This window comes from Melanotaenia boesemani, chromosome 8 (assembly GCF_017639745.1).
Source record: "Melanotaenia boesemani isolate fMelBoe1 chromosome 8, fMelBoe1.pri, whole genome shotgun sequence".
NCBI classification, from domain to species: Eukaryota; Metazoa; Chordata; class Actinopteri; order Atheriniformes; family Melanotaeniidae; genus Melanotaenia; species Melanotaenia boesemani.
Window position 1 is genome coordinate 35,733,711 of NC_055689.1, and position 131,529 is coordinate 35,865,239.

Here is a 131,529-nt window from a genome sequence, read left to right on the forward strand (position 1 = left end):
TCGGAGTGTCCGATTGTCCAGAGAGAAAAAAGTAGGGCACTCATAATTACCCACAATGCATCTTGAAAAGTAGTGAGCATCGATGGTCACTAGACCACAATGCATTGCGGGCAGAAGCTCAACGTGGCTCAAGGAGGCGAAAAAATTAGCTGTGCAAAATTACTTATAAGCAAACAAACAAAGAATAAACTATAACATAAGGAATAAAAAAAACATTTACACACAACTTTGGATTGGATTTGGAATGTCATCTTGACCCTTGTTGTGGTTGCCGTGGTGACGGCTGTAGTCACGTGGTTTGCAGCGAGGAAAAAATAGGCAGCTTCGTGTCCGAATCGCCAAGAGAATGAATCACTATGCAGTGCAGCCCTATGCAGTGCAGCCCTATGTAGTGAACGGGGGGTTAAGGAGTAGGGTGGACATCTGGACACAGCCAACGACAGTGTTCTGAAGCAGTCATCACTGGGTGGATGGTTTGTTTTATTTGGTTGTCGTGGTGATGAGGTGTGTGGAGTAAGGTGGGAGGTGAAGGGCTGAACTGTCAAGAAGGAGTTGTCACAGAGTTTTTTCCAGAGCAAGGAGGACGGGTAGCCGCCATTTTAAGACAGTATGTTAAGCTTAAATGTGCTACATTAATGTTGACTTGTTTACAGGGCGCCGTGGCCATTTTCAGTCCACATCAGGTGAGTTGTGGCGCATGTCAGAAGCATTTCTAAAGTGCCTTGTTGCTGCTCTTCGCTAATCTTACGCACCAAGTCTTTTTTTTTTTTTAACTTGTCCTGTCCAGCATCATAGCAGCAAAATGATAATCTGGTTTCTGTATCGTGCTGAACAAATTTGCTCTACCAAGGGGAGGCCTATGGGTAAGGCTCCTCTTGATAATCTGATTTATTTATTTATTTACTTTGAATCATGAATCTATGTAATCTTGCTGGACCTGACCGGAGGGGACAGAAAAAGATGGAAAATAGCAAAAAGATGTAAAAGGGAAAGAAGAAAGGAGACAAAAACATCACAGACAGAAGGAAACGACCTTCAATCCACACCATCACCAGACAACAAACTGTTACACCTGTACATGAACACACCAGAAAGTTTCCTACAACTTTTACAAAAGCAGAAACACACACACACACACACAGAAAAAACAACAAAAAAACAGGGCTGCTAGTCATTAAGAGTTTTTAAATAATAACCAAATCAAAAAGACAAAACAGCAACCAGATACTAACTCACAGGAAAAAAAGAAGAATAATTATCTCTTAGTATAAAAACCACTGGACAACTCAGTGACTGTCAGCATGCAGAGGATGAGGAAGAGGAGTGATCAGTGATGAAGAGTGGTGAGTGAGATCGTGCAAATGTGACCACGCCTCCACGGAGGCCAGAGGCAGACCAGGGCAGCGTAGAGACCCGGGCCCTCAGCAGCAGTCCCGGAGCACCAACCCAAGCTACCCCACCATGAAGTCGACTCCAGCCCCACCCGAAGGGCAGCAGAGGAGAGCCCCAGCAAGAGCCCCCCACGGTCTTGATCAGCAGCCACCGGCCCGGCCAGGGACCGGCCACCCAGGGCAGCCCAAGCGAAGGGCCCAGGGCCCCGGGAGCCCAGAGGTGGCCGCCCCACCCCCTAAAGGCAGAGGGCCCACAACATGCCTAGGAGGACCAGCCCCCCCCCAGACAACCACTCGGTGTAGGCCAGCACACACCCCGGGAACCAGGGTGCCATCAACCCCCACCCACTCCAACCTGCACCCCATATAACCCCACACTCACACCCTCCCCTGTGCCGTACCCACAAGCACTCACCACCACACAGTGACGTCACACATAACCCACCCACCATGCCCCGTGGGGGACACCCCAGGTGGACTGCGGCGCACCTACCTGGTGGAAAAGAGGGGTCACACATCGGCCGCAAGACTCACGCATTTGAGGGGCTTCACACACACTCATGCCACACCTCCGATTTCTTACGCTGAAATACTCATCAAGAGCAATGCTGGCTAATCGGGAGGCTCGGGTGGATTCCCAGAGGGCCGAGTTACTCTTCAGTCAACCACTGACTGACCCACCTCCTCCCTCGGCTCTCAGCTGCAGCCACCCCAGCTCACTACTTTTTACTGCTGCAATTAATGCAACGAAAGAGAGGAGCCCAATAAAAGTCACTACTGAGGTCTGCCCTAGGTGTTGGTTCTGTAATATCATGTATTTAACTTAAACCTGGACCCTAAAATAGGGGCCAAGCCAGAGAATCCAGATTCCACAGACCCTCCTTGGTGACACTCTGTGTTCCATGATTTATTATAATCAATCACATCAGTGTCACACAAAAATTATTTAAGTAAATAAAACTATGCCAGCATGCTTTACAATTCACTTTTCTCCAAGAGTAGATCCAGTAAAAGGAGGTCAGAGGTCGTGTTCTGCCCCAAATGCTATTATAAAACATAGTCTGTAAAATATTAACCAAAAAGATCAATTATTTTCAACATCAAGGGTTACTAGAAGCTTCTGTGTTAGCTAACTTCAAGTTAGATGGAACAAACATAACATGCCCACAGAGAAATAATAAACCAATTAATAAATATTAAACTAATTAAAATTAATAAACCAAATACAATAAAAAAGATAAATATTTTATTTCTTCCAGAAGGAAATAACAGTTCCAGTAAAAAAGGTTGAGCAATGACTGATGGGAAACGATTGCTTCAGACATGTCCACCCACATACGTAAATACTTACATAATCATTTTGGAATATAAGTTCAGCTCCTGCAAAGCTCCGCTTTAGGACCGTGTCCCAGCGTGGGTCTTCAGGGGAACAAGCATGGACCTGGTCTCTAAAACTCTGATTCTGTGCTTGGCGTTGGCCCTCACCAGGGCAGGACCGCTGTGAGTATTAATGAATGCATTTTCATCCATAACAGGTCATAACTGTGTACAGGTTATTTCTTAGGCTAATATATAAATATGTAGTACGGATATAGGATGTAGTAAATCATAAACAGATTTTTTCCCCTGTTTATTTGACATTTTTAACATGATTCTGTTCATCTCAGCAGTTTAAATTTTCTGGGTGAAAATGACCAAACATTTATTTTTTAACTCTGTTTGCTGGTTCACTAAGTTCACCAGTTGGATCAATTTGACAAACTTAAGACTGCTTTATCATCATGTTTCTTTAGCCCTGCATCTGAAGAACAATGTGGTGCTAAGCAGAAGCACAGAAAACTAACTTATTTTGTTCTTTTCATCTTCCACAGGCTGGATTCAGCAGCAGGTGGGTTCTACGTATTACGATTACATAACTGTGCAGAACTTGTTTGAAGCTTTTACATCCTCATGTTATATATTATATACCTAATATTTGTAAGTTTATCACGAAATGAATGGAAAGGTGATTATTTTCTGCAACAAACCAGTGACATGTGCAATGTTGTCTATCCACCTGCAGGCAAAGGTAAACCCCCGAAGTGCAGTGATGTCAAACTTGGGGCCATAACTACAGACAATGCAGGCACCACGTACGTCTTTGCAGGTAATTACATGGAGAAAAACATTAAAATAGCATATCTAATGTTTTCTGTTTACATGCAGAAAGTATGAAGTTAAAGTAAATAGCATAAAGGATAGGATATGCTGTGCGGTAGGGATGCACACAGATGTTGGTTTAAAGTGCGTCAGCTGATATTTACCTTGTTGGCTGCAGTCGGTCCATCAACAAACAAGATAAGATCAGTCAATCAAAGACTTTGGCCAATATTTATCTGGAGTGTCCTCATTGGGTTTCATTGATTTTCCTCTGAAACTGATAGTGATTTATTTATTTATATGCATGTAATTTTGTGGCGAATTAGCATTTTTCCATCCGTATAGTCCCCAGAAATTTGGTGGATCCCTTCACCTGAGTCCATGTTCACACTGCCGGCAAAGTGACTTAAATCGGAGGTTTTTGCCCACATTGACCCTGATCTGATCTTCTCATTACAACCTGAACAGCACATCCAGGTTTTCTTTAATGCATGTAGAACTAAATCAGATAACAATGGACAGAACTGTGTTACATCATGTCTTTTTCCTGCTGGGGTTGCATGAGGACTTTTAAACTGATGATAAAACTAGAAAACCACCAGCCAGTTTTGTTGATGATGATTGATCTACCACGTGTATGGATGCAACATTTCATGAACAACACCACAGAAACAAGGTGAACATCGATAACAGCTCAGGTCTGTTTACACCAGGAACTTAGTGGACACAAAACAGAAAGAAATTAAAATAAAGATGACAATAAATTGCAGGTGGTTCTGGGTGCATCCATCGTTAAATATGGTATTCAGTGGTTTTAGTCGTATTTTTCAAATAGAACGCAGTGTGTGATGATAGTCTGCTTTTCGTAATACATACATATATATTTAGCTTATCACAGCATAAATGTAGTGGACATTATTTAAAACATGATCTTTGTTTAATTCTCCTCTCAGACAAAGAAAGTCTTTTCCTGATGAGCGTAGAAAACCTTTTTACACTGTTTAGATTAACCTCTTTTCTGCAGTTTGGACATAAAAACAAAAGGAAACTGGTTGCAGTTCTTAACTATGTGGATATTTCTATATGGAAGCACCCTTCTGCCTGTTTCTTTTAAAATTCAGCATATGTTTATGTCATTTGTCTTTAGATATAATGGAGCGCCACTGCGAGCACCACAGAAAACGTGTAGAGGCCAGAGGCAGGTTAATTGGAGCCTTTTTACCAGCTTGTGACGACAACGGACAGTATCTGCCAGACCAGGTTAGCGTCAACTGAGAATATCCACACTGATTTTTATTGTGTACTATCATGTCTATTCAAGTAATTGTAATTTAAATTCGCAGTCATACCTGAACAACCTTTCATTACTGTGCTAGCGCCATGGCTCCACCGGATATCACTGGTGTGCAGACAGTAAGGGACGGAAAATACCAGGAACTGCCACGCCACCTGGTGTACCAGATGTAGACTGCAGCAAACCAAGTGAGGCTTTAAACTTCTCCAGACTTACAACATACATTTACATATCCAAACTCCAAGTCTCATCTGAAAGGAAGTTGAAATAGTTAAATAATGCTTTTGGACATGTTAACCCTTAAAACTCATCCATCCTGAGCGCCATCATTTGTATCATCATCAGCGTCTCAGGAGCGGTGGTGTGTAGCTCTGTGGGGTAAATGTGATGGATATTTTACCCTTTAGGTGGTCTACAGAAGTTTTCCAGGCATTTCTATCCCGTCCAGGAGGTCTGAAATACAAATTCAGATCTGAAATTCAAACTTTTGTGCCACACATCCGGGACCTGACGTGAGGCAAAACTAGTCAATCGCAGATGGAGTAACGTCAGTTTTGTGCAGTTGTTTTCAACGGCTACAAGCAGAGGGAGGGCGAGGGGAGGGTGGTGGCGGGGAGAGAGAGAGAGAGGGACTCTAAGATCCAGGCCAGCCACTCTCACTACAAATTAAAACAAATTTTAACAGATTCAATATCAAATATGGTCATTTAGATTCGGTTTTTGAAGCAATTATTGAAACAGGCATATTCAGATTCAAATTGAATGATTCAAATTCAAATATAAAGAATCATCATCAGGAGTTCCTAAAAATAACCAAGACAACAACAACATGTATCACAACAACAAACAAAGAACCAGAAACACACGCATAAAAATATATATATAAATAAATAAATAAATAAATAAACCTGAATAAAATAGCTTGTCTATAAACCCACTGGACAACTCATTGACTGTGTCAGCTTGCAGAGTAAAAGGAGTCTGGATTGAGCAGAGATCAGTGTGACCCTGCAAATATGACCACGCCTCCACAGAGGCCAGAGCAGACTAGGGCGGCCCAGACACCAGGGCGATCAGCGATAATCCCAGAGCATGAACCGAAGCCCCCCCCACTACCAAGACTAGACCAGACCCACCCCGAGGGCAGCAGAGGAAGGCCCCAGACAGAGCCCCCCATGGCCACGAGGCGGGCCAAGATCAGTAGTGGCTGACCTCGCCAGGCAATGGCCATCCAGGGAGGCCAGAGCGAAGGGCCCCGAGCCGCAAGAGCCTAGAGGCAGCCACCGACCGCTCCTCCACCCTCACCACTCCCCCAGCCTCGAATCCAGCTCCCACCACCACACCCCACCACTCTCCCGTCACACCACACCCATATGCAGTAGACTGGGCACCCCCTAGGGTCCGCAGCCACCCAATCAGCAGATCCAGTATGGATCCCAGCCCCTGGTGCAACCACCTCCCCCTGCCCATCCCCAGTGGCGCCCAGGAAACGGGTGTGAGAGGACCCCACTACCCTCACCTTCCCTGCTGATGACTGTGTGTTGTTTGCCATTAAAATTGGGGGACAGTGACCACTCCATGCTAGGAGCAATGCCACCCAAGCAGCTCCGCCTGCCATGCACTACATGGCACGCCCCGCAGAAGTTGTTTGTGTGTTGTGTTCATGTGTTTTGATGTCTAAATGTAATTAAAACTGAGAGGCTAGCTGCCACAGGGTGCAGCCAAGGAGGCCACGTAGATGTCCCCCTCCTAATTTGCTCCTAATTCTCTTAAATGATTGCATGACCGGTTTAAGTCTAGCTGTACTGTGCAGGATGGGGGTCACCAGGTCGAAATATCATTTTAGGGTATGAAAACTAATTTAAGGCATGTAAACAGTCTGATGTGACTGCTGCTTAGACTCCATGGGTTAGTTGCACCAGATAATCATGAAGCAGATGAGTCCTGTCTGTTTTGCTATTCTAACAAATCTTACATCATTTAAATTTGTGTTTTATTCTCAACCAGATAAACCAGAAGGTTCCACGACTAAATGCCAAAAGGACAGAAACAGTACAAAGACCACCACTACAGGAGGACAACCCATAGCTGGAGTCTTTGTACCCCAGTGTGGTGAAAATGGAGAGTATCTCCAAAAGCAGGTTCGTTTTTGGACTTTTTACTGAATTTTGAGTATGCATTATCACTTTACATTTGCAGTCATTATGACTATATGATATTTCATTACTCTGCTAGTGTCATGGCTCCACTGGACATTGCTGGTGTGTAGATAGTATTGGACTGGAAATACCAGGAACCAAAACTCCACCTGGAACACCATCTGCGGACTGCGGCAAAGCAGGTAAAGCCTCAGACTTGTCAGGACATTTAATATTTACATATCTAAATACTAAGTCTCATCTGAAAGAAAAGGCAGAACATAAAGGGCATGGATGGTATAGTTCAGGTATCTTTTTATGCCTTTAAACCTGCTCACTAAATCTCTGTGAGACAGTTATATGAGCCACTTGTGCTTCTATAAAGCTGCAAATTGGTTGTACAAATATTTTGTAACTTGAACATCCATATTTGTAAGTGTAAGAACAATCAAAGGTAAAAGTCAAGATACAGAAAAAATTTACACGTCTAACAATACAACTAAATTTCAGTTTAAAGTCATAAACAAATATTTACAAGTTTAAAAATACAAGTACACTTTAGAAGTCTGAAGATACTAATCCATGTGACAAGTCTGAAAATGCAAAGTCTTGATTTACATATCAGAAAATACCTTTGTGCCACATTTTACATGCATACTCAAGAACCAATCAGATCTCTTTAATCCCTAACCAATCACAGAGAGAACAAGACAAAGATTCAGACTCCACAAACAAAATTGACATCATGGAAAAAAGTATTACTGTTTGACCAAGGCTAGCAAATTTTCCCTGAAAGCAAGGTGCTTCATGGAGACTCTGTTTTCTTCTGGAAATAGAAAAACGTGTCTCTACTGTCAGCTAATTCTGCTAAGATTTCTTCCATGTGTGATTGGTTAGGGATTAGAGAAATCTGATTGGTACAAGTTGAGGAACAAATGCTTGCATACAGGCAATAAAAATCTTGAATATAGCTTGTATTATAAGACTTGCAAAGGTAATCTGTACTTGTAGATGTGATTTGTGCCTTTTTTTTTGTTGTTACAACAAAAACGGAGATTTATGTCGCTATCCTAGCTCTATAGTTTAGCTAAAAATTCTAATATTTCTTAATAAACTGTGTGGATGTATGTCCCATTCTTAGCTGAGCGTCACTGTGAGCACCACAGATCCCGAGTAGAGGCCACTGGTACTTTAATCGGAGCCTTTTTACCACAGTGTGATGAAAATGGGAAGTATCTACCACATCAGGTTAGCATCTCTGTGGTGACTCTGATTTATTGAGTTTTACTGTGGTTCATGTACGTTTTTAGTAACTGTTACAGATGTTATAACTACATGATTGTTTAATAGTGCCATTCCTCAACTGGACATTGTTGGTGTGTGAATGAAAAAGGGAAAGAAAAACCAGGAACCAGAACTGCACCTGGTAAACCAAGAGTGGATTGCAGCACAGCAGGTGAAGTTTTACACTTGTTGGTCAGATCAAAAACAACTGAAGGAGCATTTGACGAATAATTAGGTTAGTTGGTCTCAGGTCAGTAACATGACTGGGTATAAAAGGAGCATTTGAGAGCGGCTGAGTCTCTCAGATGTAAAACTGTGTTGAGATTTGCTGATCTGTGACAAACTGCATCTAAAATAATAGAACCCAACTTTTTTTGGTATCAGACTTCTAAACACATCAAAATACTCAGTTTGGTCAGAAATGGGAAGCAGAAGATGACATAGTTGGATGAATCTCATTCATTTCAAGAAATCTTTACCAAATATTACTCTAGATCCCATTTCTTAGGATCTGCTTGTGCATCATTTCAATGCAGATGGGCCCCAGCGTCATTGTGAGCACCACAGAAACAGCACCCAGGCCAAAGGTGTCGGAATTGGAGCCTTTTTTACCGCAATGTGATGAAAATGGACATTATCAGCCACAGCAGGTTAGCATCACTTGAGATTTATTTTCAATTAATTCTATTGTTTCTATTGTTAATTCTATTGCCAAAATATTACTTAAAGTAATTGTATATTTACATTTGCAGCCATACTAACTAGACCCACATGATATTTTGTTTCCTTGCTAGTGCCATGGCTCCACTGGACATTGTTGGTGTGTGGACAAACTGGGACAGGAAAGACCAGGAACCAGAACTCCCCCTGGGACGCAATCTGTGGATTGTGTCAAAGCAAGTAAGGCTTTTCCTTACACAATATGTGATGCAAAATTTCAATTTCCACAATACCAGGTCATAGTTAATAGATGGCAACATCTTTCATATCAGCATATTAGCATAAACCTCATCTGCATGCTAGCAGGCTAGTGTTAGCATTTAGCTACATCATATAATAGAATTTTGAAGCTTCACATGACTGCTAGAAGAGGTGGTGAAACTGACTCAATTTTTAAGCAAAATTCTTAGTTATGATTTTTATTCAGGTATGACCCTAAACAGAGATCAATTTAAGGCCGATAACTAGCTTACACTGGTCTCTAAGCTAATGTTGGTGGCCTATCTATAAAACATTAGTCTCAAGTTAAAGGAGCAATGTTATGCTCATATCATCCTAATTTACTTTAAAATGTGAATTCGTAAGGGCAGAATTTAATCCAGTAATTTTCACAAACCCCTTTTATTTATTATATATCGATCCTCTCTGTAGGCCCTCAGATCAGCCTCTGCCAGACACAAGCAGAATGAGACTCTTTCGGCCTAAGCCCCGCCTCCACCTGATGCAGGCTGCCTCGCATTGGTCAGCTGCTGACGGTACTTGTGGGCAGTACACGCTATTTTCGCCATAGAAGCACCGGCAGCCATTAGAACTGACGGTGGAGATCGCTGCTTTTCTGGCCTTTGCCATAGACATTCGTTGTTCCATGTAGCTAATCAGCTGGATGTTTTTAGCCTGCTTGTTACATTTGCTCATCTTTCTGGTCATCATTACAGGTGTGTTACCTGCTGGTAGCAATCAGGTAAAGTAAGTGTGGGCTTTATTCCTTTAGTCTGACCATTGCTCACACTATGAAAACAAAACAGACAACTTGTTTGGTTTTACTTGCAGCTTGTGGCTCAGGATCGGAAACGCGGTCCTTGATTGTAGGAACAGACCCTCCTTTCAGCTAAAGCCTGGTAGCAGATCCCTCGTTTTACCAGCCCTTATTCATCCAGCTGTCTCCGGTGAGGTGCCGGTCACAGATAGAAACGTTGGTGCAACTCTGTGGCTGGTTCCCAAAAACAAACTCCATCCAGTGCCGTCTGACCGATGTTTTCTTCGGGAATTTGAATAAATGTAGCTTTTCCCGTTGAAGAAGCATTTCTTGTCTGAGATGCTGCTGTGTCCACCACAGTGTCTTCTGCCTTACGATACAGCGAAGGTGGGTGAGCCTTTCTTCTCGTGAACGTGCTCAATCTGTAGAAGATGACTAATAACTGAGTCCGCCTCCCACCCTGAGATGTCAGTGAAATATCGAAGTAGATAAAAACTTTCTAAAACCGATTGTTTTCAGCGCTGTGGAAACTGAATGTAGAGGCACACTGGAAAACTCAAACATGCGCTTATGTGATTTAAAAATAAACACAACACTCACTTGTCTGATAAGAAAGCTCAGAAAAGTCCAAATAGCATAATAAGGCCCCTTTAAGCAAAGCTAGTGTCCTTAGACTGGTGTCTATGCAATGTTGCTGGCTTCTCTCTATAAGACCGTATTTTAATAACAGTCTGAGCAGTCTTAACCTTCCCATCTAACTATCAACCAAAAATGTTAAAGAAAAACCAAAATGTGTTTCTGTAGGAGGAGAAATTGTTTGAGCTTGAGCTTAAGGGGTTGTCCAATCTGCACAGGTCGTGTCTACATGCGTCTGGATACCATCCGTGATGGCCTCCACTCCTTACCTATAACCAGGGCATGGCAAGAAGTACGCGACAGGGTGGAAGCTGCTTTCTCCTACACTGATAAGATGTACTTGATTAAGGTACGCCTAATATGAAAATGTTATCTCATTTTTTCATGGAAGTTTCAGTGGGGGAAAAAGGGAAATGAAATCTCTCCTTTACCAAACATTTGCAGGATGGTGAGATTTACGTCTATCTGGTAGGTTCCAACGTCACCCGCATTGGCGACCGTCCTCGATACTTGATACATGAGATGGGCTTAGATGGACCTGTGGACGCAGCTTTTGTGTGTCCAGATGAACACGTCGCTCATATAATCCAAGGTAACATTTTTAAAGTCTTGTGTTTTTCGTTTTTATTAAAAAAAGCTGGTCCTGAATGCTGGATCTTGTTTGCTTATAAAGTGTTTTCCAGATTTCTTGACTGATTTTTCTTCCAACAGGAAACAGAATGAAAGATGTGGACCTCTCTGCCACGCCCTGGACCGTTATCCGAGATGTGCCCTTGCCCTTGTCAGATATCGATGCTGGTCTGTGTGGTCCAGACGGTATTAAACTATTTAAGGGCTCAGAATATTACCACTATGAAAGCCCTATGATACTGGCTATGGGCAGGATTGTTTCTAAGCCAAAGAAGATCACCTCAGCAATCCTGGGTTGTGAGGATTAAGCATTGAAATAAAGATTTCACGGCACATTACAATCAGTGCATTCTATATGACAATGATAATGGGGTGAAGATGTTTAAACTTATGTTTAAATAAAGCACCTTTCATACAGACTTATTTGACTTTTGTCTGGTGAATTAAAAAAGTAAAGTAAAACCCAACTGAGTGCGAGTCCTTTTTGGCTTTGCCATAAACACTGTTTCACCATAAGCTCTTTTCCTTTTATTTCTAGTTTGCCGGTGTTATGTCAGAGTTTAGCCACTAGAGGGCTTACTACACAAAACAAAGTGTTATACCAGAAATTCATTGTTAACCACAGCAGCTTCAGTCTTGATTAAGACTGTTTTTGTAATTACCACCACAAACATTAAGCAAATTGTCTACCGTGACCCTGATTTTGCTGCAGTCATGCAGCGTTATTCCAAATCTGCCATTTTGGTTAGCTAAAATGCTATCCTAGGGTTGATATTAAGGCATATTTTATCTGCCCTCTGTCTGAAATGACATACTGAAAAAAATTAAGTATATCGTAACAACTACAAGGGCTGTATGTGTAATCTTGGTTACAAAGGAAAGCTGAGTCATGTGAGAGTACTACAGAAGTGTCAGAATGAAGATGTGTTATTGTGTTGGTGTAAATTCACCTAGAACACAGTAGAAAATGTAAATGGTTATTTCCTCCAGAGGATAGCTAAATTCATCTAGGAATGAGTAAAGTAATCCTATAAGTACGGGAGAATGCCCGATGAGGTGTCGGTTATCAGAGGCCTGAACCGTCCAACACGAAGCCATAAACCATAAACTTGTAGAAATATATCAAGCTAATCATTGTAAAATAACAACTTGTGTTCCGTAAAGTGGCAAAAAGCTAAATTGTCTACTGCCTGTAGACCATAAGAAAGTGTCTCTTGAGCCATACCTTCCTCTACCTCTACACCCTACAAACTACTTTGCTGCTTCGCTCTGCCCACTGCTTGGATTTTTCTGCTAATATTCTCATTTTTCTACTCAAGAAATGTATGAGCAATGGTTCCTGGATTCTCATTAATCGCTGAGACTGTATTTTGTGGTAGATTTGGAATACTGCTATTTTTTAAGACTCTGAAGGCAGATTTGTCCTTGTGTGGCGTCTGCATGCGGTCGGTTACGGCGTAGCTGACGCTGGTGAGTTTGCGCTTGCACCCAAGCGTAGGGGGAACGCGTCATTTTGGTGTCATGTTGCAGTTTCTCCTCCAAACCTGAAGGTGGCAGCAGGGGTGGTATCAGCCAGTAAACTCACCAGGTCGGAGTTCTTTTGATGGTTCACTTCAGTTCGGTAGGTACTTTCTGTTTTAAATCAACAATGGGGTCCAGTATGGTTCAGTGTCTTTATTAACTTATGGGAGAAAACAAAGAACTAATTTGATCAGCCTCTCATCAACTTGATCCACTGGTTATTGTTTTTAAAAACGGTGGTTACTACACAAATTCAGCGAGAAGATCCAGAAATCCGGAAACCCCTAATCCCAAATTAACCGTCTGCATAGCAGGGGTGTACGTCAGGTCTGGAAGAGGTCCTCGGGTCTCTGCGGAGCTACACAGCACCTACTGGTGATGACGCAGACGCCTTTACAATCTTCTCATTGTCACGGCAGCATGGCCTACAAATAGCAGAAGCCTTATTTACAGTTACTCAGGACCTAAAGCTAACTAGCCACAAGATGCCTCCCTTCCAGCCAAAACCGAAGAGTAAATCATCTCACAGGGAAATGGGAGGACGAGCAACAGGCAGAGCCCCATTTGCTGAGATTAGTGATGTGACCAGCTGGCCTGCTCTGCCATCCAGACCAAGCACCTTCTCAACAACTCAAAGAACGACTCAGAAAGTAAAAGGCGACAGAAAAAGCAAACGGCTGGGCCTCAGACTCTGGTTGTTGGTGACTTTGGTGTGAAAGACGTGAAGGAGATGGGATCAGATGTGGCTGCGCCCCCAAAGATGGAAAAGCTCATCCTGCATGTGGGGAGGAACGATGCTGTGAAGCAACGATCTGAGGAGCTGAAATGGGACTTTACTGAACTGCTGGATACCATCAGCTGTCCGGATGCCCAGATATTCATCAGTGGCCCTCCCTCCAATCAGAGGAGGAGTGGAGAGATCCAGCAGGCTGTTTAGTCTGAAAACAAGGCTGTCGGCTGCATGTTCCACACATGCATCCGCAGGCACGTTTTTAAGCCAGATGGATTCTGCCTGAACAGGTCAGGAGTGAGGCTGTTCACCTCCAACCTGTTTTATTTTCTGAACAGACAAGAGAGACCAGAACAACATGATAAGACAGAGCCTAGAAAAAACCCTGATAAAAGACCACCTCAGCCCCTTCCTGAAGAAACCCCCAAAGCTTCCAGCGAGGACACACCCCTTCATCTCATCATCCACCATCCAGGTCACCCTCCCTCTCCCCATCCTCTCCACCCCTCCTGGACTTCACCTCCCAGGTGGAGGAGCTGGTCACTGTGGTGACCAAACTGACCCCATGCTCCAGTCCCATTTTTTTACACCGAAACATCCTGCTTCATCCTTCCCCACCAGCTCCCCAGCGAGGTCTGACTCAGTCGTCCCAGCCCCAGCGCCCACCTCCTAGGACAGAACCAAACTCCTCCATCTGTCTCCAGCCTGATTACAGCCCAGCATCTGATGGATCTGTGCTGGTCCAGGCTGCAGCTATGTGCGTACTCATGGCTCTCTCCAGGATCGGGTCCCACAATTCAGTTAGTTTCTTTTATCCCTCTTTTAGTAGACACCAATCAGACTGATAAATGTTCAGAAAAGCCAGATTCACCCAGTACGTTCTATAAATTTATCACATCTTGTGTTCATTCCTCATCAACCTCAACCTGCCCAGAACAACACCTGGACAGGTAATGGTTTTAGCACACTGAAGCTAGCTTTGCTAAATGTCACATCTTTGGCTGTAAAAACATTTTAATCAATGATTTTAATGCAAAGCACAAACTTACATTTCTTGTTTTTACGAGAAAGTTGGTTAGACAGAGAAAATGATGCTTGTTCTTATAGAAACGACTCCAGCTCTGTGGGTGAAGCTAGATCACATCAGAAAGGTGGAGGAGGGGCTGTTTGCTTTAATGACTCCCTCCAATGCAGCAGATATCTTAGAAGACTTTGGGTCATTCGGATATGTGGCTCTCCAGATGACCTCCCCTCTTGTGTGTTGTTCATTGACATTTATCGACCATCTGAACACTGTGCAACGTTTTTTGATGACTTGGCTGAACTACTGTTGAATATCTGTGTTGATTCTGACTGTGTAATTGTTGGTGATTTCAGCATTCATGCTGATGACCTGGAGGGCAGAGAGACTGAAGGATTGTGTTCTTGATAACGTTGGTTTAACTCAGCATGTGGACCAGAGGACCCTGCCTGGATCTGGTCGTCTCTAAAGGTCTGAATATGTCCCAGGTTGTGTTGATGGATGTTGCTCTGTCTGATCATTTCTGTGTTTTCTTTAAGATGCTGTTATTGTCAATAAATTAGCCCAAACAGAGGTTATCAAGAAACGGTGCATTGGTGAAAATACCACTGAAATGGTATGGTGCCTGGCTCAGTAACCAGCAACCGGGTTTTTTAACAACGTGTCATGATGCATGGCCTTAGATATGTTCCAGATATAAACACGTCTCTGCTTTCAGACGTCTTCCCTCAGGCCCTAAAAACAGCCGCCATCAAGCCACTACTGAAAAAGAAAAACCTGGACTCGTCCCTGAGCAGCTACAGGCCGATATCAAGCCTCCTGTCTTAGTAAGTTTATAGACAAAGCTGTCTTCCAGCAGCTACACAACTTCCTGACATTAAATAACTGTTCTGGGGCCTCATTTTATAAACCTAGCATAGGTACAGAAACCGGCGTACGCCAAATATAGTAAACTTTGTTTAAAAACCAAACTTGGCTGGAGAATGTTCCTACCTCCACACAAACTCTGACCCAGGCATATGCACAAAATCTGGAAAAACAGGAAACTGACACCAATGGTTCAGAATAAAAATGAAGGAAATGATGAAGTGGAGAGTCTGCTGCCAACATTTAGCAGTCAGTGAAAGAAGATGAGAAAATTTAGCTTTGGTCATTTATTCTGAGATCCAGCAGACTGAGACAGACTGGAGGTCTAGAAGTGACGCTTATGAAACATACAAGAGGTGGATTTCATTTATTTATTCATTTTTACACAGTGTTTTTGTAGTTGTTGTCCCAATTTCCATCAAGACCGTCTCCCTCTCCTGCAGCTCCTTGTCCACCTGGTTAATAGCAGTGATGGTGTCCCTCTGCACCTGCGGGTCTTCCTCTGAGGACACGGCTGCTGCGGTGCTGGGTGGAGTATCTGGCCTCACCCTCTCCAATCACAGCTGCAGCTCCGCCCACCTAGCTGGAACACACAGGAACTAGAAAGAAATATTATTTAACACTAAATAAACTATTACCAGTCTGAGAGGTATACGTACATGTTTATTTTATACATTAAAACAAAAGACTTTTCTGACCTTTCTGACAGTAATGCCCACGCCGTGCCCACTATTTACACATTTTTACGTGACGGCAAGGACAGGTGCTTCAGCACCACCAAGGCTCTATCTGTGCATGGTGATGAACCCTACAGGGTATAGTATCACATGTTCTCATATACAGAGTCTCAGGATTTGTCCCAGATGTTAGCTTAGCATTGTTCTGTGTATGTGAGCCTATGTGAGGCCACTGGTACGCATAGTCAGGGGAGTTCTCTACGGCTGGCCAGAGTCCACACAGATGCCGCAGATCTGTTTAACATATCACTTTTTGTAATAAAACTTTTTGAATTATACATCAAGCTGCCGTCCGGAGCTCTTTTTACCTCTCAACTATTTTTCCTCAACATCTGCTGCTGAGTCCCAGATATCAGAGACGTCGATACGGAGGAAGCTTCACACAAGCTGGTGATTTATTCCACATGAAAAGTCATAGCAGTAAGAAGCTGAATCATTGTAGAAGAAGTTAGAAGTGATCAGCTCTGACAGTCTGTTGTGTGATGCAGCTGAATGTTTGTTATCAAAACTTTATCTGAAGGTGTTTCATTAAAATTCACGAGTTCATCAGATGTTCTTGTGCAGAATAGCTCATCATGAGGAGCTTCCTCCTGTTAACCTGCTCTGTTAGAAACATTAACATGAGTGTCTTCTTTACTTAAGCTACAGCGTAGGTTCATTAGAGAAGATCTCATACCTCTGAAAAAGCCAAAACTACTTATCATCCATCATTCCCGTGTTTTCCAGCCCTGTAGCCAGGCCATGTATTCCTTTAACTCTCAGTTGTGATGACGACTTCAAGATTTTCTTTACAAATTAAATGTTTTCGTGAGAAAAAAATTATTCTTTGCATTACTGTCAGTGATGCACCATAAACTCAAAATGTATGTTTCAGCTCTCTCTGTCCTGTTGATCCCATCAGGCAAGAACAGCTTCAGCTAAACTAACAACCAGAAGCGCTGCACTTCCACGTAGAACAGATCAGTTTATTTTTATTGACATGCATCACAACGTTGCTGCATCTGATCCGTCAGTCCATGGACCAATATCTAATCTCCCTTTTATGACTGACCACAGAGGGCAGAGTCTGACTTTCTAAAAGTGGAACAGGAGGCGGCTGGAGACTGGTGGTCTTTCACATCCAACCCCACATTTTCTACAGTACTTTAATTACTCTATCAGTTTAAATCAAGTATCTTCACATTCTCTGGGAAAGTAAAAATATTTTGTTTTATTTTTTCAATCTTTTTTGTATATTTTATCTTTAACTAAACAGTTTTTTATGTACCGGTTTACATGAACACACACATCTGCCTCCATCAAAGACACAAGCAGGCAGCAGCAAAGCGTCCAGTCGGCTCAGAGCTGCAATCTGCCCTCTGTCTTGGACCTGTACTGGTCCAGGATCTGAGCCGGGCTGGAAGGATCATCCTCTGGCGGAAGGTTGTGACACATCAGGACCAAAACTTCTCACCATGGAAACACTTTCTTCCCGTCTGCTGTCGTACTCACCAGTAAGGTTTCATAAACTGACACCTCCTACAAATGAGAATTTACATAATACTCTACCTCATCGCTCAACAATGATGTAGTGTATTATCTGTTTGTTTTCTTATTCCATTTTATATTTTATTTATTTACCCAGCCCCAACACACACACACACACACACACACACACACACACACACACACACACACACACACACACACACACACACACACACACACACACACAGACCTCTCCTTTGCATTACACTCTTTATATTTGTGTTGCGTACAGGCATTTTCTCTTTTCTCTCACATAGAGATGTGTAATTTTTTTATACTTTATGTCCTGCAAATATTCTTTTTAATTCTTTGTAAAGCACTTTGGTCAGCTGGTATGTTGTTTTAAAGTGCTTTAGAAATAAAATGCTTTGATATTTTTTCTGTTTTTGTTGCTTTTTGTTTTAGCACCTCCACCCCAAGACAACATACTTGTATGTGCAAACTTACTTGGCAATAAAGTCCCGTTCTGATTCAGATTACTATAAATTGAACTAATGTGGGTAATTAGATTATAGTTTAACTGCAGTTAATTGCACTTAATTGTACTGAGTCTCTAAAGTGCTTTGAGATGACTTTGTTGTAATTGTCTCTATACAAATACAGTAACGTTTCTATTTTATTTGGGGTTCTGTATTGTTCATGAATCAATGTTTTATTTTAAATTTCCATTATAGCTTTGATACTCAGAATTTTGCTTTAGTTATTTAGTAATTTAGAGGTAAGATTTCTGCTAGAAACTTAAAAGAAGTAAGTAAAAAAATCAAATTAATAATAATAATAATAATAATAATAATAATAATAATAATAATAATAATAATAATAATAATAATAATAATGCTTTTAAACTGTAACGTAAACAGCTGACCCAGACGGAACAATAGTTTAAACCTTGTTCTCCAACGGAACTTTAAAGCGTGACATCAGGCGGATGTAAACAAGAAAAAGGCGCCAGGATCGTGTTTTTCCTGAAGCGTGGGCTGTTGGAAGAGGACCAGTCTCTCTGCAGCACATTGCCGCAGCTTTAAAAATGTCTTCAACTCAGTATTTTAGAGAACTAATCAGCGAGCGACTAACAGCCGCTGCTGAGGAAATATTCACGGAGTTTGAAAAGACCATCGTCCAGTACGAAGAGGCGATGGATCGTCAGCGCAGACTGCTGGAAACCAGCCGGAGACCGAAAAGAAACCCGCGTAAAAGAGGTATGTACGGTACAGATGTTTGTCCTCAGGATGTTTGCCTTGTCCATGTTTTATTAAATCGTAGCAAAGGATCACTAACATGAGGAAACGAGATAAATAACTCGTGGCTACGCAGTAATTCAGCGCATTTTTATGTACATGTAAATTTTATATGTTGGGCATAATAATTATTATTATGCAACAATAATCCCCAGATTGGCATTTGATGGAACCACATTTTAAAATAATTGTCGAATCATTTGTCTAACTTTGTGCAGGTTTAATTATAAATACATCAACCCAGGAGTAACAAAAGGTAAAAAGGCTTACAAATAGTTTATTAAAAGTACCAGAAAGTACAGAAACTAAAATAAAACGGGAAACAACTCAGCTACACAAAGGAAGCGACACCGTGACAAAAAACAGGGAATTTCACAGTAATATTAATTTCTCTAGACCTGTTTGTCTTGTTGGACTGGCTGTTTTTTAAGGCCTTAACAGCTGATTGAGGTGGTGAAAAAGTACAAACAATGAATACAGCACATGGAAAATAAAGACAGGAACCGCCTTGCCAGGTACAAAGTTTCTTGTTAAATATGAAATCACCGGGTCTGTTGTTCATTGCACATAAAACCACAGGCACCCCCCACAGTTATCCCCACCCCGTCGCGGACGAAGCTTCTTGTGGAGAATGAAATGACCGGACCAATGCAAACTTTGTTCTTGTTCTTGCGGCCTCGAGAACAAGAACAAACTTCTTGCTTCTCACAGAATAATTTACCAGCTTTCCTCTCTGCTACAAGGAGTACAGACCACATATAAGCTAGATCCCAGATTAACCTGCTTTTAGCAGAACATACAATAGAATGAAAGTTAATGTCAGTGGTACTGAGATCGTTTAGATTGAACCAGCTGCAGATTATTGATTGTGCTGGTAGATGGTCTGCAGAGGGGGCAGATGAGTCCTGGTGATCCTGGACCAGTCTTCACCGCTCTGCAGGCGTTTGCTGCCGTACCACACGGTGATGCAGCTGGTCAGGATGGACTCAACCACGCAGCTGCAGAAGTTTCTGAGGATCTTTGGTGACATGCAGAACTTCTTCAGCCTCCTCAGGAAGTCCAGCTGCTGCTGAGCTCTCTTCACCAGCTGTGTGGTGTTCAGGTGAGGTCCTCGCTGATGTGGACCCAGATATTTAAAGCTGCTCACCCTCTCCACGTCCGGCCCGCGGATAAGCAGCGGCCGGTGCGTGTCAGGCTGATCCGTGAATGAACTGCTCTGCATGACGCGACACTGCGTCTTGTTTGCTTTATGCCTTCAGAAGGCGGAAGAAGAAGTAGTTCCTACCTACCAATCCTGAAAGTATAATTATATAAATGCTGGTATAGGAGAAATAGATATTTTACTATTGTTGTGCACATCATTACTATTTATTCCTCTGGGATACTTACATCAAGTCTTAGGCCCGTTTTTACTTATTCATTCATTTATTTATTTATTTTACTGGGACACCTATGGAGAAGTAAAAGTGTCACAATGAATTAATTAAAAATATAATTAAATAATGACTTAATGTGTCATTAATTAGTTAAAATACAAATAAATGTATGTAAAAACATATATTTATTTAACAGTTTAATTATTTCATGGTCCTGTGCGTATATATATAATATTATATATATTTCCCCTCCCTGCTGCCGCGGTGCGTCTGATCAGGAGACAGAGGGTTAATGTCTGGAGCCTAAGAAAGAAGAACCGACATATTTCTTTCTTTGTTTAAACTCATGCAGATGGTACAACATTGTGATTTTTGGACGGAAAACTGCTCCCAAAAGACAATGAAGAACTTTTTATTTATTTTTTTATTATTTATTTATTTAAATAAATGTGGGTTTAATTTAGGCAAGACAGCAAAGGTAAGACATGCTTTCTGACTTTTACAAGCGTGCAGCATAAATCGGGTCTTCTTCTGCCTCTGGTTCGGTGAATCTTGGTCATATTAAGATGAAACTTCCAGCTGTGGAATCTGTGAGATGTGAGCTTTCAGTAGAGGAGTCGTTTGTTCATGTTCATGGGGAAACATCATCTGTGTTTACATGTTTTTCAGACTTCGTGTACCTGGTCTTTAAATTGTTTGTTGTCTTAATGTCGTAGATAAATTCTTTATCAAAAGGGCTTGCTGATATTAGGAGTCTGCAGACAGAGGTCTTAATGATCTTCCTTTATTCGGCCGAACAGGGGGACACCCCTTCAGGATCAAAGACCACGTACATTCATTTCTCCAAGCTTATATAGTCTCCCTGACTATTTCTGTATACACACACAGCCTTTTAGGGCTGACTGGTTGACATCATTTTGATATCATGTTATAATGTCATACTATTAATATTCTGCTTACCAAGGACAGTACACCTGTTGTTTTTCATTACAACTCTGATATATTAATACTTCCACATTAACTGTGTTTGTTGGTGGTAGAAATGGTTTTACTGAGCTGGTAGCTGAGATTCTGGACTTTCTGTGGATACCACACATGTTTATAGTTACATCTACAGACCTGATGCTACACCCGGAAACCAGATGTTAACCCTTAACTCCCGGTAGCGGAGGCTGCAGGTGCAGAGGTGAAGCTAAACAGTCAAGCTAAGAATGAAAGTTTAGAGAATTTATATCCAGAAATCTTATTTAAAAAAGAAAAACTGAAATATCAGATGGTCATAAGTATTCAGACCCTTTGCTGGACACTCATTTACCTCACATGCTGTTCATTTCATCTGATCCTCCTTGAGATGGTTCTACTCCTTCATTGGAGGTCATCTGTGTTTAATTAAACTGATTGGACTTGATTAGGAAAGGCACACCTGTCTATATACGTCCTTACAGCTCACAGTGCATGTCAGAGCAAATGAGAATCATGAAGTCGAAGGAACGGCCCAAGGAGCTCAGAGACAGAACTGTACATGTCTGGCCAAGGTTACAAAAGAATTTCTGCAGCACTCAAGGTTCCTAAGAGCACAGTGGCCTCCATAATCCTTAAACAGAAGAAGTTTGGGACGACCAGAACTCTTCCTAGACCTGGCTGTCCAGCCAAACTGAGCAGTCGTGGGAGAGGAGCCTTGGTGAGAGAGATAAGGAAGAACCCAAAGATCACTGTGGCTGAGCTCCAGAGATGCAGCAGGGAGATGGGAGAAAGTTCCACAGAGTCCACTATCCCTGCAGCCCTCCACCAGTCAGGGCTTTATTGCAGAGTGGCCCAACGGAAGCCTCTCCTCAGTGCAGACATATGAAAGCCCGCATAGAGTTTTCCAAAAAAAACACATGAAGGAATCCCAGACTATGAGAAATAAGATTCTCTGGTCTGATGAGACCAAGATGGGACGCTGTGGCGTTAATTCTAAGTGGTATATGTGGAGAAAACCAGGCACTGCTCATCACCTGCCCAGTACAATCCCAACAGTGAAACATGGTGGTGGCAGCATCATGCTATGGGCGTGTTTTTTAGCTACAGGGACAGGACGACTGGTTGCTGACGGAAAGATGAATGCGGCCAAATACAGAGATATCCTGGAAGAAAACCTCCTCCAGGTTTCTCAGACTGGGCCGAAGGTTCACCTTCCATCAAGACCATGACCCCGAGCACACAGCTAATAACAAAGGAGTGGCTTCGGAACAACTCTGTGACCAGTCTTGACTGGCCCAGCCAGAACCCTGACCTAAACCCAATTAACCATCTCTGGAGAGACCTGAAAATGGCTGTTCACCAACGTTCACCATCCAACCTGATGGGACTGACGAGGATCTGCAAGGAGGAATGGTAGAGGATCCCCAAATCCAGGTGTGAAAAACTTGTTGCATCATTCCCAAGAAGACTCCTGGCTGTACTAGCTTAAAAGTGTGCTTCTACTTAATACTGAGCAAAAGGTCTGATTACTTATGATCATGTGATATGTCAGTTTTTCTTTTTTGGATGGATGGATGGCCCGCCCTTTACCCTTGTTGAGGACGGAGGCTTTTCTCTCGTCTGATTCAGCACTTAGAGCCACGGTTTATGATGCAGAGCTGCCGCTACTTTGCTGATGTGCGCCTTCCATCTAAGTTTGATGCTGTTGCCAAATGTATTCACACATAATATCAAATCGTTGTTTGATATCTTTAGAAAATGTTTGAGAGACACGCCAAGAGTTTTTCACTGGAAAAAATCAACATATTTCATTTCGGTATCGACCTTTAGTAGCTGAAGGTTATCGGTTTAACAAAATGGTTATTGTGCATCACTCATCCTAACAGGTTCATTTAACTGGCTCAGAGCCACCAGTTCTCCCCTGTTCACGTTAGACCTGCATGTCAGCCCTGTGGACCTACCAGTGCCCCCCTGTTCACGTTAGACCTGCATGTCAGCCCTGTGGACCTACCAGTGCCCCCCTGTTCACGTTAGACCTGCATGTCAGCCCTGTGGACCTACCAGTGCCCCCCTGTTCACGTTAGACCTGCATGTCAGCCCTGTGGACCTACCAGTGCCCCCCTGTTCACGTTAGACCTGCATGTCAGCCCTGTGGACCTACCAGTGCCCCCCTGTTCACGTTAGACCTGCATGTCAGCCCTGTGGACCCTGGCTAAGCTGAACAGAATGTGTTTTATTAAATGTTTCTACAACCTCTTTAGTCACCTGTTTGTTCTTTTGTCCCTCCAGAACCTCGACGGCAACATGTTCATACAAAACAGAAGATCCTCAGTGACCAGCCAATCTGGAACCACAAGAGGAACTCCAGTCTGGACCAGCAGAAACCAAAACCTGTACAGATTCCAGTGAATCAGGATAAAGTCTGCCTTAGTCCAGAGATGCTGCAATTTGTATTAAAGCGGAAAACTGATTCCTTTGTGAAGCTTCAGAGCCGACCCAAACCTGAAATACGAATCAGTCCAAGTCCTGTTGTCCAGTATCAGTACAAGAACGGCAGTCTGGACCAGCCGACACCAAAACCTCTACAGACTCCATTAGAACAGGATGAGGTCTTCATCAGTCAGGAGGAAAAGCAGCAAATACTTAAAAAAAAATCTGAGTCCTTTATGATGCTTCCCACCAAAACCAAATCCCAAAAACCAATCATTCCAAGATATGTTGTCCAGGAGAGTACCTCCAGTCTGGACCAGCAGAACCCAAAACCTCTACAGATTCAAGAACTGGACAAAGTCTGTATCAGTGAGGAGGAAAAGCAATTCGTATTAAAACTAACTGATTCCTTAATGATGCTTCAGAGCCAGCCCAAATCTGAAGAACCAGTCATTCCTACACCCAGTGTCCAGTACCAGGAGAGTACCTCCAGTCTGGACCAGCAGAACTCGAACCCCCTACAGGTTCCAGAGGAACAGGACAGAATCTGTATCAGTCAGGAAAGAGGGCAGAGAATATTAAAACAGGAAACTGATTCCTTAATGATGCTTCAGAGCCAGCCCAAATCTGAAGAACCAGTCATTCCTATACCTGTTGTCCAGTACCAGGAGAGTTCCTCCAGTCTGGACCAGCAGAACCCAAACCCTCTACAGGTTCCACAGAAAAGGGATGAGGCCTGCATCAGTCAGGAGGCGAAGCAACTCGTAATAAAACTAACTGATTCCTTAATGATGCTTCAGAGCCAGAACAAATCTGAAGAACCAGTCATTCCTATTCATGTTATCCAGTACCAGGAGACAAGCTCCAGTCTGGACCAGCAGAACCCAAACCCTCTACAGGTTCCAGAGGAACAGCAAAAAATCTGTATCAGTGAGGAGGAAAAGCAATTCGTAATAAAACTAACTGAGTCCTTAATGATGCTTCAGAGCCAGTCGACATCTGAAGAACCAGTCATTCCTATTCATGTGGTCCAGTACCAGGAGACAAGCTCCAGTCTGGACCAGCAGGACCCAAACCCTCTACAGAAAAGGGATGAGGCCTGCATCAGTCAGGAGAGGGAGCAGCCCAAACTCAAATCTGAAGAACCAGTCACTGGAAGACATGATGTCCAGTTCTTGAGGGAGATGGATCCTCATCACAGATTGATGGATGTTACCTGGCAACCCATGGTGAAGTTACACAGGATAGGTTAGTCACACTGTCTGCTTCAGCTTTGACTAAAACACGGTGACTGGAAAAAGAGGAATCATCTGTGCACCTTTTCTAATGTTTTAAACATATCAGGGCTGCAACGATTAGTCGACGTCGACAAGAAAAATAGTCGACAACAAATTTAACCTTCGACTGTTGTCAGCAATAAACAAAAAAATCTACAGAGTGAGACATCGTCTTCTTTTTTATCTCTGCTGAGAGTTGCACACGCACATTAAAGTCCGCCGGGGGAAAAATATGGCGGCGGACCAGGGAACTAAACGGCGGCCGAGGACGTCAACAGTCTGGGATAACTTCACGTTAAACTTATAAAATAAATTAAATACACGTGAGGTTTGTAAAGCGGACCTTGTGTACGACGGAAGTACGTCTGCAACGCTCGACCACTTAAAGAGGAGGAACGTCGGACTTACATAACAACCTCATGCAAGATTTCAAAGCTGAAAGTGAAATAAGATCCATTTATAATAATCATGAGATCCATAATCCGATTGGTCGACTAGTCGTTTTAATAGTCGGTGACTAATCGACCATCAGAATAGTCATTAGTTGCAGGCTTAAAATGTAAAGTTGCATAAAACAGAGAAGCGAACTTTAAACTCTTCTGCAGTCTCATAGTTGATCATTTAGACACGATTACACAGTTACAGTCCAACACTGCTTTTTATCCATCTAAAGAATCGACTCTGGCGGGACGTCCTGCCTGTTTCCTGGTAATGACGTCACATCGTCAGTTATTCCATCAACTGTATTACTTTTCCACAAAATTATTCCGAGTTCTGTATTTTTCCAGTATAGTCCTTATGAATGTCTGTCCGCAAACTCCTCCTTCGAATATGAAATCTAATTTGTGGTCCAGCCATGTGACCTTTCTGTGAACCCCGTGTAATCGGTTGGACCTGTTACGTATGTTAGGGGTGGGACTTCAACGCATTATTTACAATTACTGATTACAAACAATGGCCACATAAAACAAAATGAACAGGTTTGATCGTAGTTTCCAAACAACGCAGCACGTTTGTCAGCGCGCGGTTTCCAGTACACCGATGACAGCGACGCACACGTCCCAGCTTGGGGCTATATTCAGCCAGTTTTCAGACCCCTGTAGCGTTTTCTGGCTAACAAAGCGGGTAGCAGCAGGTCTACAGACCTCGGTCTTACAGCTGCAACTGAAGGAGTTATCATGACGGAACATGTAAAGTTTTATTTGAATATTTAAGCACAAGTTCAGAGTGTAGAGTCACTAGAAGATGGTTTTACTAACATTTTCTTATTTCCCACCTAGAACTTCCAGAGCAGCGCGTTGGTGGGGAGGACATCAGTGGCCAGCAGTCCTGTGGGAAAGAGAGCAACTGCAGTCTGGACCAGGAGGATCTACAGCCTCCACCCACTGAAGAGAAGCTAAATGAACAATGCTTCAGTCAAGACGGAAAGCAGCTTGTGCAGAAGCAGAGTGATGCACGTATTGTCACGCCTGCTTATAAGGAAAATGGTCAAAGTGAACCAGAACAGAACAGGGACCAGCTCTTCTCTCTCAACTCTCCCTCAGCTGAGAGCCAAAAACAGGGGCGACGCAAGCGTCACATGACCACAAATCCTGATGCAAAAGTAAACCGTTCCCTTCCAGAGAACATCTGTATGACAGATAAAGGGAAGAATTCAGAAGCAAGAGACACTTGGGCAAAGCCTGAAAAGAAAAAGCTTCTGCAGAAACGTCAAAGAATCCTGGACAGAGAGAAACCTCACCCTTGTGAGACATGTGGGAAAAGATATTCTCATTTACCAGCATTTAAAGCGCATTTAACCGGCCACGTGCGAAGAAGGAACCTTCATCCTTGCAGATATTGTGAGAAAGCATTCAAACACCCATCATTACTGAAGTTTCACATGACAACTCACACAATCGAGAAGCCGTATTCCTGCAAAGTCTGTCACAAAGATTTCTGCAGCAGCAATGCTCTGAACACCCACGTGAGAACTCACACGGCTGACAAGCCGTATTCATGCACAGTGTGTCAGGAAACGTTTGCTTGGCATAGCTCCCTGGTAGACCACATGAGAACACACACCACTCAGACACCATATTCATGCAAAATTTGTGGGACGGGTTTATGTAGTAATGAAAGCCTGAGGTTCCACATAGCAAGTCATACGGACGAGAAGTTCACTTAAGATGTGTCCCAAAGGGAAAAGTGCCATGTGGAAGTTTTTACATCATCACTGTAGATCAAAGCTGTTAAAGAGCTTCGTTTCAGTGCACGTTTCAGTGCACGTTAGAGCTGCTTATCAGTGAGGAAGATGAGCCTCCTGTAGATCAGATCTTCTCCTGACCGTCATGTACTCCGTCTTCAGCATCTCATGGAAGAAGAAAATTACAAAAACAAGCTTTTTTTACTTTTCTTGGTTATTAAATGTTAATAATCTGAGATTTATAATCATCCACATGCACTGTCGTTGCTGAATGTTCATCTTGTTTTACTTTAATAAAATCCTCTTTTCACACACTGATCATTGCCGGTTGTTTTTCTGATCTCATGTTTTGATCCGAACAATAACAGCTTGTAAAGTGATGATGGAGAACACCAGGTCCAGCCTGAAGTCTGTGCTGGTGAACTGTGGTGCGACTGGATGGAGATCAGCTGTGTGAGAATATCAGCTGTGATCCAGTCAGAGTGTTTGCAGCTTCATGTTTTCTTGTTGGTGTGGATCTGCTGCTCGTGTCAATCCTCCCACAGCTGGAACCACAGAGACTCTGATAAAACAGGAATGAGCAGAATCCATCTGATATGAAGCTGTGGTCTGAATACCACTTCCCTCCTCTTTGAAGAGTAGTCAGATATCTGTGTTCAGGTTTTTGTACAGCCTCTTCTACACTTTGTATCACTGTGTTGATAGAGCACAGTAGTAGAGAGCTGTGTCTGCCAGGGTTAGCTCGCTGATGGTCAGGCTGGTTGTTGTAGACGATGTTTCTGAGGAATATCGCTGATCAGGAATGTAATCACCGCTCCATGATTTTGCTCTTTTCCAGAGTATAAACTGAGGAGCCTGAAGGTCAGAATGATGTTTGTACCAGTGGAGGTAAGGAGTACTATAATCAGTCTGATATCTACATGTGAGTTTGAGAGGTCGTCCTTCTCTTCCACTGACTTCATCTTGATCAGGAGAGATTGTGTCTGCAGCTTTTAGTCCTGGAAAAAGTAGAGAAAATGAAGCCATCAGACTAACATTGTCCATGAGGCTGAGAGGAGAAGACAGTGGAAAATGTCTCCTGTACAGTGTTACTCTGTGGACATTCACAACTAAATCAACTGTAGAACTCTGTCAGTTCAATTTACAAGATGATCCAAAGATGATTTTCATTCTATCAGAGCAAAGAAAGCAGAAAGTAGTGAAATGCAGTCTGTATATGTGGTTAATGCAGCAGCTTCAAGCAAACTTTAATCCCTGTTCTTAAACTCACCTAGAATGTGAGATAGAAGCAAAAAGAGGTAAAGCAACATGTCTTTGGAGTTCTTAAAGCCAGACACACAGCAGATGAACAATGTTCTTCCACTGCAGTAGAATGAGGAAGAAATAATGTCATTGGATGAGCTGAAGTTCAGTGGGCGTGGCCATGATGTTTTCAGTTCAGCTCAACCAATCAGATTGTTTCCTGCTTCCACAGCAGCTCTGTCTCTGTCTCTGATCTTTACTGCTTCATTTCTCTCTTGTCTTTGTCATCAGTCCAATGACTCAACAATCAGAGCTTTAACAGTGTGTGAGGCCCTCTAGTGGACGTTGTGGAGTATTGCGTTGTCTTTGCTCCAAAGGTTTTTGTACAGAGTTTTGCTGTTTCCTGTCACTGTGGGCTTCACAGCACAGTAGTACACAGCAGAGTCAGACACATGAAGCTTCTGAATCTCCAGAGGAACTGATCTGATGCTGGAATTCAGTGTTGAAGAAAATCTCTCCTTGAACTCTTCTTCAGTTTTCCCTTCTCCAATATTAAAGCGGCTCAGCATGAATTTGGGGCTGTTGTTTCCATCCTGTTTGTACCAGTAAAGGTAATGATTTTGTGAACTGGTGTTATATTGACATTGAAAAGTTACTGTCTGTCCTTCAGCAGCAGTCACATCTCCTTGTGGTTGCAGGACGTTGTCCGTTTGTCCTCTGCATTCTGTAAAACACCAACAAACAGTATCAGTGTGCAGATAAAGAATCATGTCAGTGTTGGACTGATATGAAAGAAACAGAGTTGTGTTCATACCAAGGCACACAGCAGCCAGCAGCACTGAGATGAACAGAGGTGTCATATCTGCAGTGTTGAGGAACTGGGAGCTACAGCAAGTATAAAGAAGGCTGTGATCTCTGGTTAGTCTTCATCAGCACTAAGTTGGTGGATTAGAAGGAGGAGCCTGATCACACTGACAGGACTCCTTCACAGCTCTGTTATTCCCCCGACCGACAACTTTCCACTCAACACGTCTTTGTGCTGCTCTGCTTCCCTGGTACAACGTGTCTGCTCGCAGCCTTCAGCAGGATTTACCACAACAGGAAGCTGGATTATTTCATCACATCTACTCCTGAGTTTATATCATGTGCTGTTTTTACTCAAATACACCAGTGGAAGTTCACTTTTTTCTTCATGGAAAGGCTGTAAAAATAAAACCGTATTCCCAACCATAATTCCAAGACAGTTGGGCCTCTGTGTAAAATGTAAATAAAGCAGAATCTCATCAACTCATATTTTACTCCCAGTAGAAGATAAACAACATATCAGATGTTTTCATCTGATGGAAAATATGAGGTGATAGTAAATCTTATGCAACAACATGCCTGAAAAAAGTAGTTCCAGGGTGGTGTTCAGCATGGTGTAAAAAGTAGTTCCAGGGTGGTGTTCAGCAAGGTGTAAAAAGTAGTTCCAGGGTGGTGTTCAGCATGGTGTAAAAAGTAGTTCCAGGTTGATGTTCAGCATGGTGTAAAAAGTAGTTCCAGGGTGGTGTTCAGCAAGGTGTAAAAAGTAGTTCCAGGGTGGTGTTCCGCACGGTGTAAAAAGTAGTTCCGGGGTGATGTTCAGCACGGTGTAAAAAGTAGTTCCAGGGTGGTGTTCAGCAAGGTGTAAAAAGTAGTTCCAGGGTGGTGTTCAGCATGGTGTAAAAAGTAGTTCCAGGGTGGTGTTCAGCAAGGTGTAAAAAGTAGTTCCAGGGTGGTGTTCGACATGGTGTAAAAAGTAGTTCCAGGGTGATGTTCAGCATGGTGTAAAAAGTAGTTCCAGGGTGATGTTCAGTAAGGTGTAAAAAGTAGTTCCAGGGTGATGTTCAGCATGGTGTAAAAAGTAGTTCCAGGGTGGTGTTCAGCATGGTGTAAAAAGTAGTTCCAGGGTGGTGTTCAGCAAGGTGTAAAAAGTAGTTCCAGGGTGGTGTTCAGCATGGTGTAAAAAGTAGTTCCAGGTTGATGTTCAGCATGGTGTAAAAAGTAGTTCCAGGGTGGTGTTCAGCAAGGTGTAAAAAGTAGGTCCAGGGTGGTGTTCCGCACGGTGTAAAAAGTAGTTCCGGGGTGATGTTCAGCACGGTGTAAAAAGTAGTTCCAGGGTGGTGTTCAGCATGGTGTAAAAAGTAGTTCCAGGGTGGTGTTCAGCAAGGTGTAAAAAGTAGTTCCAGGGTGGTGTTCGGCATGGTGTAAAAAGTAGTTCCAGGGTGGTGTTCAGCATGGTGTAAAAAGTAGTTCCAGGGTGATGTTCAGTAAGGTGTAAAAAGTAGTTCCAGGGTGATGTTCAGCATGGTGTAAAAAGTAGTTCCAGGGTGGTGTTCAGCATGGTGTAAAAAGTAGTTCCAGGGTGATGTTCGGCACGGTATAAAAAGTAGTTCCAGGGTGATGTTCAGCATGGTGTAAAAAGTAGTTCCAGGGTGATGTTCAGCACGGTGTAAAAAGTAGTTCCAGGGTGATGTTCAGCATGGTGTAAAAAGTAGTTCCAGGGTGATGTTCAGTAAGGTGTAAAAAGTAGTTCCAGGGTGATGTTCAGCATGGTGTAAAAAGTAGTTCCAGGGTGGTGTTCAGCATGGTGTAAAAAGTAGTTCCAGGGTGATGTTCGGCACGGTGTAAAAAGTAGTTCCAGGTTGATGTTCAGCATGGTGTAAAAAGTAGTTCCAGGGTGGTGTTCAGCATGGTGTAAAAAGTAGTTCCAGGGTGATGTTCAGCACAGTGTAAAAAGTAGTTCCAGGTTGATGTTCAGCATGGTGTAAAAAGCTAGATTTTACTCTGGAGCTGATCCGATTAAATTTAAGGTCGACGTCTATTTTCACCCCAAACTGTTGGTAGTCGATTTCAAATAGGGGGTCAAGGTGCCGAAGTCCACATGGTGGGTGTCACAAGACCCAGTGGTTGGAATAACATGACCTCTGATTTTTATCATTAAAACTGAAAAAGTCCAGGACCATCCATACTGTGGTGTCATCAGAGCAACCCAAGCAGGCTGAAGAGAGTGGCAGCCATAAAAGAAAAAAAAAACAGGAAAGACAGCGGATAGGAAAGGAAGGAAAAGGAAAAAAAAGGAAAAAAGAAAGGGAACAAAGGAAAAGAAAGGTAAAAAAAAATCACTTTATGCTACGCACCTAACTGCCAATAGATTATATTATCTCTGTTCTCCTTTGTTCTTGGTAATGTTATCTTTATAACCACAATGTCTTTTCTTTTTTTTTTGCCAAGTTATTTAACTATATTTTTTGTAACATGTCATTCTGCTGTCTTTATGTTCCTATGTGATCATTATGTCTGTAAACCGCATTTTTCTGGAATAAAGATTGAAAATGAGAGAGAGAGAGAGAGAGAGACAGAGACAGAGAGCCAGCCATGTTTTCTCTGTGGAAGTTAGATCAGACAGTCTAACGTGGACCTGAGTGACCAGGAATGGGAGTGGACATGCAACATTACATTGCAGTTATTTAGCTGACGCTTTTATCCAAAGAGACTTACAATGGTTAGGCAGTAGCATTAAGGGTTTTGCTTAAGGACCCAACTGGAAGGTGTTAGTATTTGTTTGCTGGGGAACGGATGGGAGACGGATGCTCTGCCAACTGAGCTATCCAGCCGTTAGCAGCAGCAACAGCTGAGAGACGAAGGGCGGCGACTCAAACACAAATAAAGAGTTTAAAATAAAGCCAAAAAAGAGCAGACAGCCGGTGCAGTGGAGCTAAAGCAGGAGAAATATGGTCTCTCTTCCATATTCCCGTTCAGAGCCGAGCAGCAGTTCGGGAAGACTGAAAAACACAGACATGAACGATTGAGCCATGATTTAATAACAGCATGGATTTATGTTCTTTTCTACCTGTCTTAGTGGAAAAATCTAATTCGTTGTCAAATGCTCCTCCAGGTGTTTTTGATTTACTTTTCCAGCCTTTTGTTGCTCCTGTTTCAACTTTTTCCAGACGTGTTGCTGCATCAGATTCACTATCAGCTCATGTTTTCCATCACATGGTGAAATGTGTCAGTTTCATCATCCGAAATGTTTTTATCTTCTACTGGGAATAAAATATGGATGATTAGATTTGGGAATCATTATATTCTGTTTTTATTTAAATTTTAAACAGCATCCCAACTGTTTAGAAATTGTGATTTTTATTAATTTAACCTGCCAGTAATTACATGCTCTCATATTCACAGGTTTATGTATGAGCACCTGTTTATTTGTTGTTCACAATCTCGTTTTGCTTTTGTTGAATGCAGAATAAATACCTAATAGATTATATAATAGGCTCTGATTAAAGATTAAAAGAAACTAAAACGGATGTTTGAGGTGGAATAAAAGTCATCGGTCCTCCCCACCCGGAACTTCCCAGTGTGACACCAACCGGAAGTAAACAAGCCGCTAGCAGCATCGTTAGCTTTCCTCGTGTGAGGACGGAGCAGGAAGACGGTTGTGTTGTCGTCTCTCAGCTGAATATTTCAGTGTTTCAGCAACAATGTCTTCAGTTCAGCATCTGAGAGAGTTTATCAGCGAGCGACTAACTGCTGCTGCTGAAGAAATATTCACAGAGTTTGAAAAAAACCATCGTCCAGTACGAAGAAGAGATCGATCGTCAGCGCAGACTGCTGGATATCACCTGGAATCCACAGATAAAGTTAATCAGAACAGGTATGAAACACTGGGATGGTCTGAATGAACTAACACATGGACTCATGGAGGATCCTGATCAGAGCTCTACGGTACATTTAGTTTAGATTTATTTGCTTTATTTGTCAGGGACCATGTAGAAAACCTGATCCACAAGGTAAAGATGCTCTGTAGCAGATTCCAGCGTTCTCACTAATTCCCATCTGTAGTCCACGTGGCAGCATTTAGTTTTAGACTGAGAGGAAAATGATGCTGCAGCTGCAGTTTCAGGCAGAAACACTAAGAGAGACGCTGAGATGCCACTGTGGGCTGGTTGCAGACGTTTCACATCTCTACCACCCCAATGCAGATATTTGCAGGGACGTAGTTAGCAGGAAATAATAGAAGCTTTTCACTGTACTTCAACACTTCTTTCCACTGTTGCCAACTCCTCAGTAAGAAAAGTAGCTATTGGCTGTCTTGAAAGTCGCTAGAAGTCGCTAAATGACGTCATCGCCTAATTTGCATAATTGGCCATTTGCCTGTAATGTAACGGCCATTGTAGGAGAAAGAAATAACATCATGGAGAGACTAAAGGAGAGTCAAAAACACCCTAAATATGTTTAGAACTACAAATAGTTTTTTCTGTTGATTCTTGGTTTGTTTTTTTGTTTTGTTTTGTATTTTTGTCATTGAAATAGGCCATCACTTTTAAAAATAAGCTTTGATAACCTTTGTCGAGATCCACATTACATGAATCAATTTTGTCCTTTATTGTTAATTGTTAGAATATTAAATTTAACCGAAGGACTGTTAAGTTGCGTGGAATTGCTCTATGTCTAACCCTCCTCCTTTATCTGGGCTTGGGACCGGCAAAGTAACACAAAAGAGACACTTTGGCAGAGTTAGTTTTTTTTCTTTAGTTTTCTTACTTTTAGTTTAGTTTCTAACCTTATGCTGCACTTAGAAGCCTACAACTGATGTATCCATCAACTGGCTCCTTGAGCACATCAATATTTGCCATTGGATTCAGCACCCTGCTACTCCCAGACTTTATCAGGCTAACCAAGCACAGCTTGAAGCTTGAAGCTGTCAAGACGTTTAGGAGGATCTACCTGCTCACCCTCAAAAGCCTTGATGGCCAACTGTACCTCACCAAGCACTGACTTCAAAAAAGTCAGATACAAGATGTTTTGAGGATCACTGTAAATGGAGTATAAAACTTCAGCCATGTAACAGTGTTCACTGGACTTATTCACTGCAATTATTTATTTTAGTAAGACAGCGAAAAAAACAATTACATTTACATCCCGCTCTGTAAGCCAGGGCGGGATCAGCGGCGCCTTTGCGCATCACAATTCATTTTCAGTGTGTAAGTGAGCGGTGTGGGTCTCCTCTCTGCTGCTCCGACTGCAGCCTCTGCCTGAGCGACTGTGAGACTGACCGCCTTAGTGAGTGTTTTGGGACGGGGAGAGGCTCCTGCAGCACACGCTGCTCGTTCACGACAGTAACTGCAGAACAACATGTGTTTTCAAAGAGTCTCCAAAACACCAGAAAGTCTCCAATAACTACAGTGAAAGTCGCTAGATTTGTCGCTAGTCGCTTTTGACAAAAAAAGTCGCTAAGAGGGTTTGGAAAGTCGCCAGATTTAGCGAGAAAGTCGCCAAGTTGGCAACACTGCTTCTTTCTTTCTACGTTTTTACTGACATGTTTCTGTAGTTACCGTCATGTGTTGCTGCTACTAAGAACTTCATGGGTAAATCCAGAGTAATTATGAAGCTGTTGAACAGTAGTTTCCTCGTATTTACCCATTTGAACTAGCTGCAGTTACCGGGTAAGTAAGTGAACTTCACATGTTCTTACTGGGTAAATACCTAAAACTGACTGATAATTTGGTCCTTTCAGGAAAAAAAGCTTCATTTTCATCTTTATTTGGGGAAGATGATGTTCCCATTTAAAATGAGTGTGTTTTGTAGTGATGGGACTTATGGCTCTTTGAAACGAGTCATTCATTCGGGAGTCGTCACTTCAAAGAGTCGTTCAAAAGACTGGTTCTTTTATGTTTTGCATTATTTTAAAAGAGCAGTGTTTTAATCCTACAATAAAACATTACATTACAATTTAAGGCATATTAAACATATTAAACTTTTCCATGCAGCAGCCCACCTGTGGAGGTCTGTTTGGTCCAGCAGGACCCACCAAAGATTTCATGCAGTAAAATAAGCCAACAAGCAGATTTCCAGCCAGATAAACACACTGATGAAGTCACAAAGTCTCCTCATCAGCTTTAACCTGGACTAAGAAAATGTTCCTCATTGGCCCAGTTTACAGCTGTTTCTGAGCTGGACCAGGACAGATGTGGACAGATGTGGACGGTAGCCTACGTGTACAGACTAGTTTAGCTGAGCAGCAGCAGTACTGAAATATCCACCTGTCACTTTAACACAGCACATAAAATGAACTGGTATTTTCTCTGTGGTAGCAGGAAATCCCATATAGACCCTGTATGTCCAAGGCTGGAATAACCAGTAGCTTTTATGTTTGGGCTGATGGGAGATGGAACAGTACAGCAACAAACCAGGTGGTTGTTTGCAGTTGCACCAAAAACCATGTGATATGATCGCTGTGACACCGTTCCAGGTCACATTATTGGTTTTCCTGCACACTTTACAAAAAGCTTCCCGATCGTTCCCCATGAGCGGCTAAAGCCGGTCTTTAAATGCCGGGTCAGCGAGCCAAAGTTGTGGGACGGAACGTGGCTTGCTAGCATCAACATACTAGAGCTGTTCCGACACCACGCATGCACACAACAGGTCGGACAGCAGAACCGATCGAGGCTTTCAATGCCGGCCCAGGTCCTGCCGTCCTGCTCACACGTATATATCAGGACTGGATGTCGTCACTAATTTCCTGAATCAATTCCATTCACAACAACCTATTTCAATTCGATTTCGATTAAATCTGATTTGATATCGATTCATTTATACCTGATTATGTAACATCACCTGTTTTTCTTCAATATTAAAGATGATCTCAGTTAACTTTTTAATATATAAAACACTGAGTGCATCTACTTGTCAATCAGTTTTCTGGGTTTCTATAATTTACTATCCTTTGGGGTCATTGGAGGACACAAAATTTCCCTCCCAAAAACTACTATTAAAAACATGACAGAAGATAATTTTTTTCCTTTTTTTTTTTTTTTTTGGCTCAGATGTTTTAATCATCTTCATTCATAATAAAAAATATCAATCAAATATAATCATTCAAATTATTATTAACCATTAAAATGCCCATTTTGAACACAGTCGCTATTTTGATTAAAAAAAATAAAAAATTTCAGCTCTCACTGGAGCGATTTCCAGCAGAGTGTGAAGTGGCTGGGATGAGAATCAGCACCTTCAAGTCCGAGATTATGGTCCTCTGCTGGAAAAGGGTGGAGTGCTCTCTCCTGGTCTGCAATAGGGTCCTGCCCCAAGTGGAGGAGTTCACGTATCTCTGGGTCTTGTTCACGAGTGAGGGAAGGATGGAGCGGGAGATGGACAGGCAGATGGGTGTAGCGTCTGCAGTGATGCGGACTCTGCATCGGTCTGTCGTGGTGAAGAAGGAGCTGAGCCAAAAGGCAAAGCTCTTGATTTACCGGTCGATCTACATTCCTACCCTCACCTATGGCCACCCGCTATGGGTAGTCACCGAAAGTTCAAGCGGCCGAAATGAGTTTCCTCTGCAGGGTGGCCGGGCTCTCCCTTAGAGATAGGGTGAGAAGCTCAGTGATCCGGGAGGGGCTCAGAGTAGAGCTGCTGCTCCTCCACATCGAGAGGAACCAGATGAGGTGGCTCGGGCATCTGGTTAGGATGCCTCCTGGACGCCTCCCTGGTGAGGTGTTCCAGGCACGTCCCAGTCAGCTCCGAGGCCCCGAGGAAGACCCAGGACATGCTGGATGGACTACATCTCTCGGCTGGCCTGGGAACGCCTCAGGATCCCCCTGGATGAGCTGGTGAATGTGGCCGGGGAGAGGGAAGTCTGGGTTTCCCTGCTGAGGCAGCTGCCCCGTAACCCGACCCCGGATAAGCGGCAGAAAATGGATGGATGGATGGAAAATGAAATAAATACAATTTTAGTTTTTTTTTTGTTTGTTTGTTTTTTTCAAATAATAGATTTTAGGTGTTTTAGTTTTGGCGGATTTTATGTAAAGATCACTCTTAGATTAACTAAAAAGTTAAGAATGATTTTTTTCAGTCAGATTAATGATTTGCTATCCTTCTGGGTCATAGGGGGACAAATGAAGACTCACTGACTCCCTTTAAAACCACATTTTTTCATCTCTTGTCTAATCCTATAGCTCTTGATAAATTATTTAATATAATCATCTGAAGAGATCAGGACCTTTTCGTCTTAGTTTACAAGATTTTTTATTATTTTCAGTCCCAGAGGGTTCAAACTGAGGTGGGAAAAAGGGCTTTCATGATGATTTGGAGGCAGTTACATGTGTTTGTAGATGGTCTGCTTCATTTGAGGATTTTAATTAGTTTTACATTTACTTTAAATGTGTTTTATAAACTCAGTTTGAATGTGTGTTTGTACATTTTAAATGTGCTGTTAAACTCTTGGAAAAGAGATTTTTAGTCTCAGTGAAGCTTGTAATGGTTAAATAAGTAATAATATAAATATTAAGTCCTATTTTTTCTTTTTTAGGAACCCTAGTAATTAATCTAAACTAAAATCTTTCTTCATGGTTTTCATTTGTCCCTTTATCCCTCCAGAGGTTCCACATCAATATGTCTACAAGGTGGATGAAGCTCTTCAAGATGACCAGCAGCTGTGCAACCAGAACTCAAACCTGGACCAGGAGCAACCAGAGTCTGCTCGTATTAAAGAGGAAGAGGAGGAACTCCTCAGCAGTCAGGAGGAAGAGCAGCTTTGGCTGAAGGATGAAACTGTGAAATTTCAACAGCTCATCCAGGGGAATCCCGAGGCGTTCCCAGGCCAGCCGAGAGATGTCGTCCGTCCAGCATGTCCTGGGTCTTCCCCGCGGCCTCCTCCAGATGGGACATGCCCGAACACCTCATCAGGGAGGCGTCCTGGAGGTATCCTGACTAGTAGGGCTGCACAATTAATCCGATTTTGGCCACAATTAAATTCACCTGATCGTCAACGATATTTACATTCAAAGTGCGTCTCTGCTGCATCTCTGATCACGTACATTCTCACCCTGTAGTCTGCCAACCACCAGGAGGCCAACGCAAGGCCAAAGCTTCATTAAGCTGCCTAAATAACAAGGGCGCAGTAACACACCCCTTTAACAGCCGGCAGCTGGTTGTACTCAGTGCTGCCAACTAGGGCTGCAACGATTAGTCGATGTTGTCGACAATGAAAATACTCGTCAACAAATTTAGCCGTCGACTATTGTCTGCAAAAAAAAAAAAAAAAACTACAGAGTGAGACATCGTCTTCTTTTTTTATCTCTGCTGAGAGTTGCACATGTGCAATAAAGTCTGCCAGAGGAAAAATATGGCGGCGAACTAGGGAGCAAAATGGTGGCCGAGGACGTCAAAAGTCTGGAACAACTTCATGTTAAACTTATAAAATAAATTAAATACATGTGAGGTTTGTAAAGTGGACCTTGTGTACGACGCAAGTACGTCTGCAACGCTCCAACACAAAATAGCAAAAAGAGCAAAAGGGAAAGGAGATAAAAAGATCACAGACAGAAGGAAACGACCCTTCAATCCACACCATTACCAGACAACAAACTGTTATACCTGTACATGAACACACAAGAAAACCTCCTACAACTTTTACAAAAGCAGAAACACACACACAGAAAAAACAGAGCTGCCAGTCATTAAGAGTTTTTAAATAATAACCAAATCAAAAAGACATAACAGCGACCAGATACTAACTCACAGGAAAAATACAAAAAAAATTTTTTTATGATTATCGCTTAGTATTAAAACCCACTGGACAACTCAGTGACTGTCAGCATGCAGAGCATGAGAAACAAGGAGTGATCAGTGATGAAGAGTGGTGAGTGAGATCATGCAAATACGACCACGCCTCCACGGAGGCCACAGGCAGACCGGAGGCCACAGGCAGACCAGGGCCTGGGCCGGGCCCTCAGCAGCAGACCCGGAGCACTAACCCATGCCACCCCACCACGAAGATGACTCCAGCCCCACCCGAAGGGCGGCAGAGGAGAGCCCCAGCAAGAGCCCCCCACGGTCCCAGGGCACAGGCCCCAGTGGGCCAAGATCAGCAGCCGCCGGCCCCGCCAGGGACCGGCCACCCAGGGCAGCCCAAGCGAAGGGCCCCAGGAGCCCAGAGGCGGCCGCCCCACCCCCCAAAGGCAGAGGGCCCGCAACATGCCTAGGAGGACCAGGCCCCCCCAGACAGCCACCCGGCGTAGGCCAGCACACACCCCGATGTTCCAGCCGCACACCCCGGGAACCAGGGTACTATCGGCCCCCTCCCCCCACTCCCCATCTACTTCAACCTGCACCCCATATAACCCCACACTCACACCCTCCCCCGTGCCGCACCCACAATCACTCACCACCACACAATCACGCCACACACAACCCACCCACCATGCCCCGTGGGGGACACCCCAGGCGGACCAGCGGACAGCGAGCCCCAAGCACCCCCCCTTCACCCAACTCCCATAGAGCCAGCAGCCCACCAGCGCAGCCACCCCGGGACCCGGGCATGCACACACCTATTTCCTTGCACACTCCCACTCATCCTAACTCACATATGCCCTCTCAGCCCCACCCAAAAAATATCAACACTCGCACAGCGTCCAACCCTCCCACTCTCACTCCCCAGACACACCCCCACTCATCCTAACACATGCATACGCACGCACACAAACATACCCCCCCATTCACACAAACATCCAAAGTATAGACACACACAACATATAAAAGCATCCCTGTCTCACACCCCAGCACCTCCCCCTATAATCCCCCAAATCCCACTCAGCCCTCCTTCAAACCCCTACACCCCCCCTGCCCCCGGGCCATACCCTGGGTCCCAGGGTGTCAACCAGACACCAGGGCATGCTCCAACCCACACCACGGCAGCACATCCGGGCAGGCCCAGACCCCAGGCACATACGGAGCCCACCACCCCGGAGGGAGGAGGACCACCCCCGGACACCAGAGCCCAGAACCCCCACCCCAGAATAACCCGGCCCAGGACCGACGCCCACCAACCCAAGCACCACCAGTGGCCTCACCCCCCGCCACGAGGCAACTCCAACCGCTGGCCCCCACAGCCCCAGACGGGGCCAGACTCAGAGCCACCCCCACCGCAGAGCAGCCGGGTCCCGCATCACGGGCAACCACAAAGAACCCGCAACCACCAGTCACTCCCAGCCATTTCTCAAACCCCCATAGCAACGAGGTCACAGTCCTCCACCTACACTAAGTGATGGAACTAAGCACAGGGGACCAGAAGGAATGAGATTCAGCCGAATAGTTCTTTAAGGAGGCAGACATTGTCTCACTACTGATGTGGTCAACTAAGAGATTCCTAAACTGCTGAATACACAGATTATTTTTGTTTTTCCAGTTCACAAGGATAGTTTTCTTTGCGATGCATAATGCTGTGCGTATCATGTGTGCAGAGTTAATTGCCATATTAATGTCACCCAAGTCACCTAGTAGACATAGTGCGGGGATTGTAGGAATATTACATTTAAACCATGTTGACATGTCCACACATACCTGAAGCCAGAACCTGCGGACAGGTGTGCAGGACCACAAGGCATGGAGGTAGTTATCTGGTGTGTTTTCATTGCAGTGTGTGCAGATGTTTGATTGTGACAGACCCATCCTGAACATCCTTTGTCCTGTATAATGAGTTCTATGCAGAATTTTGAATTGTATTAGTTGCATATTTGAATTTTTAGTCATTTTAAGGGTGTTTAAACATATTTGTAACCATTTATCTTTATTAAAGTTACTGGATAAGTCACCCTCCCATTTTGAAGTTGGAAGACAGATTGAGTCTTCTAGTTTAGATAATAGTCTATATGTTTTTGATAATAGCTTTGGGGCATTGAGATTCGTGAATTCTGCCACCCTAATAGGTAGCTGTAAGTTTAATTGATTAATGGTATATTTTTACATATAATAGATTTAAGCTGGTGATATTCTAAAAATGTTTTGCTACTGATTCCATATTGTGAAGTGAGAATATTAAATGATTAGAAGTTTCCATTTTCTATTATATGTTCTAACTGTTTTATTCCTTTATTTTTCCATTGAGTAAAATTGATAAGCTTTTTGTTTTGCAGGATGTCAGGGTTGTTCCAGAGGGGTGTAAACTTACATGGAAAAAGTGAGGATTTGGTTATTTTTAGAAAATCCCACCAAGCCACTAAGGAGGAACTGATATTGATGCTTTTAAAACACTTATGTGTTTTGATGGTTGAGCTGATGAATGGCAGGTCAGAGATAAACACATCCTCACACAATGCTTGCTCTACATCTAACCATGATTCATCCAGACTGAAAGTTTAAGCCATTTGGAGATATACTGCAGCTTGTTAGCTAAGAAAACATGATTAAAGTCGGGTAGCTCCAATCCGCCTCTATCTTTAGTCTGTTGTAAAGTTTTTAGACTGATACGTGATGGCTTATTTTTCCATAAAAATTTAGAGATATGGGAGTCCAGTGACTTAAACCAACTGGAGGATGGTTTAGTGGGTATCATTAAAAACCGATAGTTTACTTTAGATAGAACCATCATTTTAACTGTGGCAACCCTCCCCATGAGTGATATGGGTAAGCGCCTCCACCGTGAGAGATCATCCTCTATTGCTTTAAGTAGCTGGACATAATTTAGCTTTGTTAGTTCTGATAACCTGTGGGAAACGTTTATGCCTAGATATCTAATGTTTCCAGACTGTATTGTAGTGTTGGGTATGTTTTGTAGGTCACAGTTGATGGGCATAATAATAGTCTTAGACCAGTTAATAGAGTAGTCAGATATTGATGAGAATGTGTTAATAAGTGTGATTGTCTGGGGGAGAGACGTCGGTGAGTTCTGGAGAAAAAGTAATACATCATCAGCATAAAGACTTATCTTGTGTTCTATATTTTTGGCATGGATTCCTTTAATCTCTTTATTTTGTCTTATGGCAGCAACTAGGGGTTCAATAAAAATAGCAAAGAGTGATGGAGAAAGCGGGCAGCCCTGTCTGGTGTCTCTCTGCAAACAGAAGCTTGGAGAGGTTTGATCATTGGTCTTCACACATGCATTTGGGTTGTTATATAATATTTTTATCCAATCTATGAAAGATGACCCAAACCCAAATTTGTTTAACGTTGCAAATAAAAATTTCCAGTTTACTCGGTCAAATGCTTTTTCTGCGTCTAAAGAAATGACTGGATTCCAGATTATGTAGAGTAGAATAATCTATGATGTTAATTAATCTACGCATGTTAGTAGAGGAATGTCTACTTTTAATAAAGTCTGTTTGGTCAGGATGTATTATTAGAGGGGTTATTTTTTCTATTCTTCTGGCCAAAGCTTTGCTAAATTTTTTGAGATCTACATTTATTAATGAAATTGGACGGTAACTGGATGGAAGTGTCGGGTCTTTACCTGGTTTTAATAGTAGAGTAATATTGGCTAGGTTCATATTTGAAGGTATTTTTTGTTTTTCCTTTATTTCTAATATCATATTGTAGAAAGTGGGTGCCAACGTTGTCCAGAATTCTTTGTAGAATTCTGCTGGGTAACCATCTGGACCTCGAGCTTTATTGTTGGACATATGCTGGAGAGCTTCATGGAGTTTGCCGACTGAAAGGGGGGAATCCAAGACCATTTTATTTTCATGTTTTAATTGTGGAAGATTGATGTTACTAAGAAATTTATCAATGTTGTCATCTGTTGTAGTTAGTTGTGATGTATATAATGTTTTATAGAATTCTTTGAAAGTGTTATTTATCTTGTCAGGGTCGTGGCTGATGTTTCCTTCTGGATCTCTGACAGAGGAGATGGTTGTTTTCTCCTTATTTGTTTTTAACTGATTAGCCAGGAACCTTCCAGATTTGTTGCCATGCTCAAAATTCTCCAAGCGAAGTCTTTGCACCAAGAACTGCGTCTTTTTATCTATTATTTCATTAAATTCAAGTTTAGCTTTCCTTATAGCATTTAGTGTGTGTTCTTCTGGGGAGACATGGTAAGCTCCTCTAAGGAATTAATTCTGAGTTCTAACTCTGAAATTCTCAAAGTTTCCTTCTTTTTCTTATGAGAAGAGAAGGAAATTATTTTCTCTCTCATTACTGCTTTTCCTGCTTCCCAAAGAACACACACTGAAGTTTCTGGCAAGTCGTTATTTTCTAGATATAAGGACCATTCTCTTTTAAAGTAGCTGATAAACTCAGGATCTTTAAGTAATGACGTTATAAATCTCCAGTTTCTAGTTGCTGGTTCATTGCTCTTACTTCTCAGAGTGAATGATACTGGTGCGTGATCACTAATGCTAATAGGATGGATTCTGATTTCTGACATGTCATTCATCAGCGAGCAACTAGTTAAGAAATAATCTAATCTAGAATAGGAATGGTGAACTGAAGAGAAGAAGGTGTATTCTCTTAGTGTGGGATGGTGAGAGCGCCAAGCATCACAGAGACCAAAATCCTTCATGTACTGTTTTACAGTTTTTGAGGATTTCCAGACTCGATGAGCTCCTGTGGTACTTTGTTTGTCCAGTATAATGTTAAAATCACCTCCTATAATTAATGTGTTATCTGAGTGACCATAGAGGCGAAGAGGGAGTGAAAGAAGGAGGGATCATCTACATTTGGACCATATATATTTGCAATACATAACTTAACATTTTTAATAGATAATGTAACTATTATAAATCTGCCTTCTGGATCTATGATTGTATTATCTATGTCAAAATTTAACCTTCTATTAATAGAGCTGCTGCTCCTCTCTGCCTAGAATTATAACAAGCTGAATACACATGCGGAAACTGGGTTGTTGAGAGAAGATCTATTGTTGAGTTTGATAAATGAGTCTCTTGGAGTAATATTATATCTGCTTTCATTTCTTGCAAACGATTAAAAATGTTTAACCTCTTTTCCCCTGTGCCAGCTCCACGCACATTCCAAGTGACAAATGTGAGTTCGTTCATGCACCAACCACAGAGATGAGGCTATATGCATATTACTGAAGCATGACGATTCTGTCGTAACAACGATCTATAAAATCTGTCAGGCTGGCCAAATCCTCCCTGCTGTGCTCCAGAGTGTACCTTTTAAAGACACTATTTTTCTACTTTAAAGAATATTTTGATTAGGCTGGCACAAAATACAATTGAATGAAAGCATAAATGTTTGGGCGCGCCTAGTTTGAATCTGCCGTCTCCCCGGAAACTACGTCACCTACAGCATTAGCGTCACTTAATGGTAAATGTATTTGTTGCATTATTTGTCATCTATAGTAAATTAAAGTTTAATTTTTCACTAAAATTGTTGCCACATAGTTTGTCTATAATTAAATAAAAACAGCTGTTTTTCCAAACACGGTGAATTATCGTGATTAATAATCGTGATTAATAATCGTGATTAATAATCGTGATTACAATATTGATCAAAATAATCGTGATTATTATTTTGGTCATAATCTTCCAGCCATACTGACCAGAAGCCTGAGCCACTCTTGGAAAAGAGATTTTTAGTCTCAGTGAAGCTTGTGATAGTTAAATAAGTAATAATATAAATATTAAGTCCTATTTTTTCTTTTTTAGGAACCCTAGTAACTACTAAAATCTTTCTTCATGTTTTTCATTTGTCCCTTTATCCCTCCAGAGGTTCCACATCAATATGTCTACAAGGTGGATGAAGCTTTTCAAGATGACCAGCAGCTGTGCAACCAGAACTCAAACCTGGACCAGGAGCAACCAGAGTCTGCTCGTATTAAAGAGGAAGAGGAGGAACTCCTCAGCAGTCAGGAGGAAGAGCAGCTTTGGCTGAAGGATGAAACTGATCAGTTTTCAATACCGGCTGCTCATGAGGAAGATGGTCACAGTGATCCAGAACCAAACAGGGACCATATTCCCTCTTACAGTCCTCCTGCAGACCAACATTCACCTTTAGAGGAAAGCATGGTTGAAGATTCAGGACCAACAACTTGTGCAGATACACAGCCAGAAAAGAGCTGTCTAACGGAGACAAATGAGAACGTAGGAGAGTCCTTTCTGTTAGAAAGTCATTGTAATGAAAGAGATGAGAAACAACATTCCTGCAAGTTCTGTGGGGAACAGTTTAAAACTAAAAGTAAGTTAAGTGTTCATCTAAGAAATCACACAGGTGAGAGACCGTACTCTTGTCAAACCTGTGGGAAATGTTTCGGTCGAAATACTCATTTGGTGTACCACATGAGAATTCACACAGGTGAGAAGCCGTATTCTTGTCCAACATGTGGAAAATGTTTCAGTCAAAATACTCATTTGGTGTACCACATGAGAATTCACACAGGTGTGAAGCCATTTTTTTGTCCAACATGTGGAAAATGTTTTAGTTGCCAGAGTACTTTGGTACGCCATATGAGAATTCACACAGGTGAGAGGCCGTATTCTTGTCCAACATGTGGAAAATGTTTCAGTCGAAATACTCATTTGGTGTACCACATGAGAATTCACACAGGTGTGAAGCCATTTTTTTGTCCAACATGTGGAAAATGTTTTAGTCGCCAAAGTACTTTGGTACGCCATATGAGAATTCACACAGGTGAGAGGCCGTATTCTTGTCCAACATGTGGAAAATGTTTCAATCGAAATGATAATTTAAAGTACCACATGAGCTCTAACAGAGGATGTCAAAAGACACCTTCTAGATTTGTTAACCTAAAATCCCTTGAAAGACAAAAAACAGCCCACAGAGATGAGAAACAACTTTCCTGCAAATTCTGTGGGAAACGATTTAAAATTAAAAGTCGGTTAATCGTTCATGTAAGAACTCATGTAGGTCAGAAGCCATTTTTTTGTCAAACATGTGGGAAAAGTTTCAGTCAAAATTGTTATTTGTTAAGTCACATGAGGATTCACACAGGTGAGAGACCGTATTCTTGTACAACATGTGGTAAATGCTTTACTCAAAAAAAGCATTTGGTGAATCACATGACAATACACTCAGGTGTGAAGCCATTTTTTTGTCCAACATGTGGAAAATGTTTCGGTCGCCGGGATGCTTTGATGAGCCACATGAAAATCCACAAAGGTTAAAGGGCGTATTCTTTTCCAACATGTGGAAATTGTTTCAATCAAAACGGTCATTTAACATTCCACATGAGCTCTAACAGAGGATGTCAAAAGCCACCTTCTATATGTAGGAAATGATTCAGTCTAAATCACGTGTCAAATTTAAGACCCGCGGGCCACATCCGGGCTGTGAATAAACTATTTTTGGCCTGCATGAACATATCTAATCACTATTAGATCTGGCCCGCTGATACAGCACACGTACCACCATAATACTACAAGTCCCACAATGCACTGCTAGTACGTTTACAATCACAGGCCTGCAAACGCGTACCTCACTGATTCTCCAGAAACCTGACGGAGCTGCTCACCTTTGTGAACAACCCCTCTCCCCAGAAAATGGCTAAAGGAAAAGTGGACTTTGTAAACAGAGAATATGTTTGTGGATGTAAAGGACAAAGCTGTGTGTCTTCTGTGTGGAGACAGAGAGGCTGGAATGAAGGAAAACAACGTAAGAAGACACCTTGAAATGAAGCACCACCACAAATACAAGCATCTGGAAACAAAGACTCCAGAAGTAGAAGAGGTATTAACCCTTTAGGCTCCAGAGTTTTTAGAAGTTTTTAAGGGAAACTGAGAAGAAATGTTGAACATGAACCAGAGTTTGAGTAGTAGTAGAAGAAAAATTATGCATCTAGTTTCATATTGGTAGCCGTATTAGACACTTAACCTATGATGCATTTACATACATACATACATATATATATATATATATATATATATATAATATGTTTATCTACAGAGAAAACTTATTGCAGCTACTTGTATCAGTGATTTTGTTCTTTCAGTAACTACCCACAACTGGTGACCATAAGGTGAAGGGTAGGAACGTAGATCAGCCAGTAGATCTAAAACGTCACCAACAAACTCCTTCTACACCAATACAGACTGATGCAGAGTCTGTATCGATCTGCCTGTCAATCTCACGCTCCATCCTTCCCTCACTCATGAAGAAGATAAGAACTCCTCCACTTGGGCAGGACCTCATTCCTGACCTGGAGAGGACACCCTTTTCTGGCTGAAGACCATCGTCTAGATTTTGGAGGTGCTGATTCTCGTCCCAGTCGCATCACTCTCAGCTGTGAAGCACGCCAGCGAGAGCTGGAGATCACGGACTGAAGAAGCCAACAGAACCACATCATCTGCAAAAGGAAGAAACTCGAGAGGCGTCCTGAGTTCACCAAACTGGATCCCCTGAACACCTCAGCTGATCCTAGAAATTCTGTCCATAAAAGTAATGAACAGAATTGGTGACAAATGGCAGCCTTGGAGGAGTTCAACCATCACCGGAAACGACTGATTTACTGCCGGCGATGTGGACCAAGCCCTGACACCGGTTGTACAGGGACCGGACTGCTCGTACAAGAGGGTCCGGCACTACTCCCAGAGTACCCCCCACAGGAGTCCCCAGGGGACACGGTCAAACGCCTTCACTAGGTCCACACAACACATGTAGACTGGTTGGGTGAACTCCCACGACCCCTCTAAGACCCTGAAGAGGGTTTAGACCTGGTCCACTGTTCCAGGACCGGGATGAAAACCACACTGCTCCTCAATCCAGGGTTCATCTATTCAATGGACCCTCCTCTCCAGGAGCCCTGAATAGATCTTTCCAGGGAGGCTGAGGAGTGTGATCCACCTGACATACACACTCACATTACTTGTACATAGAAAACCAGATACTGTGGTAGTTTTTTTTGCATGTTATTTCTTAAAGTCTCATTTTATCTTATCTTATCATTATGTATATACTATGTTTGGATTCTTGTAGTAAAGTAATAAAGATATGTATTTTATTACAGTGTAATGATGTAGAAAACAGTGATGTTTACTTTATTTACACCTGTACAAAGAACCCAGACTGAATCCTGACAAACCATAGAAGTGTAACAGTGTGTGAGGCCCTCTAGTGGACGTTGTGGAGTATTGCGTTGTCTTTGCTCCAAAGGTTTTTGTACAGAGTTTTGCTGTTTCCTGTCACTGTGGACTGCAGAGCACAGTAGTACACAGCAGAGTCAGACACATGAAGCTTCTGGATCTTCAGAGGAACTGATGATTTGTCTTTGATCTCAGCATTAAATCTGTCTTTGCTGAACTCTGGATCATTATCTGCTGATGTTGATAAACGTTTCAGCATGTACTTTGGGAAACTATTTACTACTTGTTTGTACCAGATCAATGTGGGAACTGTAGAACTGGTAGTAAAATTACAGCTGAGTGTAACATGGTCTCCTTCAGCAGCAGTAACATCTTCTCTTGGCTGGGTCACTGTGTCTTCTCCTTTACACTCTGAGGAAGAACAGAACATGCAGAGGAAGAGATGAATCAATAAAGATGATTGATTAAAGGAGAGGAATGAGCAGCTTTAAAGAGTTCTATTCCATGTAGAATAGATGTCATTTCCACTCATCATTGTCACTTTGAAGCATAGAAGGTGTTTTTACAGTAGTGACTGCAGATCTGCATCAGAGTCCAGGATGTGTGGAAGGGGGGCCGAGCAGGGAGAGACTTCAGCATCCTGACAGGCTGGTGGACCAAGCTGTCCCTCAGTCTGCTGGGCCTGGGCCTGGTCCTGGTCCTGGCCTGCAGGCTCTGCAGTCTCCTTCCTGATGGCAGCAGAGTGAAGAAGCTGTGTGACGGGTGGGTGGGGTCTCTCTCCATGCAGAGGGCTTTACGGGTGAGGAGAGGTGGAGATGTTTGTAGGGAGGGGAGCGAGGCACCGACGATCTTCTCAGCTGCTCTCATGATGTGTTGGAGGGACTTCCTGCAGGATGTGGAGCAGGTGTCGTACCACACAGTGATGTTGTTGGTCCAGACGCTCTCCATGGTTCCTCTGTAGAAGGTGCACATGATGGGGGCGGGGCTCTAGCTTTCCTCAGGTTGTGGAGGATGTAGAGGTGCTGGCTGGCTTTCTAGGTCAGTGATGTGGGGGTGATGGTCCAGGAGAGGTCCTCTGTGACGTGCACACCCAGGAACTTGGTGCTGCTCCCTCTCTCCACCGTAGCACCATTGATGGTCAGAGGTGCATGCTGGGGGCGTGGTCTCCTGAAGTCCACAACCATCTCCTTCGTCTTCTCCACGTTCAGAGAGACATTGTTGTGTTCACACTACAAGACCAGGCGGTTCACCTCGCTCCTGTAGTCTGTCTCATCCTCGTTGCTGATGAGACCCTCCACAGTCTGGATGAGGAGGTTGGAGCTGTGTGACGGTGTGCAGTCGTGGGTCAGCAGAGGGAAGAGGAGGGGGCTCAGCACACATCCTTGAGGGACCCCGTGTTCAGTGTGGTGATGCTGGATGTGTTCCTGCTGACCTGAACTGCCTGTGGTCTCCCGGTCAGGAAGTCCAGCAGCCAGGTGCACAGTGAGGTGTTAATTCCCAGCTGGTCCAGTTTCAGAATGAGCTGTTGGGGGATGATTGTGTTGAATGCTGAACTGAAGTCTATGAACAGACGTAAGAGTCTTTGTGTCCAGATGTGTGAGGGCTGTGTGGAGGGCAGTGGAGACGGCATCGTCGGTCGAGTGGTGGGACCGATATGCAAACTGGAAGAGGTCCAGGGAGGGTGGGAGGACAGACCTTATGTGTTTCAACACTAGCCGTTAGAAGAACTTCATAAGAATGGGAGTGAGGGCTACCGGAGGGTAGTCATGGAAACAGGAGGACGACTTCTTTGGGACAGGGATGATGGTGGTGGTTTTGAGGGATGTGGGGACGACAGCCTGGCTCAGCGACATGTTGAAGATGTCCGCGAAGACATCCGTGAGCTTCCTGACACAGTCCCTCAGCACACGACCAGGTCTGTTATCAGGACCAGAAGCTTTGCGAGCATCGATCCTGCTGAGTGTCCTCCTCACACTGTCTGGGGACAGAAAGACTTCAGTATGGAAGAGTTTCTGCTAAACAGGAAGTTGGAAAACCACCAGATGAGGCTGAGAGGAGGAGACCAGATATAAGACCAAGTTCCAGAACAAATAGCTTAAAATAAAACCTCGGTAAATCAGACAGGTGGGGGCGGCACAGGAGATGCCTCTGACCTGTATTTAGCTACTGGTGCAGCTTGTGGGGGAGACCTGGGTGGGCCTGGGGGTGGTGGGTCTGGACCAGAGGCGTTGCTAGGAATAAAGTTCTACTGGGGTACAGGCCCCCTACCACATACCCCCCTCACACACACCGCCCCGTGCCACTGCCACATTCCCACCAAAAGCACTAATTGAGATGTTAATGAGTGTAAGAACATATTTATGTTAACAAACATGAAGACTTTCAACATGGCAGCAAAATCATAAACACCATAACAAACGATGGAAATCAGAACTCTCTTCATACACATTCCACAGTGATGGTTACTACCTGGGTTTCAGGGTGATAGTTTAACTCATTCTGAAGTTTGTTTCATTTTGAGCATTAAAGCGTACTCCCTTTTTTTTTAATTCCACAAAGTGGTCGATTACTTGACTGTGATTCAGCTTTAAGAAAATTTAGGAAGAGTTGTGTCTTGTTTGGATCATCATTTGCTTCAGTTCAGCTTTAGCTTGAAGTGACTGGGCCACTTGGTTTAGAAGCTATTAGATTTAAAAAAAAAAAAAAAAACTCCTGGCCTGTCCTGCCCTGGGGGGGCCTCCCAGGTAAGAGAGGTGCCTACTGCCTCCAGCGACTCATCGTCTTACACCCCCAGACCCTGGTCTTTCCCCGCTCGTTCTCACACACACACACATGTAGGGTCTTGAGAGGTGTGCACGTCGTGCTGGGTGGACCAGAGGGGGCTATCTAAGTGGCCTCCTTGGCTGCGCCCTGTAGCAGCTCGTCTCTCAGTTTAAATAACACTTAGACATCAAAACACAAGAACACAACACAAACAACTTCTGGGGGGCGTGCCATGTATTACGTGGTGGGCGGAGCTGGTTGGGGGGCCTCGCTCCCAGCACGGTGTGGTTACTGCCCCCCAGTTTTAATGGCAAACAACACACAAACAGTCATGAACAGGGAAGGTGAGGGCAGTGAAGTCACACCCCTGTTTCCTGGGCGCCACCGGATACGGGCAGGGGAGGTGGTTGCACCAGGAGCCGGGATCCAGGCTTGCAGCACTGATGGGGGGCTGATGATCTCACTCACCACTCCTCATCTCTGATCCCTCCTCGTTCCTCATCCTCTGCATGCTGACACAGCACTGAGGTGTCCAGAAGGTTTATACACTAAGAGATGCTTTGGTTCTGGTGTGTGTGTTTCTGGTTCTTTGGTTATTGTTGGTTTTTTAGGAACTCTTGATGATTGTCTGCTTAGTTTACCTGTAAAAGCTGTAGGAAATTCTCTGTTGTGTTACTGAACAGGTGTAGCAGCTGGTTGTCTGCTGTTAGGTTGGATTGAAGCTCGTTCCTTCTATCTACTGAATCTTTGTCTCCTCTACCTTTTTTTTCTTTCTGTTCTTATTCTCTTTATTATTCTGCTTTTTTTCCTGTCCCTGCCGGTCAGGTCCAGCAAAATTACATGAATTCAATAATTAAAATGAAATAAGATTAAAATGAATAAATCAGATTATCAAGAGAAGCTTTATACCCATAAAACTCCTCGTGACAAAACAAATTTGTTCGGCAAAACTCAGCAGCCAGACCATCATTCTGCTGCCACCATGCTGGACAGAACAATTTAAAAAAGCTGCTACTGGTGCAGCTTACCTGCAACTTTGGGGACATGTTTGTGTATTTTATTCTCCAGAAATGTGGAAGAATATTGTATATTTTGGGTAAATGGTGACGTCTGTCTTACTCTACTCTCCTAACACTGTTGATTCACTCTGCATCATTGTCTATAAAACCTTATAGGTTTGAGATTTGATTTGTTTAAGTGGAAATATAAACTCTGCTTTTCAGCGCTCTGCAACCTCTGCTTGGTTTTCTTCATTTTATCTTCTCTATAACACATTTTAAAACATTTTCTATTCTTTCCAAAGCTCTATGAAGCACATTGTTGGTGAGTTTTTCTATTAGAATAATTAGTGTTTGCAGCTGGAACCACAGAGACTCTGACAAAACAGGAATGAACAGAATCCATCTGATATGAAGCTGTGGTCTGAATACCACTTCCCTCCTCTTTGAAGAGTAGTCAGATATCTGTGTTCAGGTTTTTGTACAGCCTCTTCTACACTTTGTATCACTGTGTTTCTAGAGCACAGTAGTAGAGAGCTGTGTCTGCCAGGGTTAGCTCGCTGATGGTCAGGCTGGTTGTTGTAGACGATGTTTCTGAGGAATATCGCTGATCAGGAATGTGTTCACCTCTCACTGATTTTGCTCCTTTCAGGAGTATAAACTGAGGAGCCTGAAGGTCAGAACGTTGTTTGTACCAGTAGAGGACAGGATGACTATCATCAGTCTGATATCTACATATGAGTGTGAGACGTCGTCCTTCTCTTCCACTGACTTCATCTTGATCAGGAGAGATTGTGTCTGCAGCTTTTAGTCCTGGAAAAAGTAGAGAAAATGAAGCCATCAGACTAACATTGTCCATGAGGCTGAGAGGAGAAGACAGTGGAAAATGTCTCCTGTACAGTGTTACTCTGTGGACATTCACAACTAAATCAACTGTAGAACTCTGTCAGTTCAATTTACAAGATGATCCAAAGATGATTTTCATTCTATCAGAGCAAAGAAAGCAGAAAAGTAGTGAAATGCAGTCTGTATATGTGGTTAATGCAGCAGCTTCAAGCAAACTTTAATCCCTGTTCTTAAACTCACCTAGAATGTGAGATAGAAGCAAAAAGAGGTAAAGCAACATGTCTTTGGAGTTCTTAAAGCCAGACACACAGCAGATGAACAATGTTCTTCCACTGCAGTAGAATGAGGAAGAAATAATGTCATTGGATGAGCTGAAGTTCAGTGGGTGGGGCCATGATGTTTTCAGTTCAGCTCAACCAATCAGATTGTTTCCTGCTTCCACAGCAGCTCTGTCTCTGTCTCTGATCTTTACTGCTTCATTTCTCTCTTGTCTTTGTCATCAGTCCAATGACTCAACAATCAGAGCTTTAACAGTGTGTGAGGCCCTCTAGTGGACGTTGTGGAGTATTATGTTGTCTTTGCTCCAAAGGTTTTTGTACAGAGTTTTGCTGTTTCCTGTCACTGTGGGCTGCAGAGCACAGTAGTACACAGCAGAGTCAGACACTGCAGCAGAGGAGATGGTCATATGTATTTCTTTATTCTCCACTTTAATCGTCAGTCCATCGACATTTCGATTTCCTTTTTGTCCCGTAGCAGAGTGAGAGATCAGGAATTCTGGTGGTTTTCCTGGATATTGTTGATACCAGAAGAAATAATCATTAGCTAACAGTTTGGGATAACTGTAGGACAGAGTAACAGAGCTTCCTTCTAAACTGGACTCTTCATTCTTGACTGCAGTGAGTTCTTCACAGCTGACACCTAAAGGAAGAGAGAAGTCAAATAACTGAAGAAGAAGCAGAAAATCCAGAAATGGATGTTTTGAAGAAGCAAACAAACCTGTTAGAATGACTAGAAACAGCAGAGTGAATCCAAATGTCTGCAAAGACAGCATGTTGAATAAAGGTGATATTGCGGCTACCAAACGAAAACCTTAGCCGCGAAGAGTATGAGGTTGGGTCCTTCGGTTGTAGGATTGATGACGCGCTTAAAAGTTGCTGAGAGATATACGCTGAGATCCAGAATGCTTTCAGATGATTTATTTTCGTGCTGCACAGAGCTATTTCAGCGTATTCAAGATGAGTTATTAATTAATGAAAACCCAGAGAATCGAACAAACTCCAGATGATGATAGAACAGTGCTTGTGGTGTGGAAGATATGCAAAAAGGCGTGCGGTCAACAAAAATTACCGGCTACCCTAACCCCGACTCTTTCCATCCGTATCACCGGTGGGTGTGCACCTTTATACACTTCCGTGCCTATACATGCCCACTCCCACGTGATTCACCTCTGCAACACACACACACACATTATCTATTTCACCTCTGCGTGTATGTCTCCTACACTCCAGCCCCTGAATTATGGGATTACACATAATAATTCACATTTCAAATACAATAGGAGACACAGTAAATCATTTTTACATTTCAAATGCAAAATGTCCATGCAGTATTCCTTCTTCTGGTCTACTCTATGACCAATTGGTGTAAAATCCATTCCCAGGCTGGAAGAAACAAAGTCTCTGTAGAGGTCAGCAAAGTCCTTAAGCTGCCTCCTCTGCCTCCAACAACAAACAGACCTTGGATATGGGCCTGTCCAAGCAACTGGTCTTAGTCTTTATCCGAATCTGCCGAACAAATCCCTTGCGATCTGGAAAGGTTTGCAGCACACGCCCAATCATCCAGGAATTACGAGGCGCTGTACTGTCCATGAGCAAAACTAGATCTCCTGCAACTAGATTTCTCTGAACCCCAGTCCATCTCTGTCGTTCCTGTAACAGAGGCAGGTATTCCTTTGTCCAGCGTTTCCAGAAAAGGTCAGATATATACTGAACTTGTCTCCATCTTCTCTGGGCGTACAGGTCTGTTGCTTGGAACTCTCCAGGTGGTAATAAAGGCTGGTTTTTAAGCAGTAACAGATGGTTTGGTGTGAGTGCTTCAAGGTCATTAGGATCCGTAGAGGCTTTGGTGATGGGCCGGCTGTTGATGATGGCTTCAACTTCACAGAGGACCGTGTAGAGTCCCTCCTCATCTAGGCGTTGAACTCTGAGGGTGGAATTCAGGACTTTCCTCACAGATCTGATCAGCCTCTCCCATGCGCCTCCATGATGTGATCCAGCAGGGGGGTTGAACCTCCACTTTATACCCTTTTGCAGTAACACATCATGCACCTTTGCCTGGTTCCACTGCTCAATAGCTGTTTTTAGCTCACGTTCTGCACCCACAAAATTAGTTCCATTATCGGAGCGAAGCTCGCGGACCTGTCCTCTTCTGGCAATAAAACGCCTCAGAGCATTTATGAAGGAGTCGGTATCCAGAGAAGGTGCCACCTCGATGTGAATAGCCCTCAATACAAGACAGGTAAATATGACACCATATCTTTTTACTGTACTCCTCCTGCTCCTCACCTCAAAGGGTCCAAAATAGTCTACTCCTACACAAGTGAATGGAGGTTCGTCAGGTCTGAGTCGATCTGTGGGTAAGTCTGCCATCTGCTGGTAAACCGGAGTGGCGTTAAGTCTTCTGCAGATGGTGCACTTGGACAAGATTTTCCTAATAGCAGTGCTTACGCCGGTCATCCAGTATTTCTCCCTGAGCTTGGACAACATGTGGTTGCGTCCACTGTGTCCTACATCTTGATGGATATTTCTCAGCAACAGAGTAGAAATATGAAGATCCTTTGACAGAATGACAGGATGCTTAGACTCCACTAGCAGTGCTGCTTTACTTAACCGACCTCCCACACGCAAGACTCCATCCTCCAACCTCGGACACAACTTGTACAGTTGGCTACCTCTTTTGACATTCTGTCCCCTTTCCAGGCACAAGAACTCCTCTGAAAACTTTCTCCTCTGACAAAACTGAATTATAGCAAGCTCGGCTTTGTCAATGTCCTCCACTATAAGACTTCTGAGGACAGCTGTACCTTTAAACATGCGCATTTCCTCCTCCATCATGCTCTGATGCTGCATGATTCCTTCACTTTGATTGGCTGTTAGATTTTTCTTCTTCCTACTACAGGACCACAACCATTCCTTGTATTTCAGCCACCATGCCACGGCCCTTTTAAGTCGTTTCCAGGAGGAGTAATGATGGATCAAGTGAGTAGTTGGATCCTCCCCAGTTTGTACAGCATTTACCACAGCACTTTTCTTCACCTCTGGATCGTCTTGAGACAGACGGCTTGCAGGTTCAGAATTCACAGGCCATTCTGTTTCAGGTTGGTGAAGAAATTGAGGTCCCATTAACCATAATCTGTCCTGCAGGAATGTTTCCACTTTGACCCCTCTGGATGCTGCGTCTGCTGGATTTAAAGTTGTATCCACGTACCTCCACTGAGTAGGATGAGATGTTTTCAGTATCTCTGTAACTCGATTGGCAACAAACACCTTAAATCTGGAACTTTGATTTTTGATGTATTTCAGCACAGAAGCGCTATCAGTCCAAAAGACAGATTCCCGAAGAGTCATGTGTAGCTCTTTCTTCCACAGGACATCCATACGACTGGCCATTGTTGCAGCAATCAGTTCCATTCTTGGTATTGTCACTGTTTTCAGTGGGGCGACACGGGCTTTTCCCATTATGAAAGCACTATGAGTTTGGAGGTGCTCACTCTGTAACAGCAGGTAAGTGACTGTGCCATAGCCTTGCTCACAAGCGTCACAGAAATGGTGTAATTGCGCAGTCACAACATCTCCAAACTCCAGAGGTTTTAGACATCTGTCTAGGTTAAAGTTGTCCAGTAGGTGGAGCCCTTGCATCCACTTGAGCCAATCTTTGGAGACAGTCTCTGGTAAGTGGTCATCCCAACCAACTCCTCTTCTGCACAAATCTCTCAAGATCCTTTTTGCTGTCAGAACAAGGGGACTGAGCATACCCAGAGGGTCAAAGATAGAGCTGACGGTAGAGAGGATGCCTCTGCGGGTAAGTGGTCTGTTCTTCCATGCAATTTTGAATTTAAAGGTATCCGACTTGATACACCACTCCACACCCAGCACTCTTTCAATGTGAACCTTTTCCAACTCTCTCTCTAGGTCCAATTGTTTCACACTTCCAGCTCTGTGGGGCTCTGGGACAGACTTAAGCACTTCAGATCTGTTACTGTGCCACTTTGTCAAACAGAATCCTCCTTTTGCGCACAGAGACATGAGCTCATGACAGAGGGTCAGTGCTTCCTCCTCTGTTGCAACTGACACCAAACAGTCGTCCACGTAGAAACAGTGCTGCAGCTTATCCACTGTCTCCTCCTTGTATTCATGTCCAAAATCTTCGGCACATTTTCTGAGGGCAAAGTTGGCACAGCTCGGAGAGGATGTAGCTCCGAAAAGATGTACCTTCATCCTATATTCACAGGGCGTTTGGTTCAAATCTCCTTGTGGCCACCAGAGGAATCGCAACAGATCAGCATCTTCTGGGGGCACTCGTACTTGATGAAACATGGCCTCTATGTCGGCCATGATAACCACAGGTTCTCTCCTAAACCTGGTCACAACTCCAATAAGTGAATTGGTTAGATCGGGGCCTTGCAATAGCTCTTCATTAAGAGACTGTCCTTGGTAATTAGCACCGCAATCAAACACAACTCTAAGTTTTCGCTTTGTCGGGTGGTAGACACCATGGTGGGGTATATACCAAACCTTACTATCCTCCTTTTCTAGCTCTGCACCAGGAACTCTTTCTGCATAACCTTTACCAAGAAGCCCATTAATAAAGGTGTTATATTCCATGTGCAACACTGGATCTCTCTGGAGCTTCCTCTTCAGATGGTATAAGCGCTGTTCCACTACCTTCTTGTTGTTACTCATGGTGACATTTGGATTTTTCAATGGCAGGGCGATTTGGTAATGACCATCAATGTGTTTGGCTGACCTTGTGACCATGTCCATAAACCTCAGATCTTCTCTCGACATGCCCACTTGTTCCTCCACAGCAGATTCTGGAAAGTCCATCTTAAATTGCTGTTGCCACAGTTCATCCAAATTGATTATGGACACACGGTTCACAGAAACTGGCTGCTCACAGTAATTGGCCTCTCCACCATTCTCTGTCAGTGGTCCGTTTACTGTCCAGCCCAGCACTGTCCTTACAGCGTATGGTCCATTTTGTTCACTGCGGATGACTTCATGTGGTTCCATGGCTCGTGGTACATTTGTTCCAATCAGCAACTCAATTCCAGCGTCAATCTGCGGTAAGTTGAGGTGCTTTAAGTATGGCCACCTACTCAGGTCCTTATTTGTGGGTATATTTGCTTCATGGACTGGCATTGACAGTTGAGTATATGCTTTTGGTAACTCAATGAAGATGTCATCCTCAAGTGCCGCCACTTCCAGTTCTGGTACGATGTAACTATTTACCACCTTCTCCTGTCCCATTGTCCTTAAAAGAATGCTGGCTCTCTTCCCAGACAAATTGAGCTTCTGCTTCAGGCTCTCTGTACAAAAAACTGCAGTACTTCCCGGGTCCAGAAAGGCGTATGCAAGTATGATCTTATTTCCTTTCTTCGCTTTTACTTGGACCGGCACGATAGGAAGCTTGCACTCCATTTCACCAGCCCCTGTAAGCCCACTGGAAACTAAGGTGCCGTGCACTGTTGCCTGGACACTCCTCTCAGCTGGTTCTGCCACTGCCACACTGTCCTTATGGAGCACAGTCGGGTGTTTTTGGCCACACTTGGAGCAGTAAATCTTCCTTTGGCAGTTTTTGCTGATGTGTCCTATACACAGGCAGCGAAAACAAGCACCATTTTCCTTCAGGAAGTCAATTTTCTCCTTGTGTTCCATTTTTTCCAACCGCGCACACACATCCAATGCGTGTCCTCCAGAGCAGCAGGGACAGATCCTTTTAGCTGGTAGCCTTATTTCTTTGGTCTTGTTCACAGGTTGGGCTGTTCTTTCCACAGGGTTCACTGTGGTAGCAAAGCTGGTTCCTCTGATGCTAGAACGAGGGTGAGACTTGTGTTTCATTTGTTTGGTTGATGTAACAGTGTCCTGGATGTTTCCAAATACAGGATCCGTCAATATTTTCACCTGTTTTTCAACAAAGTTTGCAATGTCCATAAAACTTGCTCTTCTGTGGTATTTTTCCTGCAGGTCGCATGCATGGCATCTCCAGCGGTCTCTGAGCTTGTAGGGCAGTTTTTTGATTATCTCCAACATATTTGTGGGTGTATCCAGATCATTTAAATACTGTACATCCTCCATTGCATTGCAGCATCCACGTAGAAAGAGGCTGAACTCTTGAAGGGCCTTCACATCCTCCGTTTTAATAGTGGACCAAGATAGAGCCCTCTCCATATATGCTGATGCAACCTTTTGCTCATTCCCATAATGCTCTCTCAATAGAGCTTTTGCCTTCAAATATCCTCTGTTTGACTCAACGTGCTGACAGCTCCTCACAAGCTCTTTTGCGTGGCCTTTGGTGTACTGTTCAAGAAAATAAAGTCTGTCACAGTTGTTATTAGTTTTTTGCTCAACTCCATTTTCGAAGGCTTTAATAAATGAATGGTATTTGAGTGGATTACCATCAAAAACAGGAATTTCCCTTTTTGGAAGTGCTGAGAAACTTTGTTGTTGCATCAGGAGTGTTGTTATTTCATTCTGTTTCCTCATTATATCCATCACATTATAATTTTGTGATACATCAGTTGGTATGGTCACAGGATTTTCAGGTGCCATTAGGTAACGTTGAAGCATGTAAGAAGGACTTGGGGGCTGTTTTATGTCAGGTAACTGAGTGACTTTAGGCTTCACAACTGGATGTGTAGTTTCAGTTACTTTGGATTTTACTTCAACTGGCAAGGATGGAACAAATTCAATGGCATTGATATTAAGTTGTTGTTTTAAGTGTGTTCTTTCAAAATATGAGTTCATCCCATCTGAAACCTTTGACTTTAATTTACTGCCAACACTGCTTTGTGATTTTATAACACTTAATTTTGTCATTTCTTCAGCAATCTCATTCTCCAACAAAAGCTGTTCTCGCTTTCTGCGCAACTTTAATTCCTCTTCATCCAGTGCGTATTTCTCCTTTAATGCCTTTTGTTTTATTGCCAAAATTGCAAGATTTCTTTCAGCTTTTGAGCGAGCAGATGAGCGTGATCTCTTGGATGCATTTGAGATGCTGTCACAGGGTTGCAGCTCATCCTGAAAGTCTTGTACAGTAGGAACACATACTGAAGGGTCACCAGCAGGCAAATCTTTACTCTTTTCCAAAGAAGCATGTTGCACGTTATTTATTTCATTTGCTGGTTTCTCAGAAATGTTTATCTGACTTGGTAATTCATTTGAGTATTCATGTTGATGTTCCAAAATCCATTTTTTCACTTGCTCTTGGAATGCATCACTATAATCCATGATGCTGGAAAGCCACTCATTTTGTTTTTTAACTTCCTCCTCAGGAAGTAGTGGCTGTAGCTCATTGTGCAGGTCAGTAGCATTTTTACACAGTGCATTCAAGCTGCTCAGGTGTGAGGGAATTTCAGTTACATTTTCTTTTGATTCCATGTGCGCTTTAATTTGCGGAATGAGCCATTTAATTTTATTAACGGCACTTTTGCGCTCATGCTGGAGCCGTTCAATTTTATTTTCCACAGCTTTAGCCGTCAGTTTTATTTCTCTTTTCTCCATATTTAAACCTTCAGCAACATTTATTTGACTAATTTCCATTCGATTTTCCTTTTTTGTATGTAGAGCAACACAGTCAAAGTTCATCGAAAGCGCATTCAAAATCCATCCACGAACATTGCGTGTTTTTCAAAGCATCCAAATATTGCATCAAAATTCATCCACCAACATTGCATTTGTTAGTCCAATGACAGAGCAGCTCTGGTCCAAACATTTTCACATTATACCTCAAGACAACATCATCTGCCACGTATCCATGCCACAAAGTCCCGACATCACAATCAAAGCGGAGAATTGCGCCACCATCAATGCGCCAATGCAACCAACGTAACATCCATTCATTAAATTGTCCTCATTTGACAGAATGCATTCCAATCGAAGCAGATTCCTTCATCCACAAACATGAACAGGTGCAGGCCTACCTGTTCCCAGATGAATGGATAGGGTGTGGCACTTAGCTGTGACTCCTTCTCGGGCTTATCCTTGCTTGATGACTTGGTTCTTTGGTGCTTGTGAGTGGCTTAATGATTTCATTAGGTGCCTAAACCGTATTTTGTTGACAAATATTGCGGCTACCAAACGAAAACCTTAGCCGCGAAGAGTATGAGGTTGGGTCCTTGGGTTGTAGGATTGATGACGCGCTTAAAAGTTGCTGAGAGATATACGCTGAGATCCAGAATGCTTTCAGATGATTTATTTTCGTGCTGCACAGAGCTATTTCAGCGTATTCAAGATGAGTTATTAATTAATGAAAACCCAGAGAATCGAACAAACTCCAGATGATGATAGAACAGTGCTTGTGGTGTGGAAGATATGCAAAAAGGCGTGCGGTCAACAAAAATTACCGGCTACCCTAACCCCGACTCTTTCCATCCGTATCACCGGTGGGTGTGCACCTTTATACACTTCCGTGCCTATACATGCCCACTCCCACGTGATTCACCTCTGCAACACACACACACACATTATCTATTTCACCTCTGCGTGTATGTCTCCTACAGGTGATGTTTGTGGTTTGTGTGTTGAACTGTGTTGAATGTGGAAGTTTGTGTCTCTTCTATAGTTCAGTAACAGCTCAGCTCCTCCCTGAATCTCTCCGTCTCCTCTTTCATCTGTAGTTTCTCTTCTCTCAGTTACTCTTCCTCCTGGTTAACAGTCTGGCTGCTTCATCTTCATCACTCTGATCTCAGGAGCTTAGATGTGTTATTGATGTAGAACAGGGTCCTCATTTATTCATCATGTTTATGCACAGATCTGTGCACGTTTAGTGCACGAGGACATTTTCCTGCAAAGTGTTGAATTTACCAACTTGTTGTGATTCTTGGAAATGTTCATGTAAGATCAGCTCTGACCATTCATACACACATATTCTAGTAAGAAAGTAAAGTTTATTTATTGAGTCCTTTTACAGTCAGAAAGAGCTGCAGGTAAAGAGTGAAACAGACCCGAAAACTGAGTCCCATAATCACCAATAAAAGATCAAATAAGAGACAATAAAATAAAAACCTAGTTAAAATATAAAACAGTTAAATTCTCAACAAAAAGCCTGTTTGAAAACTTTTGTGTCTCTGCTTTTGTGAAAACCAACAATGATCAGTTCAGCCGGCTAAGAAAGAGAATCCCAGCCTGTCCCCCATTGGGTCTTTGTGAAACCGCCTCAGACCAGAGTCCATGTAGGTCCAGGTTAAAACTACGATGTCTTTCAGCTGATTGGAAGATAATTCTAGCTTCCTGTATGACTTACAGCTGGAACGACACGACACTGAGAGATAAACCACACTGTGATCTTCATTCTGTCCACTTCTTCGGCTGGCCTTGGGTGGTTTAGATGTTCTGTAGAGATGGAGGTGACTTGATGTGACGTAACTTCCACACATTCCCAACATCGCTGCTGCAGGCCCGTCTGATTCCAGTCTGGTGCTTCCCTTCTGGGGGTTGGTTGGCAGTGGACGTGGCTGGTCTTGCCAGGAGAATCTTGATTGCGGATCCACCGTAAGTGTCCTCAGTGTTACCTGGGTTTAGCAATGGTTTCCTGTCTTTTGGGTGACAGCTGCTTAACTTTGTCTGCAGTGTGGCAGTTTACCCGCCGTGGTTGGGGCAGCCTGTATTGGCTCTGCCTTGTTAGGTGGACTGTCCCTTCCCCTCTCAGCTGCTGCAGTGTCTTGGCATCGGGCCAGGTTGCCTTTTCCCTGCATCGGGTGTCTGGCTGCGTTTCCCTTCCTCCTTCAGGCAGGGGAGGCTTCATTCACGGGTAGGACATCTAACCCAGAGTTTTATCTGGTTCTAATATGTAACTCATCTAAGTTTTTATTTGTAGACGTATAGGTTGGCTGGACGCTGTGAGCCAGATCCTGCTCCGGTGTCCTGGAATGCTCTGCTGTCCTGTCGGGGTTTATTTCTAAGCACCTGCTGTTTGGACACACTCTCCCTGCTGGACTCTGCCTGGCTGAACCAAGCGCACGGCTGGGCTCCTGCTGGATCATCCCTGCTACAGCCTGTTTTTATGGACTTGCACGGTTTGGTTTTGTTTGCATCTTTGATTGTTTTGAACTTATAATCTTTTGTTGCCATGTGTTATGTTTCCTTTGTGTACAGGTTGTTGGGTTTTGTTAATGCAGGACTTCCTCCAGCCTCCGGTGCTTAATTTTTACCTTTTTTTTGTATTTATTGAGTTTGTTTTTTACATATCCACCTGTGGTCCTGGTGTTTGGAGGAGAAGGAACTGAGGACCTGATCCAGGATCCTGTTGATACCACTGCAGGTTCTGAGCTGCAACTGAGTAGTTACAGGACAGAGTTTCTCTTTGACCCTCTGATGAAAACACTTCAGCTCTGCTGGGAGTTATATCATCTTCCAGGCTGTTACCTGCTGATCAGACCACATGTTTTATTTCCAGCTCTGATCTAAAGTCAGATTTCACTTCAATGAGAATCCAAACTCTATCTGTAGTTTTTAACCTGGTTGTTTTCCAGGTTTTCTTCTTACAAACATACGTACCTACGAGAGCTGAAAAGAAGCAAATCACAGCCAGTGTTTCCATGTTTCCAGAGGAGAAATGGTGGACCTGGAGTTCAGGATGAATTATCTGTGAGAGGTTTTGTGTTTGGTCTGATGTTCACAGCTGCAGTCAAACAGTAGGAGGAGACTCATGAACCTGAGCTGCTTTTCTGCTCAGCACAGTTCTAGTTTTATCTGAGTTAGTGCAGCATTTCTGTCAGCTCAAACCAGTCTGACATAAAGACTGATTACCACAGAGCTCTACAGCCTGGAGAGGAGAAAGTGTGTCATCCTGCAGGTGTCTGAAAAAAGCTGAGAGAAAACCATAATCACTTTAAATTATTACCTCCACCAAAGTAGAGGTCATGTTTTCAGCAGCGTTGCTTTGTCTGTTTTCTGTTAGCAGCATAACAAAAATAAATAAATAAATAAATAAAAAGGACAACAGATTTCGATTATTTTTTTTTAAATCTCAAAGGAAACAAGTGATTAGATTTTAGGGGTGATCTGGATCAGGATGCAGGATTTTCTTCTTTTTCTAGGGATAAGTTTACCATCAGATTCTGGCTCAAAGTTAATGTCTAAAATCACTGGGAACAAATTACAATGGCTTGGTGGAGGTCTGTGGTCTCTGAGTGATTTTAGGTTTTATTTATACATTCAGATTAGCTCTCAAACGTCTTGTAATTGGACAAAGATTAAATCCCTATAAAGGGTTAAACATTAGTTTCTAAGGTCATTGGTGTATATAATTAAATTATATTTAGGTAAGTACTACGGTACATTTAGAAGTTAAATTATATTTAAGTAAGTACATTTAAGTAAGTAATGTTTCCAATACAAAGCGGAATAAAAGGTTGACTTCCTCTTCTGCTGCCGGAACTTCCCAGTGTGACACCAACCGGAAGTAAACAAGCCGCTAGCAGCATCGTTAGCTTTCCTCGTGTGAGGACGGAGCAGGAAGACGGTTGTGTTGTCGTCTCTCAGCTGAATATTTCAGTGTTTCAGCAACAATGTCTTCAGTTCAGCATCTGAGAGAGTTTATCAGCGAGCGACTAACTGCTGCTGCTGAAGAAATATTCACAGAGTTTGAAAAAACCATCGTCCAGTACGAAGAAGAGATCGATCGTCAGCGCAGACTGCTGGATATCACCTGGAATCCACAGCTAAAGTTAATCAGAACAGGTATGAAACACTGGGATGGTCTGAATGAACTAACACATGGACTCATGGAGGATCCTGATCAGAGCTCTACGGTACATTTAGTTTAGATTTATTTGCTTTATTTGTCAGGGACCATGTAGAAAACCTGATCCACAAGGTAAAGATGCTCTGTAGCAGATTCCAGCGTTCTCACTAATTCCCATCTGTAGTCCACGTGGCAGCATTTAGTTTTAGACTGAGAGGAAAATGATGCTGCAGCTGCAGTTTCAGGCAGAAACACTAAGAGAGACGCTGAGATGCCACTGTGGGCTGGTTGCAGACGTTTCACATCTCTACCACCCCAATGCAGATATTTGCAGGGACGTAGTTAGCAGGAAATAATAGAAGCTTTTCACTGTACTTCAACACTTCTTTCTTTCTACGTTTTTACTGACACGTTTCTGTAGTTACCGTCATGTGTTGCTGCTACTAAGAACTTCATGGGTAAATCCAGAGTAATTATGAAGCTGTTGAACAGTAGTTTCCTCGTATTTACCCATTTGAACTAGCTGCAGTTACCGAGTAAGTAAGTGAACTTCACATGTTCTTACTGGGTAAATACCTAAAACTGACTGATAATTTGGTCCTTTCAGGAAAAAAAGCTTCATTTTCATCTTTATTTGGGGAAGATGATGTTCCCATTTAAAATGAGTGTGTTTTGTAGTGATGGGACTTATGGCTCTTTGAAACGAGTCGTTCATTCGGGAGTCGTCACTTCAAAGAGTCGTTCAAAAGACTGGTTCTTTTATGTTTTGCATTATTTTAAAAGAGCAGTGTTTTAATCCTAAAATAAAACATTACAATTTAAGGCATATTAAACATATTAAACTTTTCCATGCAGCAGCCCACCTGTGGAGGTCTGTTTGGTCCAGCAGGACCCACCAAAGATTTCATGCAGTAAAATAAGCCAACAAGCAGATTTCCAGCCAGATAAACACACTGATGAAGTCACAAAGTCTCCTCATCAGCTTTAACCTGGACTAAGAAAATGTTCCTCATTGGCCCAGTTTACAGCTGTTTCTGAGCTGGACCAGGACAGATGTGGACAGATGTGGACGGTAGCCTACGTGTACAGACTAGTTTAGCTGAGCAGCAGCAGTACTGAAATATCCACCTGTCACTTTAACACAGCACATAAAATGAAGTGGTATTTTCTCTGTGGTAGCAGGAAATCCCATATAGACCCTGTATGTCCAAGGCTGGAATAACCAGTAGCTTTTATGTTTGGGCTGATGGGAGATGGAACAGTACAGCAACAAACCAGGTGGTTGTTTGCAGTTGCACCAAAAACCATGTGATATGATCGCTGTGACACCGTTCCAGGTCACATTATTGGTTTTCCTGCACACTTTACAAAAAGCTTCCCGATCGTTCCCCATGACCGGCTAAAGCCGGTCTTTAAATGCCGGGTCAGCGAGCCAAAGTTGTGGGACGGAACGTGGCTTGCTAGCATCAACATACTAGAGCTGTTCCGACACCACGCATGCACACAACAGGTCGGACAGCAGAACCGATCGAGGCTTTCAATGCCGGCCCAGGTCCTGCCGTCCGTCAGTCTGTTCGGAGCAAAAATAACAGATATTTGTTTGATTTAAATAACGTTAGCTAGCGCTTTTTTCATACGTTACCCGATGCTTCGAACAAACTGGTTAATGTTAGGAAACGGATCTGATGCTGGAAAATTCCATTAGCAAGAAAGCAAACTTTCTAGCCATCTAACGTTAGCTAGTTGTAATGTTAATTCCAGCATTGTCTGATGGTCTTGCTAACTAAAGTTAACCATTTAGCTTGCTAGTATTTCAGCTAGCCAGCTGGTAACCTTACAGTAGGCTTATCATTAGCCCCGAACTTTAGCCTGGTGCTTTGCCCTGAGTTCTGGCTTCTAGGAATTCTGAGCTACCCTGAATATTCATTACGGAGGTTGTCGTGTGCGGTCGCTAGGGTTGCCAACTGTCCCGTTTTAGCTGATACATCCCGTATGTTTGTCTAAATTGGATTGTCCCGTACGGGACGTCTCTTGTTCCTTATTCTAAATGCTGCTTGTTGTCTTTGTTGCGGTCACGGTTGCCTAGAGACAGACGTCACCTACCGGCGCTGCTCACAACACCTGAACCTTTTTAAAACGTCCTCTGCACCCGATACTCCACCACGTCCTCAAAAACGAAAACGCTTTCATCCTTAGCTGGACAGCGTCGGAGATGTTTACAGGACAGATTGTAAAATGTGTCGGCGTGTTTTCAGTGGTGGGCGGTCTGACGTCAGACATCACGCATCAGGAGAGCAACACTGGAGGCACTCATCATCTCCTGAGACGGATCCGGTGTGGGACGTCATGTCATGATTGATCCATGTCCGGAATTCAGGACCACGAGTTTTTAAAGTCGAATGAAGGATCATTTATTTAATATACAGCAGTATCAGCCGTTATACATATTTTATATTTGTCCATTTAAAGAAAAAGTCAGACTAAAGGCGGGGTGCCCAAAGTGGGGCCCGCGGGCCAGATTTGGCCCGCCTGACTGTTTGGTTTAGCCCACCAATTAGATATCAAAATCCTTCCTTTTATGTCATTCTTGAAAGAGCAACCATAATACACAATTTATGAAAGATCAACCAGACCTGGTTGATAATCTCTGTCTACCTGGAGATCTTACAGGGCTCCACTACTTTATACAGGGCTGTATGGGACTATACACCTCACTCATGGTGCTGCTGTTATATCAAAGATCCACCATGAGCCTTTGCATAATAATGTTAAATTTGTGGGCTGAACCATAAACATGGAGCGCCATAGGCAGTGGCATACAGACTAGAGGCATTTTAACACTGCATGGGAAGAGAAATATTTTTTACAGATGTTAATTCTAAGGCAGTCTGTCTTATCTGTAATCAGTCTGTGGCTGTACAAAAAGAGTACAATATACGTCGTCATTATGACACAAAACATGCAGCATTTTCTAAGTACCAAGGAGAGGCGCAAAAGAAGAAGTCCAGTGAGCTGCTAGCTAAACTCCGTTCACAGCAAAGTGCCCTTGCACGGCCCTCAGCTCTCCAGGACAGCGTGACACGGGCCAGCTATGAAATGTCAGCTCTGATTGCAAGGACTGGAAGATCCTTTTCAACTGGGGATTTTGTTAAAGACTGTCTGTCCACAGCAGCTTCGTTGGTCTGCCCATCTCAGACAAGGGTTTTCTCTCAAATCAGCCTCTCCCGCAACACGGTGACCCACCGTATTGAAGACATGAGAAAGGGCAAAAAGGAACAATTTAAAACCAAAGCATCTGGATTTACTGTTTTTTCACTTGCATGTGATGAGAGCACAGACATTTCGGATTCAGCGCAGCTTTTAGTTTTCATCAGAAAACCTGCCAAATGCAGCCGAACATTGACAGGCTAGTAATGTCCAAAGATCAGCTTCATGTGTCTCACTAGTGTTAGCAATTTGCCTGGTGGAACATACATTGTTTGTTGTTTCCATTTTGCACTATGCTTGGTTAGAATTAGTGCCTGTAGTTTTGTTTGATGTCCTACTACCTGTGGCTTTATTGTTACTTTTCCATAGTGATGTTAGTAGTGTGTTATTTGCACAAGTGTTTGCATGCATGTACAATAATTAAAAGAATTATAATTTACTTTTATTTGTGTTTCACCCTTAAAATCGCTGTGTTTGGCCCGTGGCGCACTGGTCCAATTTCACTTTGGCCCTCGGACGCAAAAACTTTGGGCACCCCTGGACTAATGGATCAACAGTTAATAAATAAATGTTGTTCAGAGAAAACGTTTATTTTTAAACTATAACTGAACTTTAATGGTTACATGAAGTTCTCAGTGTGTTTAGTTTATATTTTAAAAATTCATTGTTGCTCCACACAAACAGATCTGCTTTAGTTACTGGTGCTGCTGCTGCGTGGTAGATTAACCAGTATCTCTTTAACTAGGTTAAGGGATTGTACAATAACTAAGTTGTGTGCATATGGTATTTTGTTATGTATTTTCCTCTTGTATGATAAATAGGGATGCATGTTATTACAGCTTTATGGAGCCTATTAAACTCTTTATATGCAGTAACGTTGAACTATAAACAATGTGTTCATTGTTAATAAAGCATTTAAAGCTTTCAGTATAACTAACTGCTTTTTAAATCACACTTTTACTAAAAACACCGGCACAAAATAAAACACCACTGCTGTGGGTTCCCCACCCCACGGGAGTCGGGCCGTGGTGGTCGTGGCCCTCGGGCGCTGTGGTTGGCGTCTCTTTTTTTCTCTTCTGAAAGTTGCACCCCTGGTGGTCGCGTTAGGCAGTCATTCATGGCAAGTGAACCGATGGATGCACATATGGATATTTACTGTTGCTGTTTATTTTTTAACTCTATGTTTTGCCTCTGTGGAGGTTAAATGGCCCTGCTGGGATAATTAAATGGTTCTTAGATTCTCCAGTGTGGTGTAGACCAGAGCCTGCCAGAGTTCACAGTTGGAGGTGATGCTGTCAGCTGGTGGGCAGATGTCTTTCAAACGGGAAGGTACCCAGCTCTCACCACAACGGTACAGGCAGCATAGTCAGTGTTCCATGGACCACAGGTAGAGTCATCTTTTAGTTATATGTCGGAAATCATTGACTGGAAAAGTGGCAGCATCGACATTCTTAGTGCCGTCCAAACCGTCAAACACACCATGCTGACCCGAAAGAAGACGGCAGTAGAGATGTTTAACAGGGTAGACATAAAGTACGGGCCAGTAGATGAAAAGATTTGTGCCAGAACATCCTGTCGGCTGGAAGCAAGGACAAAGCCTTAAGGAAGCAGGAAACCTTGATGGCCTCCTCTACTATATGTAATGTTTTTCTTATGTTATAAAACCAGTCTGGTCCTCCTCTATAATTTGAGGCGCGAATGTCTCAAATCTTTCTTTCCAAGACGGGAAAACAATTCAAAAACAATGTTAAATAAGTAATTAGAAAAACAAAATTCAACAATTCCAATAAAATAAAAAGGGCCTTACACTCGTAGGTCAAGTGAAAAATGGAGCAGTTTTCCTGAAAAATAGCAAATATATTTTTTTAAACAAAGGCTGACACTACAAGTCAGGGTGAAATGCAGAACAAACAAAATCTCAAAAGTACTTAATTAACAACAATACTTGCTTCCCTGACATCTCTACATCACTCTTTACAGTTTTTTACAAGAAAACCAGCATGTCAACCTTAGATGGTTTTAGACATGAGCGCTGACATGTGACAACATTTCCACTAGCACCAAACCATCTCTCTGATGGCGAACTGGTGGCTGGTAAGCACAGGAATTTACGAGCCAGTTTGCTCAGCCATGGAAAGTTAACTTTGTGCACTCTCCACCAGGCCAGTGGATCTTCCTCTCCATCGATAGTAGGAGTCATCAGGTAGTTGTCCAGTTCAGCTTTAATGGCATCCTCCAGCTCCATCGTGAAGGAAAGAGGAGGGACAACCTTGCTCTTGAAGAAGCTGCCCAGTGACCGCTTTCCCTTCCCTGTGGTGGATGGGTCTGCCTTTGCTGCACCCTGGTGGTGCATCTGTGGTGCTGAGACGAGCCTCTTTTCCTATAAAACATAGTGATGAGAGCTGGCAAAGTTTCTATGTAAACAAAATACCAATCAGTGTAATAAAAATGTCACTTGTACTGATGTGGTATTCTAAACATTACTAAACTACACAAAGGTACCTTTCGTGCCACCTGCTCCATTTCGATCTTCACTCGCTCTTTGATGTGTGGGACATTCTCTGCACTTATGTAGTCAGTCTTGAATCTAGGATCAAGGAACGAAGTCATGTCCATCAGCTCCTGTGTGGCTGGATTGCTGTATTTATCTTCATTGAAGACAAGAGCTCTTGACTTTATTTCCTTGGTAAGATCTGTGTCCTCATCGCTTCTAGTCAGAGTTGATGTTCTCAGGAGATGGAGAACTGGCTTCAGGTATGACACACTTACATAGGCTTCACCAGACAGGGCATCTGTAAATTCCTGAAGAGGACCAATGGCTTTGTTTATTGATTCAAGGACTTCTGTGTCCTGCCAAGTGGGGACCAAGTGACGTGTCTTCTTGTCTTCAGACAGAACCTGAGACAACGCTTTGCTCTGCTCCAACACCCTCTCAACCATTTTTTGCCTTGAGCCCCATCTTGTTGGACACTCTGAAGTGTGTGCTCCTGGGCCGGGTGGCCAGGCTATTCTGGGGCGGGCTGGGCGGGGATTCTGGGCTCTGGTGCCCGGGGGTGGTCCTCCTCCCTCCGGGGTGGTGGGCTCCCTGTGTGCTTGGGGTCTGGTCCTGCCCCGGATGTGCTGCCGTGGTGTGGGTTGGTGCATGCCCTGGTGTCTGGTTAACACCCTGGGACCCAGGGTATGGCCCGGGGGCAGGGGGGGTGTAGGGGTTTGAAGGAGGGCTGAGTGGGATTCGGGGGATTATAGGGGGAGGTGCTGGGGTGTGAGACAGGGATGCTTGTATGTTGTGTGTGTGTGTCTATACTTTGGATGTTTGTGTGAATGGGGGGGTATGTTTGTGTGCGTGCGTATGCATGTGTTAGGATGAGTGGGGGTGTGTCTGGGGAGTGAGAGTGGGAGGGTTGGATGCTGTGCAAGTGTTTATATTTTTTGGGTGGGGCTGAGAGGGCATATGTGAGTTAGGGTGAGTGGGAGTGTGCAAGGAAATAGGTGTGTGCATGTGTTTCTGTGTGTGGTTGGGGCGGGGTTAAGTGCACTTGTCGGGGGGGGGGACTGGGCGGGCCTGGGGGTGGTGGGCCGTGGGTCTGCCGCTGTCCCCATCCTCTCATTCCCCGTTAGGGGTGTGGGAGGGTGGGAACTTTCTGGGGTGGGTGGCGGCTCACTGGCTGCGGTCCCTGAATGGCCCGATCGTGGGGGGCGGCCTCTCCTGGCTTGTCTTGCCTGGGGGGGCCTCCTGGGGAGCAGGGGTGCCTAATGCCACTAAAGGTTCATCATCCAGAGGGAAGTTTGCTTCCCTCTGGAACGGAACGGAGGAGACCATTCAGTGGTCTCCTTGGATGCACCCCCGGGGCCGGGTCCTGGGGTGACTGAGCTGGTGGGGCTACTGGCTCTATGGGGGTTCGGTCAAGGGGTCAAGGGGGGGTGCTTGGGGCTCGCTGTCCGCTGGTCCGCCTGGGGTGTCCCCCATGGGGCATGGTGGGTGGATTGTGTGTGGCGTGATTGTGTGGTGGTGAGTGATTGTGGGTGCGGCACGGGGGAGGGTGTGAGTGTGGGGTTATATGGGGTGCAGGTTGAAGTAGATGGGGAGTGGGGGGAGGGGGCCGATAGCACTCTGGATCCTGGGGTGTGCGGCTGGAACATCGGGGTGTGTGCTGGCCTACGCCAGGTGGCTGTCTGGGGGGGCCTGGTCCTCCTAGGCATGTTGCGGGCCCTCTGCCTTTGGGGGGTGGGGCGTCCGCCTCTGGGCTCCTGGGGCCCTGGGCCCTTCGCTTGGGCTGCCCTGGGTGGCCGGTCCCTGGCGGGGCCGGTGGCTGCTGATCTTGGCCCACTGGGGCCTGTGCCCCGGGACCGTGGGGGGCTCCTGCTGGGGCTCTCCTCTGCCGCCCTTCGGGTGGGGCTGGAGTCGTCTTCGTGTTGGGGTGGCATAGGTTGGTGCTCCGGGTCTGCTGCTGAGGGCCCGGCCCAGGCCCTGGTCTGCCTCTGGTCTCCGTGGAGGCGTGGTCGCATTTGCATGATCTCACTCACCACTCTTCATCACTGATCACTCCTTGTTTCTCATGCTCTGCATGCTGACAGTCACTGAGTTGTCCAGTGGGTTTTAACACTAAGCGATAATTATTAAATTTTTTTTTTTTTTTGTATTTTTCCTGTGAGTTAGTATCTGGTCGCTGTTATGTCTTTTTGATTTGGTTATTATTTAAAAACTCTTAATGACTGGCAGCCCTGTTTTTTTTTTTTTTTGTTTGTTTGTTTGTTTTTTTTCTGTGTGTGTGTTTCTGCTTTTGTAAAATTTTCTGGTGTGTTCATGTACAGGTGTAATAGTTTGTTGTCTGGTGATGGTGTGGATTGAAGGTCGTTTGCATGATCTCACTCACCACTCTTCATCACTGATCACTCCTCTTCCTCATCCTCTGCATGCTGACAGTCACTGAGTTGTCCAGTGGGTTTATATACTAAGAGATAATTCGGTTTTTTTTTTTTTCTGCAAGTTAATATCTGGTCACTGATATGCTCTTTTCATGACATGTCTTTTTGATTTGGTTATTATTTAAACTCTTAATAACTAGCAGCTCTGTTTTTTGTAAAAGTTGTAGGAAATTTTCTGGTGTGTTCATGTACAGGTGTAACAGTTTGTTGTCTGGTGATGGTGGATTGAACGGTCGTTTCCTTCTGTCTGTGATGTTTTTGTCTCCTTTCTTCTTTCCCTTTTGCTCTTTTTGCTATTTTCCATCTTTTTCTGTCCCCTCCGGTCAGGTCCAGCAAGATTACATAGATTCCATGATTCAAAGTAAATAAATAAATAAATTAATCACATTATCAAGAGGAGCCTTACCCATAGGCCTCCCCTTGGTAGAGCAAATTTGTTCAGCACGATACAGAAACCAGATTATCATTTTGCTGCTATGATGCTGGACAGGACAGGTTAAAAAAAAAAAAAAAAAAAAAAATCCCCAACTCCGCTTCTGGTTCTGCTGAAGCCATTTTTAAACACGTAAAGATTTCAAAGCACAAGGAGCATGTTAATTCTGATTGGTTAGCATGACCTGTCCACGAGCAGAATGCTGCCTCTGATTGGTGAGCTTGCCAGGATGGTAGGATTACGGCATGTATGTGTAAAATAGTTGACACAACAGATCCTGGGTCAGTCAGGAGCGCTGTAAAAACCGCAGCTTTGATGATCACGTGATCGCGTCGTCTGAAATTGCAATTTTGATCAGAAAACGATAAATCGTTCAGCCCTAGTCTAGTGTCCTGGTGCCAAGTCCACATGTTGGCTTTCTTATGCCTGAACATGGTGTTCGTTATGGACAATCCGTGACAAGCACAGAAGTCCAATAACAAAACACCAATCAGATTCAGATCAGGGGGGGCTCCCAACACCCCTTTTCTTCCAAGGACTCCAAAAAGAGTGGATACTCTGAACTGCTGTTCAGTGCATGAGCACAGTCAGGACCCGTCCACTCCATCTGAAGGCGGAGGGAGGCTACCCTCTCATCCACCAGGGTAAACCTCAACGTACAGGCACCATGTTGGGGGGCAATGAGCATGCCCAAACCTGGAGCAACTCCACAATACAAGAGATCCAGCCCTTCTTTAGGACGGTGGTTCCAGAGCCCAAGCCGTGCATTAAGGTGAGTCTAACTACAACTAGCCGGAACTGCTCAACCTTGTGCACCAGCTCAGGCTCCTTCATCGCTACAGAGGTGACATTCCATGTCCCTAGAGCTATCTTCTGCAGGCAAGGATCAAATCTTCAGGGTCCCTGCTTTCGGACACCACCCAGCTCATACTGCACCCGATACCTATGGCCCCTCCTGCAGGTGGTGAGCCCATGGGAGGGTGGCCCATGTCACCCTTTCAAGCTGAGCCTGACCAGGCCCCATGTGCAAAGGCCCGGTCACCAAACGCTCCCATCTGTGCCCCACCTCCAGGCCTGGCTCCAGAGGGGGGCCCCGGTGACCCATGTCCGAGCAAGGCAAGGGAAACATGGGTCCATATTTTTCGACATCATAGGGGTCCATTGCATCGCGTGTTGTCTGGTCCCTCCCTTAAAAACCTGTTTGCTATAGGTGACGCTACAACATATCTCCTAGGATCATCAGGATGCCCAGACACCCCCACCATGGTAAGGTGGCAGCTCAGGGAGGAGTTGTAAGCCCTCCGGTCTCATCCTACACCCCGGGTCTTGTCTTGTATGGTAGATCTGGGCCTCTATTGCTCTTGTGCTCAAGGCCTGCTCCCTTGCAGCTATGATCAGTGCCTCTGTGCTGTCTTTAGCCTTGTTTCCATTTAGTGGTTCGGTTCGTGCCGGTACGGTCCGGTATGTTAGTCCAGCCCTTTCTAGTCATTGGTAGAATTTCTCAATATCAGCCAATTCAGTTATCTGTTGGTGGTACATCCCATGGAGGGGCTTTTTCTCCCTTGATGGTTCCGCCATCACCACTTGATCTGTTTTCCACTGCCTGAGACATTCACTGAGCGCTTCGTCCGTTGAGGCCATCTTCCTGATGTATTCAAGGGTGTTGGATGTTTCATCCCGGATAGTGGTTCTGACACTCCTCTGCCTCCTTCCTTGCGCTTAGTATACAGTCTCAGGGTGCTGGATTTGGGGTGGAACCCTCCATGCATGGTCAGGAGCTTTCGTGTTTTCACATCTGAGGTCTGAATCTCTTCCTTTGGACAGCTAATTATTCTGATGACCGGCAGGGCATAGCTGTTAATTGCCCGGACCTTATTCTTGCCATTGAGTTGACTCCTTAGGACTTGCCTTACTCGTTGGAGGTATTTGGCTGTGGCTGCTTTTCTTGTGGCCCGTTCGAGGTTGCCATTTGCTTGTGGGATTCCAAGGTAATAGTAGCTGTCCTCAATGTCTGCTATTCTGCCGTCTGGGAGTGAGACCTCTTCTGTATGTATGTATGTATAGTTGTACATTTCTGTATAGGGCTGAACGATTTTGAAAAATAATCTAATTGCGATTTTCCCTCTGAATATTGCAATTGCGATTTCATTTGCAATTACTTTTCAACGTCCTCGTATGTACTTTTCAACAAACACAATAAATCAATCTGTACTATAATAAACAACCAGATTTATTGTAAATAAATAGTTTTTTCTTATACATTAGGCTAATGTTAAGATTAAGACACATGACATAGGAGTGAATATGAAAGACTATCTACTTTAATTAGTTGTAAACTTACAAGACTGCAAGTCAAATTTTAAGTAAGTATTCACCATGGCAAATTAACAAAATTCTGCCAAACAAGTGTGGTGTAAACATAAGTGAAAGTTAGTAATAAGTCACAGAAACTAAAGTGCAGCAGATTACAATAATGCAAACAAAGCTGTGGCTTTACCACTTAAACATTTCCAACTTTTATGTTTCATGAAACATGATATGTAAACATATGAACTAAACTTCTTAAACACTGTCTGACCTTAATTAGTCAGTTTATAAATATATATATATATATATATATATATATATATATATATATATATGTATGTATATATATATATATATATGTATGTATAGATTGATTTATATAAATAAAAATAAAGCTTAGCGATATCCAACATTAACATCACACATACTAAAGTGCAGGAAAACTAAGGAGAACAAATATGTTCTGGACATGTTTTCTTTTAGATAAATCAAAATCCCAATGAACACAAAATAAACAAGTGTATGTTCTTATTAAACCTTAAGAAAGAAAAAACTTTTTGAACACTAATGAAAATACTATATTCATTCAGTAACAGCAGCAAACAACACACATCAGGGCAAAATGAACGGCACAGTCAGCTAGAGAGATTCTTCTGTATAGTTCTAAGTAGCTCACAGATTTTTAGCGAGGAAAACCAGCATGTCAACTTTTGCTGGTTTCAAAGATGAGCGAGCGCAAGTTATTATATTCCCCTCAGCACTAAAAAGACGCTCTGAGGGAGCACTCGTGGCAGGGACACAGAGATACTTGCGGGCCATCTTGCACAATCGTGGAAAACTGATTTTGTGCACTTTCCACCACTCCAAGGGGTCCTCTTCTCCATCAATAGCAGGGCTCATGAGGTAACTATTTAACTCTGCCTCAGCAACATCTTCAAGTTGCAAGGGAGAAGCAGGACACGCCACAGTGGTCTTGAAGAAGCTGCCAAGAGACTTCTTCACCTTTTTGTCAGAGGGTTGCACACTTTCAGGCCTTGGAGTGGTTTCTGTGCGAGACCTCTTCTCCTACCAGATAAAAAAAAAAAAAAAAACAGCAATTAGTAATCAGTTAGATTATGAATAAATAAATATAAGGTGCGTTTGTGAAATATTAGATACACAATTATTTCTAACCTGGTTGTGTGCACGCCTTGCTGATTCCAGCATTTCAGTCTTGAGTCGGGTCTTAATGGCAGGAATGTTTTCTGTGGTGATAAACTGGGTTTTGAACCTGGGGTCCAGAAAGGATGCAACATCCAAAAGCTCCTGGGTCCTGGGGTCATTGTACTTGTCATTAAGGTATGCCAGGACCTTGGTTTTGATTGACCTAGTCAGGTCAGTGTCCTCTTGATCTTCAGCCAGGACTGATGTGGCCAGAAGGTGAAGAACTGGTTTGAGGTAGGAGATGCTTACATACTTCTCTCCAGAGAGAGCATCTGTAAAGTCCTGGAGAGGATGCAGTGCCTTGTGAACAGACTCCAACACCTCAATATCCTGCCATGTTGGGATGAAGGAGCGTGCATATCGGTCACCTGACAATACGTGAGATATGGCTTTGAGCTGCTCTAGCACCCTGGAGATCATCTTTGCCTTGGATCCCCATCTTGTTGGGCATTCAGCGATGAGGCTGTGCTCGGGAAGTTTGAGCTCCTTCTGTGCTTCAGTCATTGCTGCCTTCTTCTTCCAACTGTGGGAGAAGTGTCCCACCAGCCTTTTGCAAAGCCCTATTGCTCTTGACACTCTGTCATCTTTCAGCGCATGTCCTGTAATAAAAAATAATACAAGAACAGTATAATTTATAAAGTTCTGTGATACAATGTTATCAATTTAAACACACTCACATTCCCTCCCTCCAACTCTTCTATTCATTATTAATTTTTTTTTAATTTCTTGTACACTGTACTGGTCTAAGTACCATAATTTATCTATTAATTTATCTATCAATCACTCACACACAGATACACCGCCTCTCTGCTCACACACAATCACGCACACGCGCGCATTCAGTATATAAGTCACAATACTAATTTACGTACCGATGGCAAGATGTAGTCGGTGCCCAAAACACTGGAGTCTTGTCCATTCATTTAGCTGTGCTGCCATCACCATATTCGATGCGTTGTCCGTCGTTATGCATACGTGGTTTTCTTCCTGTAGATCCCAGCTAGCAAGCCCATCTCTCAGGCCGGCTGCAATGTTTTCCCCCGTATGGTCGTCCGGGAAGTAGGATGCTTGAAGGCAACGAGCTCTGAGATTTAAGTCTTCGTCAATGTAATGCACTGTTAGACTCTGGTATGGCTCCGCTGTACGGCTTGACCACAGATCAGTTGTTGTTGCAAAAAATTCCACTGTTTTCAGTTCCGCTGCAACTTTCTGTCTGCATTTCTTATATAGCTCAGGTATAGCAACCTGGCTAAAATGTGTGCGTGACGGAATTCTGTACCGCTTATCCATTGTGTTGACCAAAGCCGTAAACCCAGGCTTGGTCACCGTGCTAATGGGCATCATGTCTTTAGCTATGAACTCCGTTATTGCCAGAGTTATTTCCGCGTGCCGCTTTGAATTATGTTCGTAAGGAGTAACACTTTCAAACAATTCGGTCAGTGATCCTTGTCGGCTTGTATTTTGCTTACTTAAAGTAGCACTGGTCGATGGCGTTTTAGTCATGCAACTATCGTACACGGCTTTGTGATGGTTTTTCAAGTGTTGATAAAGGTTCGTAGTGTTACCTCTTGAGGTAGCAACAGTAGCAAGGCAGGTTCTGCACAATACCTGACGTTGCGCAGCATCTTCTTTTTTAAACCCAAAATAATTCCACACAACTGACGTACTGTTCCTCTTTGGTAATAAACTTTGTGCAGTGTCAGTTTCTGTCGAGCCTGAGGCCATTGCGCAACAGGTTGCAGCGTTGACTTCTCTCCGTTCGCAAGTCACGTGACCAGATCTCGCGACCATTCAAATCGCAGCCTTTGCGGTTAGAAAATCTCATTTTGTCTTATCGCAATATTATCGCAAATGCAATTTATCGTTCAGCCCTATTTCTGTAGAAAGAATCCTCCTTCCTGAAGACCTTGGGTTGACACACAACTCCAAGAGCTGGCGTCAAACAACCTCACATAGTGTCTCCACCAGAACCAGTCTAAGGGTCTGAGGAAGGACCAGATGAAGGTCATCTTACCCTCGTAGTGAACTTTTAACAGAGCTTGTATATGAAGAGAAGAAACCTTAAAAGAGAATAAAAGCATGAAGAGTAAAAATGTACAATGTAAAAAGTGTAAATGAATATAGTAAAGGAAGTAATTATAGGTGTGATTATAATATTATATATAGAGCATAATAAGTCAAATTTCTTCCACATTGGAAAAAGGGCTTTCATGATGATTTGGGGGCAGTTACATGTGTTTGTAGATGTTCTGCTTCATTTGAGGATTTTAATTGGTTTTTCATTTACTTTAAATGTGTTTTATAAACTCAGTTTGAATGTGTGTTTGTACATTTTAACTGTGCTGTTAAACTCTTTGAAAAGAGATTTTTAGTCTCAGTGAAGCTTGTAACGGTTAAATAAATAATAATATAAATATTAAGTCCTATTTTTTCTTTTTTAGGAACCCTAGTAATTAACCTAAACTAAAACCTTTCTTCATGTTTTTCATTTGTCCCTTTATCCCTCCAGAGGTTCCACATCAATATGTCTACAAGGTGGATGAAGCTCTTCAAGATGACCAGCAGCTGTGCAACCAGAACTCAAACCTGGACCAGGAGCAACCAGAGTCTGCTCGTATTAAAGAGGAAGAGGAGGAACTCCTCAGCAGTCAGGAGGAAGAGCAGCTTTGGCTGAATGATGAAACTGTGAAATTTCAACAGCTCATCCAGGGGAATCCCGAGGCGTTCCCAGGCCAGCCGAGAGATGTCGTCCGTCCAGCATGTCCTGGGTCTTCCCCGCGGCCTCCTCCAGATGGGACATGCCCGAACACCTCATCAGGGAGGCGTCCTGGAGGTATCCTGACTAGTAGGGCTGCACAATTAATCCGATTTTGGCCACAATTAAATTCACCTGATCGTCAACGATATTTACATTCAAAGTGCGTCTCTGCTGCATCTCTGATCACGTACATTCTCACCCTGTAGTCTGCCAACCACCAGGAGGCCAACGCAAGGCCAAAGCTTCATTAAGCTGCCTAAATAACAAGGGCGCAGTAACACACCCCTTTAACAGCCGGCAGCTGGTTGTACTCAGTGCTGCCAACTAGGGCTGCAACGATTAGTCGACGTTGTCGACAGTAAAAATAGTCATCAATGAATTTAGCCGTCAACTATTGTCTGCAAAAGAAAAAAAAACTACAGAGTGAGACATCGTCTTCTTTTTTTATCTCTGCTGAGAGTTGCACATGTGCAATAAAGTCCGCCAGAGGAAAAATATGGCGGCGAACTAGGGAGCAAAACGGTGGCCGAGGAAGTCAAAAGTCTGTTACAACTTCACGTTAAACTTATAAAATAAATTAAATACATGTGAGGTTTGTAAAGCGGACCTTGTGTACGACGCAAGTACGTCTGCAACGCTCGAACACTTAAAGAGGAGGAACGTCGGACTTACATAACAACCTCATGCAAGATTTCAAAGCTGAAAGTGAAATAAGATCCATTTATAATAATCATGAGATACATAATCCGATTGGTCGACTAGTCGTTTTAATAGTCGGTGACTAATCGACCATCAGAATAGTTATTAGTTGCAGCTCTATTGCCAACGAAGCGACTTCATCACTGTATTTAGCGAGTTTTCATTCACCTCTAGCCATTTTTTAAAAAACGACTAGCGACAAATCCAGCGACTTTTTCTGGATTTTTGTAGACTGACGTGAAAGAGCGTATAGTTTACTCTTCAGTGAGGAGGGGGGCTGCGCCAACCCCTCCCCCGTCCAGAAGCACTCAGAAGAGGCTTGTTCCTCACGCAGTAGAGCAGCATTCAGAGCAGGAGATGATCGCCTCCATTTCATGACCAGGCTGAAAATGAAACGTACATAACTGCTGCTGGAGGATCCCGCGCTGGCTTCCTGTCAGATATTAATGTTTATTAACGAAGAGTGTCGACATAAACATTTAAAAAGTTAAAAGTGTTGTGACATGTTCCAGACTCGTAATTAAAAAAAGAATTACATTTAATAATATTAAACTTAAAAAACAAAGAAAGTCTTGGCTGCACGGAGGTTGGAACCTTGAGGGCGGTGGCCTTTCTGTGTGGAGTTTGTGGGTTCTTTCCAGGTACTCCGTCCAAACACATGCATGTTAATTAATGACTCTAAATTCTCTATAGGAGTGTGTGTGAGTGTGAATGGTTGTTTGTCCCCCATGTGTTGGCCCTGCCTCTCACCTGTTCATGCTGGGATAGGCTGCAGCTTACCTGCGACCCTTAATGGACTAAGCGGTACAGAGAATGAATGAAAATCCACGGTAGCATCCATTACAACTGTATGTACTAGTGGTGGGATGTTTGGCTCTTTTCAAAGAGCCGGCTCCTTTGGCTCCCGATTGGCTCTTAATTTAGCATATTTTACATTAACTTCTCAAAAATTATTAGTAAATGTATTTCTTGCATTATTTGTCATCTATAGTAATTTATTTTATTTATTTATTTATTTTTTTAACTTGTCCTGTCCAGCATCATAGCAGCAAAATGATAATCTGGTTGCTGTATCGTGCTGAACAAATTTACTCTACCAAGGGGAGGCCTATGGGTAAGGCTCCTCTTGATAATATGATTTATTTATATACTTTGAATCATGGAATCTATGTAATCTTGTTGGACCTGACCGGAGGGGACAGAAAAAGATGGAAAATAGGAAAAAGATGTAAAAGGGAAAGAAGAAAGGAGACAAAAACATCACAGACAGAAGGAAACGACCGTTCAATCCACCATCACCAGACAACAAACTGTTACACCTGTACATGAACACACCAGAACATTTCCTACAACTTTTACAAAAAACAGAGCTGCTAGTTATTAAGAGTTTAAATAATAACCAAATCAAAAAGACATGTCATGAAAAGAGCATATCAGTGACCAGATATTAACTTGCAGAAAAAAAAAAAAAACCGAATTATCTCTTAGTATATAAACCCACTGGACAACTCAGTGACTGTCAGCATGCAGAGGATGAGGAAGAGGAGTGATCAGTGATGAAGAGTGGTGAGTGAGATCGTGTAAATGCGACCACACCTCTACGGAGGTCAGAGGCAGACCAGGGCAGCGTAGAGACCCGGGCCCTCAGCAGCAGTCCCGGAGCACTAACCCAAGCTACCCCACCATGAAGTCGACTCCCGCCCCACCCGAAGGGCAGCAGAGGAGGGCCCCAGCAAGAGCCCCCGATGGTCCCGGGGCACAGGCCCCAGCGAGCCAAGATCAGCAGCCACTGGCCCGGCCAGGGACCGGCCACCCAGGGCAGCCCAAGCGAAGGGCCCAGGGCCCCAGGAGCCCAGAGGAGGCTGCCCCACCCCCCAAAGGCAGAGGGCCCACACCATGCCTAGGAGGACCAGGCCCCCCCAGACAACCACCCGGCGTAGGCCAGCACACCCCGGGAACCAGGGTGCCATCGACCCCCTCGCCCCACCCCATATGAGCCCACACTCACACCCTCCCCTGTGCCGTACCCACAAGCACCATCACACAGTCACCATCAGCCATAACCCACCCACCATGCCTCGTGGGGGACTCCCCAGACTGACCAGAGAACAGCAGGGACCCCACCCCCCACATGCCTAACGGGGAGTGAGAGGATGGGGAGGAGGACAGCGGCAGAGCCCAGACCCACGGCATCCCCCCACCCCCCCAAGGTCCGCCCTGGTCCCCCCCACAAGTGCACTTAACCCCGCCCCAAACACATACAGAAACACATGCACACACCTATATCCTTGTACACTCCCGCTCATCCTAACACATACATGCCTCCTCACCCCCACCCACACAATATAAACACTCACACAGCATGCAACCCTCCCACCCTCACTCCCCAGTCCCCCCTCCCTCCCACCATGCCCTGTGGAAGACATCCCTGGCAGACCAGAGAATGGTGAGCCCCAGATCCGGCCCCCACCGCCATCCCCAGCCACCCCCCATCACCTCCCACCCAGACGCGGCCGAACAGGCATCCCCCAAGATCAGCAGCCCCTCATCAGCGCAGCCACCCCCATGTTGACATGTCCACACATACCTGAAGCCAGAACCTGCGGACAGGTGTGCAGGACCGCAAGGCATGGAGATAGTTGTCAGGTGTGTTTTCATTGCAGTGTGGGCAGATGTTTGATTGTGACAGACCCATCCTGAACATCCTTTGTCCTGTATAATGAGTTTTATGCAGAATTTTGAATTGTATTAGTTGCATATAACCAGATCCTCACACAATGCTTGCTCTACACCTAACCATGGTTCATCCAGACTGCTAGGTTTAAGCCATTTGGAGATAAACTGCATCTTGTTAGCTAAGAAAACATGATTAAAGTTGGGTAGCTCCAATCCGCCTCTATCTTTAGTCTGTTGTAAAGTTTTTAGACTGATGCGTGATGGCTTATTTTTACATAAAAATTTTGATATTTATAAGTCCAGTGACTTAAACTAGTTGGAGGATGGTTTAATGGGTATCATTAAAAACCGATAGTTTACTTTAGATAGAACCATCATTTTAACTGTAGCAACCCTCCCCATGAGTGATATGGGTAAGCGCCTCCACCGTGAGAGATCATCCTCTATTGTTTTAAGTAGCTGGACATAATTTAGCTTTGTTAGCTCTGATAACCTGGGGGAAACATTTATGCCTAGATATCTAATGTTTCCAGACTGTATTATAATATTGGGTGTGTTTTGTAGGTCACAATTAATGGGCATAATAATAGTCTTAGACCAGTTAATAGAGTAATCAGATATTGATGAGAATGTGTTAATAAGAGGGATTGTCTGGGGGAGAGATGTCAGTGGGTTCTGGAGGAAAAGTAATACATCATCAGCATAAAGACTTATCTTATGTTCTATATTTTTGGCATGGATTCCTTTAATCTCTGTATTTTGTCTTATGGCAGCAGCTAGGGGTTCAATAAAAATAGCAAAGAGTGATGGAGAAAGTGGGCAGCCCTGTCTGGTGCCTCTCTGCAAACAGAAGCTTGGAGAGGTTTGATTATTGGTCTTCACACATGCATTTGGGTTGTTATAGACAGACAGACAGACAGACAGACAACTTTATTTATCCCCGAAGGGAAATTGCGTTGTTACAGTAGTCCAGTGTCATAAGTGGCATAAACTATGAATAAAAAATAGAAGTAAAATATACAATATAAGTAAAGTGGAATAGAAGTAGAAATAAAATAAAGATAGAAATCCAGAGTGGAATAAAATTAGAAATAAATAAAATATGAATACAGAGTGGATTGGCAGATAAAGTGCAGTGGCAAGATGAAGTAATAATGAAACTAGCTATCAGATATTATTATGTAAATATGACTGTGTAAATAAAGGATGTGCAAAGATGATACAGAATGTTGGATGTGCAAAGGATACAAATATTGTATAATTATATGATATATAATATCAAAGCGACAGTTATAGGTTGCAGTAAGTTCAGTGGTTGACTTAGTCCAGTTGTGTGATCATGGCTTTGGCAGAGGTGGATGAGTTATGGAGTCTTATTGCAGCAGGAAGGAACGATCTCCTGTACCGTTCCTTAGAGCAGCGGGGTTGGATCAGTCTGCTGCTAAAACTGCTCTTTAACTTGTCCAGTGTGTTATGGAGGGGGTGGGAGGGGTTGTCCCTGATTGCCAGCAGTTTTGCCAGCATTCTCTCCTCCACCACCTCCTCCAGGGTGACAAGTTTAGTCTGTTGGCGTCCTTTGCCTTGATGCCCGCACCCCAGGACACTACAGCAAAGAAGATGGCGCTCGCCACAACAGACTGATAAAACATCTGCAGCATCTTATTGCAGATGTGGAAGGACCTGAGCCTCCTTAAGAAGTAAAGCCGGCTCTGCCCCTTCTTGTAGATGGCGTCAGTGTTGGTGGACCAGTCCAGCTTATTGTTAAGTGTGACGCCTAAATATTTGTATGAGTCCACTGAGTCCACATCTGTCCCATTGATGCAGACAGGAGAGGGCAGAGGCTTGTTCCTCCTAAAGTCCACCACCATCTCTCTCGTCTTCGCCACGTTCAGCAGTAGGTGGTTCTCCCCACACCACCTCACAAAGCGGTCCACCAGGTCCCTGTACTCTGCCTCCCTCCCCCCCTCCACACATCCCACAATGGCCGTGTCATCAGAGAATTTCTGCAGATGACACGACTCAGTGCAGTACTTAAAGTCTGATGTGTATGTGGTGAAGAGGAAGGGAGACAGCACAGTTCCCTGGGGGGCCCCAATGTTACTGATCAGACGATCAGACACACAGTTATATAATATTTTTATCCAATCTATGAAAAATGACCCAAACCCAAATTTGTTTAACGTTGCAAATAAAAATTTCCAGTTTACTCGGTCAAACGCTTTTTCTGCGTCTAAAGAAATGACTGTGGATTCCAGATTATGTAGAGTAGAATAATCTATGATGTTAATTAATCTACGCATGTTAGTAGAGGAATGTCTACCTTTAATAAAGCCTGTTTGGTCAGGATGTATTATTAGAGGGGTCATTTTTTCTATTCTTCTGGCCAAAGCTTTGCTAATTATTTTGAGATCTACATTTTTTAATGAAATTGGACGGTAACTGGATGGAAGTGTCGGGTCTTTACCTGGTTATAATAGTAGAGTAATATTGGCTAGGTTCATATTTGAAGGTATTTTTTGTTTTTCCTTTATTTCTAATATCATATTGTAGAAAGTGGGTGCCAACGTTGTCCAGAATTCTTTGTAGAATTCTGCTGGGTAACCATCTGGACCTGGAGCTTTATTGTTGGACATATGCTGGAGAGCTTCATGGAGTTCGCCAACTGAAAGGGGGGAATCCAAGACCATTTTATTTTCATGTTTTAATTGTGGAAGATTGATGTTACTAAGAAATTTATCAATGTTATCATCTGTTGTAGTTAGTTGGGATGTATATAATGTTTTATAGAATTCTTTGAAAGTGTTATTTATCTTGTCAGGGTCGTGGCTGATGTTTCCTTCTGGATCTCTGACAGAGGAGATGGTTGTTTTCTCCTTATTTGTTTTTACCTAATTAGCCAGGAACCTTCCAGATTTGTTGCCATGCTCAAAATTCTCCAAGCGAAGTCTTTGCACCAAGAACTGTGTCTTTTTATCTATTATTTCATTAAATTCAAGTTTAGCTTTCCTTATAGCATTTAGTGTGTGTTCTTCTGGGGAGACATGGTAAGCTCCTCTAAGGATTTAATTCTGAGTTCTAACTTTGAAATTCTCAAAGTTTCCTTCTTTTTCTTATGAGAAGAAAAGGAAATTATTTTCCCTCTCATTACTGCTTTTCCTGCTTCCCAAAGAACACACACTGAAGTTTCTGGCAAGTCGTTATTTTCTAGATATGAGGACCATTCTCTTTTAAAGTAGCTGATAAACTCAGGATCTTTAAGTAATGACGTATTAAATCTCCAGTTTCTAGTTGCTGGTTTATTGCTCTTACTTCTCAGAGTGAATGATACTGGTGCGTGATCACTAATGCTAATAGGATGGATTCTGATTTCTGACATGTCATTCATCAGCGAGCTGCTAGTTAAGAAATAATCTAATCTAGAATAGGAATGGTGGACTGAAGAGAAGAAGGTGTATTCTCTTAGTGTGGGATGGTGAGAGCGCCAAGCATCACAGAGACCAAAATCCTTCATGTACTGTTTTACAGTTTCTGAGGATTTCCAGACTCGATGAGCTCCTGTGGTACTTTGTTTGTCCAGTATAATGTTAAAATCACCTCCTATAATTAATGTGTTATCTGAGTGACCATAGAGGTGAAGAGGGAGTGAAAGAAGGAGGATCATCTACTTTTGGACCATATATATTTGCAATACATAATTTAACATTTTGAATAGATAATGTAACTATTATAAATCTGCCTTCTGGATCTATGATTGTATTATCTATGTCAAAATTTAACCTTCTATTAATAAGAGTTGCTACTCCTCTTTGCCTAGAATTATAACAAGCTGAATACACGTGTGGAAACTGGGTTGTTGAGAGAAGATCTATTGTTGAGTTTGATAAATGAGTCTCTTGGAGTAATATTATATCTGCTTTCATTTCTTGCAAACGATTAAAAATGTTTAACCTCTTTTCCCTTGTGCCAGCTCCACGCACATTCCAAATGACAAATGTGAGTTTGTCCATGAACCAACCACAGAGATAAGGCTATATGCATATTACTGAAGCGTGTGTGCGTGCGTGCATCCCACTGCTTCTCTGCGTGCATGTGTGTCTGCCAGCTGGTTGTGACAGGGATGTATGTGCGCTTGTGCTGTTCTGTGTGTGTTCCTGTGAATCATGAAAAGTGCTGATGTGTATATAATATAATGACAAGTGTTACCGTTAACCGTTAAAGGGTCGGAGAGAAGAAGTGTAAAGAGTGAAAAGAGAGACAGTGCCAAAGAAAAAAGTAATTTAAAAAACGCATCTGTGCTGAGAGCAGTGTAGTGGAGACGGGCAGTGGATTTCCTGTTAACTAAATTATGTTTTATGGCAGTTTTAACGATATAACATGATCTAGTGAGAAAACAGGAAAATTAAAGCACATACCAAGTCAGTAGAGCCACGGAGTGATGTCCGGGTCGCGGTACAGCTGTCCATTAATAAATAATTTATCCACCGCGATGACAGCGCGAGCACCTTCAGTGATGGATTTCTTCCTGATGGGAAACAAGACTCTCCGTCGGTCCAGAATCTCTCTGGGATATCGTTCATTTACTCCGAAGTTGGTTCCCTTCAGTTCGCGGCCCTGGTTCTTCAACTGCTCCTTCTGTTTGAAGCTGACGAACTTTGCTACAGTAGGTCTTAGTCTGCTGGACCCGGGTTACCTCCCTCCGAGCCTATGGACTCTGTGAAAGGAGATGTTTTTCACCGTTTCCTCCGGGAGCTTCAGGTGGGTTTTGATGAAGTTTTCACCGTGGTCTCGGGGTCCTCCTCCGTCTGCTCTGGAATCCCTGCAAATACCAGGTTCTCTCTCATGCTCCGCGCCTGCAGATCGATCACCGTTTCCTTCATCTTCTTGTTTTCTTCCGAGAGACGGGTCAAGCCCTCGGTGAGGGATTTTACCGACTCTGAGACCGGCATTTTCTACAGCCAGAGTTTCCACCTGCTTCTGGCTGAATTTTAATGATTCACGTAGCGCCTGGAACTCCTTGTAGAGAATTTCTACCAGGCTCAAACGCGCATCAAAACTACTGAGTTTCTTATCTATAGAGATCAGAACATCTGTTGAGTTGTTCCCCGGTGGTGAAATAGCTCCAGGTGAATCCTCATTTCGCTGTCTCTTGGCCTTGGATGAGGTGGAGGGGGTGGACGTGTTGTTTGGTTTCCCCATGACGATTCTGTCGTAACAACGATCTATAAAATCTGTCAGGCTGGCCAAATCCTCCCTGCTGTGCTCCAGAGTGTACCTTTTAAAGACACTATTTTTCTACTTTAAAGAATATTTTGATTAGGCTGGCACAAAATACAATTGAATGAAAACATAAATGTTTGGGCGTGCCTAGTTTGAATCTGCCGTCTCCCCAGAAACTACACCACCTAAAGCATTAGCGTCACTTAATGGTAAATGCATTTGTTGCATTATTTGTCATCTATAGTAAATTAAAGTTTAATATTTTACTAAAATTGTTGCCACATAGTTTGTCTATGATTAAATAAAAACACCTGTTTTTCCAAACACGGTGAATGATCGTGATTAATAATCATGATTACAATATTGATCAAAATAATCTTGATTATTATTTTGGTCAAAATCGTCCAGCCATACTGACCAGATGCTCGAGCCACTCTTGGAAAAGAGATTTTTAGTCTCAGTGAAGCTTGTGATGGTTAAATAAGTAATAATATAAATATTAAGTCCTATTTTTTCTTTTTTGGGAATCCTAGTAATTAACCTAAACTAAAATCTTTCTTCATGTTTTTCATTTGTCCCTTTATCCCTCCAGAGGTTCCACATCAATATGTCTACAAGGTGGATGAAGCTCTTCAAGATGACCAGCAGCTGTGCAAGCAGAACTCAAACCTGGACCAGGAGCAACCAGAGTCTGCTCGTATTAAAGAGGAAGAGGAGGAACTCCTCAGCAGTCAGGAGGAAGAGCAGCTTTGGCTGAAGGATGAAACTGATCAGTTTTCAATACCGGCTGCTCATGAGGAAGATGGTCACAGTGATCCAGAACCAAACAGGGACCATATTCCCTCTTACAGTCCTCCTGCAGACCAACATTCACCTTTAGAGGAAAGCATGGTTGAAGACTCAGGACCAACAACGTGTGCAGATACACAGCCAGAAAAGAGCTGTCTAACGGAGACAAATGAGAACGTAGGAGAGTCCTTTCTGTTAGAAAGTCATTGTAATGAAAGAGATGAGAAACAACATTCCTGCAAGTTCTGTGGGAAACAATTTAAAATTAAAAGTAAGTTAAGTGTTCATGTAAGAATTCACACAGGAGAGAGACCGTACTCTTGTCAAAATTGTGGGAAATGTTTCACTCAAAATACTTATTTGGTGAACCACATGACAACTCACACAGGTGTGAAGCCATTTTTTTGTCCAACATGTGGAAAATGTTTTGGTCGCCAGGATACTTTGGTGCGTCACATTAGAATTCACACAGGTGAGAGGCCGTATTCTTGTCCAACATGTGGAAAATGTTTCAGTCAAAATGAACATTTAAAGTACCACATGAACTCTAACAGAGGATGTCAAAAGCCACCTTCTAGATTTGTTAACATAAAATCCCTTGAAAGACAAAAAACAGTCCACAGAGATGGGAAACAACTTTTCTGCAAATTCTGTGGGAAACGATTTAAAATTAAAAGTCGGTTAATTGTTCATGTAAGAACTCATGCAGGTCAGAAGCCATATTCTTGTCAAATATGTGGGAAATGTTTTAGTCAAAATTGTTATTTGTTGAGTCACATGAGGATTCACTCAGGAGAGAAGCCATATTCTTGTCAAACATGTGGGAAATGTTTCACTCAAAGTAGTTATTTGGTGAACCACATGAGAATTCACACAGGTGTGAAGCCATTTTTTTGTCCAATATGTGTAAAATGTTTCGGTCGCCAGAGTACTTTGATGCGCCACATGAGAATTCACACAGGTGAGAAGCCGTATTCTTGTCAAACATGTGGAAAATGTTTCAGTCAAAATGAACATTTAAAGTTCCACATGAGCTCTAACAGAGGATGTCAAAAGCCACCTTCTATATGTGGGAAATGATTCAGTCTAAATCACGTGTCAAATTTAAGACCCGCGGGCCACATCCGGGTCGTGAATGAACTATCTTTGGCCTGCATGATCATATCTAATCACTATTAGAGCTGGCCTGCTGATACAGCACACGTACCACCATAATACTACAAGTCCCACAATGCACTGCTAGTACGTTTGCAATCACAGGCCTGCAAACGAGTACCTCACCGATTCTCCAGAAACCTGACGGAGCTGCTCACCTTTGTCAACAACCCCTCTCCCCAGAAAATGGCTAAAGGAAAAGTGGACTTTGTAAACAGAGAATATGTTTGTGGATGTAAAGGACAAAGCTGTGTGTCGTCTGTGTGGAGACAGAGAGGCTGGAATGAAGGAATACAACGTAAGAAGACACCTTGAAATGAAGCACCACCACAAAAACAAGCATCTGGAAACAAAGACTCCAGAAGTAGAAGAGGTATTAACCCTTTAGGCTCCAGAGTTTTTAGAAGTTTTTAAGGGAACCTGAGAAGAAATGTTGAATATGAACCAGAGTTTGAGTAGTAGTAGAAGTAAAATTACACATCTAGTTTCATATTGGTAGCCATATTAGACGCTTAAGCTATGATGCATTTACATACATACACACATATATATACAGTCATGGACAAAATTGTTGGTACCCTTCGGTTAATGAAAGAAAATATCACAATGGTCACAGAAATAACTTGAATCTCACAAAAGTAATAATAAATAAAAATTCTATGAAATTTAACCAATGAAAATCAGGCATTGCTTTTCAACCATGTTTCAACAGAATTATTTAAAAAAATAAACTCATGAAACAGGCCTGGACAAAAATGATGGTACCCTTAACTTAATATTTTGTTGCACAACCTTTTGAGGCAATCACTGCAATCAAACAATTCCTGTAACTGTCAGTGAGACTTCTGCACCTCTCAGCAGCTATTTTGACCCACTCCTCATAAGCAAACTGCTCCAGTTGTCTCAGGTTTGAAGGAAGCCTTTTCCAGACGGCATGTTTCAGCTCCTCCCAAAGATGCTCAATACGATTTAGGTCAGGGCTCATAGAAGGCCACTTTAGAATAGTCCAATGTTTCGTTCTTAGCCATTCTTGGGTGATTTTAGCTGTGTTTTGGGTCATTGTCCTGTTGCAAGACCCATAACCTGTGACTGAGACCAAGCTTTCTGACACTGGCCAGCACATTTCTCTCTAGAATCTCTTGATAGTCTTGAGATTTCATTGTACCGGCACAGATTCAAGACACCCTGTGCCAGATGCAGCAAAGCAGCCCCAGAACATAACAGAGCCTCCTCCATGTTTCAAAGTAGGGACGGTGTTCTTTTCTTCATATGCTTCATTTTTCCATCTGTAAACATAGAGCTGATGAGCCTTGGCAAAAAGTTCCATTTTTGTCTCATCTGTCCATAGGACATTCTCCCAGAAGCTTTGTGGCTTGTCAACATGTAGTTTGGCTTTTTTATGATTTGTTTTCAACAATGGTGTCCTCCTTGGTCGTCTCCCATTAAGTCCACTTTGGCTCAAACGACGACGGATGGTGCGATCTGACACTGATGTTCCTTGAGCTTGAAGTTGACCTTTAATCTCTTTAAAAGTTTTTCTGGGCTCTTTTGTTACCGTTCGTATTATCCGTCTCTTGGATTTGTCATCAATTTTCCTCCTGCGGCCACGTCCAGGGTGGTTGGCTACAGTCCCATGGATCTTAAATTTCTGAATAATATGTGCAACTGTAGTCACAGGAACATCAAGCTGCTTGGAGATGGTCTTATAGCCTTTACCTTTAACATGCTTATCTATAATTTTCTTTCTAATCTCCTGAGACAACTCTTTCCTTTGCTTCCTCTGGTCCATATTGAGTGTGGTACACACCATGTCACCAAACAGCACAGTGACTACCTGTAGTCCTAAATATAGGCCCATTGACTGGTTACAAGATCGTAGACACCTGTAATGCTAATTAGTGGACACACCTTGGATTAACACGTCCCTTTGGTCACATTATTTTCAGTCTTTTGTAGGGGTACCATCATTTTTGTCCAGGCCTGTTTCATGAGTTTATTTTTTTAAATTATTCTGTTGAAACATGGTTGAAAAGCAATGTCTGACTTTCATTGGTTAAATTTCATAGAATTTTTATTTATTATTACTTTTGTGAGATTCAAGTTATTTCTGTGACCATTGTGATATTTTCTTTCATTAACCGAAGGGTACCAACAATTTTGTCCATGACTGTATATATATATACACTGCTCACAAAAATTAAAGGAGCACTTTAAAGAAACACATTAGATACATCAGATCTCAATATGAAGTTGGATATCTATACAAATAACGACAGGGCAATGTCTTAGGAACAAAAGGATGCCAAGTCTTTTAATGGAAATAAAAGTTTTCAGCCTACAGAGGGCTCAATTGTGTAGACACCCTAAAATCAGAGTGAAATGAAGATGTGGCAGGCTAGTCCATTTTTTCAAAAACTTAATTTCTGCAACTCAAAATGCTTTTCAGTATCTTGTGTGGCCCCCACGAGCTTGTATGCATGCTTGACAACGTCGCGGCATGCTCCTAATGAGACGACGGATGGTGTCTTGTGGCATTTCCTCCCAGATCTGTGTGAGGGCATCCCTGAGCTGTTGTACAGTCTGAGGAGCAACTTGGCGGCGCCTAATGGATCGAAACATAATGTCCCACACATGTTCTATTGGGTTTAAGTCAGGGGATCGTGAAGGCCATTCAATTGTTTCAATTCCTTCATCCTCCAGGTACTGCCTGCATACTCTTGCCACATGAGGCCGGGCATTGTCGTGCATTAGGAGGAAACCAGGACCTACTGCACCAGCGTAGGGTCTGACAATGGGTTGAAGGATTTCATCTCGATACCTTATGGCAGTCAGAGAACCATTTCCTAGGCAGTAGAGGTCTGTGCGTCCCTCCATGGATATGCCTCCCCAGACTATCACTGACCCACCACCAAACCTGTCATGTTGAACGACGTTGCAGGCAGCATAACGTTCTCCTTGTCTTCTCCAGACTCTTTCACGTCTATCACAGGTGCTCAGGGTGAACCTGCTCTCGTCTGTGAAAAGCACAGGGCGCCAGTGGAGGACTTGCCAATTCTGTTGTTCTTCAGCAAATGCCAGTCGAGCTCCACGGTGCTGGGCCACTACAGGACGTCGGGCCCTCAGGCCACCTTCATGAAGTCTGTTCCTGATTGTTTGGGTAGAGACATTCACACCAGTGGCCCTCTGGAGGTCATTCTGTAGGGCACGAGCAGTGCTCAGCCTGTTCCGCCTTGCACAAAGGAGCAGGTATCGGTCTTGCTGATGGCTTGAGGACCTTCTACGGCCCTGTCCAGCTCTCCGAGAATAACCACCAGTCTCCTGAAATCTCCTCCATGTTCTGGAGATTGTGCTGGGAGACACATTAAACCTTCTTGCTGCAGCACGTGTGGATGTGCCATCCTGGAGAAGTTGGACAACCTGTGCAACTTCTGTAGGGTTAAGGAATCGCCTCATACTGCCAGTAGAGATAATTACTCAAGCCAAAACCAGCACGAGTGAAAAATCAGCCAAAAAAGATCAAGAGGGAGAAACTTGAAATGACCTCCACATGTAAAACCAGTCCTGTTTTGAGGGTTTTCTGATTGTTGCCACTGTGGTGCACCTGTTGTTAAATCCATGAACACCAATACAGCTGAAAGTGATTAACGATGCCCTCAGCTGCTTAACCAACCAGAAAATTATCAGACAGGTTTAACTGATTTCATGCCAGGCCCAATAGAAAAAGTGTTCCTTTAATTTTTGTGAGCAGTGTATTTATTTATTTATTTATTTATTTATTTTTATATACATATATTTATATCTACAGAGAAAACTTATTGCAGCTACTTGTATCAGTGATTTTGTTCTTTCAGTAACTACCCACAACTGGTGACCATAAGGTGAAGGGTAGGAACGTAGATCAGCCAATAGATCTAAAACGTCACCAACAAACTCCTTCTACACCAATACAGACTGATGCAGAGTCTGTATCGATCTGCCTGTCAATCTCACGCTCCATCCTTCCCTCACTCATGAAGAAGATAAGAACTCCTCCACTTGGGCAGGACCTCATTCCTGACCTGGAGAGGACACCCTTTTCTGGCTGAAGACCATCGTCTAGAATTTGGAGGTGCTGATTCTCGTCCCAGTCGCATTACTCTCAGCTGTGAAGCACGCCAGCGAGAGCTGGAGATCACGGACTGAAGAAGCCAACAGAACCACATCATCTGCAAAAGGAAGAAACTCGAGAGGCGTCCTGAGTTCACCAAACTGGATCCCCTGAACACCTCAGCTGATCCTAGAAATTCTGTCCATAAAAGTAATGAACAGAATTGGTGACAAATGGCAGCCTTGGAGGAGTTCAACCATCACCGGAAACGACTGATTTACTGCCGGCGATGTGGACCAAGCTCTGACACCGGTTGTACAGGGACCGGACTGCTCGTACAAGAGGGTCCGGCACTACTCCCAGAGTACCCCCCACAGGAGTCCCCAGGGGACACGGTCAAACGCCTTCACTAGGTCCACACAACACATGTAGACTGGTTGGGTGAACTCCCACGACCCCTCTAAGACCCTGAAGAGGGTTTAGACCTGGTCCACTGTTCCAGGACCGGGATGAAAACCATACTGCTCCTAAATCCAGGGCTCATCTATTCAATGGACCCTCCTCTCCAGGAGCCCTGAATAGATCTTTCCAGGGAGGCTGAGGAGTGTGATCTACCTGACATACACACTCACATTACTTGTACATAGAAAACCAGATACTGTGGTAGTTTTTTTTTACGTTATTTCTTAAATAAAGTCTCATTTTATCTTATCATTATGTATATACTATGTTTGGATTCTTGTAATAAAGTAATAAAATATATATTTTATTAGAGTGTAATGATGTAGAAAACAGTGATGTTTACTTTATTTACACCTGTACAAAGAACCCAGACTGAATCCTGACAAACCATAGAAGTGTAACAGTGTGTGAGGCCCTCTAGTGGACGTTGTGGAGTATTGCGTTGTCTTTGCTCCAAAGGTTTTTGTACAGAGTTTTGCTGTTTCCTGTCACTGTGGGCTGCAGAGCACAGTAGTACACAGCAGAGTCAGACACATTGAAGCTTCTGGATCTTCAGAGGAACTGATGATTTGTCTTCTGATCTCAGCATTAAATCTGTCTTTGCTGAACTCTGGATCATTATATCCTGATGTTGAGAAACGTTTCAGCATGTACTTTGGGAAACTATTTACTTCTTGTTTGTACCAGAACAATGTGGGACCTGTATAACTGGTAGTAAAATTACAGCTGAGTGTAACATGGTCTCCTTCAGCAGCAGTAACATCTTCTCTTGGCTGGGTCACTGTGTCTTCTCCTTTACACTCTGAGGAAGAACAGAACATGCAGAGGAAGAGATGAATCAATAAAGATGATTGATTAAAGGAGAAGAATGAGCAGCTTTAAAGAGTTCTATTCCATGTAGAATAGATGTCATTTCCACTCATCATTGTCACTTTGAAGCATAGAAGGTGTTTTTACAAGGTAACAAATGGCAGCAGAAATGATGTGCTGTGATTTTCTGTAGAATGAACATTAAAAGCTCTTCATGTACAGCTCAGTAATGTGTTCAAGTGTTTGAAGAGGAAACATGTTGAGTTTCTATCTTACCAAAGAAAAGAGCAGCCAGAATAATCCACAGCCAATGTTCCATCTGTACAACAAGGTTTCAATCAGCAGGAGAAACTAGCTGATGTTCAACATTCAGTCTGACAATTGTTCTCTTCACAGCAGCTCTTCTTATTGACAGAAAGCTTGAACACAGTGCAGAAGTAGAGCCCCGCCTACTTCATCATGTGGCCTCTAGTGGAGGAAAAAGTTCACTTCAACAGGGAGGAAAAAGTCAGTTTTACTGTCAGTTCTGCAGCAGATCTGCATCAGAGTCCAGGATGTGTGGAAGGGGGGCCGAGCAGGGAGAGAGTTCAGCATCCTGACAGCCTGGTGGACCAAGCTGTCCCTCACTCTGCTGGTCCTGGTCCTGGTCCTGGTCCTGGCCTGCAGGCTCCTTCCTGATGGCAGCAGAGTGAAGAAGCTGTGTGACGGGTGGGTGGGGTCTCTCTCCATGCAGAGGGCTTTACGGGTGAGGAGAGGTGGAGATGTTTGTAGGGAAGAGCGAGGCACCGACGATCTTCTCAGCTGCTCTCATGATGTGTTGGAGGGTCTTCCTGCAGGATGTGGAGCAGGTGTCGTACCACACAGTGATGTTGCTGGTCCGGATGCTCTCCATGGTTCCTCTGTAGAAGGTGCACATGATGGGGGCGGGGCTCTAGCTTTCCTCAGGTTGTGGAGGATGTAGAGGTGCTGGTTGGCTTTCTAGGTCAGTGATGTGGTGGTGATGGTCCAGGAGAGGTCCTCTGTGACGTGCACACCCAGGAACTTGGTGCTGCTCCCTCTCTCCACCGTAGCAGCATTGATGGTCAGAGGTGCATGCTGGGGGCGTGGTCTCCTGAAGTCCACAGCCATCTCCTTCGTCTTCTCCACGTTCAGAGAGACATTGTTGTGTTCACACCACAAGACCAGGCGGTTCACCTCGCTCCTGTAGTCTGTCTCATCCTCGTTGCTGATGAGACCCACCACAGTCTGGATGAGGAGGTTGGAGCTGTGTGACGGTGTGCAGTCGTGGGTCAGCAGAGGGAAGAGGAGGGGGCTCAGCACACATCCTTGAGGGACCCCGTGTTCAGTGTGGTGATGCTGGATGTGTTCCTGCTGACCTGAACTGCCTGTGGTCTCCTGGTCAGGAAGTCCAGCAGCCAGTTGCACAGTGAGGTGTTAATTCCCAGCTGGTCCAGTTTCAGAATGAGCTGTTGGGGGATGATTGTGTTGAATGCTGAACTGAAGTCTATGAACAGACGTAAGAGTCTTTGTGTCCAGATGTGTGAGGGCTGTGTGGAGGACAGTGGAGACGGCATCGTCGGTCGAGTGGTGGGACCGATATGCAAACTGGAAGAGGTCCAGGGAGGGTGGGAGGACAGACCTTATGTGTTTCAACACTAGCCGTTAGAAGCACTTCATAAGAACGGGAGTGAGGGCTATCGGAGGGTAGTCATGGAAACAGGAGGACGACTTCTTTGGGACAGGGATGATGGTGGTGGTTTTGAGGGATGTGGGGACGACAGCCTGGCTCAGCGACATGTTGAAGATGTCCGCGAAGACATCCGTGAGCTTCCTGACACAGTCCCTCAGCACACGACCAGGTCTGTTATCAGGACCAGAAGCTTTGCGAGCATCGATCCTGCTGAGTGTCCTCCTCACACTGTCTGGGGACAGAATGACTTCAGTATGGAGGAGTTTCTGCTAAACAGGAAGTTGGAAAACCACCAGATGAGGCTGAGAGGAGGAGACCAGATATAAGACCAAGTTCCAGAACAAATAGCTTAAAATAAAACCTTGGTAAATCAGACAGGTGGGGGTGGCACAGGAGATGCCTCTGACCTGTATTTAGCTACTGGTGCAGCTTATGGGGGAGACCTGGGTGGGCCTGGGGGTGGTGGGTTTGGGCCAGGGGCGTTGCTAGGCATAAAGTTCTACTGGGGTACAGGCCCCCTACCACACACCCCCCTCACACACACACACACCCCTCGCCCTGTGCCACTGCCACATTCCCACCAAAAGCACTAATTGAGATATTAATGAGTGTAAGAACATATTTATTTTAACAAACATGAAGACTTTCAACATGGCAGCAAAATCATAAACACCATAACAAACGATGGAAATCAGAACTCTCTTCATACACATTCCACAGTGATGGTTACTACCTGGGTTTCAGGGTGATAGTTTAACTCATTCTGAAGTTTGTTTCATTTTCAGCATTGAAGTGTACTCCCTTTTTTTTTAATTCCACAAAGTGACCAATCACTTGATTGTGACTCAGCTTTAAGAAAATTTAGGAAGAGTTGTGTCTTGTTTGGATGATCATTTCCTTCAGTTCAGCTTTAGCTTGAAGTGACTGGGCCACTTGGTTTAGAAGCTATTAGATTTAAAAAAAAAAAAAAAAACTCCTGGCCTGTCCTGCCCTGGGGGGGCCTCCCGGGAAGAAGAGGTGCCTACTGCCACCTGCGACTCATCGTCTTACACCCCCAGACCCTGGTCCTTCCCCGCTCGTTCTCTCACACACACATGTAGGGTCTTGAGAGGCGTGCACGTCGTGCTGGGTGGACCAGAGGGGGCTATCTAAGTGGCCTCCTTGGCTGCGACCTGTAGCAGCTCGCCTCTCAGTTTAAATAACACTTAGACATCAAAACACAAGAACACAACACAAACAACTTCTAGGGGGCGTGCCATGTAGTACGTTGTGGGTGGAGCTGGTTGGGGGGCCTCGCTCCCAGCACGGTGTGGTTACTGCCCCCCAGTTTTAATGGCAAACAACACACAAACAGTCATGAACAGGGAAGGTGAGGGCAGTGAAGTCACACCCCTGTTTCCTGGACACCACCGGGTACGGGCAGGGGAGGTGGTTGCACCAGGGGCCGGGATCCAGGCTTGCAGCGCTGATGGGGGGCTGATGATCTCACTCACCACTCCTCATCTCTGATCCCTCCTCGTTCCTCATCCTCTGCATGCTGACACAGCACTGAGGTGTCCAGAGGGTTTATACACTAAGAGATGCTTTGGTTCTGGTGTGTGTGTTTCTGGTTCTTTGGTTGTTGTTGGTTTTTTTTTAGGAACTCCTGATGATTGTCTGCTTAGTTTACCTGTAAAAGCTGTAGGAAATTCTCTGTTGTGTTACTGAACAGGTGTAGCAGCTGGTTGTCTGCTGTTAGGTTGGATTGAAGCTCGTTCCTTCTATCTACTGAATCTTTGTCTCCTCTACCTTTTTTTTCTTTCTGTTCTTATTCGCTTTATTATTCTGCTTTTTTTCCTGTCCCTGCCGGTCAGGTCCCGCAAAATTACAAATATTCAATAATTAAAATGAAATAAGATTAAAATGAATAAATAAGATTATTAAGAGAAGCTTTATACCCATAAAACTCCTCGTGACAAAGCAAATTTGTTTAGCAAAACTCTTTCCAAAGCTCTATGAAGCACATTGTTGGTGAGTTTTTCTATTAGAATAATTAGTGTTTGCAGCTGGAACCACAGAGACTCTGATAAAACAGGAATGAGCAGAATCCATCTGATATGAAGCTGTGGTCTGAATACCACTTCCCTCCTCTTTGAAGAGTAGTCAGATATCTGTGTTCAGGTTTTTGTACAGCCTCTTCTACACTTTGTATCACTGTGTTTCTAGAGCACAGTAGTAGAGAGCTGTGTCTGCCAGGGTTAGCTCGCTGATGGTCAGGCTGGTTGTTGTAGACGATGTTTCTGAGGAATATCGCTGATCAGGAATGTATTCATCACCTGTGTTGTCTTTTGCTCCTTTCAGGAGTATAAACTGAGGAGCCTGAAGGTCAGAACGTTGTTTGTACCAGTGAAGATAAATGTCGCTATCATCAGTCTGATATGTGCATGTGAGTGTGAGAGGTCGTCCTTCTCTTCCACTGACTTCATCTTGATCAGGAGAGATTGTGTCTGCAGCTTTTAGTCCTGGAAAAAGTAGAGAAAATGAAGCCATCAGACTAACATTGTCCATGAGGCTGAGAGGAGAAGACAGTGGAAAATGTCTCCTGTACAGTGTTACTCTGTGGACATTCACAACTAAATCAACTGTAGAACTCTGTCAGTTCAATTTACAAGATGATCCAAAGATGATTTTCATTCTATCAGAGCAAAGAAAGCAGAAAAGTAGTGAAATGCAGTCTGTATATGTGGTTAATGCAGCAGCTTCAAGCAAACTTTAATCCCTGTTCTTAAACTCACCTAGAATGTGAGATAGAAGCAAAAAGAGGTAAAGCAACATGTCTTTGGAGTTCTTAAAGCCAGACACACAGCAGATGAACAATGTTCTTCCACTGCAGTAGAATGAGGAAGAAATAATGTCATTGGATGAGCTGAAGTTCAGTGGGCGGGGCCATGATGTTTTCAGTTCAGCTCAACCAATCAGATTGTTTCCTGCTTCCACAGCAGCTCTGTCTCTGTCTCTGATCTTTACTGCTTCATTTCTCTCTTGTCTTTGTCATCAGTCCAATGACTCAACAATCAGAGCTTTAACAGTGTGTGAGGCCCTCTAGTGGACGTTGTGGAGTATTGCGTTGTCTTTGCTCCAAAGGTTTTTGTACAGAGTTTTGCTGTTTCCTGTCACTGTGGGCCTCACAGCACAGTAGTACACAGCAGAGTCAGACACTGCAGCAGAGGAGATCACCAGATCCAGTTGTTTCTTATCTGCACTCACTTTAAAAGACAGTCCAGGAACTGAAGAAGATATTTTTGATCCTGTTCCTAAGTGAGAGATCAGGAATTCTGGTGGTTTTCCTGGATATTGTCGATACCAGTAAAACTCATCACTACCAGCTGGTAGGACAGAGTAACAGAGCTTCCTTCTAAACTGGACTCTTCATTCTTGACTGCAGTGAGTTCTTCACAGCTGACACCTAAAGGAAGAGAGAAGTCAAATAACTGAAGAAGAAGCAGAAAATCCAGAAATGGATGTTTTAAAGAAGCAAACAAACCTGTTAGAATGACTAGAAACAGCAGAGTGAATCCAAATGTCTGCAAAGACAGCATGTTGAATAAAGGTGATGTTTGTGGTTTGTGTGTTGAACTGTGTTGAATGTGGAAGTTTGTGTCTCTTCTATAGTTCAGTAACAGCTCAGCTCCTCCCTGAATCTCTCCGTCTCCTCTTTCATCTGTAGTTTCTCTTCTCTCAGTTACTCTTCCTCCTGGTTAACAGTCTGGCTGCTTCATCTTCATCACTCTGATCTCAGGAGCTTAGATGTGTTATTGATGTAGAACAGGGTCCTCATTTATTCATCATGTTTATGCACAGATCTGTGCACGTTTAGTGCACGGGGACATTTTCCTGCAAAGTGTTGAATTTACCAACTTGTTGTGATTCTTGGAAATGTTCATGTAAGATCAGCTCTGACCATTCATACACACATATTCTAGTAAGAAAGTAAAGTTTATTTATTGAGTCCTTTTACAGTCAGAAAGAGCTGCAGGTAAAGAGTGAAACAGACCCGAAAACTGAGTCCCATAATCACCAATAAAAGATCAAATAAGAGACAATAAAATAAAAATAAGTACCTACGAGAGCTGAAAAGAAGCAAATCACAGCCAGTGTTTCCTTGTTTCCAGAGGAGAAATGGTGGACCTGGAGTTCAGGATGAATTATCTGTGAGAGGTTTTGTGTTTGGTCTGATGTTCACAGCTGCAGTCAAACAGTAGGAGGAGACTCATGAACCTGAGCTGCTTTTCTGCTCAGCACAGTTCTAGTTTTATCTGAGTTAGTGCAGCATTTCTGTCAGCTCAAACCAGTCTGACATAAAGACTGATTACCACAGAGCTCTACAGCCTGGAGAGGAGAAAGTGTGTCATCCTGCAGGTGTCTGAAAAAAGCTGAGAGAAAACCATAATCACTTTAAATTATTACCTCCACCAAAGTAGAGGTCATGTTTTCAGCAACGTTGCTTTGTCTGTTAGGAACATAACTAAAAAAATTGACAGATTTTAATAAAATTTTCTGGAAATGTCAAAAATAGAAAAGAAACAAGTGATTAGATTTTAGGGGTGATCTGGATCAGGATCCAGGATTTTCTTCTTTTTCTAGGGATAAGTTTACCATCAGATTCTGGCTCAAAGTTAATGTCTAAAATCACTGGGAACACATTACAATGGCTTGGTGGAGGTCTGTGGTCTCTGAGTGATTTTAGGTTTTATTTATACATTCAGATTAGCTCTCAAACATCTTGTAATTGGACAAAGATTAAATCCCTATAAAGGGTTAAACATTAGTTTCTGACGTCATTGGTGTATATAATTAAATTATATTTAGGTAAGTACTACGGTACATTTAGAAGTTAAATTATATTTAAGTAAGTACATTTAAGTAAGTAATGTTTCCAATACAAAGCGGAATAAAAGGTTGACTTCCTCTTCTGCTGCCGGAACTTCCCAGTGTGACACCAACCGGAAGTAAACAAGCCGCTAGCAGCATCGTTAGCTTTCCTCGTGTGAGGACGGAGCAGGAAGACGGTTGTGTTGTCGTCTCTCAGCTGAATATTTCAGTGTTTCAGCAACAATGTCTTCAGTTCAGCATCTGAGAGAGTTTATCAGCGAGCGACTAACTGCTGCTGCTGAAGAAATATTCACAGAGTTTGAAAAAACCATCGTCCAGTACGAAGAAGAGATCGATCGTCAGCGCAGACTGCGAGGTGGGTCTGTCTGCGGCTTGCAAGAGAGAGGCGTGTCGAATAGTGGGCGTGTCGTTTAGTGACATCACTACTCGACACGCCCACTAAATAGAGGGAAATCACGTTAAACCACGCGAGATGTAAAATGCGCCAAAGCTACAAAAAAAAAATAAACAGGAAGTTAACTAACCTTGAACGTTGGTTCTTGTTCTGGGGGCTTTTGTGACCTCTCGGATGAGTTTTAGTTGTGCTTTTTGGGTCATTTTGGTCGGCGGGCCTCTCCCACTATTACTTTACATTGTCAGGCAGGTTCTATTTTAGTGATTTCTTGTTGAGAATTTGTCAATAACAAAGACCTTCATTTAAAAACTGCATTTTGTGTTTACTTATATTGTCTTTGTCTAATGTTTACAGTTTTATGGTGATCTGAAACATTTTAGTGGGACAAACATGCAAAAGATAAAGAAATCAATATTTTATTATATATTTTGTTTTGTTAGACCATATTCTTTCTACATTTCACAGAGCCATTCACATGAATACATAAAAAAAAAACATGTACATAAAGTAACAGATTACAAATTAATGTTATAACATCTCCTGCTTCACTACAAACACATTTTACAGTTCATAAGCATTAGAAATGAATTGATGCTTGTCACAAAAAGGCCAAGACCTTGGAAGGAGATGCTCACATCAGAATTCCAAATAAAGACCAAGAGGTGTTACAGGTTAGAGAGAGAACCAGCAACTGAGCTCCACTTGAGAGGCCCACAGCTTTCCAGAGCCCAGGTTTAGCTGATGCTGCCGACGAGCCTGTTGATGTCAAGAGAGAAAGCATGGGAGCCATTAAGGATTAATAAAATTACTGCCATTAGACATTCTTTTACTTTTTTAATTTACTACTTTCACATTCATAATATTACAACATAGGCCCCCCTTTTCAAATAAATCTGCAAATTATGCTCTTACACACAACTGCTGACCTTATCTATTTATTATTGTTTAGCTCATTAGTTATTGTCCTGATTGTTTTTTCCTGAGAGTCAAAGAAAACTTTCCTTATTGATCCCTATTGATTAATGGAAAATACATTTTTCTGAGTATGAAGTAATGCCAGCTTTTGTAGGATAATTTGCGACTTTAATATTAATTAAGTCCTGCAGCAGGGCGACCAGTGAAACACACTGTGGAGCTCAGATGGTCCATGCGCGCTCCCACTGGTCCGTACGTGGTCAGCGTGCACTGGTCGTACGTTTTTGAATAGATTCATTAGGGCAAATATGAATTTTGAGCAGCTATAATAACGTTCAAACTGTATTAGTAGTTAATTGGGCTCATATCCCTTTAAGAACCGTCGTCGTGTCATGTAGTGGGCGTGTCGATTAGTGACGTCACTGCTCGACACACCTACTATACGCCACGCCTCTTTCTTGCAGGCCGCAGACGGATACACTTGCAGACTGCTGGATATCACCTGGAATCCACAGATAAAGTTAATCAGAACAGGTATGAAACACTGGGATGGTCTGAATGAACTAACACATGGACTCATGGAGGATCCTGATCAGAGCTCTACGGTACATTTAGTTTAGATTTATTTGCTTTATTTGTCAGGGACCATGTAGAAAACCTGATCCACAAGGTAAAGATGCTCTGTAGCAGATTCCAGCGTTCTCACTAATTCCCATCTGTAGTCCACGTGGCAGCATTTAGTTTTAGACTGAGAGGAAAATGATGCTGCAGCTGCAGTTTCAGGCAGAAACACTAAGAGAGACGCTGAGATGCCACTGTGGGCTGGTTGCAGACGTTTCACATCTCTACCACCCCAATGCAGATATTTGCAGGGACGTAGTTAGCAGGAAATAATAGAAGCTTTTCACTGTACTTCAACACTTCTTTCTTTCTACGTTTTTACTGACATGTTTCTGTAGTTACCGTCATGTGTTGCTGCTACTAAGAACTTCATGGGTAAATCCAGAGTAATTATGAAGCTGTTGAACAGTAGTTTCCTCGTATTTACCCATTTGAACTAGCTGCAGTTACCGGGTAAGTAAGTCAACTTCACATGTTCTTACTGGGTAAATACCTAAAACTGACTGATAATTTGGTCCTTTCAGGAAAAAAAGCTTCATTTTCATCTTTATTTGGGGAAGATGATGTTCCCATTTAAAATGAGTCTGTTTTGTAGTGATGGGACTTATGGCTCTTTGAAACGAGTCGTTCATTCGGGAGTCGTCACTTCAAAGAGTCGTTCAAAAGACTGGTTCTTTTATGTTTTGCATTATTTTAAAAGAGCAGTGTTTTAATCCTAAAATAAAACATTACAATTTAAGGCATATTAAACATATTAAACTTTTCCATGCAGCAGCCCACCTGTGGAGGTCTGTTTGGTCCAGCAGGACCCACCAAAGATTTCATGCAGTAAAATAAGCCAACAAGCAGATTTCCAGCCAGATAAACACACTGATGAAGTCACAAAGTCTCCTCATCAGCTTTAAGCTGGACTAAGAAAATGTTCCTCATTGGCCCAGTTTACAGCTGTTTCTGAGCTGGACCCAGATATGGACGGTAGCCTACGTGTACAGACTAGTTTAGCTGAGCAGCAGCAGTACTGAAATATCCACCTGTCACTTTAACACAGCACATAAAATGAAGTGGTATTTTCTCTGTGGTAGCAGGAAATCCCATATAGACCCTGTATGTCCAAGGCTGGAATAACCAGTAGCTTTTATGTTTGGGCTGATGGGAGATGGAACAGTACAGCAACAAACCAGGTGGTTGTTTGCAGTTGCACCAAAAACCATGTGATATGATCGCTGTGACACCGTTCCAGGTCACATTATTGGTTTTCCTGCACACTTTACAAAAAGCTTCCCGATCGTTCCCCATGAGCGGCTAAAGCCGGTCTTTAAATGCCGGGTCAGCGAGCCAAAGTTGTGGGACGGAACGTGGCTTGCTAGCATCAACATACTAGAGCTGTTCCGACACCACGCATGCACACAACAGGTCGGACAGCAGAACCGATCGAGGCTTTCAATGCCGGCCCAGGTTTATTTTAATAATTAAAATAATAACATTGGTTTGTCAAACCCAGCCCATCCATCCGTTCCTCCATCCATCCTTATCCGGGGTTGGGTTGCGGGGGCAGCTGCCTCAGCAGGGAAACCCAGACTTCCCTCTCCCCGGCACATTCAACAGCTCATCCAGGGGAATTCTGAGGCGTTCCCAGGCCAGCAGAGACATGTAGTCCGTCCAGCGTGTCCTGGGTCTTCCTCGGGGCCTCTTTCCGGTGGGACGTGCCTGGAACACCTCACCAGGGAGGCGTCCAGGAAGCATCCTAACCAGATGCCCGAGCCACCTCATCTGGCTCCTCTGGATGTGGAGGAGCAGCGGCTCTACTCTGATCCCCTCCCGGACCACCGAGCTTCTCACCCTATCTCTAAGGGAGAGTCCCGGCCACCCTGCGGAGAAAACTCATTTCGGCCGCTTGTACTCGCGATCTTGTTCTTTCGGTCACTACCCACAGTCCCCAAACTGAGAAAAACTACCAAGAGTCTGGAACGAGTAAAAGTATAAAAAAGTTTATTTTTTAGGAACCCTAGTAATTAACCTAAACTAAAATCTTTCTTCATGTTTTTCATTTGTCCCTTTATCCCTCCAGAGGTTCCACATCAATATGTCTACAAGGTGGATGAAGCTCTTCAAGATGACCAGCAGCTGTGCAACCAGAACTCAAACCTGGACCAGGAGCAACCAGAGTCTGCTCGTATTAAAGAGGAAGAGGAGGAACTCCTCAGCAGTCAGGAGGAAGAGCAGCTTTGGCTGAAGGATGAAACTGTGAAATTTCAACAGCTCATCCAGGGGAATCCCGAGGCGTTCCCAGGCCAGCCCAGAGATGTCGTCCGTCCAGCATGTCCTGGGTCTTCCCCGCGGCCTCCTCCAGATGGGACATGCCCGAACACCTCATCAGGGAGGCGTCCTGGAGGTATCCTGACTAGTAGGGCTGCACAATTAATCCGATTTTGATCATGATCATGATTTTGGTGGCCACAGTTAAATTCACTTGATCGTCAACGATATTTACATTCAGAGTGCGGATCTGCTGCATCTCTGATCACGTACATTCTCACCCTGTAGTTTGCCAACCAGCAGGGGTTGAACGCAAGGCCAAAGCTTCATTAAGCTGCCTAAATAACAAGGGCACAGTGGCGCACCCCTTTTACAGTCGGTAGCTGGTTGTAGTCAGTGTTGCCAACGTAGCGACTTCACCGCTATATTTAGCGATGTTACCTCTTTTTTTTTTCTTTTTTTTACCGTGTCCTGTCCAGCATCCTAACATACAGAACGGTGGTCGGTGTGCCATATTTTGCTTGACATATTTGCTCTACCAAGGGAGACATGTTGTATACATGGCTCCCTTGATATTTTTATTATTTTTATTGTAATCTTATTTTCTTTAGTCTTTATATGTCAGTGCCAAACCTGACAGGGAGATAGAGGAAGAGGTGAAACAAAGGGAGAAAAATGATATGAAAAAGTACAGTAGTCATCAAAAGTACCTGCAGAGAAACGTACCAACACACAAACATCAGCAACATCTAGTCAGAAGTGGATGGAGAGACACACACACAACCAAATACATTCTCCCTGAGGTCTCACTAGCCCCCAGATGCAGCACTGAGAGCGTTCCCCAGGGCAAACGGCACCCAGCAACACCCCTCACAGGACTCCAGGCAGGTACCCAACCTCCACCCCCCGCAGCCCAGAACACAAGGGCGTAGGAAGACCCCCGCCCCCCTGCACCACCGCCTGAGTTGGGTGTGCATGAGTGTGGGTTATTTATAATAAAATTAAAAACCGGAGGAGCCATGAGATGGTGGTGGGTCCCACTGCTGCCAGGCATCAGGACCCCCTCAGGGCTCCCTCAGTGTGTGTGTGTTTTGTGTGTAGTGCAGTACTATTAAATGTGGTAGTGTCTAACGTGTAAATAAAATTGGAGGGAGAGAGGTAACAGAGGGAGGGGATGAAGGAAGGGCCACCTTGTTGGCTCCTGTCTGCCCTCCCACAGCCCATCCCCCCGAGGCCCTAAATGTATATTGATGTCTAGGTTGTGATTAAAATCTAGTGGGGCAGGAAGTCGCAGGAGTCCACCGGGGGATCCCGCAATGGGGACCCCTCAGCCAAGCCCACTGCCTCCACTCGCCCCACAGTGCCCTATGTGTGGTGTGTATGATGTGGGGTGGCGGGGGAGGAGAGGGGCTCGGAGAGGGGCACAACCAGGAGAGAGATCTCTCTCCCAGGCAGCCAACTCCTTAGCTGGCCGCTGTAGGCGCCCCCACTTCCCCAAGACCACCCGAGGGCCGAAGGGCAAAGCCCCGGCCCAGCCAAGAGTCCAATGCACCAGCACCCCGAATGCCCACCCATCCCTGGCAGCCAACGCCACCACACCAGGAGACCAGAGAGCCCCAGGTTGCACACACATATCCTGGTTGGGCCCAAGGCACAACTCCCCCATCCACTCCGAAAGGAGCCCATGGCGGGAGGAGAGTGAGCAAGAAGGAGAGCAGACTCCACCCCCCATGAGCCCTAACCCCCACCAGGACCCCCGCTGCCCCCCCTACCCCTTCCTTCGTCCCTACGGACACATCGTAATATCAGCCCGACCCCGGTGGCATGCCATGTGGAACCCCCCCCCCCCCCCCCCCCCCCCCCATCCCCCAAGAGTCCCGGGGGGCATGGTCAAATGCCTTCTCCAAGTCCACAAAGCACATGTAGACTGGTTAAGCAAACCACCATGCTTCGTCCGAGACCCTTAAGAGGGTGTAGAGCTGGTCCACTGTTCCACTATCGGGACGAAAACCACACTGCTCCTCCTCAGTCCGAGGGTCGACTATCAGACAGATCCTGCTCTACAGGACCCCTGAATAGACCTTACCAGGGATGCTGTGGAATGTGAGTTGGAGCACACCCTCAGGTCCCCCTTTTTGAAGAGGGGGACCACCACCCGATCTGCCAGTCCAGGGGATCTCTCCCAAATGTCCACATAATGCTGCAGAGGCGTGTCAGCCAAGACAGCCCTACAGCATCCAGAGCCTTAATGAACTTTGAGTGGACCTCATCCACCCCCTGGGTCCCTGACACTGAGGAGCTTTTTAACCACCTCAGCGACCTCATCGCCAGAGATAAGAGAGCCAAGGCCAGGGTCCCCAGACTCTGCTTCCCCATCACAAAACATGTTGGAGGGATTGAGGAGGTCTTTATGTATTCCCTCTACCCACTCACAATGTCCCGAGTCGAGGTCAGCAGCCCCCCATCCCCACTGTACACAGTGTTGATGGAACACTGCTTTCCCCTGCTGAACCATCGGATGGTGGATCAGAATCTCCTCAAAGCCGTCCAGAAGTCATTCTCCAGGGCCTTTCCCAACTCCTCTCATTCCCGAGTTCTTGCCTTAGCGACCACCAAAGCCGCGTCCTGCTTAGTCTGCAAATACCCATCAGCTTCCTCTGGAGTCCCACAGGCCAAAACGGCCAGATAAGACTCCTTCTTCAACTTGACAGCATCCCTCCCTACTGGTGTCCACCAGTGAGTTAGGGAATTACCGCCACGACAGGCACTGATGACCTTACGCCCACAGCTCCAGTTGTGCCTAAAGGCGGATTTAGGCTTGCGCGGCATCTGCTTTCCCGTTGTAGGCTCGACGTAGCTCCACAAAGTCTTGACGCGCACCTCTTCCAGACCTGACGTGCAGACCATTACGCGGAGGTACACCCTTTTGATTGTTCAGTATAGGATCATGTGTTGCCGGATATCTGGATCTCCTCCCTGAATTTATGTTTTAGAACCACGGAGTTAGTGGAACGAAAAAGAATGACACTGAAAGGTCTTCATGTAAAGTTTAGAACACAGTTCATTGATTGAAGATGTAGCTCGCTATAATTTACTATCCTTTGGGGTCATTGGAGGACACAAAATTTCCCTCCCAAAAACTACTATTAAAACATGACAGAAGATGATTTTTTTCCTTTTTTTTGGCTCAGATGTTTTAATCATCTTCATTCATAATAAAAAATATTAATCAAATATAATCATTCAAATTATTATTAACCATTAAAATGCCCATTTTGAACACAGTCGCTATTTTGATAAAATAAAAAAATTCAGCTCTCACTGGAGCGATTTCCAGCCGAGTGTGAAGCGGCTGGGATGAGAATCAGCACCTCCAAGTCCGAGACCATGGTCCTCTGCTGGAAAAGGGTGGAGTGCTCTCTCCGGGTCTGCAATAGGGTCCTGCCCCAAGTGGAGGAGTTCACGTATCTCGGGGTCTTGTTCACGAGTGAGGGAAGGATGGAGCGGGAGATGGACAGGCAGATCGGTGTAGCGTCTGCAGTGATGCAGACTCTGCATCGTTTACTAGTCGATCTACATTCCTACCCTCACCTATGACCACCCGCTGTGGGTAGTCACCGAAAGTTCAAGCGGCCGAAATGAGTTTTCTCCGCAGGGTGGCCGGACTCTCCCTTAGAGATAGGGTGAGAAGCTTGGTGATCCGGGTGGGGCTCAGAGTAGAGCAGCTGCTCCTCCACATCGAGAGGAACCAGATGAGGTGGCTCGGGCATCTGGTTAGGATGCCTCCTGGACGCCTCCCTGGTGAGGTGTTCCAGGCACGTCCCACCGGAAAGAGGCCCCGAGGAAGACCCAGGAGATGCTGGATGGACTACATCTCTTGGCTGGCCTGGGAACGCCTCAGCATCCCCCCTGGATGAGCTGGTGAATGTGGCTGGGGAGAGGGAAGTCTGGGTTTCCCTGCTTAGGCAGCTGCCCCCGTAACCCGACCCCGGATAAGCGGCAGAAAATGGATGGATGGATGGAAAATAAAATAAATACAATTTTTTTTTTTTTTTTTTCAAATAATAGATTTTAGGTGTTTTAGATTTGGCGGATTTTATGTAAAGATCACTCTTAGATTAACTAAAAAGTTAAGAATGATTTTTTTTTCAGTCAGATTAATGATTTGCTATCCTTCTGGGTCATAGGGGGACAAATGAAGACTGACTCCCTTTAAAACCACATTTTTTCATCTCTAATCCTATAGCTCTTGATAAATTATTTAATATAATCATCTGAAGAGATCAGGACCTTTTAGTCTTAGTTTACAAGATTTTTTATTATTTTCAGTCCCAGAGGGTTCAAACTGAGGTGGGAAAAAGGGCTTTCATGATGATTTGGAGGCAGTTACATGTGTTTGTAGATGGTCTGCTTCATTTGAGGATTTTAATTAGTTTTACATTTACTTTAAATGTGTTTTATAAACTCAGTTTAAATGTGTGTTTTTGTGTTTGTACATTTTAACTGTGCTGTTAAACTCTTTGAAAAGAGATTTTTAGTCTCAGTGAAGCTTGTAATGGTTAAATAAGTAATAATATAAATATTAAGTCCTATTTTTTCTTTTTTAGGAACCCTAGTAATTAACCTAAACTAAAATCTTTCTTCATGTTTTTCATTTGTCCCTTTATCCCTCCAGAGGTTCCACATCAATATGTCTACAAGGTGGATGAAGCTCTTCAAGAAGACCAGCAGCTGTGCAACCAGAACTCAAACCTGGACCAGGAGCAACCAGAGTCTGCTCGTATTAAAGAGGAAGAGGAGGAACTCCTCAGCAGTCAGGAGGAAGAGCAGCTTTGGCTGAAGGATGAAACTGATCAGTTTTCAATACCGGCTGCTCATGAGGAAGATGGTCACAGTGATCCAGAACCAAACAGGGACCACATTCCCTCTTACAGCCCTCCTGCAGACCAACATTCACCTTTAGAGGAAAGCACGGTTGAAGACTCAGGACCAACAACGTGTGCAGATACACAGCCTGAAAAGAGCTGTATAACGGAGACAAATGAGAACGTAGGAGAGTCCTTTCTGTTAGAAAGTCATTGTAATGAAAGAGATGAGAAACAACATTCCTGCAAGTTCTGTGGGAAACAATTTAAAATTAAAAATAAGTTAACTGTTCATGTAAGAACTCACACAGGAGAGAGACCGTACTCTTGTCAAACATGTGGGAAATGTTTCAGTCACCAGAGTAATTTGGTGCGCCACATGAGAATTCACACAGGTGAGAAGCCGTATCCTTGTCAAACATGTGGAAAATGTTTCAGTCACAAGAGTGCTTTGGTGTACCACATGAGAATTCACACAACTGAGAAGCCGTATTCTTGTCCAACATGTGGAAAATGTTTCAGTCATAAGAGTCTTTTGGGGCGTCACAAGAGAATTCACACAGGGGAGAAGCCGTATTCTTGTCAAACATGTGGAAAATGTTTTGGTCACAGGAGTGGTTTGGTGTACCACAAGAGATTTCACACAGGTGAGAAGCCGTATTCTTGTCAAATATGTGGAAAATGTTTTAGTCGCAGGAGTAGTTTGGTGTACCACAAGAGAATTCACACAGCTGAGAAGCCATATTCTTGTCAAACATGTGGAAAATGTTTCAGTTACAAGAGTACTTTGGTGCGTCACATGAGAATTCACACAGGTGAGAAGCCGTATTGTTGTCCAACATGTGTAAAATGTTTCACACAAAATGATGATTTAAAGTACCACATGATCACTAACAGAGAATGTCAAAAGCCACCTTCTATATGTGGAAAAGATTCAATCTAAATCACGGGCTGTAAATCAATTATCTTTGGCCTGCACGATCATATCTAATCACTATTAGAGCTGGCCTGCTGATACAGCACATCTACCAAGGCAAGGCAAATTTATTTGTATAGACAATTCAAAGTGCTTTACATAAATACTACAAGTCCCACAATGCACTGCCAGTACGTTTACAATCACAGGCCCGCGAGCGAGTACCTCACCGATTCTCCAGAAACCTGACGGAGCTGCTCACCTTTGTCAACAACCCCTCTCCCCGGAAAATGGCTAAAGGAAAAGTGGACTTTGTAAACAGAGAATATGTTTGTGGATGTAAAGGACAAAGCTGTGTGTCTTCTGTGTGGAGACAGAGAGGCTGGAATGAAGGAATACAACGTAAGAAGACACCTTGAAATGAAGCACCACCACAGATAGGCAAGGCAAAGCAGTTTATTTGTACAGCACATTTCATTTACAGGACATAGGTGAAGGTGGGAACGTAGATCGACCGGTAACTGCGAATTGCTCCAGTGAGAGCTGAAGATCGAGGCCCGATGAAGCCAACAGAACCACATCATCTGCAAAGAGCAGAGACCCAATCCTGAGGCCACCGAACCGGATCCCCTCAACACCTCGGCTGCACCTAGAAATTCTGTCCATAAAAGTTATGAACAGAATCGGTGACAAGTGGCAGCCTTGGTGGAGTCCAACCCGTACTGGAAATGATTCTGATTTACTGCCGGCAATGCGGACCAAGCTCTGACACCGGTCGTACAGGGACCGGACAGCTCGTACAAGCAGGTCCAGCACTCCATACTTCTGGAGTTCCCCCCACAAGAGTCCCCGGGGGACACGGTCAAAAGCCTTCTCCAAGTCCACAAAGCACATGTAGACCGGTTGGGCAAACTCCCATGACCCCTCAATATATGCCTGACTGTCAACAGGTTGTGAAATAATAAACCAGGCTTTTGAGCCAACAGACATATCATCTTGAGACTAGTGAGCATCACAGAGCAGCAAACTGTCCTTTAATGCAGTTTCATTTTTTACATTTTTATTATCTTGCTGTTACAGGATGTTTCATTTGTCAAACAAGTAAAATAAATATTTTTTATTTTAATTTTATTTGTTTAGTAATGACAATAACTTGTAGACTGTTAGTTCCAGGTACAATATGTGCAATAAAGTCATTAAAATGAGTTTTTAATAAACATTGAACCAGGCGGCCCTCAACGTGTTCCAGTTTTTTCATTTTGGTCCACTGTGTGTTTGAGTTTGACACCCCTGATCTAAATGATGATTTAAGGGCCTCAACAGAAGTCAGACAGCTGAGAAGCTGATTCCTGTTAAACATGGAAAATGTTTCCTGTAAATTGTGATTCAAAGGGCCACATGAAAACTCACTAATAAAAGACTTGCTTCTTGTCAAATGTGGACATTTTAAAGAAAGATTTTTGTGTGTGTGTTTAGTTTTAGAACCTATTTGCAAGAGCTGAGGATGTCATTCTTAAATAAAAGATATTTAAATATGGGCTCTGCTGTCATCGTCTTTAAGAATAACTTCTGCCATGAGGAAAAAAACATGCTTTGACTGAAGCCTGGTACACACACAACGATTTTTTTAATCTTGTGAGATTTTTTATCTGGTCGAGACCTCACACGTGAAGATAAAACATCGGTTTTGATGATACTGTGTGGCGTTCCTCAGAAATCGGCTCTGAAATATTGAACATGTTCAATATTCCCGATTGTTGGCTACGACACGTTTCGGAGCGGATTATCGGGACGTAACCTCTGACCAAATGATAATTGGACAGGGAAATCTTACGATGATCGGGCGTTTGCCGTCCGAGGTCGGGAAGAGGCCAAATCGGGACAAAAACAGCCCAAAAATCGTTATGTGTACCAGGCTTTAGAGTTTTGATGCCATTTTACTTTAAAGGTACAGTACATAAAAATGACTGCCATCTAGTGGTAAAGATGGACATAATTTATTTACCAGCATGTTTAACAGTTGTGTGTCCTCATAGCCTGTGTTTGAGGCCCAAAGATGAGAAAATTCTGTCTCGCCTGCTTGCTCCACGTTTTAGTGAATGTGTGCTATAAAGGGGCGGCATGGCACAGTGGGTAGAGTGGTCGTCCTGCCGGGTTGCCGGTTCGAGCCCGGCCCGTCGAGCTCATGTTGAGGTGCCCCTGAGCAAGACACTGAACCCCTAATTGCTCCTGATGGGTTATGGTTAATTGCCTTGCATGGTAGCTTCCTGTTACGGCCCCTGCCGTTTCTGATTCGCCGCTGGACCTGTCACTCCCCATGGATATGGAGGTGCGCCCGTTTGGCTTCTCAAGATTGGCTGTTGGACCTGCCTCATCTATGAAGCCGACGTGCCTCCCCTTCTGCGCCATGGATTGGCTGCTGCTTCAGTGCGCCGGCAGCTGTCCTGCATCAGATGGATTACACTATGATTGCTTCTGTGCTTAAAAACAGGGAAGTGCTATTCCTCGGGAGCGATGTCACTAGGGCATCGTTCACTGTGGAGTTCGTTGTGTAGACCACTCCGAGCTTGTTTAGTTGGGTTGGCAGTGTTTAATGGATTTGGTGTGAGTGCTCATAGGAGCTTTGCTGGGTTATCGTGTGTATGTGTCTTAAATCCTATTGTCCAACAGAGCGGTTGGTTTTTACTTTCTTTTGATAGGGATTGGCCAGCTTGATTTTGTAAAGATCGTTTGCTTGATAGCTTAATAGGGACCTCTCAGTAGGAGAAGTCCCCTCTTTTTGTTGGTAATGGTTTTTGAGATTTGGATTGTTTTGTTTTGTCTTTATAAGTTAAGTTTCCTTTCCACATTACTGTTTTGTAATTAATATTTAAATGCTCCCCTTTTTTTTCCTTTTGCTCGTTATTACCTGAAAAAGGACTCTTTTATTTTGTAAAGCTATTATTGTAAATAAATTTTTGTTAAAGTGTACCGTTTGTTTTCTGGTTTGTTGTGTTGCGGTTCCTTACGACCCTGGACCCAAAAAGAGGCGTAACATAATGGGGGCTCGTCCGGGAGATTTTTGAGCATTCGGGGGCCTTATACCTTGTTTTGTGTCTACAATTGCATTTGTCTGCACCTGTGAGCTGTACCGGATTCGGTGAGGTAGCTCCGCGATGGCTAAGTTCCGTTTGGAAGAGTTCCAGCTGAACCCCACTCTGGTTCAGATTGACCAGTGTCGCAAAGACGACTTGGCCGTGCTGGCTGACTTTTATGAAATACCTCTGCCCAGGTATGTAAAGAAAAAGGAGATGAGAGAATTGGTACTGGCTGGTCTGGTGGACAGAAAGGTGCTTGGTGAGGCGAAGAATGCTACTGCCGAGGCTGAGGTGGCTCTTGATGTGGCGGGTCCTTCAGGAGCGAGGCCGCCTGACAAAACTGAGCAGAAAGACCTGCTCGGGTCAGGCGGAGTGGGGGAAGCTGCACAGGCGGGTGACAGACCGGTCACGCCTGTCACGCTGCCTCGGTTTGAGCCGGTACTCACCGGGGACAGCCTTAGCTCCTCCCCGTTATCCGCTCGCCTAATGCTCCGGCACACCAGACTGCGTCTGGAAGCCGAGGAGAAGGCCCAGGAACGCCAAATAAGGCTTGAGATCAGGAGAATGGAGATTGAAGCCGATACCGCAGTGCGCATTCGCCAGCTGGAGCTGGATGCCGAGGCCAAAGCCCAGGTAAGATCAGTCTCAGGTGATCCGTCTGGCTCCCTGAGTTTCTCTCCCTCTTCTAAACCATTAGAAATGTCTAAATTCATTCCGTTCATCCCAGAATTTAGAGAAGCCGAAGTTGATTGTTATTTCTTGGCTTTTGAGCGTGTGGCAATTGCGCTACAGTGGCCGCGGGAATGCTGGCCTATCTTAATCCAGAGCAGACTCACAGGCAAAGCGCAAGAGGTGGTCTCTTCGCTCCCTCTGTTGGACAGTCAGGATTATGGCACCGTAAAGGCAGCTGTATTAAAGGCATATGAGCTTGTACCTGAAGCATATCGCCAGAAATTTAGAGCACACAGAAAAGACATTACACGAACTCATGTTGAATTTGCTCGTGAAAAGAGCTTGTTATTGGACAAATGGTGTTCCTCCTGTGGGGTGGCCACGTTTGAAGCGCTTAGGGAACTTGTTTTGTTGGAAGAATTTAAGAGGCAGCTTCCAGAAAGGTTGGTGGTTCACCTTAACGAACAAAGAGTTGCAGATTTATCCTCTGCTGCCACTTTTGCTGACGAGTATGTGTTAACTCATAAAACGGCTTTTCAGCCTGTAACAAAACCAGAGACAACCAGGTTAGACGGAAGGAAAATGTATCAGGTATCAAAAGCTAAACCAACTGAGGAAAGACAATGTTTCTACTGTCACCAGACAGGACACTTAATTAGGGTCTGCCCAAAACTGGCCGCTAAAGGCAATCCCTCCGCTTCCCCGTCAGTGGGAAAAGGAATGGGATTTACTACAGGAAACGGTGACACGGAACGGTTAGAGCTCACACTGGATCCTTGCTTCCAACCTTTTACAATGCCGGTGTGGCAGTATGAGGTGAGTGGCTGCAATATTAACCAATCAGCAGAGGGGGCGACATATTTAAGCAGGCGTAGAGCCAGCTTTGGGAAGTTCATCTGGTCGACAGGTCACCTGACTTCCGGCTGTTGCGGGTATTATCGCCACTGCGCGTGAAACAAGCTCTCACACCAAGACTGCTGTGGTAGGTTAACTTTGCTTTCCCTTGTACTGGGTTGTCTGGCTAAATGGACGTTAACCGGCTGTGCTCCTGTAGGGAAAACTCACGTATCGTGCCTGCCTCTCGCGCCGAGCCGACTTCTGGGTGTGGCAAACCCCCGTCATTCGGGTAGGTGAATCCACGGCCGGTGGGCATTTTCCTGTCCATGTCAGACGTTTATGGTTGTTTTGTTCTTTTGTTGCTTTTAGGGGGATTTATCTGACGGCATTTTTACGACACAGCCACCGCTTAGAGGACAGACAGCGGTCCGCGGTGGCGTGTGGATCAGGAGCTTCACAGCCATTCCCCACGCCGACAGACCGCTGCTCGGCTGATTGATGCTGCTTTGCTTATTTTAATTTGTTGGATCCTTTTTAAGTTATTGGGGACGCATTTTATTGTTTGCTGTTCCACTGGAAGCCTGGGACGAGGCCCGCAACGAAGACTGATCTTGGCGGGTGGCTTCCTGTGTGGATATTTTATATTGCAACAGTTTTATGTTTGTTTATTTATTGTCTTTTATTTTGGCGTGCCCAAACTTCATGGTTCTTACACTAATTGTATTTTATTCTTTCTTTTAGTGGCCGGAAACCGTAGGAGTTGGTGATGCCTTAATGGTGTGGGTCCCTTTTCCTGGTTTGCGCCTCCCCTCGTTTGCATGCTGAGCACGTCTGCCTGTGCTGTGTGAAGAGTGGTTATCTTGCACGTGTGTCTGGGGTGGTTTCAGTTTGGCTCCCTTCACTTTGTTTGGCCCACCTTCCTCCCGGTAAGCTTCCGCCATCTTTTATTGGACCTTGAGTTTCTTTTAGTCTTGTTTTGTTTTATTTTTAAACAATAAAAATTGTTTAATTATTTGGACGCTGGTCTCACGCCTCCTTAATATAACGAACCTGTGTGCTTTGTTGGAGTTCCTGTTATTCCCTGCGGTGAAAGTCCCAGGGTGGCGTTGTCTGCAACTAATTATGATTTACTGGCTTTTAGCCTGTATAGCACTCTGAGCTAATGTGTGTGTATATAACCTCTGGCTCCCCCTAGCTTGCCACACCGGGATTTATTTCTCTGACGGACTCTTCCGCAGAAGAGCAGGAAATATTGGTACTGCGTGACACCGGGGCGTCCCAGACCCTGGTTCTCGCGGATGTTTTACCCTTTTCTGAGGACAGCTATGCTGGGTATAAAGTAATATTGCACGGAGTCGGGAAAGGGTATGCACCGTGTCCAGTCCATTATGTTAATCTGAAAACCAAACTGATCTCAGGTCGATTTCCTGTTGCTGTGTGTGATGAGTTGCCCATTGACCATGTGTCTCTCCTTTTAGGAAATGACGTAGCTGGTGGGAAGGTAACCCCTGCTTTAGAGGTCCTGGATCAACCCGATCCAGTACAAAAAACGCCGACTTGTGCGGTAACACGAGCCCAGGTTCGAAAAAACGAAATAGCGAGATCTGAGGATATTGAGCTCAATAATAGTTGTTTGTTTTCCTCATTCGCAGATAGAGAACAGCCGGGGGACACTGAAAGGGACACAGAGCACTCTGACGTAATAGTTCAGAGGGCTCTGCCCACCCCTGCTGAGTCATGCCTCTCCATCACCCGTGAGACGCTGATTGAGGCGCAGGAGAAGGATCCTTCGCTGCGCACTTGCTTCGAGAAGGTGGTGAGTCAGAGCAATAATAGTGACGGATGAGTAGTCTTTTTCTTGGATGGTGGATTACTGATGCGACGATGGTGTCCGGTCGTTCTGGGGGAAGCCGAGTGGAACGTAGAGACACAAATTGTAGTGCCAGCTCCTTACAGACAGCAGCTCTTAAGTTTAGCCCATGATGACCAATGGTCTGGTCATATGGGGATTAACAAGACATACCAACGCGTATTAAAGCACTTCTTCTGGCCGGGATTAAAAGCAGATGTGGTTGCTTATGTGCGCAGCTGTCATGTGTGCCAGCTTATGGGAAAACCGAACCAGATTATACCGAAAGCCCCACTCCATCCAATACCCGTCATGGCCGAACACTTCGAACGCCTAATACTAGACTGTGTAGGTCCTTTACCAAGGACTAAATCAGGTAACATGTTTCTATTAACGTTAATGTGCCCAACGACCCGATATCCGGAAGCAGTTCCGCTGCGCCGGATCACAGCTAGTTCGATTTCGCGAGCTTTATTAAAGTTTTTCTCCACGTTTGGTCTCCCGAAGGAGGTCCAAACCGATCAGGGAAGCAACTTTATGTCCTGCATATTTAAGAAAACGCTTGCTGAACTACAAATCAAGCATATCACGTCTAGTGCATACCATCCAGAAAGTCAGGGGGCCCTAGAGAGATGGCATCAGACCATAAAATCGATGTTACGGAAATATTGCCATCAGGAAGCAAAGGATTGGGATGAGGGACTTCCCTTCATATTGTTTGCATCCCGCGAAGTACCGCAGGACTCGTTGGGTTTTAGCCCAGCCGAACTAGTCTTTGGACATAAACTCCGGGGGCCGCTGAAAGTATTAAAAGAGAGTCTCACTGATTGTACGGCTCCGCCTCATAAAAATGTGTTAGACTACGTGACTTCGTTTCGGGACCGCTTACACCGCTCCCGTGAATTTGCAGCAACTGCTTTGAGAAGTGCACAAACAGAGATGAAACGCCGGTATGATAAGAAGACGCGCGTTCGTGAGTTTAAAACTGGGACAGAAGTCCTAGTACTGCTCCCTGTGCATGGTGCAGCACTAGATGCCAAGTTTTCGGGTCCATACAAAGTGAAACATCACCTGTGTGAAACTGACTACGTTATTCACACACCTGACCGGAAGCGCAAGACTCGTGTTTGTCATGTCAACATGCTCAGAGCTTATGTAACCCGCGACCCTTCAAATACTCAGAAAAGAACAGTTGTGGCTGACATTCCGGAGACTGAAAGCTCATACGTAGCACTTACTTTGGTGAAACCACTAGAACCGGAAGACATAATGTTGGACCACGTTGAGTCGCGCTTAACTCCGCAGCTGTCAAACTCAGAAGCCTTGACGGCTTTACCGTCTACATTAGATTATTTGGCTACGTCTCAGAAGAATGAACTTATATCGTTAGTGGAGAATTTTCGTATTATATTTAATGATGTTCCGTCTCAAACGCAGGTCATACAGCATGACATAGATGTAGGAGATTCCCGTCCGATCAAACAGCATCCGTATAGATGTAGCCCTGGCAAGCGAGCGCAGATGTGCCAGGAAACGAGTTATTTGCTGCAGCACGGTTTGTATAGTTGAATCAAAGCCGGATGGTTCCCCACGGTTCATAACCGATTATAGAAAGGTAAACGCCGTTACCATTAACGACGCATATCCTCTACCGCGGGTAGATGATTGTGTTGACATGATTGGGACCGCTAAATTTGTCAGCAAGTTAGACTTGCTCAAAGGATATTGGCAAGTCCCTCTTACTCCCCGTGCGTCTTTAATCTCCGCCTTCGTCACTCCCGACACCTTTCTGCAGTATACCTTCATGGCCTTTGGCATGTGTAATGCCCCTGCCACCTTCCAGTGATTGGTTAACGCTTTTTTTTTGGATCTCCCCTTTTGCTCTGCATATTTAGATGACGTGGTCATCTTTACAGAGGCCTGGGACGAACATTTAAGAGCCCTGGAAACCATATTCTCTCGCTTAGCAGACGCAAACCTCACGTTAAATCTTGCGAAGTGCGAGTTCGGCCGTGCCACTGTCACCTATTTGGGTAGACAGGTCGGGCAGGGGGTTGTGCGCCCAATAGAAGAAAAAATGAGCGCAATAAGACGATTTCCCATTCCAGAAAATAGAAAGGCGTTGTGCCGTTTTCTGGGAATGGCAGGATATTATAGGAATTTCTGCAAGAACTACTCTTCTGTTGTCGAACCTTTAACATCGTTAACAAGCCCTAAACAAGCTTACATCTGGACCCCGGATTGTCAACACGCGTTTGAGAGCGTCAAGTCTCTTCTTCAGAACTCACCTGTGTTAGCCGCCCCAAATCTAGGTAAACCATTTAAGCTGGATATAGACGCCAGTGATGGAGGAGCAGGCGCCGTGCTCCTCCAATCTGGTGAAGACGGGATTGATCACCCTGTCTGCTACTTCTCCCGCAAGTTCGGCCGACATCAGTTGCACTATTCCGCCATTGAGAAGGAGACGTTGTCGTTAATGCTGGCTCTTCAGCACTTCAGTGCGTATGTGGGATCCTCTCCTGTGCCCATTCAAGTGTTTACGGATGACAACCCGTTGACCTTCCTCCACCGCATGTATAACCATAACCAGAGATTAATGCGGTGGGCACTCATATTACAGGAATTCGACCTTGAGATTAGGCACAAGAAGGGTGTAGACAACCTGTTTGCAGATGCCTTGTCTCGTGTCTAGACCTGCTGTGTGACTGTTTGTATGTTTGTTTTGAATTAACATTTGTTTTGGAGTGACTTGTTTCTGGGAGGCCTCCCCAAGATGTTTGAAGAATCTGTAACCAGACTTTTAAGGGTGGGGGTGTTACGGCCCCTGCCGTTTCTGATTCGCCGCTGGACCTGTCACTCCCCATGGATATGGAGGTGCGCCCGTTTGGCTTCTCAAGATTGGCTGTTGGACCTGCCTCATCTATGACGCCGACGTGCCTCCCCTTCTGCGCCACGGATTGGCTGCTGCTTCAGTGCGCCGGCAGCTGTCCTGCATCAGATGGATTACACTATGATTGCTTCTGTGCTTAAAAACAGGGAAGTGCTATTCCTCGGGAGCGATGTCACTAGGGCATCGTTCACTGTGTGCAAGGTTCGTTGTGTAGACCACTCCGAGCTTGTTTAGTTGGGTTGGCAGTGTTTAATGGATTTGGTGTGAGTGCTCATAGGAGCTTTGCTGGGTTATCGTGCGTATGTGTCTTAAATCCTATCGTCCAACAGAGTGGTTGGTTTTTACTTTCTTTTGATAGGGATTGGCCAGCTTGATTTTGTAAAAATCGTTTGCTTGATAGCTTAATAGGGACCTCTCAGTAGGAGAAGTCCCCTCTTTTTGTTGGTAATGGTTTTTGAGATTTGGATTGTTTTGTTTTGTCTTTATAAGTTAAGTTTCCTTTCCACATTACTGTTTTGTAATTAATATTTAAATGCTCCCCTTTTTTTTCCTTTTGCTCGTTATTACCTGAAAAAGGACTCTTTTATTTTGTAAAGCTATTATTGTAAATAAATTTTTGTTAAAGTGTACCGTTTGTTTTCTGGTTTGTTGTGTTGCGGTTCCTTACGACCCTGGACCCAAAAAGAGCCGTAACACTTCCGCTATATAAGTACAGTTGTATATAAGTTCTATATAAGTTCCCTTTGTGAAATTACCACTGCCCCTGGTAGTGGATACTGTCACTGACCTGTCCCCCGGCTAGCTGAGCCCACCCTTTAAAATCACTGAGTGGGCGCCAGCGAAAGCCGGATCCTCTCCCAGAGAGGGACATGGACAGGAACCACTCATGAACATTTAAAGGTTCAGACACAGAAACAGCCCGTTCTCATTAGAGCCACATCTGGAACGACTGAAATGAAGAAGCAAGGCTGAATTTGGGGTAAAACATTTTAAAACAATGTTTTTGGATCTCTAACACCCACATGAAGTTGTTGAAAACATGTATAATATGGACCTTTAATGTTAGATCACGCCCCAGTTGTTCCTAAGCTTCCAGTGATATGGGATGTTAATGATAACTTTACTTTATCTGCAGGTTATATTCATTGAAGCGTTTAAGCAGCGAAAATGGTAAAACATCACAAAATCAATTAAACTGGACCTTTGGCTCAATTCAATTCAATTCAATTTCTTCATTGTCCCCAAAGGGAAATTGATTTCGCAGCCAAAACACACACATAGGACAACATCACATCAAAACATCAGCAAACAAAATCAGAACCAAAGGCATATGTCAAAAAGAGAGATTCCCACAATTCATAACATTAAATGAGCTTAAAAACAATAAATGAACTTAAAATAAGTTAAATAGAATCACAGCTAAAAACAAAATAGAACAACTCTGTCACCTTAGGCCATTACTGTTAAGTAATTGAACAGCAGTAGGGACAAATGACACTTTAAGTCTCTTTGTCCTCCCCAAAGAACCCTTGAAGCAACGGCCAGAAGGTAATAAAATGAACTCATTCTGGAGAGGGTGGCTCGGGCAGTCTAATATAGAACGAGCTTTCCTCAACACATTTTTATTAAAAATGGCCAAAAGACCCTCCTGCTGGGATCCAGAGACTTTGCCAGCAGCTTTCACTAAGCGACCTCAGCGGTTTTCATTTGCCAAACTTAGGCTCCCGAACCAAGCAATAATACAAAAGAATAAAACCGATTCAATTACACTTTTGTAAAAAAGAGACAATATTTTAGTGCAAACGTTAAAAGACCTCATCTTTCTTAAAAAGAATAACCTCTTATGAACCTTTTTTGAGGTTAAGTCAATGTGAGACTTAAAACAGCTTTGCTGGCTCCGCTACAGCACTGGCAAGTATGTTGTGGTCCACATGGACCAGATGTCACTAGCTGGACCAGCAAGTATGTTGTGGTCCAGATGTGGTCCAGATGTAGTCCAGATGTAGTCCAGATGTACCTAGCAGGACGAGAGGCATCCAACTGCAGATAAATGGCGGACGAGGACGCCGCCATGTTTTAAGTCTACTCCAGATGTCAGGTGACCGCGACAGCGACGGTTCTTTTTTGTGAGTGTTGTTGGTTATTCGGTGCTTACCGGAAGTTGAACTTTTTTTTCTAACTTTATTGAACGTGAATATTGTAAACAGTTACAGATAAAAAGACGAAGCTGGACCAACGATGAAGAAAACGAACAGCAAAGAGAGCATTTAAACTGCCCTTTATTTAACAAGTGTTGGTTCTCTAAGATGTGGTTCTGTTCTAGAAATGACGTTTGGCATCTCTCGGCTCCATGGTCCGGGCTAACGTTAGCTTAGCTAAAGAAGGTGCACTTGTAATTAAAAGTTTTGGCAAAGAGTTTTATCAGTTTAATCTGCCTTTGTGGTAGGTTGTGTAAAACATCTTTGCACCCAATCACTTCTATTAGCTAATATTTATTTCAGTTCATTTATTATGGAAAACCCCTTGAGATGTAACATCTCGTTTGCAAGGGGGACCAAAAGAAACATAAAGACATAGACATAACAATAGACAAAACAATATTACAATATACCAAACATACTGTGTAACACTATATATAAAAGAAGGATAGTAGACAATACAACAACTAGCACTTGCTTTCACAACCCACTTCTACCAAAACTATATAGAATCATCATTCACAGAGTTTGTGTCAGTTGCAGTTTACACAATTTCAGATTAACGGATTAACACATAAGGAGCAGTGTGGAAACAGCATTACAAACAGTGGCAAACTGTTTGGAGGTGAGTATTGGGTAGAATTCTGAAATGACAATAGGATGTTATTGACCTCAAAGATGCAGGTAAATGGTTTCCGTCATTAGGAGCCAAATAGGAGAAGGACCGGCAACCTGCCTCCTTCCTCACTAATGGAACAATAAAGGAGAGATTTTCAGACTTTCTTAAAGAGTAGGAGGACGAAAAAGGAGTTAAGAAACATTTTAGATATGGAGGCAAGTCAAAATGAGCACATTTAAAAATAAATTGAAACCAATGGCAGGGTTTCAATTTCAGGCTGTAACCAATTAAGTTTCTCATATAGAGTACAATGATGAGTTCTATAAGGACATCTTAAGATGAATCTGCAGAGAATATAAAATAAGATATTTAATGGTTTAAGATGTATATCATATGTATTTTGATAAATTATGTCAGCATAATCAATAGTAGGTAATATTAACTGAGAAAACTTTCTTTTTTATGAATGAATGAATGAAATGAAATGAATGAAATGAAATGAAATGAAATGAAAAATACTTTATTAATCCCAAAGGGAAATTCAATAATAATAATAATTTTTATTTCTTGTGTGAAACAGTTAGATGATCGGTACAAAGGCATTAAACAAGCAAGTGTACGTTCTTTTGATTATGTAGTCAAGATATTGTTTAAATTTGAGTTCTTGGTCTAATAGAACACCTAAGTATTTAACAGTAATGTCATTATCCATTAATGCGCCATTATTAAAACTGATATTTAAGTTAGCTAAATTAAGTTAATTTCGGGTACCAAATAGCATGCAAGTGGTTTTATTAGGTTAGGTTTTAGCAAATTTACTTTTAGCCAGTTTTGAATTGGATTAAAATTGTCCTGTAGTAGTTTTTATAACTTAGGTATATTTGAGCCTGAAAGATAGATGACAGTGTCATCAGCATACAAATGAGTTTAACAGTTAATACAGACTTGAGGATGGTCATTAATAAAAACAGAAAATAATAGGGGGCCGATAGTAGAGCCTTGTGGAACACCTTTTTCAAAATACAGTGACCAGACTGATGATCATTAAAAACAACAAATTGACATCTGTTATGTAAATAAGCACTGAACCATAAAAGAGCATTCCTGCTGAGTCCAACTGATTAGAGTTTATCTAGAAGTAAGGAGTGGTCTACTAGATCAAAAGCTTTAGAGAGATGAAGAAATATGGCACCTGTATACTGATTTTGATCTGAGGAAGAGAGCACATCATTTATAAATTTAAGTAGAGCAGTAGTTGTTGAGTAGCCAGACCGAAAGCCTGAATGATTGGGTGATAAGATATCAAAATGATTAAGATAATTGGTTAGTTGATGGAAGATCAGTTTTTTTAAATAATTTGGTGATGGCACATAAAATAGAAATAGGTCGGTAATTACTTACATCAGTGTGATCACCACCTTTGAATAGGGGTGTTATCCTTGCAGTTTTCCAGATAAGAGGAATAGAGCATGTAATTATGGATAAATTAAATAGATCTGTTAATGGATAAACAAGTATGCTGGATCCAAGTTTAAGAAATTTAACTTCTAGGCCATCAGGACCCACACTACTGTTATTTTTATGTTCATTACCTGCTTGTTGAACATCTGAGTAAGAAAACTGGGTGAAGGAGAATGCTCCCTCCGGCACTGCTCTGTTTAAAGGACCAGTGAAAGATAAATAGCTAGTGTTGTCTGAGTGTTGTCCACTACTTATGGAGGAGAATGATGATTGAAAACTTCAGAGATCAAGTGAGGGTCGGATATTACACTATTATTAACATTGACACAGTTAGGTACGTTTTTTCTGGACCTATTAAGAAGTTGATCCAATTTATTCCAAAGTAATTTGGGGTTCTTATGATTTGGGTGAAGGCTTCCTGATAATATTTTGACCTAGCATTCCTAGTTTGTGTTTTGGAGTGATTTCTAAGCTGACGGTATCTCTCCCAATCAGCTGGTTCTTTAGAGCTCCTATACTTAGTCCAAGCTTGGTCTCGTTGTTTGTAAAGGTTAATTAAATCAGAATGAACCCATGGAAGATGTCTTCCTTTAACATGAATAGTTTAGAAAGAAGCATGTTTATCAATGACCTTCACTTCAGAATGGAAGAATTCCCATGCATCTGTGACGTAGGGCATCAACTGAAATCTAGTCCAGGTAATGTTAGCAAGGTCAGTCAGGAGAAGCTCCGTATTTATATTTTTATATTGTCTTACATTAATATATCCAGGTGGGAGTTTTGATCTTCCATACACAAAACACTATTAAATGGTGACTGAAGCAGTTACACCGGATGTAATTATTCTCTCTGGATTTCAGACTAGTATCCAGTCTATTAACGTTGAGGGAAGGTGGTGGACTCTGGTAGGTTCATTAATTAACTGTGTGAGGTTGGCACTAGCTACTAGATGTCTATCACTGGCAGATGAACGATGGAGCCAGTTACTATTGAAGTCTCCCAGAATAATCAGCTCACTGTTGTTTTTGAAAGAATTGACTGTTGACGTTATATTTTTCATAGTATCAGAAGAAGAAGAGGGAGATCTATAAATATTCAAAATTATTATTATGTTCTATTGTGGAAAAGTTGGAGATGGAACAGAATAAAAAGTTGATCATTAAAAAAGAAGTGTGGGTCAAGTTCTTTATGCTGCCACTATGATCATGTGCTGGTGTGTTGACCTTGATTCCAGAAATCAAACACAGATAAGATTATACTGACAACATGAAAACCTAATCATTCCATTCATTTAATAGTTACATTAATATTTAATTCTTCCATGAATTTAATAGTTAATCCTGAAAATGAACACGTCTCCAGACCAGGAACTGTCTGTGTGTTTGCAGCAACATGTGACTGCAAACACTCAAGAAAAACTTTGCATCAAGGGAAGATCAATACACCAGAAATGTAGAACAAGGTCCTGAATTACATCTGGCCCATAACATGTATGTATATAGAAATATATATATATTTGTATATATGTGGTTATATTTTGGGTAAATGGTGACGTCTGTCTTACTCTACTCTCCTAACACTGCTGATTCACTCTGCATCATTGTCTATAAAACCTTATAGGTTTGAGATTTGATTTGTTTAAGTGGAAATATAAACTCTGCTTTTCAGCGCTCTGCAACCTCTGCTTGGTTTTCTTCATTTTATCTTCTCTATAACACATTTTAAAACATTTTCTATTCTTTCCAAAGCTCTATGAAGCACATTGTTGGTGAGTTTTTCTATTAGAATAATTAGTGTTTGCAGCTGGAACCACAGAGACTCTGATAAAACAGGAATGAGCAGAATCCATCTGATATGAAGCTGTGGTCTGAATACCACTTCCCTCCTCTTTGAAGAGTAGTCAGATATCTGTGTTCAGGTTTTTGTACAGCCTCTTCTACACTTTGTATCACTGTGTTTCTAGAGCACAGTAGTAGAGAGCTGTGTCTGCCAGGGTTAGCTCGCTGATGGTCAGGCTGGTTGTTGTAGACGATGTTTCTGAGGAATATCGCTGATCAGGAATGTATTCATCACCTGTGTTGTCTTTTGCTCCTTTCAGGAGTATAAACTGAGGAGCCTGAAGGTCAGAACGTTGTTTGTACCAGTGAAGATAAATGTCGCTATCATCAGTCTGATATGTGCATGTGAGTGTGAGAGGTCGTCCTTCTCTTCCACTGACTTCATCTTGATCAGGAGAGATTGTGTCTGCAGCTTTTAGTCCTGGAAAAAGTAGAGAAAATGAAGCCATCAGACTAACATTGTCCATGAGGCTGAGAGGAGAAGACAGTGGAAAATGTCTCCTGTACAGTGTTACTCTGTGGACATTCACAACTAAATCAACTGTAGAACTCTGTCAGTTCAATTTACAAGATGATCCAAAGATGATTTTCATTCTATCAGAGCAAAGAAAGCAGAAAAGTAGTGAAATGCAGTCTGTATATGTGGTTAATGCAGCAGCTTCAAGCAAACTTTAATCCCTGTTCTTAAACTCACCTAGAATGTGAGATAGAAGCAAAAAGAGGTAAAGCAACATGTCTTTGGAGTTCTTAAAGCCAGACACACAGCAGATGAACAATGTTCTTCCACTGCAGTAGAATGAGGAAGAAATAATGTCATTGGATGAGCTGAAGTTCAGTGGGCGGGGCCATGATGTTTTCAGTTCAGCTCAACCAATCAGATTGTTTCCTGCTTCCACAGCAGCTCTGTCTCTGTCTCTGATCTTTACTGCTTCATTTCTCTCTTGTCTTTGTCATCAGTCCAATGACTCAACAATCAGAGCTTTAACAGTGTGTGAGGCCCTCTAGTGGACGTTGTGGAGTATTGCGTTGTCTTTGCTCCAAAGGTTTTTGTACAGAGTTTTGCTGTTTCCTGTCACTGTGGGCTTCACAGCACAGTAGTACACAGCAGAGTCAGACACTGCAGCAGAGGAGATCACCAGATCCAGTTGTTTCTTATCTGCACTCACTTTAAAAGACAGTCCAGGAACTGAAGAAGATATTTTTGATCCTGTTCCTAAGTGAGAGATCAGGAATTCTGGTGGTTTTCCTGGATATTGTCGATACCAGTAAAACTCATCACTACCAGCTGGTAGGACAGAGTAACAGAGCTTCCTTCTAAACTGGACTCTTCATTCTTGACTGCAGTGAGTTCTTCACAGCTGACACCTAAAGGAAGAGAGAAGTCAAATAACTGAAGAAGAAGCAGAAAATCCAGAAATGGATGTTTTAAAGAAGCAAACAAACCTGTTAGAATGACTAGAAACAGCAGAGTGAATCCAAATGTCTGCAAAGACAGCATGTTGAATAAAGGTGATGTTTGTGGTTTGTGTGTTGAACTGTGTTGAATGTGGAAGTTTGTGTCTCTTCTATAGTTCAGTAACAGCTCAGCTCCTCCCTGAATCTCTCCGTCTCCTCTTTCATCTGTAGTTTCTCTTCTCTCAGTTACTCTTCCTCCTGGTTAACAGTCTGACTGCTTCATCTTCATCACTCTGATCTCAGGAGCTTAGAAGGTCTTTCTGTTTTAGATCAGGACTTTACAATCTGGATCCCAGTTTCACTGTTGGAAACGTAAAAGCTTTTATCCATGTTTGACTTGGTTTTCTATGATTTTAGGGAGGAATAAAAGATTCTCAGGTTTACTCAAGTGTAGGAAGGTAGGAACTAGTTATTCCACTAATATGGACGTGATGATCCTGAGACCTGATCCCCTCTAATGAGGGTGTGGGTGGTCATGAAACGTGTCATGAACAACCACAGTCCACCAGTTACCGGATGAAATGAAAACTTCCTGTCCAGTTCAGCAGGTGATGAAAGAAGCAAATGATTCCAGTTCCTTGTCCTGGCAGAGCTCTCACTACATTTCCCATCAACACTATTCTATGACGTATCATCCATCCATCGGCTGCGTGGTGGCGTTTATGAGCTGCTGCCTGAACAAAGTGCAGCTGGATGAGGAGAGAAATTTAAAGCAAGAAAGTGTCTGTAGAAGGAAAAACAAGATGGTGGAAACAAGGAGGCGGTTAGAAGGAAAGAAAGGATGTGGGGGAGGATGTCAGTGAGCAAAGAGGAGGTGGAAACCACTGAGATCTGACGTACAGAGTTTGTTCTCACTCAGGCTGGAGTTGATGAAGAAATGGAAACACCAAGCTAACTGAGAACATCCAGAGTGGCTCAGATTCAGAGTCTGATGATCAGAGTTGTGATGAGAGCTCTGAAGATGTTTGATTATGTGTCCATTCAATGTGGAGCTAAGATGAATATTTAGTTAAAATGATGAGGACCTGATTCAGGATCCTGTCGATACCACTGCAGGTTCTGAGCTGTAACTGAGTAGTTACAGGACAGAGTTTCTCTTTGACCCTCTGATGAAAACACTTCAGCTCTGCTGGGAGTTATATCATCTTCCAGGCTGTTACCTGCTGATCAGACCACATGTTTTATTTCCAGCTCTGATCTAAAGTCAGATTTCACTTCAATGAGAATCCAAACTCTATCTGTAGTTTTTTAACCTGGTTGTTTTCCAGGTTTTCTTCTTACAAACATACGTACCTACGAGAGCTGAAAAGAAGCAAATCACAGCCAGTGTTTCCATGTTTCCAGAGGAGAAATGGTGGACCTGGAGTTCAGGATGAATTATCTGTGAGAGGTTTTGTGTTTGGTCTGATGTTCACAGCTGCAGTCAAACAGTAGGAGGAGACTCATGAACCTGAGCTGCTTTTCTGCTCAGCACAGTTCTAGTTTTATCTGAGTTAGTGCAGCATTTCTGTCAGCTCAAACCAGTCTGACATAAAGACTGATTACCACAGAGCTCTACAGCCTGGAGAGGAGAAAGTGTGTCATCCTGCAGGTGTCTGAAAAAAGCTGAGAGAAAACCATAATCACTTTAAATTATTACCTCCACCAAAGTAGAGGTCATGTTTTCAGCAGCGTTGCTTTGTCTGTTAGCAACATAACTAAAAAAATGGACAGATTTTGATTAAATTTTCTGGAAATGTCAAAAATAGAAAAGAAACAAGTGATTAGATTTTAGGGGTGATCTGGATCAGGATGCAGGATTTTCTTCTTTTTCTAGGGATAAGTTTACCATCAGATTCTGGCTCAAAGTTAATGTCTAAAATCACTGGGAACACATTACAATGGCTTGGTGGAGGTCTGTGGTCTCTGAGTGCTTTTAGGTTTTATTTATACATTCAGATTAGCTCTCAAACGTCTTGTAATTGGACAAAGATTAAATCCCTATAAAGGGTTAAACATTAGTTTCTAAGGTCATGGGTGTTATTAATTAAATTATATTTAGGTAAGTACTACGGTACATTTAGAAGTTAAATTATATTTAAGTAAGTACATTTAAGTAAGTAATGTTTCCAATACAAAGCGGAATAAAAGGTTGACTTCCTCTTCTGCTGCCGGAACTTCCCAGTGTGACACCAACCGGAAGTAAACAAGCCGCTAGCAGCATCGTTAGCTTTCCTCGTGTGAGGACGGAGCAGGAAGACGGTTGTGTTGTCGTCTCTCAGCTGAATATTTCAGTGTTTCAGCAACAATGTCTTCAGTTCAGCATCTGAGAGAGTTTATCAGCGAGCGACTAACTGCTGCTGCTGAAGAAATATTCACAGAGTTTGAAAAAACCATCGTCCAGTACGAAGAAGAGATCGATCGTCAGCGCAGACTGCTGGATATCACCTGGAATCCACAGATAAAGTTAATCAGAACAGGTATGAAACACTGGGATGGTCTGAATGAACTAACACATGGACTCATGGAGGATCCTGATCAGAGCTCTACGGTACATTTAGTTTAGATTTATTTGCTTTATTTGTCAGGGACCATGTAGAAAACCTGATCCACAAGGTAAAGATGCTCTGTAGCAGATTCCAGCGTTCTCACTAATTCCCATCTGTAGTCCACGTGGCAGCATTTAGTTTTAGACTGAGAGGAAAAT

At 43.5% G+C, this 131,529-nt stretch overlaps 4 protein-coding genes and 3 long non-coding RNA genes across 7 annotated transcripts; all 7 read left to right on the plus strand.

Moving 5' to 3' along the window:
• Window positions 1–2,811: 2,811 nt before the first annotated feature.
• On the plus strand, window positions 2,812–11,582 carry LOC121645159 (hemopexin-like). Its single transcript, XM_041993565.1, has 8 exons — window positions 2,812–2,891; window positions 3,263–3,279; window positions 3,454–3,537; window positions 4,678–4,790; window positions 4,907–5,012; window positions 10,797–10,927; window positions 11,023–11,170; window positions 11,290–11,582. Exons 1-8 carry the CDS (start codon window positions 2,827–2,829, stop codon window positions 11,514–11,516), a joined length of 891 nt encoding a protein of 296 aa, XP_041849499.1. The 5' UTR covers window positions 2,812–2,826; the 3' UTR covers window positions 11,517–11,582.
• Window positions 11,583–18,615: 7,033 nt separating this feature from the next.
• On the plus strand, window positions 18,616–27,296 carry LOC121645007 (zinc finger protein 202-like). The gene is made up of 3 exons (XM_041993282.1): window positions 18,616–18,810; window positions 23,478–24,866; window positions 26,176–27,296. The coding sequence occupies exons 1-3, from the start codon at window positions 18,639–18,641 to the stop codon at window positions 27,060–27,062; spliced, it is 2,448 nt and encodes an 815-aa protein (XP_041849216.1). The 5' UTR covers window positions 18,616–18,638; the 3' UTR covers window positions 27,063–27,296.
• A 10,766-nt stretch (window positions 27,297–38,062) lies between these two features.
• On the plus strand, window positions 38,063–38,330 carry LOC121645226. Its single transcript, XR_006011396.1, has 2 exons — window positions 38,063–38,134; window positions 38,177–38,330. It is a non-coding gene; the product is annotated as an uncharacterized LOC121645226 (long non-coding RNA).
• Window positions 38,331–44,841: 6,511 nt separating this feature from the next.
• On the plus strand, window positions 44,842–47,977 carry LOC121645142 (gastrula zinc finger protein XlCGF17.1-like). The gene has a single exon (XM_041993541.1). The coding sequence runs from the start codon at window positions 45,086–45,088 to the stop codon at window positions 46,202–46,204; it is 1,119 nt and encodes a 372-aa protein (XP_041849475.1). The 5' UTR covers window positions 44,842–45,085; the 3' UTR covers window positions 46,205–47,977.
• A 16,313-nt stretch (window positions 47,978–64,290) lies between these two features.
• Window positions 64,291–112,383, plus strand: LOC121645008 (zinc finger protein 345-like). The gene is made up of 9 exons (XM_041993283.1): window positions 64,291–64,685; window positions 79,275–79,324; window positions 79,448–79,598; window positions 88,708–89,292; window positions 89,698–89,973; window positions 96,701–96,768; window positions 96,955–97,005; window positions 97,078–97,277; window positions 111,470–112,383. The coding sequence occupies exons 1-9, from the start codon at window positions 64,514–64,516 to the stop codon at window positions 111,972–111,974; spliced, it is 2,058 nt and encodes a 685-aa protein (XP_041849217.1). The 5' UTR covers window positions 64,291–64,513; the 3' UTR covers window positions 111,975–112,383.
• Window positions 79,616–79,929, plus strand: LOC121645225. The gene is made up of 2 exons (XR_006011395.1): window positions 79,616–79,687; window positions 79,730–79,929. It is a non-coding gene; the product is annotated as an uncharacterized LOC121645225 (long non-coding RNA).
• A 4,120-nt stretch (window positions 112,384–116,503) lies between the features above and the next one.
• LOC121645200 lies at window positions 116,504–117,239 on the plus strand. Its single transcript, XR_006011370.1, has 3 exons — window positions 116,504–116,678; window positions 116,751–116,822; window positions 116,903–117,239. It is a non-coding gene; the product is annotated as an uncharacterized LOC121645200 (long non-coding RNA).
• Window positions 117,240–131,529: the final 14,290 nt, after the last annotated feature.

What these genes read in the sequence shown, in the direction of transcription:
- LOC121645159 (XM_041993565.1), top strand. Translation starts at nt 2,827, where the DNA reads ATGGACCTGGTCTCTAAAACTCTGATTCTGTGCTTGGCGTTGGCCCTC. An exon ending in TGTAGACTGCAGCAAACCAA is followed by an intron (nt 5,013 to 10,796) that starts GTGAGGCTTTAA and finishes CAATCTGCACAG; the next exon opens with GTCGTGTCTACATGCGTCTG. An exon ending in CGTCGCTCATATAATCCAAG is followed by an intron (nt 11,171 to 11,289) that starts GTAACATTTTTA and finishes TTCTTCCAACAG; the next exon opens with GAAACAGAATGAAAGATGTG.
- LOC121645007 (XM_041993282.1), top strand. Translation starts at nt 18,639, where the DNA reads ATGTCTTCAACTCAGTATTTTAGAGAACTAATCAGCGAGCGACTAACA. An exon ending in AAGAAACCCGCGTAAAAGAG is followed by an intron (nt 18,811 to 23,477) that starts GTATGTACGGTA and finishes TTGTCCCTCCAG; the next exon opens with AACCTCGACGGCAACATGTT. An exon ending in GGTGAAGTTACACAGGATAG is followed by an intron (nt 24,867 to 26,175) that starts GTTAGTCACACT and finishes TTTCCCACCTAG; the next exon opens with AACTTCCAGAGCAGCGCGTT.
- LOC121645142 (XM_041993541.1), top strand. Translation starts at nt 45,086, where the DNA reads ATGGTTGAAGATTCAGGACCAACAACTTGTGCAGATACACAGCCAGAA.
- LOC121645008 (XM_041993283.1), top strand. Translation starts at nt 64,514, where the DNA reads ATGTCTTCAGTTCAGCATCTGAGAGAGTTTATCAGCGAGCGACTAACT. An exon ending in CCACATGACAACTCACACAG is followed by an intron (nt 89,293 to 89,697) that starts GTGTGAAGCCAT and finishes GGATTCACTCAG; the next exon opens with GAGAGAAGCCATATTCTTGT. An exon ending in TCAAAAGCCACCTTCTATAT is followed by an intron (nt 89,974 to 96,700) that starts GTGGGAAATGAT and finishes GACGGTGTGCAG; the next exon opens with TCGTGGGTCAGCAGAGGGAA.